This window comes from Delphinus delphis, chromosome 12, assembly GCF_949987515.2.
Source record: "Delphinus delphis chromosome 12, mDelDel1.2, whole genome shotgun sequence".
Classification (NCBI taxonomy): domain Eukaryota; kingdom Metazoa; phylum Chordata; class Mammalia; order Artiodactyla; family Delphinidae; genus Delphinus; species Delphinus delphis.
Genome location: NC_082694.2, coordinates 32,836,310 through 32,980,488, shown reverse-complemented (window position 1 = coordinate 32,980,488; position 144,179 = coordinate 32,836,310). Strand labels below are relative to the sequence as shown.

The window sequence follows — 144,179 nt, the reverse complement described above, 5'->3', positions numbered from 1 at the left end:
ACCATCCCAAGAGGCTCTGGGAAATGGAACACAGGATGCTAGAAGAGAAACTTTTGCTTTATATTCTTCTGTAGAGTTTTAATTTTTCCTTTTTTCTACAAGTCTGTAGCACTCTTTGGATTAGAATTTTTAAAAAACAGTGTCATTCTAATTAAATAGATATTCCCTAAGGTTCTGACCATGGATGTCTCAAGTACAACACAACCCAGCATCAGTAAAACCAAACTGATGACAGAAAAGGAGAATTTTGCAATTCTTGAACTGAAAGAAATTTAGGGGCCATCAAGTTCAACTCTTCACTTTCCATATAAGGAAACTGAGGTCCCATAACAAATTCAAGGCAGAGCTGGGATGAGAATAATTTCTCAAGTTCTCTGTCCTTACCTCAGGTCCTTAATGGCGCTCCGGGCCCCAAATCTCCCAGAGTAGAATATGTGTAACATGACCTGTGGTTCTACGCTGACAGGACAAGGCTCTGCATGGCAGCCACTATCGCAGCCAGCCCAGTCTCTCCTCCCAGCTTTTCCCACATCACAACTGTTGTTTTGAGGTACTACAGTACTATGTTTCTTTCCCAGCACATTCCAGGCTCCGTAATTCCTCTTTGCCCATGCTCCTGTGGTTTCTTCCATCTCAAGTATTATCCACTTTGCACATTAGAATCACCTGGAAAGATTTAAAAGCTCCTTCCTTGCAAGTAGGTCACACCCAGAAATTCTATGAAATCAGAATCTCTGAGGGTGTAGAGCAGGCTCAGGAGTTTTGTAGGCCACCACAGTGATTCCAATGTGTACCCAAGGTTTGAGCACCTTCCAACCTCCTGCTTTGCCCGGTAATACTCAGTGATCCTTAGAAAACCCTCTCTGGGTATCCTCCCTGATCTGACCTTGACTCTATTCATCCTGTACATATCTGCACCATTGACCTTTCCACATGGAACTGAGAATAATCTTTCATGTCTTAAGCTCCTGGGGGACAATAGTAACATCTTACTCTTCTTTGAGCTGCTGGTGTTTATCACAGTGACACATAGTAAATACACAATAAACATTTGTGGAACTGAACTTCCTCCCTCACAGCTCCCATGAAATCAGTTCATCTTCACACCACCTCTATATCAGCCTCCACCTTTCTAAACCCAGTACCACATCGTGATTTCTGCCTGAACTATTATCATAACCTTCTAACAAGGCTTTCTTTCTCTGTTATCTCTCCTCTCCACTTGGTTTTCCCCCATAATCTTGCCATATGCTGGGACAGATCACAGCCATTCTGCTAAAACTTATCAGAATCAAGTCCAAGTTCATCACCACGTTCCTCCAAATCCATCCAGAACATCTTTCTTTTAGCCAAATGATCTGAACCTTGAAAATTAAGGAAGAAGATGATTACACGCCTTTTCAAAGTCATTTTAGAGCACTGTGAAAAAAGTCTGCTTTGGAATCATCAGATGCTCTAGAAAAATGCAAATTTTGTTTGTCTTACATTTTACCATTGATTCTGGCCCAGGTTCTACAGAGTTGGGTGAACATGTATAAAATTGGCAAGCTACAAATGATTTTTTTGGCCCAGTACAATTGCAAATGAATACTGTCTGATAGAAAAAATAGCTCCACAGGTTATAACTTTATTGCTCTGTAGAACATTAACCATATTCATATCTAACTGTGCAGCCTTCTTTCAGTTTTCCTTCTTTTATTGATTATATATGCTTTGGTCTCTCCAATTCTTCTTTGAACCAATTTTCCACTCTGCTGGTTCCCTAATTAATGAGTTGAATAAGTCTTTGACATGGGCTCACCAGATGTTTGTACGAGAATTTTTTTTAGGTGTTTTAAAAAGTTATATTTTGACATTTCAGACCAGAAGCTCAGCCGCACTGCATACTTGCCAGTGCAGCTTTGTGCCTAGAAGCCTGTGCTCTTGTCATTGACACTAACCAAAAATCCCCATCTTGACCCAACATCTTTCAAAATCTCATCCTCCAAGGCTCTTCCCCCAGTGCCCCTCTCTGTGACGACGTTCCTGGTCTCTCAGTCTAATTGATTCCGTCCTCTGTGTTCTCACTGCGGCTGGCTCGTCTCTATTCCTGTTGTGGCCGTTCCTACTCTGCATTCCACCAACTCCCTTGCATCTTTCTCCTACCACAGCATCCAGCTCGATGCCTCACCAATAAATGTTCACTGACTATCTGTTTAATTGGGAATAATCAGTCTTAAGCAACCCACGATTTCAACACTTGGCCTCCGCCAAAATCTAAGCAATCCAACAGAGGATGGCTGGGGTGTTTCCCAACTTTTTTCCAAAACCACAAAAGATGACTGAAATCGACCAGGCATCTATGGAGCACCTTCTAGGTGCCAAAAGCAAAGATGACTAAGACATGGAACTAGGTTATCCTCTCAGGAATCACTGAGCTTGCTTTCCAAGCCTTCTGTGCTCTGTTTAAAAAGAAACATTAAATCCTAAATAAGTTACTGAGAGCTGCCCAGGCTAAGTTTACCGAGTGTTTTCCTTGGCCTGTGGTGTCTTCCTGAGATGGAGGCACTGCTGGCCACAGGGGTTCTCAGCCAGCTGTGGCGCCCAACCTCCCTGGGGTGGTTTGGCTCACGGCAGAAGGTAGCAGCTCCCCAGGGGGGCTGGGGGGAGCACAGTCGAGAGCCTGGGGACAGGATCTGGGCTAAACCCAGCCTCAGCCTGGGGGTTCCTTCTGTGGAATTCTCTAGTAGCCCTGTATTCCCAGAGTTCTCTGCACACCCCAAGTTTGCCTCAACTGTGCCAAAAGGTACAACTCAAGAGTCGACACCTTATCCAACTGCATCAAAGGGATGAGCTGGAGACTCCCCAGTCTCCCACCAACATTGCAAAACAGCTCTCCACTTGCTGCTCTGGGCTTCAAAGGGATATTATGTTTTAATGAGCTGCTGTGTAATTCATCAGCCTTCACCCTTCCTAGCTGAAATTACCGGCAGAAATAAGCAAACACCCCAAATTTGCTATTTCCCTTTCCCAATGCCAAGAGTCAGGAAACGTCCCCATGTAAATCAAAGCTGGGTGTGGATGGGTTCTGGGCTCCAACAAGTCTGCTCTCCAACCTCATACCTCAGACTCACAGCAGAGACCTTGGCTCCTCTAGGGGATGGCAGAGGTCACAAACCCTGCCCTCATCCATCCGCATCTACTGTGCAGAGGGCATGGCTCTTGGTGCCGTCTGCCTGGACACACTGAGGCCATTTAATCCATCCAGATGCCCAGGACCCAGCCACACAACCAACCATGGGCACAGGATGCCAGCAGCTTTCAATCTCAGCTCTGCCCAGGGCTGTGCTATGTTGAGCAAGTTATTTGCCTCTCTGGGACTCAGTTTTTTCGTCTGTAATAATAATAACAACAATGACAAACTCTTTCTCGAGTGGCAAGTATAGTAGCAAGACAACTAAGAGTAAGTGCTCTAGAGTCAAACAGCCCAGGTTATGACCTGACTCTATCATTTACTGGCCATGTGACGTGAGCAACTGCCTTAACCTCTCTGAGTCTCAGAGTCCTCATCTGTCAAATGGGGATGATAACCTCATAGGGTTATTGTGAGTATTAAATGAAATAATATAAGTAAAGTACTTCAATCAGTGCTTGGCACACAGCAAGAACACTTTAATGTTAGTTGTTGTTAATGTTATCATCATTATTATTACCTTTTTTTAGTATGCATCAGGTAGTATGCTATCAATGTTTTAATCTCCATTATATAGATGAAAAAACTGAGACTCAGAAAGGTGAAGGAACTCAGTCCAGGTCATAATAACGATTAATAGTAGATCCAGGATATTAAAAACCTATACAACTGCAGAACCACCATAAGGATTTGAGATGACAAGGCTGGCACAACAAATTCTCAAGAAATGTAATGATAGTTACTAGAAAAAGAAAAAAAAATGTGCTAGGAAATAAGACAGAACACGTTTCCAAGCACTATTTCTGATTTATCTGTGCAATTCACACTTCACACCCAACCAGAGGAAAGACGCTTCCCTCCATAAAGAAGAAGGACCATGTTTGTCATGAGCAGGAGACTGGTAGGAAATTTGAGCAGAACTCTTTCCCATCTGTAGTATAACCTGAGTGTCGCTTGTCCTCCAAACTTCTGGGATCCCTTTTCCTCTCAATACCAAATAAGTACAAATGCTTCCACCCCACATAATATGGAAAATCCAGAGCCCACCTCAGTGCATCCACAGACACTCAAGAGAAGGCTGACACTTTCCTGGACAGCTCTGCCTCTGAATTCCCCGACTGGGCTAGACTCCCCAACTGGGCTAGACCTATGGCTACCCCCTTACTCTCTGCTGTCCACCAGCTGTGGATATAGACCCAGCCTCAGTCTCCAAGCACCACCAACATGCAGACATTGTGTGTAACAGACTATTTGAAGGTTGGGGAATTAGCACAACCCAACAAGGAAACAAGTTAAAACTGTCATTATGCATCGTCCCCAGCACGTGGAATTTCTTAACTACTACTCTCCTCTTTACACTTTGGCCAGCTGTCATTTCTCCCCTTCTCTCTCTTTGAATCAAAACAGGCCCTTCCCCCTTATCCCTTCTCTGAGTTTTACACCCATTTACTAGCTCATCTGCCAAAAACAAAATACCTATGATTGTTCAATGGAAACTAGGTTAGTTCTCTTTTTGTTTGAAATCTCTTCCGGCTACAGTAGTGTTCCTTAAAGTGGAATCCACTCAGTGGTGTTGGTCCAAGAACTTTGGTTCCCAGTCCACAACGAGGTAAGTACAGATGTTAAGGTTTTATAACAACTTGACAGAGTAATTTTATGTCTCCTGAAGTAATTTTCTGTCTCCAGAGTAATTTTATGTCTCTTAATAATAAAAGAAAAATAGGATTTGTGCTTTGTATGTCTTTTTTATTTCATGTTTTTAAGACTACGTTTTATTGTATTTTACAAAAGTAACTGTCCACAATGGATTGGAATTTTAAATGGTCCTTCACCATAGGACATTTGAGAAGTCTGATCTAGACTGGCCCAGGGGGTCTGTCTTATGAACAAAATATCCCATTTGTATATTCCCAAAGAAAAGGGTAGTTTTTCCTCTCCAAGGAATTCTGCTACTCTCCTAGGGAAACTGGAATAACTCATAAAATATTTTTTTCCTCCATGTCAGACACAAAAATACTAAAACATGACTTGCCAGGCAACACGTGTTATAGGACAAGAGAAGGATGTAGGGAGGACAAAAACATCCATTTGCACCACCCGCTAGTGTTTATAAATCACATTCCCATGCATCACGCCATTAGATCTTCCTGACAGTTCAATCAAGCAGCATTAGTATGCTCCCTACTGTGTGCATGAGGAAATCGAGGCATTGAGAAGGGTCTTGATGCCTCACCTAAAACATGAGACCAGGATTCAAAACCAGGTGCTTGGATTCTAGACTCCGTGTCCTACCAAGATGTCACAATATGATAAAACTCACTGGACAAACTCATTTCTGATTACAGTCTCCAGGTCTTGAATAGATACCCAAATCCTTTCAATCCTTATCAGCCATCTGGAACTAAAATTGTCCTCCATATCTCTAGCTAGTTAATAAAAGTAGCTGGTTTTGATTGTCTTTTCATGTTGCTTTGCCCAGAGATACACATGTCCCTCTCACCTCTGCTCCTTCCCTGTTCTGCTTTCCAGCCTTACCTACCTAGCTGCTACCTTCCTGACTAGAAGAAAACGGGTCAGGAGTTGCCAGGGACCTAGTTCAAGAACAAAAGCCAAGCTCAGAAGGGAACCTTGAGCTTCCCCAATGTTGTCCCTGACTTGAACCCAGCCATCTAGTACGTGCTGTTTTCTAATAAGGCAAATACTCTGGGTTGACATGAAATGCCTTTATGGGGCATAGCCACATGCTGACAAAAGAGGTGGCCAAAACAAGTGTGAGGCAAGAGTTGAAAAACGATTACGGTTTTAATTTGATTAAGTTGTTGCCCAGAAGAAAACCAGAGGGATTTTTTAGAACCCTACTTCTGTAATTCCAATTTCTTCCATTCTTATAGCATATAAATAATTAAAATTATGCCCACAATACATGTGGCTTCATTCAGCAGGTATATTGACGAACATTACATTTAGTAATTTACATACACCAGAAACATAATACATTAGATTATCCAGAAAGCTAAGAACAGCAGGCCAACGTGGACTAATCTCTTATGTAACGTCTGCAGTAGCCTATTGCAGGCACATAAAGAGAGCTTGGATTTTCCTAGGAACCATTTTCTTGCAAATGAAACATTTAATTACGGAGCTGGGTCCATAAATAGACCGTTAACATTGGGAGTGGGGGATGGATGCAGCTATATGGCTGGATTAGCAGGGGAATATCTTACAGGAAATTCATCAATGCCATAGATAATTAATTACAGCTCACCTTCTCCCCATATAGCCATGCCTTTATCAGCCAGCGCTGGAGAAACAGCAGATGGCCAACCAAACAGAATGCAATTTTCTGTCAACTCATTACTTACAGAATCATGGATTAGATACAAGACCCCTGGAAGGTCACCTAAGCCATTCCCCTATGTCCAGAACAATCTGCACCAAAATCGTCTTGGTCACACAACTACCTATCTCCCTTACTCAGAAATCATCCCCAGAGAGAGAACTGTCAGTGTCTGCAGAAGCTTTGAATTCCACAGACTCTGAGCCCTTCCACTGGGAAATGTTCCCTGAAGACTAAATTTCTCAGGATTTTTTTTCTTCCTCAGTCTTTGGACCAGTGTCCCCAAGTGATGCTGACTGTCCCAAATCTGCATGGCCCCCTGGGTTCAGCCAGGACGCTGTGCTCCAGGTCCCCTATTCTTTCCTTACTGAATACCAGCTGGATGGTACGACAAGGATACTTATTCCCAGGCGCTTTTCTTTTTTTTTTTTTGGTACGCGGGCCTCTCACTGCTGCGGCCTCTCCCGCTAAGGAGCACAGGCTCCGGACGTGCAGGCTCAGTGGCCATGGCTCACGGGCCCAGCCGCTCCGTGGCATGCAGGATCCTCCCGGACCGGGGCACGAACCCATGTCCCCTGCATCGGCAGGCAGACTCCCAACCACTGAGCCACCAGGGAAGCCCCAGGCTATTTTTTATAAAAGTCTCAAAAGACAACTGAAAAGTTTCAAAAGGCTTCATGACTATTTTAAGTTTGTTTATTTAAGATTAAAGTTTTTTATTTGAAAGTTCACAACTTTCTTTTTATCCATATGTATCAGGGTTGCTCTGTTATATCACAGTCAGTTGTACATGGAAGTGAAGTTTCTTTATTCCCCGAAAAGGATCTGCTCCTAGCTAGGTAGCTGGGAAACTTAAACTTGAGAAACAGTAGTACAGTTGACCCTTGAACAACACAAGTGTGAACTGTGTGGTATATGAGGATTTTTTTCCCTAAATATATTGGAAATTTTTTCTGGAGATTTGCTACAATTTGAAAAGACTTGCTGATAAACTGCGTAGCCTAGAAATATCAAAAAAATTAAGAGGGCTTCCCTGGTGGCGCAGTGGTTGAGAGTCTGCCTGCCGATGCAGGGGATGCGGGTTCGTGCCCCGATCTGGGAGGATCCCATGTGCCGCGGAGCGGCTGGGCCCGTGAGCCATGGCCGCTGAGGCTGCGCGTCCGGAGCCTGTGCTCCGCAGCGGGAGAGGCCAGAGCAGTGAGAGGCCCGCGTACCACCAAAAAAAAAAAAAAAAAAAAAATTAAGAGATAGCTTCCGGGAAGATGGCGGAAGAGTAAGACGCGGAGATCACCTCCCTCCCCACAGAGACACCAGAAATACATCTACACGTGGAACAACTCCTACAGAACACCTGCTGAACGCTGGCAGAAGACCTCAGACCTCCCAAAAGGCAAGAACCCCCCCCCCCCCCACGTACCTGGGTAGGGCAAAAGAAAAAAGGAAAAACAGAGACAAAAGAATAGGGATGGGACCTGCACCAGTGGGAGGGAGCTGTGAAGGAGGAAAGGTTCCCACACACTAGGAAGCCCCTTCGCGGGCGGAGACTGCGGGTGGCTGAGCGGGAAAGCTTCAGAGCCACGGAGGAGAGCGCAGTCACAGGGGTGCGGAGGGCAAAGCAGAGAGATTCCCGCACAGAGGATCAGTGCCGACCAGTACTCACCAGCCCGAGAGGCTTGTCTGCTCCCCCGCCGGGGCGGACGGGGCCTGGAGTTGAGACTCGGGCTTCGGTCAGAGCACCGGGAGAGGACTGGGGTTGGCGGCGTGAACACAGCCTGCAGGGGGTTAGTGCGCCACGGCTGGCCGGGAGGGAGTCTGGGGAAAAGTCTGGACCTGCCGAAGAGGCAAGAGACTTTTTCTTCCCTCTTTGTTTCCTGGTGCGCGAGGAGAGGGGATTAAGAGCGCTGCTTAAAGGAGCTCCAGAGACAGGTGCGAGCCGCGGCTAAAAGCGCGCACCCCAGAGACGGGCATGAGACGCTAAGGCCGCTGCTGCCGCCACCAAGAAGCCTGTGTGCGAGCACAGGTCACTATCCACACCCCGCTTCCGGGAAGCCTCTGCAGCCCGCCACTGCCAGGGTCCCGGGATCCAGGGACAACTACCCCGGGGAAACGCACGGCGCGCCTCAGGCTGGTGCAACGTCACGCGGCGCGCCTCAGGCTGGTGCAACGTCACGCGGCGCGCCTCAGGCTGGTGCAACGTCACGCGGCGCGCCTCAGGCTGGTGCAACGTCACGCCGGCCGCTGCCGCTGCAGGCTCGCCCTGCACTCCGTGCCCCTCCCTCCTCCGGCCTGAGTGAGCCAGAGCCCCCGAAGCAGCGGCTCCTTTAACCCCGTCCTGTCTGAGCGAAGAACAGACGCCCTCCGGCGACGTACATGCAGAGGCGGGGCCAAATCCAAAGCTGAGCCCCTGGGAGCTGTGAGAACAAAACAGAGAAAGGGAAATCTCTCCCACCAGCCTCAGAAGCAGCGGATTAAAGCTCCACAATCAACTTGATGTACCCTGCATCTGTGGAATACATGAATAGACAACCAATCATCCCAAATTAAGGAGGTGGGCTTTGAGAGCAAGATTTATGATTTTTTCCCCTTTTCCTCTTTTTGTGAGTGTGTATGTGTATGCTTCTGTGTGAGATTTTGTCTGTATAGCTTTGCTTCCACCATTTGTCCTAGGGTTCTATCTGTCCTTTTTTTTTAAATTTTTTTCTTTTTTTCTCTTAATAATTATTTGTTTATTTTAATAACTTTATTATATTTTATCTTACTTTATTTTACTTTATCTTCTTTCTTTTTTTCCTTCCTTCCCTCCTTCCTTCCTTCCTTCCTGCCTCTCTCCCTCCCTCCTTTCTTTCTTTCTTTCTTTCTTTCTACTTCTACTAATTCTTTCTTTCTACTTTTTCTCCCTTTTATTCTGAGCCGTGTGGATGAAAGGCTCTTGGTGCTCCAGCCAGGAGTCAGTGCTGTGCCTCTGAGGTGGGAGAGCCAAGTTCAGGACACTGGTCCACAAGAGACCTCCCAGCTCCACATAATATCAAACGGCGAAAATCTCCCAGAGATCTCCATCTTAACACCAGCACCCAGCTTCACTCAACGACCAGCAAGCTACAGTGCTGGACATCCTATGCCAAACAACTAGCAAGACAGGAACAGAACCCCACCCATTAGCAGAGAGGCTGCCGAAAATCATAATAAGGCCACAGACACCCCAAAACACACCTCCAGACGTGGACCTGCTCACCAAAAAGACAAGATCCAGCCTCATGCACCAGAACACAGGCACTAGTCCCCTCCACAGGAAGCCTACACAACCCACTGAACCAACCTTAGCCACTGGGGACAGAAACCAAAAACAACGGGAACTACGAACCTGCTGCCTGCAAAAAGGAGACCCCAAACACAGTAAGATAAGCAAAATGAGAAGACAGAAAAGCATACAGCAAATGAAGGAGCAAGATAAAAACCCACCAGACCTAACATATGAAGAGGAAATAGGCAGTCTACCTGAAAAAGAATTCAGAATAATGATAGTAAAGATGATCCAAAATCTTGGAAATAGACAAAATGCAAGAAACATTTAACAAGGACCTAGAAGAACTAAAGATGAAACAAACAACAATGAACAACACAATAAATGAAATTAAAAATACTCTAGATGGGATCAATAGCAGAATAACTGAGGCAGAAGAACGGATAAGTGACCTGGAAGATAAAATAGTGGAAATAACTACTGCAGAGCAGAATAAAGAAAAAAGAATGAAAAGAACTGAGGACAGTCTCAGAGACCTCTGGGACAACATTAAACGCACCAACATTCGAATTATAGGGGTTCCAGAAGAAGAAGAGAAAAAGAAAGGGACTGAGAAAATATTTGAAGAGATTACAGTTGAAAACTTCCCTAATATGGGAAAGGAAATAGTTAATCAAGTCCAGGAAGCACAGAGAGTCCCATACAGGATAAATCCAAGGAGAAATATGCCAAGACACATATTAATCAAACTGTCAAAAATTAAATACACAGAAAACATATTAAAAGCAGCAAGGGAAAAACAACAAATAACACACAAGGGAATCCCCATAAGGTTAACAGCTGATCTTTCAGCAGAAACTCTGCAAGCCAGAAGGGACTGGCAGGACATATTTAAAGTGATGAAGGAGAAACACAAAAGACCCCGAATAGCCAAAGCAATCTTGAGAACAAGAAACGGAGCTGGAGGAAGCAGGCTCCCTGACTTCAGACTATACTACAAAGCTACAGTAATCAAGACAGTATGGTACTGGCACAAAAACAGAAAGATAAATCAATGGAACAGGATAGAAAGCCCAGAGATAAACTCATGCACATATGGTCACCTTATCTTTGATAAAGGAGGCAGGAATGTACAGTGGAGAAAGGACAGCCTCTTCAATAAGTGGTGCTGGGAAAACTGGACAGGTACATGGAAAAGTATGAGATTAGATCACTCCCTAACACCATACACAAAAATAAGCTCAAAATGGATTAAAGACCTAAATGTAAGGCCAGAAACTATCAAACTCTTAGAGGAAAACATAGGCAGAACACTCTATGACATAAAGCACAGCAAGATCTTTTTTGACCCACCTCCTAGAGAAATGGAAATAAAAACAAAATAAACAAATGGGACCTAATGAAACTTCAAAGCTTTTGCACAGCAAAGGAAACCATAAACAAGACCAAAAGACAACCCTCAAAATGGGAGAAAATATTTGCAAATGAAGCAACTGACAAAGGATTAATCTCCAAAATTTATAAGCAGCTCATGCAGCTCAATAACAAGAAAACAAACAACCCAATCCAAAAATGGGCAGAAGACCTGAATAGACATTTCTCCAAAGAAGATATACAGACTGCCAACAAACACATGAAAGAATGCTCAACATCATTAATCATTAGAGAAATGCAAATCAAAACTACAGTGAGATATCATCTCATACCAGTCAGAATGGCCATCATCAAACAATCTAGAAACAATAAATGCTGGAGAGGGTGTGGAGAAAAGGGAACCCTCTTGCACTGTTGGTGGGAGACCGCCTGGAGGCGTGGGGTAGGGAGGGTGGGAGGGAGGGGGACGCAAGAGGGAAGAGATATGGGAACATATGTATATGTGTAACTGATTCACTTTGTTATGAAGCAGAAACTAACACACCATTGTAAAGCAATTATACTCCAATAAAGATGAAAAAAAAAGAAAGATGAAATAAATGATGTCTTACCTATGAAAATTAAAAAGAAAAAAATTAAGAAATGGCATGAATGCATAAATATATGTAGATATACATGTAACACAAAAATATATGTGTTAATCAACTGTGTATGTTATGGTAAGGCTTCTGGTCAAAAGTAGGCTATTAGTAGTTCACTTTGGGAGGAGTCAAAAATTAGACTTGAATTTTCGACTGTCTGTGTGGGATCAGTGTCCCTAACCTCTGCATTGTTCACGGGTCAACTGTATTTCTGTTCCATCCCTTAGAAAATGTCCCCTTAGACACTTAATCTTTTCAAAATAGAATTCCCTATTTAGATGAATTTTGGTCTCTTGGATTTCATCTCCCCTTCTTTTCCCTAAGATGTCGTCTTAATATATGAAGGGATCATTTTCTCCTCTTGCCAGCAAGGGAGAAGGTTCTCTGGATTATCCCTGGTCCCAGCTGCTTATCACCCAGAGCAGATCTGTTCCCTAGAGTAGTGACAGTAGAAGTGGTAATGACAGTGGTGTGCTTATTTCTTGGGGAAGGGGGGGAGGGAGCATTAGCACTTGAGGCCAACATGATGGCACTCACCACTGGAGTGTGTGGTCCCTGCCTACTGCAGCCTCTTCACTCTGACCACAGGCATCCAGCACATCAACAGACGCTCTCAGCCCTCCTCCATGCCCTCACCAGGTAGATGGGTCCTTCTGGGCTCCTTGCAAGCCCCAGTCAGATCATGGTAACCTGGCCTCTGGTCTTTCAATCTATCCTTCTTCTGTTGCCTAGCTTCCTCCTCACCAGACCTCCCAGGTCATGATGGAGGTCTGGGACCTCTTTTTCTCTCTCAGTCTCTCTCTCTCTCTCTCTCTCTCTCTCTCTCTCTCTCTCTCTCTCTCTCTCTCTCTCTCACACACACACACACACACACACACACACACACCACTACCAGCCCACTAGCCCAGTGTTCTCCTTCTCCATCATGCTTCTCTGAGCACAGAAGATGGGGACCAAAGAAGTGAGAGAAACAGAGACACTTAAGTCTGCTTTCCTCCACTACTCGTCCCCATTCCATTCCAACCTTAGCTCAGTGCACGGGGTGGGTTTTCCCTTTTACTCCAGTCTGTCTTCCCCTTAGTCTAAGGCCACAACCTCACGACCCAGTCATCATGCCAGAAGGGCACTTTCCTTACACATAGGAGCATCTCAATGATCTAATCCTACAAATGTAATGGCTCTTCAACTCCAAGTTCATTTGCAACTAGGAATTCCTGAGGACAAAGAAAGTTGACTTGCCATCTCAATGTACTCTCATGACATCTAGTTTTCCTCTGTAAATTCTGTGGCTCCCAGCCAACTCCCTTCATACTCGCACAAACACACCCAGTTGTGCACATGTAGCAAACATACGCACATACGCACACTCCTCGTTACCTTGGATGAGAGAAAAGGGCAGCACCAAGATTCAGACCGGCAGATGGTCCAGGTTTACTAACAGCCCAAGGAGCAGGAGTGAGCCCTTAAATCCTTCTTCCAGAAAACGTATCATCATGGTAGAGGCATAAAGATCATGGAAATGGTTGTCTCATTCCATTATTATTTATTTTGAATCTTAGGGGCTTATAATATTCCACTGTATATGAAAAAGTGTGTCAAATGCCTCTAAGCAATGTTACCCTAAACTCCAAAACACATACATACACAGAGAGAGAGAATTTTAATAACTAGATCTCAAATTGATATGTTTTCAAATTTCATTACCTTCTCAATTGTATCTTTAAATTGCAAGTTAATCCTATGTATATCCCCAGCACATATCACACAGTAGGCTCTTAAAAACTGTGTGATGAAAGTCAAACCTTCCATGCAACGCCATAGTGAGAGGAGGAATTGACATCACAGACAAATCTTACCCCCTCCTATAGTTTCTAGCAAAATGAGATCAAGCCTCTTAATCATAGGGTATTTTGTGAGAATTTTTTTTCCTCAGCTATTTATTTACTAGCTCACTTCTCATCATAATGTGTGGAATATGCAGCATTGTAAAGAGATTTATGGGACAGATTTTAATCTCAGCTGCAGGGCATGCATCAGTGCTTATCTCTAAATTGAGGTATGTTTTATGTGGTCATTGTTTCATGTGATCACAGGGCTCAACCAGCCAAATGACTGCATACCTGAGGCCCAGGAGAAAGAGCAACCTTGGGGGAGTAGAATGAGCTGGAACAGAGGGCAAGGTGCCTGAGAGAAAGGTGTTTATTATGAACTCTTAAGCCATGGCACATAAATTCAATTCATCTCAAGCATGGTGAGTGGAGATGAGGAATTTGGGCCTGAGATGTGAAAATCTCATTGGTGTATCAGATGCCCCAAACCATGGAGCTTCCCTAGGTGTGAGCTCTCGGCTAAAGCACAGAAACTCAGAAGGCAGATTCTTTCCTGGAAATCTGATCCCTCCACTCCCTTCCTCTGCATTCCAGGCTGAGAGAGGAGTGTGAGGGATGAAACTGAAGGGACCCACAAGATGTGGTTTAAAGTTGCCACTGAGGGAGTCTCAGTGACCTCCCCCTGCCCTCTGAGGCCCAGGCAAGCTGGCTTTCTCATCAGCGCTGTGGGGAGGGGTAGTTCTTGGCTCCTATTACAGGGCCAAGGAAAGCCCTACTTAAGGTCCCTGGGGCCTTTGACACTTGATCCTCTGTCACTGTCTTCCACTGACCTAATGGGCCAGAATATGTCTTTTAGATTGAAAAGATATTTTTGAACTTGAGAGCTCATCTGTTTTCTTCCAGAGAAGGCCCATTTTAAGCAGCCCTTGACTGTATTCCTTCATTCAGCAGTATCAATTAAGGGCCTATTCTACCAGATAGGGTGTACGATACTAGTTAAAGAACAGATCTCTGAAGGTTTGTGCTATTTTTGCCAAAATTTCTCTTCAGAGAAGATGGAAGATGATATAAGGAGACAACTGCCCAAACACAGCTTTATAAGAACCTTAGGCCAAGGTCACTCTACTCCTCACCCACCTGGGTTTGGAGGTGCAGAGCATGACTAAGTGGGAAGGCGACCCAGCCGTCCTAGACCACTTCCCCTCCTGACCTGCCATCATAAATCAGGAAGCAGATCACAGCCTGAAGGATGCTCTGGGAAGTCAGAGGGAAGTGTTAGGGCCAGGTCGCCAGCTCTGGTCCTGCCTTCCCCTCTCTCTAATCCTTTCTGTGCTGTGTGTTTATATGAGCAGTGAGTTGAATCGTGTCTCCCAGACATTCTTGTCCACCAAGAATCTCAGTATGTGACCTTATTTGGAAATAGGGTCTTTGCAGAAGTAATTAGTTATGGCTCTCAAGGTGAAATCACCTTGGAATTAGGGTGGGTGTCCCTAAATGACTGGTGTAGTTACAAGAAGAGGAGAAGACACACAGAGAGACACACAGAGAAGGGCATGTGAAGATAGAGGTAGAGATTGGAATATGTCTACAAGCCAAGAAGTGACACAGATTGCTGGTGATCACCAGAAACTAGGAGAAATGCAGGGTGGTTCCTCGCTTAGAGACTCCAGAAGGAACCAGCTGATGGGGTTCAGGGCAGGCTGCCCAGAATGTGCCACTTGGGCCTGTGAATTACTTTGAGCTGAACACAATCATGGCCCAACAGACTCAAGAAGGGCTTTTTACCTTTCCTTTAACTGCCTAAAATAATTTACATATGGGGCCTATACCAGGAAGAACACTATTACCAGAGATAACTTTTTTCTTTTTTCTTTTTTTTTTTTTGCGGTACGCGGGCCTCTCACTGTTGTGGCCTCTCCCATTGCGGAGCACAGGCTCCGGACGCGCAGGCTCAGCGGCCATGGCTCACGGGCCCAGCCGCTTCACAGCATGTGGGATCTTCCCGGACCGGGGCACGAACCCGTGTCCCCTGCATCGGCAGGCAGACTGTCAACCACTGAGCCACCAGGGAAGCCCCAGAGATAACTTTTTACATCAGAAAGACTTATCTGCATGCCATGGCAAACATTGTTTTCCAAACATTGCTCTTTCCATCTTCCTGTGAGTTCTTTTCCTCCCCTTTGAAGTCCTAGACCCCTTGCCCCTTCTTCTTATCTCAGGATGGCATATAAGCCTCACTTGCCTGACTGAGAGTCCCATATATTTAGGATTCCCATGTCTACAAAATTAAATTTGCTTTTCTCCTGTTATTCTGTCTTACACCAATTTAATTATTAGGCCAAGAACCTAGAAGAGAATAAGGGAGAAGTTTTCCTCCCCTACACAACCCTGTCAACACCTTGATTTTAGACTTCTGGACTCCAGAACTGTGAAAGCATACATTTCTGTTGTTCTAAGCCACCCAGTTTGCTACTGACCTAGGAAACTAATACAATATGGGAGTCACCAGTGTTTCCCAGCACTAGATCTGCCTCCCTCTTGTCATTGTCTTCCTCTGAACAGTTCCTGCCACCTAAGCTCCTAACATCAATTTTGGGACTAGAGGTGAGAAGAGGACAGGAAACAGGCAACCATCCCAATTTCTCTGTTCAGTGATGCAGAGGACCCAGGTGGTACTGACTTACATGAGCCAATTATATATTTCTTCCCAAATCCATGTTCAATGACATCACATGGGTACCTTGAAATCCAGCCATAGTGAGGGTATTTACACCATGGAAATTGGCAAACACTACAAATCAGAGCTTTTTTCACCAGAGAGCTGATTGCTAAACACTTACCAGTACACCACTGTCCCAACTGTGTTCCAACTACTTTCCCAACTCTCTCCATAGCTCCATTCTGTCCTATTCCTGCCAGAGGATGAGGGGATCAGGAAAATGACACTCATGTTACTGTAAGCAAAGCTGCAGCCACCTCCTTACTAGAGAAGGCCATCATTGAGCTCCATTTCCCTCTGAGCTCTGATCATTACTCTGTGTATTATTGTATATGAGGTCAACCCCCCATGGGCATTTGATTATTTATAACTTCAGAAAGTTTCTTTTGCACAGTTATTTGCCAGGCTTTCATCTACAGCAGGCAGCATTTGATAGAAATATGGAAAATGGTCTGAACCTTAAATGACAAACAGATGAGGAGGTCTGATGAAAATCACACATGTTTGAAGACCATGTGTTTTCATGTGAAATATATATGGGATTTTTAATTGATGTTGACTTTAGCTCATGGTAACATTTTTAGTTATCTTAATTAGTGAGTTACAAGAAACAGTAAAGGAAGGAATGTGATCAAGGTCACCCTAGAGAAAACCTGGCTTTGAGTGACCTCTCTTTACCCCCATGGCCACCCCCCCCAACACAGTATCCATTATCTCATTGAAAAGGAAACATTCTCTTGTCCAACCTGTCCCTCTGACCACAGTGCAATATTAGCAGCCCTGCCTGCCTGACTCTGCTAGCCTCCCCAGTCATGCACGATTCTAAAGGGACATTGTGGCATTCGTATTGTAGGAGGTCGTTAATGCTGTTCTCCAAATATTCCCAGTTGTCTGCCCTTGGGGCACATGGTTAAGATTGTACCTTCTACCCGCTATGGTTGGATGGGCCCATGGGACTAGTTCTGGTTAGTGAGTCAGGAGAGACCGGGGCATATGCCATTTTCTGGGCCAGAGTATTTAATTCCCAGCGTAATACCTTCCAGAGCTTTCTTTCCCTCAGGCAGAGTGCCCCTCAACGTTAGAGATGGTAGCTGCCCCACCAGTCTGGATTCTGGGGGACCACTGCGTCCCTGGACACCCGAAATGGACACCGAAACACACGAGATATAACAAACGCTGGGTTGTTTATGGCACTGAGATTTGAAGGCCATTTGTTACCACAAGATATCTTGACCATTAATTCATCCCTCTTTACAAGAACACCAGGGCTCAAATAGTGCTAGGGCTGAGCTCCAATCAGAGCTCAGGAAATGAACACTGAAGATCACAGACACAGACCACTTTAAAAATCATAGGTGAGACCTGAGATGGACTTACAGATTATCCCGGTCAACCCTTTGATTTGCCCCTGAGGAATCTGAGGCCAAGAGAGGGACATTTCTTACCTTGTATCATCCAGCTAGATGGTGGTGTTTTGCATACACCACCTCTTCCACTAAGGAACCAGGTTCCCTTGATCCGATCACAATTCCTCTGCATGTCTGTATCCTCAGAGCATAATCGCACCAAGAGGTTTCAAGTTGACAAGGATAGGATTTGGAGTCAGACTGGCTGACTCAGCTCTGCGACTTACCAGCTGTGAGCCTCACCCAAGTCCCTTTAAGCTCTGTTGGCCTCATGTCCAACAGCTGCTAAGTGGGGATCGTAATAGGCTTATTGTGATGACATCTAAATGAGATCTATTTAAAATGCTTAACAGTGCCTAGAACACACACCAGTTAACGTCCACCACTGTTATTACATTCATGGGGTTCCTCTGTGCCATACTCCCAAGGAGGTGAATGGGGACAACCAAGAAAGCTTGCTGAAGTCCATTTGAGTATCCCCCAAAGAAAAGGTGCTTTCCTTTCCTAGAAGCTAAAAAGGACTGAGCAGATTCGGTGTATTGTTCTATTTGGGTAACTCCAAACTTTGCAACCCATTGAGGATAGTTGGTTGTTTTGTCCAAATTATCCAGACAATTACCTCAGCTCTCCCTTTGCTTTAACTGTAGTGACTACTGATTTATTAGACTTCATCACCCCAGGAGGCAGTAAGTTCTATTTTAGCATCAAAAAGAGGAAGACATCCCTCAGAAAGCTGGCAAAGGCCCAGGAAAGAAAAAATTATTCCGTGAACCCCGTTTGATCCTAAAATGCCAGCTCAAGGATTGTTACTCAGGTAACAGTGTGTGGCTGTGAGTGCTGTTTGCATAACAGCAGGGAAAGAGTCCAAATTACAAAATACAATGTGCATTTTCTAGGAGGTTTCCTTATTTACTTTCTCTTCGGTCCCCAAAGGGGCTCTAGAATGTTTCTGGCAAAAGAAAAGTGCCAGGACTGGGCTTCAGCCACAGGTTAGCATTTCAAGATCATTGAAACACACAAAACCCCATCCCCTTCAAAAGGATTTCCACCTTCTGGAGAAAATTCTTTCCAAACAGTAAAAATCTTGTATCCTGGTTAGAAACAAGACTTGAATTGTAAGATATACTGAGAAAGGCAACATTTAAATGTTTCCTGAGTTTAAGCAGATTCTTTCCTGAAATGAGACTGGTGGAAGGAGAGAGTTGTATATACCTTGGGTATAGGGAGGGAAGGAAGGAAGGAAGGAAAGAAGGGAGGGAGGGAGGGAGGGAAGGAGGGAGGAGGAAGAGAGAGAGGGAGGGCGGGCCATGGAAAGGAATAGCCTAGGGCTGGTGTGGTAGATGATTTTACCCACTTCACAGTTTCCTCCACCTCAGGCTTTACAGACAAGCCTAAGGGTTTCCCTAGGCCAAGACTTGAGTTTAGGATCCAGTTTTACTTGGCATCCTGGGACTTCTCACCAACCCAAGGACAGAAATACCGAGGAGATCATCATCAAGTAGCACCAGCAGCCAGAGGATGAAGCTGTGTCCAGCAAGGCCTGTCTGGCATCTGGTTTTCCTTGCTTCTGTCCATGGCCTCCTCTTCTCCTTAGGATGGGGTCCAGAGCATCACACCTGCAGAAGAGGTGTTCTTAAACCTCAAGCAGTAAGGGGATGGGGCTGGATGGTGCAGAAGGGAAGGCAGGGGATGTATTCATCCACACTAATAAATTACATATTTGATGCCATAGAATTTTGTTTTCCTCAGAGACGGCAGTGCTTGGTCTATGAGTCATCTGGGTCAGGCTTGGCTGATCTTGGCTGGTCATATTCACACACCTGTGTTTGTCTGGCAGGACTACTGGGATTTGACTGGTCTAGAATGGCCTGGATTTGGAGGTCCTGGCTCTTCTGCTTGTGCCTCTCACATTTCTCTGGCAGACTAGTAGCGGGATTCACAGGGCAAAGGACATGAAGACGGGGAGAACATTAATTGGGATGAGTAACAAAATCAATCTACTACAGCATCTATCTTTCGTGTTGGCAGACTCTCTCAAATGGCTCATGATCCTTGGCTGTCCATTTATATTTAAGTGTGACGCAACCGAAAGCCTGTTGGAAGTGCAGTATAGGAGGGTGGGACTAGCTGACAGCTGGAGATCACTGGAGGGTAATCAGATGACAGCTGGCCTTTTCACTAGGGTCCTCCAAACACTGGTATCTGGGTCTCTCCTTGGGGACATTTAGCTCCTCTAGATAAAAATATTCTGATCTTCTTGTAGCATTCTTTTATTTTTTTAAACTTTTTCCCAGCTTTATTGAGATACAATTGACATATAACATTGTCTGAGTTTAAAGTATACATTGTCTGATACAATTGACATATAACATTGTCTGAGTTTAAAGTATACAGTGTCATGATTTGCTACAGGTATATTGCAAAATGATTACCATAATAAGGTTAGTTAACACATCTACCACCTCACATAATTACTTGAGTGTGTGTGTGTATGTGTGTGTGTGTGTGTGTGTGTGTGCGTGTGGTGAGAACATTTAAGATTTATTCTCCCAGCAACCTTCAAGTAAATAATACAGTATTGTTAACTATAGTCACCATGCTGTGCAATAGATCCCCAGAACTTATTCATCCTACAAATGGAAGTTTGTACCCTTTTGACCAACATCTCTCCATTTCCCCCACTTCCATTCTACTCTCTGTTTCTATGAGTTCAACTTTTTTACTTTCCACGTGTAAGATCATACAGTATTCATCCTTCTTTCTCTGACATATTTTACTTAGAAAAATGCCCTCAAGGTCCATTCATGCTGTCACAAATGACAGCGCTCCCTTCCTTTTCATGGCTGAGTAATATGCCATTGTATATATTTACCACATTTTCTTTGCCCATTTCATCTATTGATGGACACTTGTGTTGTTTCCATATCTTGGCTATTGCAAATAATGCTGCAATGGACATGGAGGTGTAGACGTCTTTTTGAGATAGTGTTTTCATTTCCTTTGGATAAATACCCAGAAGTGGAACTGCTGGACTGTATGGTAGTTCTACTTTTAATTTTTTTTGGAACTTCAATACCATTTTCCATAGTGGCTGCACCAATTCAAACTCCCACCACCGGTGCCCTAAGGTTCCCATTGCTCTACATGCTCACCAACACTTGTCTCTCGTCTTTTCGATAATAGCCATCCTAACAGGTATGAGGTGGTATCTCATAATGGTCTTTGTTTGCATTTCTCTGATGATTAGTGATGTTTAGCCTCTTTTTTTTTAAATTGGGGTATAGTTGCTTTACAATGTTACAATGTTGTAGTTTCTGCTGTACAATGAAGTGAATCAGCTATATGTATACGTATATCCCCTCCCTCCTGGAACTCCCTCCCACCCCTCTAGGTCACTACAGAGCACCAAGCTGTGCTCCCTGCACTACACAGCAGGTTCCCACTCGCTGTTTTACACATGGCAGTGCACATGTGTCAATCTCAATCTCCCAGTTTATCCCACCCTCTCCTTCCCGCCCTGTGTCCACACATCTGTTCTTTACACCTGTGTCTCTATTCTTGCCCTGCAAATAGGTTCATCTGTACCATTTTTCTGGATTCCACATATGTGTTATATGCAATATTTGTTTTTCTCTTTCTAACTTACTTTACTCCTTTTTATGTACCTGTTGGCCATTTATATGTCTTCTTTGGAAAATGTCTATTCAAGTCCGCTGCCCATTTTTTAATCAGATTGTTTGGGGGAGGTTTGTTTGTTGTTTTTGCTATTGAGTTGTACAAGTTCTTTATATATTTTGGATATTAGCCCCTTATCAGATAGGTGGTTTGCAAATATTTTCTCTTATTCCATAGGTTGTCTCCCCGCCCTGTTGATTATTTCCTTTGCTAGGCCACCTCTAGCTTTGATAATTCTGATAGCAAGTCAGAGAGAGGGCCTGGGGGTGGCACAGTTCAGCATGTAGACATTCACAGAACACTCTAGTTTTCAGCCCAAGCCTCACCTCTGCCTTCTGCTGCACCCAGCATTTCAGAGTCCAAAGTCCCTCAGATTCCTTTTTGCCAGAGCTTAAACGTCTGGACTTCTGTGGAGGGTGGGTGAAGGAGAGGGTATTGTGAGAAGAAATGTAGCAAGGAGGAGTTGCCTGGCTGTGACGGATGGGTGAGGTGGCCTCGGGGAAGTCCATGGTCCAACTGCTGTGCGTTCAGACTTTCACACAACCTCCCCAATGGTGCATTGACAGTGCTGGTGTCTCCAGCACTGTGCCTGCTGGGGTTCTGTGGGGAAATCAGGGCATTTCCCTGCAGGATCCTCTTTCCATAAACACTGAAGTTCCAACTAGAAAGTGACTACTTCTGGGGAACCTGAACAGAACTTGGAGGGGAGGTACCGAAGACCCATGTTTTCTATCTTTGTACTGCTTGATTTTAAGGGACATGCATATATTTCCTTGATAAATCTAAATTTAATTTTAAAAGAAAGGTAGACATGAGGGGAAGAAGAGTTGTGACATTTTTGCCTGGGAGCGGGTTTCCAATTTGAACCACTAGGTTAAGCCAGTTTATTTGGAGGCTGTGGTCTAAAGAACAGTTAGCCCAGTCCTCTCTTTGCCTATTTGCTTTTTTGGAGAAAAGGTAGCACTTTCCAACTTTATTCACTTCAAGGCACATGTAGAAAATGATAATATTTGTATAGTACTTTAATTACTCATGGCCAGAGGTAACTTGGTCTAATGGCTGGTCCCAAACTGGCCCAGGCTTCTCCCAGGTACCCCATGGGCCAAGGGCACAACTCCTAGGCACACCTGTAATTCAAGAATGGCATGCCATTGAGGAAGCTCTGCCTCAATCTGGCTGGTAACGAACTGACTTTTTTCTTTATTTCTAATCCATTACAGATCAAGACATGGTTCTACTTCAAGTGACTGGTACACAGCTCATGTCACATGCCACGCACCACCCACAGCTTCAAGAGCACCCAGACTGGTCCACACCCTATTGAAGGAAACGACCCGCTGATCATAAACTTGGATGTCACAACAATGTCAAATGGATTTAAATGTTTCTAAACACTTCTCCAGTTCTGCATTGCTTTGTCATGGACCAGTCATGAAGAGCTTGCAGACACGCAGACAATGGGCGGCCCACACTTAATTTTCTAACCCTTTCCTGTCCAAGGAAAGCTGAGAAACAGAGTCATTTAGATCTAGAATAATTACTACTTTTCTTTGTTGTTTTTTTTTAATCTGTTTTGTTCCAGTCAGCTTCACATGGCCATAGCCATGACCACAGCCTATGTGAGACAGTCTTCTGCCTTCGAGAATTAAATCAAATGCCTTGTTTTCTCAGATGAAGATGCTGAGAGCCAGAGACATAAGTGACTTTCCCAAAGTTCCACCATCAGTCTGTAACAAATCTCTGAATCCAGCTTGATGTTTTTATCCACAATTCCAATCTGACCTGAACTAGAAATGTATATTCTTGTTACTAGGTCTGTTTCATGAATATATAGCATTTTATTTTATTTTATTTTATTTATATTTTATACAGCAGGTTCTTATTAGTTATCTATTTTATACATATTAATGTATGTATTCAATCCCAATCTCCCAGTTCATCCCACCCCCACCCCGCTTTCCCCCCTTGGAGTCCATACATATAACATGACTTTTGGTGATGCTAATGTCCTAACTGCCAGCTATCACTTAAAGTAAGAATAGGGCTGCCAATTTGGTGTGTCTTAGTCTACTTGGGCTGCTGTAACAAAAATACCACAGACTGGATGGCTTATAAACAACAGAAATTTATTTCTCACGGTTCTGGAGGCTGGGAAGTCCAAGACCAAAGCACCGGCAGATATGGTGTCTGATAAGAGCTTGCTTCAGGTTCACAGATGGCCGTCTTCTCCCTGTGTCCTCACATGATAGAAGGGGCAAGGGGGTATCTTATACAGGCAGTAATCCTATTCATAAGGGCTCCACCTTCATGACCTAATCACCTCCCAAAGGCATCACCTTCAAATACCATCACACTGGAGATTAAGTTTCAACATATGGACTTTGAGGGGGACACAAATATTCATCCTATAGCAAGGAGTGTTCACTTCTCCAACGACTCCTAAGTTCCACTCTGACGGCTAGCAGCACTGCTTCAGGAAAGGATCTGTGACTAAGCCCAGCTCAGGAGGCCAGAACTTCCCTGGCATGGTGAATGTGGACTTGTGACAACAGGCACAAAGCCATGTCTTTGGAGTCATTATTCAGGCCTCCAGATCCCACCTGATTACAAAGGCTCTAAACAAGCCAGAGCACATTTCACCGGAGGGTTTGCAGCCCTGAAACCACATCACTTGAGGAAAAATTTAAAGAGCAGGAGATGTTCAGGCTGAAGAAGAGAAAATTCAAGGAGACACAGGGCTGTTAATGAACATTTGGAGTATTGTCACATGGCAGATGAATTAGGCATATTCCAAGGGGCCCCAGAAGTTCACACGAGCATCAGATGTGTAAGAATGCCATCTTAATATGCAGAAGAGCTTTCTAGCAATTGCCCCTGTCTGATGACAGAATGATTGTTTTGAAAGGTAGTGAGTCCCTGTCACCACAGGTATGTAAGCAGGGATGTTTAGAAAGTCATCACCTATTGCCAGATAAAATCCAGACTGCTCCATTAAATCTAAATTTCCAATAAAGCCACAAATACTTTTTTAGTAATAGTCTGTCCCCAATATTACATAGGACATACTTATACTAGAAAAATATCTGAAATTCAAATTTACCTATAGGTGTCCCCTATTTTATTTGCTAACTCTGGCCATGGTAAGTATTGGCAGAGCAATCTGGGCTCTGATTGTACCACTCTTTTTAAGATTATGGGAAGGTATGCTGAGACAGTCAGGCTATTGTTGGTCTAAATGAAAAACATAATTTTCCTAAAGAAAAACGGTCCTCCTGGGTCTCTTAGAGTTAATACAAACTACCCAGCTGCTCCAGCTGGGCTGTCATTACAGAGCTCAATAAAATGGATCCTCTTCACCTCTGGGGGATTGAGAGTTGCAGGGCGTCCTCACTCAACAATGAGAACTTGTCGGTTTTGTTTAGTAAACATAATGTTTGACACCAGGCCCTGCCCTCTGCTTGTTTATATCTGGCTGCACTGCCAGCTAGGGGCAAGGCCTGTGGCTCCCTGGTCAGCGATCTTGTCAGAAAGAAAGCACAGACCATAGGTGTTCCCGGGAGAAAAGACTTAAGAGCCAATCAGAAAAGAATTCATGCAAAACCTCACTGCTTCCACCCAAGACCCACAGCCCTGCCCCTGCCACCGCGTGGGAAAGAGGCTTCAGCATCTGGGATCTCCCCCAGCCTCCACCCTGAGCACTGTGCCCTCAACTCAAAAAACAAGCTTATTTCTGGGCCTTGGCAGCCCTCTGTCAGCTGGCCTTGAAGAACCCTAAACTGAAGCACAAAGGATCGGGACGTGATTCTGAATTTCCTGCCTTTCATCAGTTTAAGCCAGATGCTGGCCCTCCTCACCAGCTCAGCCCACCAAGGGAGGCTGACCACTGCACTCAGCCAATCGTTAATGCTGTCAAAGCTTCCAGAGGCTCATGGTCTTAAAAAGGGGAAACAGAAAATGAAGCAAGCCTTCAAATGCCTAGCCCGTCGTCCGTGGCTCTCCCCACACCGAGAGCCCTGTATACAACGGGTCCGCTGCACCTGCGCATTGTGCCTCAGAGGACCCATGAGAGGAGGGGGCGTGGCATCCGGTGCTGGGAGGAGCCGACACCACCCAGCTCCTGGCTGTGTGTTGGTCCAGCTTTGACTGCTCCACGATGTCCTCATGAACAGAGAGGGCCGCAGAGGAGGAGAAGCCCATCCTGGGGAGAGGACTCAAGAGATGGGGAAGAGGGAAGGGACCCAGTTCAAACTGCAAACAGCCAAGTCCATTCATTAACCGGCAGAGCAGGAAGCAGGTGAGGGTGGCTTGTTCTAGACGTATCCAGAACCCCCATCACCTGCTCCAAAGCAGGTTGATGCTAAGCCAGAGTTTAAACCCAGCGACCTCATGGCTCAGACCAAGGTGAAGAGCAGAGCTGAAAATAGATCACGTTTATCTTTCTATTCAAGCAGCTCCTTGTTGGCTCGGCTCTCAGCTGGAAGACCCAAAGGCTGGGGGCTGGAATCATCTGGAGCCTCCTTCATTCACATCCCTGGCAGCTGATGGTGGCTGAAGCTGAGATAGTAGCAGGGTGTCGTCAGCCACAACACCTATTCGTAGCCTCTCCACGTGGTCTGGGTTTCCACGTGGTGGCTACACTCCCAGGGTGACCATCCCCTGACAGAAAGCCAATCAGAAGCCATATCACCTTATGACCTAGCTCAGAAGTCGCACGGCCCCTCTTTTGCCAATAACGGAGGCCCACCCCACTGCAAAAGTGGGTGATGATTCCTAAATCTCTATCTCCGGCCCATTCCTCTCTCCTAGATTCTGGACCTGATCAGCCAACTACCTATTAAATATGTCCCCCTGGTTGGTTATCAAACTTCATCCTGGCAATGCAGGCTCGACACATCCCACACTGAACTCAGTGTCTCTGCCCTGCTTCTCCTGAGAAAAAGTGGTTCTTCCAAGTCCCAGAGCTGGTTGGTTCTACTTTTTCTGGACATGCATCTGTCTCTTTTTCTCCCCAAAATACATGCTTTCCCAAATATTTCGTACAGACTGTTCATTTCCTATGTCCATATTACATACAGAAAAATTAATTTTTTTTTTTGCGGTATGCGGGCCTCTCACTGTTGTGGCCCCTCCCGTTGCGGAGCACAGGCTCCGGACGCGCAGGCTCAGTGGTCATGGCTCACGGGCCCAGCCGCTCCGCGGCATGTGGGATCCTCCCGGACCGGGGCACGAACCCGTGTCCCCTGCATCGGCAGGCGGACTCTCAACCACTGCGCCACCAGGGAAGCCCGAAAAATTAATTTTATCAGATAAAGATAGTGATCATATTCCAAAATATTAAGGATGTTTTTGCAAGGAAACAAACTTGTATTTACATAATTCTAAAAGCCTGAGAATACACCATAGGAGACTTGATGAGGTAGAAAAATGATGCTATGGAAAGGTGGAGTCAGAAAAGTCACAGGAGAGAAGATAAGGAATAAGAGGAGGAGAACTAGGGGTTGGGGGGAGGAAGAGAATAATTATCAAAGTCTCTCCACATCCTCGCTCTCACAAGGAGGACCAGCCACGCCTGTAACATAACACCTCTCTTCTAGCCTCGCACATTTTCCTCAGTTGCTCTTTCATGAGTGCTACTGATGGCTCTCTTCTTGAGGGCTGATCTCTATCTCCAATCACCCATCCCCAGAATCCTTGCTGGTGAAGTGTTTAACTTAGACACCCAAGCCATCAAGCAGGCATCAGCAAACCACAATCCAGGCCAGATCCAACTCACGACCTGTTTTAGTACGGCATCCAAGCTAAGGATGGTTTTTACATTTTAAAATGGTTGGAAAGTGTCTAAACAAGAATAATATCTCATGATACATGAAAAGTATATGAAATTGAAATTTGCGTGTCCATAAAGTTTTGTTGGAACACCCTGATGCCGATTCATTTACATATGGTCTATGGCTGCTTTCACGCTTCAATGGCAGAGTTGAATATTACAACAGAAACCACATTGTCCATAAATCCTAAAATATTTACTATCCTTGACTGAAAAAATGTGCTGACTTCTGACTTGAATCCACCCAAGTTATATCTCTTCCCTCCCCCAACTTCCTTGGAAGGAACCATGTGGATTCCTATATTGTCTACTAGGCTCTTTTCCTATCTAGCCCCAGAATCCTTAGCTGAAGTATGAGTTATGTCCAGACAATTTAAATTTACAACTCCTCTCCCCTTTGTCCACAAAGCCCTTTGCCACTCTTCCTGTCTACACTGAACTTTTCCTATCTCTGAATCCACCTGTGGTACTACTAGCTAGTGTGACAATTTACTATGTTACAGTCTTTACGTTTTGTTGTGTTACTGCTATAAATTCCTTGAAGTAGTTTCTATGTGTTACTCAAAATAATACACACGGTTTGAGCTCTTAGTATGTGCAAGGCACTGTAGAGAAATTGAAGAAGCATAAGACATAATCTCTGCTTTCGTGGATTTATAATCGGGGCAGGGAATAAATTGAATTTTACGATGCACACACACACGAAATATATATATATATATATATATATACACACACACACACACACACACATATAGGATGTGAGAGTTCAAAAGAGAGGAAAATATCATCCAATTGGGGCACAGAGAGTGGGAGGCAAACCAAGAACCAGCATGAGCCTTCAGGGGCCAAGAGAGGGCAGTGAAGTCAATAGGAATGGTGAACCCCAAGGAGACAAAAATTACCCCTGGGTTAGCGCTCTCTCCCCACCTGGTGAGTTGCCCTCTTTTCAATAGGAGAGTTGTTTCCTTGCCTTGCCATATGTATTGCACAGGACCAAGGACTAGAGCCAGGGCCAGTGATTGGCAGGTCCAAGGAGTGAGACCATGGCTGCAATATGAAGAAAAGCTAATATTCAGAATCATTCAAGATGGAACAGACGGCCTTAAGAGAATATGAGTACCTCCTACTAAGAGGGTTTAAACGTACACTAGATGCTCATCATAAGAGAATGCAGGCTACGGTTGGGCTAGACCCTGTACTCAACAGGATGATTCACGGACCAGAAGCATCTACACGGCTTGGGGGTTAGATGCTATGCAGACTCTCAGCCCTAATCCAGAATTACTGGATTAGACTCTCCCAGACCCTAGTTATTAGAATTAACTAGTCCTCTAGGTGATTTGTAGACACATTAAACTTTGAGAAGTGTGAACTAGACAATCTTCAAATTTCCTCCCAACCCTGAGAATCTTGCCTTCAAAATTAGGAGTGGGGACGCCTTAAGAGACTAGACATTAATAATGTTATTCTGGATAACATCTTTGCTGCTTCTTTTAAAGAGATTCCTAAAAATCACCCATGAGCTTTCAGATATTCAGTATCATTAGGCCTATACTGTTGTCAGGGGCATCAAGTTTAAGGGTCAAGGAGATTATACCACAGATAAGAGCTTCTAAATGATGTACCGTTATAGACATTTGAACTTTCATACGTGCTCAATTCCAACACACCATCAAGGTTAACAACACCAACCAGTGCTTTCTTGGTTCACATCAGATCCATATCACGGTCTCAGTCACAGCCAAGAGGGGCCCATGGCCTATTTTGATCCAACTGCAGGAGAAAGACGACTCCCTGGGAGCCTCTGCAACCCTAACAATTGACATTGTGAGGCCCATTGCATGTCAAATACTCTCCGAGTGTAGTTCCCCACTCTCAACACCAAAAGGAAAACGGAGGGCAAAGGACTTATGCAATCCCTTCCCAGTGTCCCCACCCCCGCCCATATTGTATTCTGCACACATGCTGAAACATTAGCATCGGCTGATTTGGAAGGAATACTGGAAATGAAGTGATAGCAGAGTAAATGTCAATGCATTCAGTGTGACACCGTGAGCACCAGATCTTAAACAGCTTCATCACTGTGGCATTTACTGTATCCTGAAATAATATTAATCCCACTGTTGTCCTTCTTGATGGAATCATCCGTGAATATGGTTTATGGGCCTGGCCAAAGTGATAATAGGTTAAAAGAACAGCCCATCCAGTGTTCCACTAAATTAAGGTCGCTTCATGGAATTTAATGAAACAAGTGCTGCATGGGGTTTTCAAAGGACGTTCTTGTAATTCATGTCTATTTAGGGCTCCTGATAACCAGAAACCTAATTTCTTAGAGTAAAATGGCTTTTTGTAAAGCCTGGTCATAGAGAAAAATAAAAAACTTTAAAGAGCAATAATCAACTGTAATATTTTGTTGTTTCAAATCCAAAGTTTAAGCAAAAGAAAGTTGGGAGGGAGGCAATGAGACATTTTGAATAAAACAAAATGTGAAAATTCATCAGATTCATATGTCATTTTGCAGTTGAGGGCTGAAATAAGGATCTTGTCCTACCTGCTCCCATTAGCCACATACCCAGAGAAATAGAAAGATCTTGGGTTAGAGAAGGCCATGGCATGCTAGAAATGATGAGAACTGAAAGAACTGTTCAGCCGTTGAGAATGGTAAAGGGAAAACAATAACAAATGTCCCTGCATGTCTATTTCCATTTCACCGGCCAAGGCCAAACAGGGCTCAAGGGTTTAAACCTTTCTCTAAGAAAGCCGTAACCCCAGATTCATGCCCTTGGAAGTATAGGAATATTCCATTGCCCCTGTCAAAGACTGAGCCAAAAGTATCAGACAATCACAAATATTTATTTTGCGGCCAATATGGACAGTAGGACATTACATCTATGTTTTAGTGTAGAGGTAAGTCCCAAAGGGATGCTTCAAGTTCTTTCTGGACTGTACCTTTTTCTTATTCCCTATTACCAATGACTTCATATATTTTTGTTGGGGGGAGGTCACAAACTCAAACAGCAACAGAGGTCAGACAGGTAATTTACATAGGTAAAGTGGGCTAGGTGAAATAGACAATAGAGCCTGGTTGGTACTGTGTTCAACAGGGCAACGTGTGTCCCTTTGATATGGAAAAGCCGACATTTGAGCTCCTGGTAATTGTTTCCATGCCAGAACCCTACATTTAGTGTTGCTAGAGTTTCTGACTTTTCAAAACATTCCAGAAACTTCATCTTTATAGTCTAGCTACAGAAATATTCTAGCTTTAAAGGGGCACCATTTAAAATTTTGTTTTTAAATGTTACAGGACAACATGTATATGGGCTGTGGCTCTAACTCGGCTTATAAACTGAGAATCTGTGACTGTGTGTCAGCGCTACAGCTTAAGGAATATCATTTAGGCTTTGAAGCACTAGATTGGAAAAGAGAATGTAGTATTAAAAATAAACCCAGAAAGTATATATAATAAGCATGCAAAAAACAATCGTTTGATTTTTGTCACATTAAATAAAAAGAAGTCACTTCTTTTCTATCTCACCCACTCTCTCTCTGCACTGGGCCAATTCAGTCAATTTTCAGTTAAATTTGCTTTTTAGGCAAATCTTTGCAAGGCTCCTGAGGTCAAGGTTATTTTCTCTGACTTCAGGCAGGTGGGAGGGACTATATCCACCCACCACCTTCTGAGGGACTCTTGCCGTGAGTTTCCATGAATAAGTCCTCCTTCCCATCTCTATATGATGAATCACCAAAGTCTATTCTGAACTGCCCCTTTCACTAAAAATGTGTGAGGATGTCTCTCTCAGTAAATTTCAGTGATACCTCTCAAGGCAACACTGGGTTAATCACTCAGAAAGTTGGCTGTCTTTTAAGAGCCCAATTTACTCTGACCCAGAAGATACATATGTAATATATTCAGCACAAGCCGCCCCGGCAGCCTCCCCAGTCCCCAGCTCAGGCATGGCAGGACAGGCCAGTTTTTCAGCTTCTAAAAATGCTGAAGATGTCATCTGCCCACAGACAAGTGCCCAGGTGCCCTCTGGGAAGGTGTCCCCTAGCTGGAAACCAAGTAGAGGGCTGTACCAAGGGCACGCGCTAACCCTTGCAGTGGGCAGGACAGAAGAAAATGGCAGAAATTGCAGCAGCCATGCAAGTCCTCTGGGTTGGAGCAGAGTGATAGCGCCAGCTGTCTGGATTTTCCAGGAGACAGCACAGAGTGAAAGTGCAAACCAAGAGCCACCCTCACCGTACAAGGCCAGCCTCAAGTATGTCTTTACCCTGACACATCGTTTCTCCCCATCATCCCTCCATCTCCTCCTATGAGCTCATAGAAAGTTCAGTCTGTGCTCAGTGACACCTTGTCTTTACTATTTAACTCTTTCTGTGTCTATGTCTGAGCTGAATTATGAGCTTTTAAAAATTAGGGTATATTTGTGATATCTCTTTATATTCGACACAGAGCTAACACTGAGCCTTAAGTGTTGGTGGGGCTCAATTAATATTTATGGAAGGGAGATGGAGTGGGAGGTAGGGGTTAGCAGATGTAGACTATTATATATAGAATGGATAAACAACAGGTCCTACTGTATAGCACAGGGAACTATATACAATACCCTGTGATAAACCATATTGGAAAATAATATAAAAAAAGAATGTATACATATGTATCAATGAATCACTTTGCTATACAGCAGAAACTAACACAACATTGTAAATCAGCTATACTTCAGTTAAGAAAGAAAGAACGGCAGCAAGAAAAAGCATTTATAGAAGGAAAGAGAGGAGTTGTCCACCAACACATAAAAGTCAAACTCAACCACTGAGAAGAATTCCACTGCATAAAGGACATAGTCAGAAGCAGGAAAATCAGCCCACCACCCATCAATTAACAAAGAATTTATAAAATGTGATTTTCAGGCTGACATCTCAAGCTCCTGGTCACAAGAACCTGGAGGGAAATGGTGATGTGATTTCTACTCAATCTTGTGGTACCATCTTAGTCAATTCTTAGAATATTTATTGGGTCCAATCATGCCAGCAACAAAAACCTATAGGAATATATCCCCTGAAATATGCACAAATGACTGCTGCTTGATGAAAATATATTTATTATTTTATCCAATATTTATCCATTTGTTTCTAGTGAATCTAGAAGAAAGTCATTAATGATGTGACTTTTTTGACTTCCCAAAATCAATAAAATGGAACCTGATTTGGCAAATATGAGAATATGTTTTCAGTGCAACCCAGGTCAGTAGGAATCAGCATGATCTCCAAAGATCAGTGCTGGTCAGCTCAGGTCCACCCTCCCCTCTGCTGGCTCAGACTCCCTGCCCCTTGCTCCAGGTCACTGTATTAACCTTTCCATGGGGCTCTCTCCACATATAATTGAGGTTAATATACCATCTGAACTAAGAAGAAGCGGGTAAGGTTTGGGGCTTCAAAGTAGAGAAAGACAATTCATAGGAAGATGAGAAAAGCAAATATTTGGAAAACAAATGTTTGCCATGCAGATAAATCTTTCTGATATAAAACTTCTCTCTGACAATAGTTCTCTTCCAGGTACAGGTCCATATCTAAATTTGTTTAGGCAGTTAAGGTGTTACCAGACCAAACATGGGTCTGCTGGTCCACTGCATAGCAAAGCCAATTTGTGTTGTGGTGAAGGAAAGTACAGTGTTTGTTTATTGCAGGGCCCAGCAAGGAGTATGGGTGGCTTGTGCTCAAAAGACCCAAACTCCCCAACGGCTTTCAGAAAAGGGCTTAATTTGAAAGGCAACATTTGGGGTGAGAGTTGCAAGGGGAATGACTTTCTTCTGATTGGTTGGTGGTGAGGTAACAGGGTGATATTTGGGGAATCTTATTCATCAACCTTCTGGTTGCAGCCAGTCTGGGGTCTACGTGCTTGTGCTCAGCATGAGGTCACCATCCTCCACCTGGGTGGGGTATCTTAGCTCCTGCAGAACAACTCAAAGATATGTGTCAGACTGTTATGTATTCAATATATTCCTTGAGGAGGAACTCTGTTTTATTGTTGAACTATTGTTTCTTGCCTGCTTTTCCTTCATTTCTGCATGCCCTCACTTCTCTAATTAATAACTGCTTAAATCTCTCTTTGGAATTCAGGGAAGGCTTAGGAGACTAAAGGCTTTTTCTACAAACAAGAAACAGGGGGGCATGGAGGGGCTTTTGTAGTCAGTAGGCCCCGCAGGATCCTGCTCGGTTTCGAAGCGGGGAGGTAAGATGCTCTTCCTGAATCTGCTGGCCCCTGCCTTCAAGCTCAAAATAATCCACATGCCAAAGTAGCACATTCTGGGGTGGCGTATTCTGCTCTACCCCCATGACCTATGTAAGCAAACCAAAACCTAAGCCTGCAAATGTCTGAAGGTAACGAAGTCAAAACCTAAGGACAAGCCATCCCAACCAGCCTTTAAGCTTTAAGCTACAGCCAATCAAAAGTTTCCTTTCTTTGTTTCTGTACCTTCTCTATATAACACTTTCCCCAGCTCCTGATGGTGGAGCGCTTCTACCCATTTCCAATTTGATGCTGCCCAACCCAAATTGACTTTTGCTCAAACAAACAAAGTTTTAATATGCCTCAGTTTACGTTTTAACTGCAGAAACCTGACTGTGTTACATAGGCAAAGTTCATGATCAACCAAAAGCAAGTCACTTAGTGCTTCCTCTACACCAGGCGTTGTTATCTACTTCTTGGGGAAAACAAAGGTGAAGAGGGTTCTTGTCCTTTTATCACTTACAGTGACCTGGGAAGATAAGAGCCACACAACAGAGGACAATGCCAGTTGTGGTCAGTGTAAGGAGCAGCTGCCACTGCACAGACACCCTCTTCCCTCCTTCTGAATTTGGGAACAAGGTGGAGGGTGATCCTCTCTGGAATTGAAGCCATTAGGGACAAGGTCTGCCATCTGCAGAAGTAATCCACTTGGCTCTGTCTCATTTGGCTGTTATGTTTGCCTTTGAACCATAACCCCTTCCAGCTACTCCTCACCACACACACACACACACACACACACACACACACACACACACACACACGCTTTTTTCGGCCTCCTTCCACTTCTTTCCACTTGTTTTCCCATTTCTTCTCCTTGCTGAGCCTCTCTCCACACTTTCCTTTCCACTGTGCTTTTCTATAGAAACAGGCCTCTAATGCGACACCCTGGGGTCCTGCAGAAAGTGTGCATTGAGAGATGGGCAGAGGGTGGGAGGCATCAAGACTGAGTTCTTTAAATAACACTTAATGAACAATAAACACAATCCAGCCCAGCCAAACTGGTACTTAGCTCCTAAGTACCCAGTCAATGGCCCATCTGTCATATTGTTAAGACCTTTAGAAGCTGTTTAACAAAATGTTAAATGAGATGACATTCAGCAGGCAGCAAAATGCTTGACTGCCTAATGCAACCCCAAAGAGCCGGCCTGGTGGCAGTGTCTGATATAATGCTTTGTATTCCCCTCCCAAGAACCCAAGAGCAGGAGGTCTCCCTGCCTGTCACTTCCTATCTCGGTAAAGTGAGCCTGGGGTGGGAAGGACACGATTACCATTGCCAAGGAGGCCCCAGCTGGCTGATGAGATGCTTTTCTGAAGAAGCACGACAGAGAGAGGGCACCTGGAAATAAAGCCAGGAGAGAGAAAAAAAAAAACAGTAATTCATCAGCAGTTTCATTCTCTCCCCCTCCTTGTCTCCAGTGGACTCTACCTCTCTCTCTGTTGGCCTTGCGGGGAGAAGGCAGGGGTGATAATGAGAGTTGACTTTTTCTAAGAGCTGAAATATGAAGCCAATTACTAAGGGGAAGATTTCCAGCAAATTGGCTCCTGATAGCTCACATTTAACTGCATAGTCGGGAGGGGAGGGGAGGCTTTGGTCCAGGTAGCAAAGACAGAATCTGTTCAGCAGGAGGTGAATGACTTATTCAAGTTACCTTCAACCTTTCTATCCAGAGTTCAACCATGAAAGGCAATAACGAACACATCACAAATCTCACCAAAAAATTGTTTTAAGGGAAAGGGAGGAAAAGGTTAAAAAAAAAAAAAAGCCTTTTCCCCTTTGACTGATGCTGTAAGAGGCTTCTTTCTCTACAAAGAGGAGAAAGCCCCCAAAACCGTTGTAATGACAAAGTTCTTCACTGGAAAGTAAGTTTCCAAAGTCTTTTCATTTCCTTCTTCCTTTTCAACTTAGAATTCCCTGGCCTTTCTACCATTTTCAAATGCTTACTTCAAGGAAAGGACTAAATATCCAGCAAATTTAATCAGCCCTCAGAACTCTACAGGAAATAGAAATTGTACCATCACCTTGCCGGGTAGAAAACTAAGAGTCTTACTGAAATAAATCCCCCACCTATAAAGTCATCTTGCATAGCTCAACAATAAAAAGACAACCTGATAATCCAATTCAAAATGGGCAAAAGATTTGAACAGACATTTCTCCAAAGAAGATACATAAATGGCCAATAAGCACATAAAATGATGCTTGACATCATTAGCCGTTAAGGAAATGCAAATCAAAACCACAATGAAATACCCCTTCACATGCACTAGGGTAGCTACAATCAAAAAGACAGATAATAGCAAGTGTTGGTGCAGATGTGGAGAAATTGGAACCCTTCCATTGATGATGGGAATGTAAAATGATACAACAGCTTTGGGCTATAGTTCCTCAAAATATTAAGCGTGGAGTTACCACATGACTCAGCAATTCCACTCATAGGTATATACTCAAAAACAATGAAGACATACATGTAAATGAAGATTTGCACACTAATGTTCATGGCAGAATGATTCATAATAGCCAAAAAGTGGAAACAGCCCAAATTTCCATCAACTGATGAAAAATAAACAAAATGTGGAATAGTCATACAGTGGGATAGTATTCAGCCATAAAAACAAATGAAATATTGGTACGTGCTACAGCATAGATGAACCTTGAAAACATTACTCTAGGTGAAAGAAGCCAGTCACAAAATACCACATACTGAATGATTCCATTTATATGAAATGTCTAGAATAGGCAAATCTATAGAGACAGAAAGTAGATTAGTGGCTGGTTAGGGCTGGAGGGGGGCTGGGAGACAGAGATGGTGGTTATGAGGAGTGACTGCTAATGGGTACAGTGTTACTTTTACGGGTGATAACAGTGTTCTTAAAGTAATTGTACTATTGTAAACACGCTAAAAACCAATTGAGTTGTAAATTTTAAATGGGCAAATTCTATGGTATGTGAATTATATTGCAATAAAACTGATAAAAAAGAAAAAAATAATCAAAACATTTTTTAATCCCTGCATTAGTTTGCTGGGCTACCATAACAAAGTACCACAAATTGGATGACTTAAACAACAGAAATTTATTGTCTCACAATTCTGGAGACCAGAAGTTCAAGTTCAAGGTGTCAGCAATTAGGTTCCTTCGAGGGCTGTGAGGAAAAATCTGTTCCATGCTTCTCCCCTAACTTCTGACAATTTGCTGGCAATATTTGGCAGCCCTTGGCTTGTAGAAGCATGACTCCAATTTCTGCCTTATCTTCACATGCTGTTCTCCCTTTGTGATTGTCTTCAAATTTCCCCTTTTTATAAGGACATCAGTCATATTGGATTAGGTTTCACCCAAATGAGCTCATTTTAACTTAATTACCTCTGCGAAGACCCTATTTCAAATAAGGTGATAATTCTAGGGTACTGGGGGCCAAGACTTCAACATATGACTTCAGTAGGGGCATAATTTAACCTGTAACAATCCCATTCAAAGGATTTAAAGTTGCCTGAGACATGGTCCCTACAAGCTCACAATGGATTGGGAGATTTAAAATCTAGCACCAGACCCTAGAATTTTCTCTCCCATGTCTCTTGTTAGCCATTAGGCCTGGACTGTCTTAGGGCATTATCTATGAGACTGTGTATCAGTCAGGATAACCTCAGTTACTATATGGTAACGAAACTTCAAAATCTCAGTAGCTTATGACAATGAAGACCATGTGGATCAGTAGAGATTCCTCATAGTCTTTCAGTGACTCAGGATGATAAAGCTTCTACCATTTGCCACAAACTCATAACATGTCTCATTATCTCTAAGCAAAGAAGGAAAGAGCATGAAGACTCACACAGTGTCTTAAACGCTTCACCATCTCACAGTTACCGAACCAAACTTGGGTTTGTTCATTCATCACACAACAAAGAGAATTTACTGCCATCGGGTTGTGGTGAAGGAAGGTGCAGAGTTTATTGCAGGCACCAAGCAAAGAGAATGGGCAGCTCATGCTCAAAAGACCTGAACTTCCTGATGGCTTTCAGAGAAGGGTTTTTAAAGGCAGGGTGAGGGAGAGAGTCTCCAGGCGCGTGATCAGCTCATGCACCATTCTCTGATTTGTTGATGGTGAGGTAACAGGATGGTGTCACAGGGGCTGACATCATCAATCCTCAGGCTCCAGCCAGTCTGGGGGCTACATGTGCATGGTCATCTTGCAGTTAACTTCTTCCATCTGGTGGGGGGTTTAGCATCTGCAAAACAACTCAGGAATGTGCATCGGAGGGACATTTATCTATGTCTCTCAGGGAGGAATTAAAGATTCTGTGGCTCTGCTTAAAGATTATGGCTGATCTATTTAAATTGTCACCAGTTTTCCTGGCCTAACTGCTATTTTTTGTTACTACGTGTTCACATTCTTCCAATCATTAATTCTTGAGCCAGCTTTTTGTGGCTCAGGGGAGCCCTGATAGACTACAGTTTTCTACAAACAAGAAGCAGGCAGAGGATATGGAGGGGCGGGGGGGGGTCTGTCCCAGAAGACCCCATAGGACCCTGCTCAGTTACATCACTTTCACTCAATGACCAAAGTGAGTCACATGGCCATGCCTAACCTCAAGGTTCTGGGGAAGTGCCATCCTCCAGTGGGCCTGGATGGAAAGAGCCAGAAGTGCTGAGGAACAGCCCTGATTGATCTCTGCCACAGACAGAATCTGAGGGCTGAGGATGGCTCTTTCTGCCAAAAAAGTGGTTTTATCCTGAACCAGTGTAAATCCCAGCTCAGACACACACTTATTCTTTTAATCGTGATTTTCTTGCATTATTTAGAGGAAAAGGGATTGAACAAGACAAGCAACTCATCTCCCAGCTCTGCTAGTTACCAAAAAGTCACTTCTCATGTATTCTCTCAGAAAACACTTATGAAGGGTCTTTTTTTTTTTTTTTTAATTTATTTTTATGGTATGCAGGCCTCTCACTGTTGTGGCCTCTCCCACTGCGGAGCACAGGCTCCGGACGCGCAGGCTTAGCGGCCATGGCCCACGGGCCCAGCCGCTCCGCGGCACGTGGGATCTTCCCGGACCGGGGCACGAACCCATGTCCCCTGCATCGGCAGGTGGACTCTCAACCACTGCGCCACCAGGGAAGCCCTACGAAGGGTCTTTTAAGGCCAGGCATCATGATGTTACCCTGGGGATAAAAGGCTGAACAAACCATCTCAGTTTCCTTATCTGAAACAAATAGGGTATGAGTAGCTCAAAGAATACTCAAAGGTAAAAGTTTATAAACCAACTTAACAAAAAAGTGGGGGAAGTGTCAGGGCTTCAATGTGAAAGTATGCAAGGTTCTATTGGGGTTTTTTGATGTTAATGGGAATGGGCAGTTGGTCTGTCTCCTTCCTGGACTTCGAAGTGAACTCCCTTGGAGGGGAGTTAATGGCAGCTCTATTTTCTGGAAGCTCTAATTTAGTTAGATAAGAAAAGTTTAGATGAGATTTCAAATGTTTTTCACTGTAAAATAATCTTTATGCCCAAACGGTGATTCCTTCACTACCGAGTCCCCACATGATGCCGGTGCTGCTGGTCCATGGACCACATTTTGAGTTGCAAGAGCCCAGAGACCATCGCAAAGTCACCTCCAGCTTTCTAACTCTGGGATTCTACATTGCTCTGAGGGAAGAAAATATATACTATCAAATATCCTGGACAGGCTATTCTTTATAAGAAACAACATATCAGGATAAAGGCAGTCAGGGAGAACATAGTTCTATCATCCCAATTACTCAACATCCAAAGACTCTGAGCTGCCTATACCCAGGAGGCAAGCCCTAATTCCCACAGGAACAGAGGACAGTCCAGCTCACCAGGCCACATCCTGCTGGGGAGACTATTACATCCCTGAATTCAGGACTCCTTCAACCTGTGATATACACCAAGCCCCACCCCTACCCCAGCCCCACCCCATGCCGAGCTGGGTTCCACAGCCTGGGCTAGTCCTATCCCACTGCTGCCAAGAGCATAATATCCTGTTGTTGATCTCAATGAGAAAAATCCATCTGAAATGGGATCCCTGGGTATAGGCACCAAACGGACTCTTTATTAAATACTTTCTGATACCTGAATTTCTGCCCTTATACCTACCACTCTCCTTGCCAGTCAGGCAGTTGCCTGAAACACAGCCAGATGGGAGACATTCAATAAACTGGCTAGCTCTTCCCCCATAATACTGAGATTTACGGTGTTAATTTAAAGCCCTCAGACATCTGTGACACCATACCACCTTGGCCAATTTTTTCTCAAGGAGCTGTATGGGTTTTCTAAAGAATTCACTGTTAGATCAATATTAGCTTTAAAGGAAAAGTTGCCCCCTGAAGTCAAAGCAACGATATTGCTGAACTACACTCTAATAATTCTGTGTGATGGGAAAAATGCTTACAGCTAAGTGCCATGCCTAGAAAAGTTAGGAAAATCACTCAAGTTGCTCCTACTTTCAATTGGGAGGTTGGGCTTGACATATACACACTACTATATATAAAATAGATAACCAATAAGGACCTACTGTATAGCACAGGGAACTCTACTCAATACTCTGTAATGGCCTACATGGGAAAAGAATCTAAAAAAGAGTGGATATATGTATAACTGATTCACTTTGCTGTACACCTGAAACTAACACAACATTGTAAATCAACTATACTCCAATATAAATTTTTTTTTAAAAAGTTGCTCCTACTTTTAAAGGTGATCAGGAATAGGAGACTTTGACTTTATTCCTAAATTAATGTCAAAATATGCCTTTCCCACTATATACAAGAATTACAAATACAAATGTGTGCATAGGGAAGGAGGGGAATCTTACTGTAATAATGGAAAGAACTTGGACCAAGTGTCTCTAGAATAGTGCTGTCTAATAGAACTTGCTGCAGCAATGGAAATGTTCTATTTATATTGTCCGATATGGTGGCCATTGGGCATTTGAAGTGTGGCTAGTGAACTGAAATGTTCATTTTATTTTAACCAATTTCAATTTAAATGGCCATGCGTGGCTAGTGGCTACCATACTGGGCAGTGCAACTCCATATGCTGTTCCAAGGGTGTGACCTTGGGCAAGTCATTAAACCTCCATGAATTCCACTTTGGAGACAGTTGAGAGTGAGAATAAGAAATGTGTCTGGTTTCTTGGAGTTGTTTCACTCTATAATCCATGAATAAATACAACAGTTGCTCTTGTAGTTGGGGATGTATTCAGATCCTTGGTTAAACTTAGGAACATTCTCTCTCTCTCTCAATCTCTCTCACAACACGTTAGTGACCCAGCATGGACAGAAGCCTTTTGTGGCATATAATCTAAGTACATAACCCAACACCAGCTGCCTGGCCACCAGCGTCACTCCTACTTTTCCTCCTAACACAAGACGAAATTAAACTTCTCTTGTTCCATTTTGGCAACAATAAACCCTGGCTGACCTGCACCATGAACTCTGTGTTACAATCAAGGCTATTTTACCTGCACACTGACCAGAATCCTCCAGTGTGGGGTCACAGGGCAGAGTACGGTGGAGAGTCTGACAGCGCCCCAATGCCCACGTGACCCGGCCCGCAACTGGCATGGCCCCACTCTGCGAACCTTAGTTAATTTCAGGGCTACCTCCTACCAGGTTTGAAGGGAGCTGGGAAGATCAATTACAGAAATGATTAGCATGCAAATGGCAGCAGCAGGCTACAGGCAAGAACCCTCTCTATAGGGACTGCAGAGGCCAACTGTGTTAGGAGCAAATCATCCTACTATAAACTGAAGAAAAGTCACTAGCTTTTTTATCAGTGGAAAAGGATTCTCTCACTATTTTAAGTGTGTTATTCTGAAACATTTTAATCAAGTGATAAGAACTGGAGACTCGAAATATAACAATCAAGATGAAAGATAGAATACCATTTTGCCCAAAAGACATAGTGGAACTTCTATGTTTTATTTATTCATTTCATCTCACTCATTTTCTTTCCTGCACTTATTGGTGTCCTTGTATGACTCAAACATGAGGCCATGGACAGGTGCTAGCTTATACCAACATTTTTCCCAGTCCAGGGCACATTTTAAAAAATAAGGACATTGTAATCAATTCTTTATAAGGCTAAATTTATTCAAGTTAAAGGAGTTTCCTATTATGTTTGTCCTACTTTTGATATTAAGAAGTTCTTTCTTTTATGAAATGATTGTGATTCTGAACAGGAGTTTGTTTTTGCTTTTTGTAAATATCCTTACTGGTAAAATTAACAATTAACTATTGCCAGATTTGTGTTATGTCTGTTTTGCTGGGTGAGTAAATCCCAATGTCTGGAACCCTCTGGCTTAGATATCAAGAGAGACATTCCAGACTTTGCCAGGGCCGGGTAGGCCATGGTCCATATAAGAGGACTTAGCATGGAGGTGCTTTGATCCTCCACTTCTCTGTGCTCTGTTAGTGGAAAAAATGATTCTCCTAATCCCAGGTATGGAAGAAAGAGACTTTTCTGATAGCATCACCACCCCAGTGATATCTGCTTGACACTGACCAGCCTCAAATTAAAAAATATTTTTTGAGTCTCTTGACAAAACACTGAGTTAGGAAAAAAAAAATGTATGAGTTATGCTGACTATAGACATTATAATGAACATTCTATTCATCCATCCATTCTTGACATAGATCATGCCCCTCTGGGCCTGAGTATTTACAAATGAGAGTTTCCTTCACATCACCTCCATGCTTTCTAAAAAGAGTAAAGCAAAGCCCACCCCGATTGTGCAAACTTCAAGTGTTGGGAACAGCACAGTATCATCAGGGAGAAGGACTGGTAACCAGTACTTGGGAGAAAAATGCTTACGGGATAATTTTTCTACCTTCAAGAAGTAATAAGAGGGTTTGTGTGTAGCAAGAGAAAGATGTGAATATGTGCAAGTGTGTAGAGGGTGGGTAGTGTAAGAAGCAGTAGCAAAGAAGCTGAACCCAGGAGAGCTCTTAGGACAATGACAAGGATGGGGGCTAATGGCTCCAGATAGGAGCCAATCCAGAGCAGCTGCCTAAGCAAGATGCAAACTAAGGTCTGCAAAAAGGACACACAACAGAGGGTGAAGACTGAGGCTTTGTACTCCCCAAACCAGGAATTAGAGCATCACTGTGCCAAGTGCACTCTTTGCATAGATTAACTTATTTAATCCTCACAGCAACCCTGTGAGGCAAATGCCAGAGCTGTCCACTTCCTCCTACAAAGGAGGAAACTGAGGCTCGGATAGGTTATGTAACCAGCCTTAAGTCACAAAGCCCGTAAGTTGGGATTTGAACCCATGGTAGCATGATACCAGGGCGCTTGGTAACAGGGAAAACTTTGCTACAAGAAATACCAGGGCAAGACCTTTTCAAATGGATGCTTGAGATAGAGCAATTAGACAAGAGGACTTTGAAAGTGCTATTTTCAAGGGAAGTTTTAATCATTTATGTTATCACATTAAGGCCAGTTTCCTACCTGCTCTCTGGAGATGAAAGTAAAGTTGTTTTTTGGTATTTCCTTTTCTCAGAGTCACAGAATGGTAGAGCTACAAGGAAACTCAGGACACCATCTGGCCCAACTCCTTTATTTGACACTACAATAGGTCTCAGGAAGATGAAATAACTATGGCGAGGGTCCATACTGACAAGTCAGTGATCTGTGCCCAGCTTAAGTTGACAGTCCAGGTAAAATGAGCTGATGTGTCGTTTGGCATTTAACAGGATTTTGAAGGAGTTTGGAACATGCCACCCCAGAATATTACCACTTGGGCATATTGATTATTTTGAGGCACTTGAGAAACAGCAGATGAAGGAAAGGCTCTGTGACCTCCTCTTTCTACCTAAAAGAAGGTCATAACATTTCCCATGAGAAAGGTACCCCCTCAACCCAGAAGAGAACATTCTTATCATCAGAGACTGGGAGTCCATACTGAAGTGGATCTACCAAAAAACCTGCTAAAACAACCCATATCTTCTGTTAGTTTCCCCCCATATATTTCATAGTCACTGTCCCAAAATTACTGCCACTAGCCCAAAACCCTTTGTCTTGTCACATCCCCATAATTTATCCCTCACTAGTAAGCTTTGGGGTCTGACAGCTTCTTCGGGTCTTCATTTTCCTTCTGAAGAACCCCACGTACATGTGAAAACATTAAATAAATTTGCATACATTTTTTTGCTGTCTCTCTCTTATGTCAGTTTAATTCCTAGGCCAGCCACAGAACCTAAGAGGGTAGAAGGAAATTTTTCTTCCCCTACAGTTCCAACAGTGTTAAAAAATATTACACTATCATTTCAGTGCCTAAAATAAACTTGGGCTCAGAAGTATGCACTCAGGCAATTGGCTCAAAGAATTCTGTTGACTCAGAAAAACAGCAAAAATAAAACCTCTCCAATCAGCATAAGAGATGTGAATATAAAGTTGTGGGGCTCTGTGCGGTTAATAAATAGCACCAGTTTTATTTCTCAGTACATATAACCAAGTCGATAATAAATTTGGTTTAAGAATATGAACCAGTCATGATGCATGCTTAGGTAGATTTTTATGCCTACAATCAAACAGGCTTTTCTTGTTCAAAAAGGAACTGGACATTCAGCTCCACCATATTTTATTAAGACTTCAGTATGACTCAGAACTGGCTTGAATCAAAATTAGTAACCAGATATTGTTACCTAAGGCTTCGATAATTCCTTAATCTTTTCCACCTCCTTGAGAAGTCTTGTCCTAAAATTCATCATGAAAGGGAGCAAAAAAGATGAGCCACTGGATATTTCTGCAAACCTTTGACTTCACACAGATCTCTATAGTTTTAGCTAATTTCTCACAAAAGCAGTGATCTTTAACATGACTAATAGGACTTAACAGTTACAAAGATTGCTGCCTCATTCTGGCTATTTACATGCAGTCTCCAAAAAGGCACATTCCAGCTGTAAACCTACAGTGTTGATTTAGATTGAAATGATAAATTCCAAGATGATAAGTAGTATCTAAAAGAAGAGTAAGACCCCCTAAAGTCTAATATTGTGCTAACTCCCTGAAATAAATAGGTTCTCTTTGTAGAATGGTAGAGTTAGGGCAGTAGGTGCATCTTGAATTAAACAATGAATTCACAAGATGAGGTTGTCACTTAAAAATCAGAATTTGATCCTCAAAAGTCATGTGGCTAACTTTTCAAATGATCTTCATATCCAACTCTTACCAAATTACACTCTCCTTTTTATACAGTAAGAGGTAACCGTGGCCAACATGGTATTCTGCTACCTCATGAAGACGTGGATGGCCGGGTGAGAGCCGAACAGACTAGAGATGTGGTCCAGAGCCTCTGTCGCAATAGATCAGCAGTCGGGTCAGGGAGAGGTTTTCAGAAACAGATGTGAGTCTTGGTTTATAATCCAGGAGACCATCTTAAGGTTGAGAGGCAAGAGAGTTGGTTATGAAATTTACTGGTAAAGAGCCCACAAGAATATTTCCTGGGAGAAAACTTAACGCTAGTAATGAAGCTGAATCAGAAACCAGAAAAACAGATGTCACAGTCAGGAACACCTTCTCCTAGTGTTTCTGGATGTTTAATGAACAAAGCGCTCTGTGATCAAAAGCGTTTGGGCATGCGCTGGGTTAAACATGTTTTTTTTGTTTTGTTATTTGACCACAACATTTTCACTCTTTTAATTATACTGGTGTCTGTCATGAATCTCCAGGAGGCATATGTAGCATATAGAGTTTCCAAACTCATTTGACCGGGAACTCTTTGTTCACTAAAGCTTCCATTGAAAGATAAGAGCATTGAGTCCCAAGAAGTTAAGAGATCTGGCCAGCATGGCATGGCCACCTAGATGCAGAGCTGGGACTAGGACCGTCCGGAGTGCCCGGTTTGTGGTTCATCACAGCAAACCACGTGGTCCACCTTTTTCTCCTCTCCTTGCTGAAGCCTGCCTTCATTAGACACCACTGAGCTCGGGAAAATAATAGCTACACTCTTCTTCCTAACAGCAGCCAAGCCCACCCCAAAGCACTTCTGCCAAACCTTCCCAACAGGAAACCCAGGACTGTCTACCTCTGGCACTTCCCTCCACCCGAGTTCAGGAAACAACTACAGTTTCAATTTTTAACTCTTCCAGCAAAGCTACAGAGAAGCTCTTTGGTGATTAATAGCTGATTAACTTCTCTGCCAAACATCTGCGAGCTCCATTAATTAGACAAAATGCTAAATGGTAATCGGACAAGCACCGAAAACACCAAGACTGAGAGAGCGTTTTCCCTGAGTAGGACTCACTACCTGTTACACAGGGCCCCAAGCTATGACTGGGGCTCATGGAACTCTGAGTTCTGAGGTCCACATTCTAGATCCTTCTCTTCCTGGGCCCTCCAGATGTAACCAGGAAGGAATGTTTACTTGCTTCAGCACCTTAAGCACTATATTTTCAAAAAAGGAGGTGGAAGGGAGGGAATTGACCCTCTGCAATCTAGATTCAAACACTCCTGGCTCAAAAGTCATCAACGTCTCCTTAACACTCACTAAGCATGGTTCAAACTCCCTGATCTGGTATTCAGGGTCTTCTACAATCTGTCCCTACCTCTCCCTGATTCTCCTACACAGAACCCTCTTTCTTACCTACACAGGACCACTTGTTGCCCTCATCATGCCTCTTCCTCTCCTACTTTCACCTAGAATGGCTCTCCTCACCCTCTCTCCCCATCTAACTAACCCACAACTATATGTCAAGGGTCAGACTACATTCTCCATGAAACCTCACTGATCACACCTCCAGAAATTGATCTCCTCCTTCAGAAAATTTCTATACTTCTTCTTGTCTATAATTTTCATAGAATTCTTATCAGGAACCAACTTGAAATGCAATTAATTGTGCACATGTCTTATTTCCCAGACCAAATTGTAAGCTTTTGGAGGCCAAGGTCACTGTCTTCAACATTTTCTACTTGACACAGTGAAGGCACTCAATGAGTGCTCAAAATCCTTCAGTTACCCCTCTCTACCCACACTGCCCCCATAGCCTTTAGGGTAAGGTTCCAACATCTGAACTTAACATACAAACTCTTTCATAATTTTCACCTTTCCAACCTCTCCTGTCCAAGTCTACCCCTCTTGTCTAAATCCTGTCTCTAGCCATGCCAAGTTATTGAGATTTCCCAGAGGGCCATGCTTCTACCTCTGTGGACATTCTCCTCTCTCCCTGGAATGCATTTCACCCATTTATCTACCTGGTAAGCTCAAGACTTGGCAATCCCACACAGGAGCCTTCATCCCTGGTCTAGGTTAGGGCCCCCTGCCTCAGTGTACACAGAGCCCCTGTAACTTTGTCATGGTACCTGTAACACTTCCAGTTTACTTCTCTATATCCCCTACAACTTGAACTTCCTTAAGAGGTCCTTGAAGACAGGAATTGCATCTCATGCATTGTGCTATCTCCAGGACAGCACAGTACCTGCATGTAGTAACCTGCATGTAGTAGATGTGGTCACCAGCCTCCAATATGGCCCCCAAATGATCACAGCCTCCAGGTGTTCATGCTCTTGTGTATTCTCTCCCACTGAGTGTGGGCTGGAATTCCTAATGCATATAATAATAATAATAATAATAATAATAATAATAATAATAATAAAACAACACTGAGTGACCAAGACTAGGTCATAAAAGGCAGTATGGTAGCTCTCCCTTGTGCTCTTAAATCACTTGCTGTGAGGAAAGCTAACCACCATGTCCTGAGCAGGACTATGACCCATGCAGCAAGGCACTGAAACCTCCAGCCCACAGCCACAGGTGTGAGCTTGGAAGAGGATCCTCTAGCCTGGGTGGAGCCTCAGGTGATTGCAGCTCTTCTGACACCTTGATTACAGCCTTGTGAGAAACCATGAAACAGAACCACCCAGCTGAGCTGCTCCCAGATTCCTGACCCACAGGAACTACAAGATAATAAAAGTGTATTGTTCTAAGCCACTAAGTTTGAAGATTTGTTGCTCACCCTTAGATAACTAATACATATTTTGGAATCTGGAAGTGGAGTTCAACAGTAACAAAAACCTCACATAATGGGAGCGGCTCTGGAACCAAGTAGTGGGCAGAAGCTACAAATCTATAGGATTTGGAGTAGACTGTCAATGAGAGCTTAAAGTGCCTTGAACACAGTGTTTCAAGATCTTTGGACTCTGAGGAAGCTACTGGTGAGGATAATGAGGAACCTCTTTTTGGAAAGTGGAGGAAAGGAAATCCTTGCTATGTAGTAGAAAATTTAACAACACTGTCATCTGCAGTAATGTGGAAAGCAGAACATGTAACTAATGAAATAGGTAATCTAGCTGAGAAGATTTTCAACCAGAATGTTGAAGGGGCCACCTGGTTTCTGTTTGCTGATTCTAGTAAAATGCAAAATAAAAGAGATAGGCTAAAAGAACTGTTAAAATAAAAGATACCAAGACTTGCTGGTTTTGAATATTCCCAGCCTCTCCAGATGGCAAATGATACTAAAATTAAGAAATGGTTTCTAAGCAAAGGTCAAATGAGGGCACCCAGGAAACCATGGTCTAAAGATAAAGCCAACAGTATAGCTACAAACTCTTCTAAGATCTCAGATCCTAAACTATAAATGCTTTGTTAAGAGAACTTAAAAGATGAAGTCCTTTTGGCCTAGAGTACTGATCAGAGAATCATGCCCTTCCTTTTTCAATAACATTGACACTATAGTTCATATTGATAAAGCACTATATTTAAAATTTCCCAAATTTGACTCTCAAAACAACACTGTGAATTAGGGCAGATATGAGTAAACAATGGACCCAGAGAGATGGGCAATTTGCCCAATATCTCATAACTAAGTCATAAAAGAATCAGACTCTCAGTGAAGTGTTCATCATCAAGCCACTTCATTAAGTAAATAGACCCTTGAAAGTATGTCTAAAATTGTGGAGAGCAGAAAAGTGCCAAAGGCACTTGTATACAGATATTTTAACATTTTGTTTTTAAACTCCATTTTTATTTTTAGCTGAAATCTGTAAGATTTATGTAACTTAGATCTCTCAGCTGCTTCCTCGTCACCCAGGTCCTGGATCCACATGTGTTGTGACTGTTTTCACTTTGCTTAAACCCTGATACAGAACAGCATGTCCTTGATTTCCTCAAGGATGAATCTACTCACATAAGCATTAGTGACCAAGGCACATGCTATGGAAGACTTTTCAAGAGGCAGAACATACTACAGCAAGCCATGTCAAAGTTCCCATTCCCATTAAACAGTTCTCTCCAACGAAATAATGCCATTTGCTGCAACATGGAGGGACCTAGAGATTATCAGACTAAGTGAAGTAAGTCAGACAGAGAAAGACAAATACCACATGATATCCCTTATATGTGGAATATGAAATATGATACCAACAAACTTATCTACGAAACAGAAACAGATTCACAGACATACTTGTCTGTGAGTTGCCATGGGGGAGGGGCTGTGGGGGAGGGATGGGTTGGGAGTTTGGGATTAGCAGATGCAAACTATTGTACATAGAATGGATAAACAGCAAGGTCCTACTGTGCAGCACAGGGAACTATATTCAATATCCTGTGAAAAACCATAATAGAAAAGAATATGAAAAAGAATGTGTATATGTGTGTGTGTATATATATATAGATATATATACCCATATATTATCTGAATCACTTTGCTGTGCAGCAGAAATTAACACAACATTGTAAATCAACTACACTTCAATAAAATAAATTTTTAAAAAGTACTGCTTTCCTTCCAAGTTCCCCTTGGATTTGCTTCAAAATAAAAAGAGAGAGGAGGAAGTGCATTGAAGATATAGCTGAAGAAGAAATTGGCCATGGGTACCTGGGGATTCATTATATTATTCTGTCTACTTTTGGATATGTTTCAAAATTTTGTGATCAAAAGCTAAACAAACATAGTCCCCCACCCACCCACTTTAGCTATGAAGACTTTGGCATTTCTCTTTTGGGTCTCCTCTCTTTCTCAACTTCTCTCCTGTCCACATCCTGCAACTCGACTTCCTCTTCTCTCAGACCTCCCTCCTCCGACTTCCTCTTCTCTCAGACCTCCCTCCTCCTCCTGGACTCCGGCACTGGCTTACCAAACTGCTCACTGAATTCAACAAAACAAAGGACTCCCCAAGTAACAGGACCCACCCTCCTTCCAAGGCTGTTGAGTGACTCTCTTTTGTTACTTGAGCATCCTTTGGGGGCTTAATCCGCAGTCAAAGTGGTTTATCAAAGTAATTCTCCCAAACACCTACAGTGCTTTCCTCAAGAATACTGGTGAATAAAATTTTCTCCATCTTGCTACACTTATTATTCTGAATTCCTTTGCACTTTGTTCAAAAGAAGCCAGTCATTGAAACTTGATTTTGAGAACCAAAGCTTGTATTCAACTACTTCTGAAAAGAGTAGTTAATTCTATTTGAGTTTCTCTCCATAGCCCCATTCAAAACAGGTTGTGTGTATCTAAGAATAAATGGAATCACCACACAAGAGGTTTATTATCAGGGCGAAGCTTTGGGAAGCAACTCCCACTACTTAATGCTGAAAGGAAGGGAGAAAAAGAAGAAGGAATCCAGGCTGCAATGAATGGAAGGTGGCAGTTAAAGAGGAAGGAGGGAATGGAGAAACAGGAGGAGAGGGGGACAGGGTGGGAAATACTTGAAAAACCACTGTCACTATCATCGCATACAACTTTCTGCTGCACCGGTTCAAAAGAACAAAAATTATCCATACAAACCAGAAAGTCAGCTTTGATTTAACCCCCTCCCAAAGCCTTTGCCCTTCTTCGAGTATCTTTATTTAGACCGCATTTGGCTTTCTACTAGTTTCGTGGGGGTTTGTACTATTTTCACTGCCTCTTTTGGTTAAAAAGATAAACTTAGTCCTATGGACCCTGCAGGCCTGTACAGCGACCTACGATCCTTTATTCTGCCTGCACAGGGTAGGTGTTTGATGTTTAAATCACCCTGAGCCTATTTTGTTTTGTTCTTGTTTGTTTTTGTGAAACACCCCAGTTTTCTTGCCGCTGCACCTGCCGAGCAAAAAAGGCCTGAGATACAGAGAAACTGGTCCCTCTGAAGGGGACCAAGGGCCGATTATGTCAACAATCTCCCCGCCCTGAAAGGAGCTGGCATGATGGGTCCCGAGTTGTCAAATGACAATTGTGACTCCCTGCATTTCAAGAGTCACGAACAAATGGTTCCATGTGAAGCCCTCTGGGTAATAGTAGCCTTTTGAGGTTATGATATCTCTGGATGGAATTCAATAAGAGAAATTCACTTTCAATTGAGTCCTTGGAACAGAGCCAGGCAAGCTGAACAATGCAATATGCTTCCCATGAAAATTGCACCGATCCTCTTTCTTTTTCTCCTTCTTTTTGCTTTCTGCTTCTAACCTTGTTCACATGTTACCTCTTCCCACTTCCACTCCCTCCTTTCAGGGGACAGTAGAGCTTTTAAAAATAAAACCCAGCACTTAAATAAGAGCGGTTTGTATAGAATGACACAGCTCCCATGTGACAGCCTTGAGAATTCACTCTCTCCTCGGCTGACCTTTGCGACTTCTACCAGGAAAATGGCACAGAGCCACTGTGAAGGGGAGACCGGGGATTATCACAACCACCAGTCTTCCATTACTGGTTCATATAAAGAGTTTGACTCTTTTCTTTCTATTTTTTACTTTTAAACTGAGAGGAGGTGAAATGTACAAAGCCTGCCCAAACACCAAGGCCTAACTGCTGGCTTTTTTTCTCTCGATAACTCTCTGCCTCTCTCTCCCACCTCCGTGTGTGTGTGTGTGTGTGTGTGTGTGTGTGTGTGTTCTTCTTCTCTTTCTCTCTTCCCCTCTTTTTGCTTGGTTTATTCCTCATTTTGCCAAGATTTTCCTCTGAATAATTATTATTTCTTGGCCTGGAAAAGGTTGTAATTCTCTTTGTCTTTTGCATTTGATCATCCAAGTGGATTAATGTGGGTGTTAAATGGGTGGAAGAAGTCGTTTTCTTTGTCAAATTCTGTTAATCATCCTTTTGATTTCACACTCTCATTCTCCCCACCCACACACATCCCTCCTGCCCCAACAGAAATGGTGTGGGTGTGTTTCTTCTCCAATGCTGTTTCCTTTTTGGAGAGCAGTCCATCTGAAAGCCAGGAATGAGTAGACGTGCAGAAGAGAACCCCACACCTATGTACGGCTTTGTATCTACCAGGAAGGGGTGTGTGAAAGGGATGGGAGGGGTGTGTTTTTGCACTTTTCTCTGGATCTGTCTATAACTTCAGCTTCAAATTTGTTCCTCTGAAAATCTCTCTGGTTCTAATATCTCCAGGTCAAGGGGCTGACTTTGGATTTTGTTTGTTTTTTCTCTCAGAAAAAGCATAGAGGAGGCAGCCGTTATGTAATATTTAAACCAACACCAGTGAAGGCCAACCACCCCAAGCCCAAAGCTCTGGTCCTCTGGTGAGTTCAAAATAATGCCTTCTTCTAACCTCAGGTGCAGAACCTTTGACTGGACTCTTTCCAGAAGGTTCTACCAGCCCACCACCCACAGGCCCTCCTTCCCCAGCCCCTGTTCCCTGCATGGATTCTTACAGAACCATGCTTTAGTGAACTGGGCATGATGATTTAGAGACTTAGACGTTATCATGTGTGGGTGAATGGGAAATTACTCTGACTGAAGGAAAAGCTACTTTGAAGGGCTTGGTCCACCCTTTCAGGAGGCAGTATTCTGGGGGGAAGAGTGCCTGGAAGGCAAGCAGCCCAGCAAGGAAATTCAAAGATATCTGACCAACTATTAAAATAGTTAATAGAGCTAAGAGTTTGATTGGTGTCTGAAAGTTGCAGTCTCTGAAATCAAGTGTATTTGAGGACAGACCTGTGATGTATCCCCTTGCAATCCAAATAGTTCCATAATGTTCCTAGAGTCATCAAGTCTTTATCCTCATCCCACCAAGGTTCCTACCCTACTAATAATGATAAACTCTTAGGTAGAGAAACTAGCTGCTGTTAAAGCCTTCCTACACCAACCCTGTCCATGAAGCTCCAAAAACTATGACGTTCCAGGCACCAATGGGGGAGTCCCTGTGTGTCAGGAGAGAAAATTGATGCATGCTGTTACCTGCATGTGACCATATGGTCACCCAGCCATCAAGATGACTGGTCTCAGCAATTCCACTCCTAGGTATATATCCAAAAAAACAAAAACAGAAACCCACTCATTTGAAAAGATACATGCACCCCAATGTTCAGAGCAGCATTATTTACAATTGCCAATATATGGAAATGACTTAAGTGTCCATCAACAGATGAACAGATAATGGATAAAGAAGATGTGGTGTATACACACACACACACACACACACACACACACACACACACACACACAGAATACTACTTAACCATAAAAAAGAACAAAATTTTGCCATTTGCAGCAACATGGATGGACTTGGAGGGCATCATGCTAAGTGAAATAAGTCAGACAGAGGGAGACAAATACTTTATGATATCACTTATGTGTGGAATCTAAAAAATACAACAAACTAGTGAATATAACAAAAAAGAAGCAGACTTACAGATGGAGAGAACAAACTAGTGGTTATCAGTGGGGAGGGGCATTATAAGGGTGAGGGAATGGGAGATACAAACTACTGGGTGTAAGATAGGCTACAGGGATGTATTGTACAACACGGGGAATATAGCCAATAATTTGCAATAACTGTAAATGGAAAGTAACCTTTAAAATGGTATAAAAAATGAAAAAGGTGACTGTCATCATGATGCATCTGTTATCTATCTAGTCAAAGACAAAAAATAGATTTTTACCTCAAGTTCCAATTTTGATCGACTCATAATGGTTATCTCCAAAGCTGTACTGAAAAAGATCCTGAAGCTACATCAAAACCTAGCAGACAAGAATACTGAGATCAACAGATAAACAACAAGGACCTACTGTATAGCACAAGGAACCATATTCAATATCTTGTAATAACCTGTAATGGAAAAGAATATATATATATTCTTTTCCAGATATATATATATATATATATATATATATATATATATATATATATATATATAAAACTGCTGTACACCTGAAACTAATGCAAAATTGTAAATCAACTATACTTCAATTTAAAAAAAAAAAGAGAGAGAGAGAAAAGAATACTGAGATCAATTAGCTATGTCTGCCATGGGTTGGAGTGGTAACATAGATGCTGCCTATTAGCTATTCCTGACAAGGGGATTCCAAAGTCTAGAACAGAAGACTTCACATCAATGTTTCAAACTCTATCAAGTGGAAAAGCCCTGTGTTTTTCCAGAACAGTGTTTCAACCATGTAAAATGCTGTTCTTCTCTAAGCTGCCACTGATTGAATATCTGTAGTGTGCCAGGGACTATGCTGTGATCAGTACTTACATTATTTTATTCAATCTTTATTATAACACTGCGAGGTAGGTGTTATCCCCATTTTGCAGCTGACAGTTCAGAAAGGTTAAATAACTTGCCCAAGGATTCTTAGGCAATAATTGGTGAAGCCAAGACCTGAAGGCGGTGTGCTGTGAAATCTAAAGGCAAGGATCCTGCCATAAATCCTGCTGCCTCCTTGGGATTAGAAGACACAAAGGCAGACTCAGGGAGTGGGAATCCTTGGCAGTTTGCTGCCAAGCCTTACAGCAAAGTCTTCAAGCTGCCCATCATTCTTTTTGGCTCCTGACAGCTCCAGCTAATTGTCTGCCATTAGGCAGTTGAGATTTTTAATTACAGTTATATTCCGCTGAGCTGAAATTTCAGCTAATTATAATTGAAATTGAGGGCTAAAAGCAAGTTTCAAAGGTCATCCAGCAGTTTTCTTTGTGTGTATATATGTCTTTGTTAATGCTGTGTAAGTAATACATATATATGGTTTAAAAAATCAAATACTATATGAAAAGACTTACATTGAAAATTGGTGACCCCTCCTGTGCCCCATCAAGTCCTGCTTCCCAGAAGCAAGCACTTTTAATCATTTCTATTTTTATTTCTCCTGGTGGTTACTTCCAATCTCTATATAATAGATACATAGCTCAATTTCTTGATTTACCATCTTTAGATATTATCTACTGACTTCCACTACGATGGAGGAAAATGTAACTCATCTGCACCACCTCTTCCTTACTGCCCCTCCCCCTCCTCATCCCAATTTAGTTACACCTCCATTTTCAGTTCTTCCTCTTGACATCGGCAACTTCAAGTGGCATATTAAAGCCTCACTTCTTGTTCTGTCAACTTTTCACAGCTATTTCCTTCTCCTTCTCTTCCATTCCCCAACCTGTGACAGCTATACCTGTAATGTTTACATTATCAAGACTCATAATGTTTATATTCTGCTTGGAACCATAGTTAAGTCCTCGTGATTTGTATGAGTGAAAGTTAAAAACTGAAAAACAGAAAATAATGTAACATTTCTGGCATCTATTCAAATGGATTCTCCTCTTCACATCCCATCAACTAGTCAAAATCATACCTCAGGTGAGTTGGCTTTATATTTGGACAATGCCTTTCTTGTACACTTCTGTTATTATTGTCTTCCTGAAGTCTCTGATTCACTTCTCCTTTTTCTTATTTTCTGCAACATTATAAAAGCCTCATGATTTTCAAAGTTCTCAACATACAGTTTAACCTATAAGCTCCACTGTCCTCCACTTGGCCAAGACCTCTTTCACAGCATCCCCTGTTTTTCCTCTCCCATCAGGACTAGTTTCTCCCTAGACTTGAGACCCAGCTGCCAGGATGGGATTTTTGTTTGCTGCTTTTTCTGGGTTGGAGGCTTTGTCTCCCATAGCTTCCTCTTTTTTTTGTTCACTCCTTTGATTTCTTTTTCTGAAACACATTCTCTAATGTGCATGGTCATAGTATTTCTGAGTCCTTGAAAAAATGATCTTTATTCTGACCTCAAACTTGACTGATAGATTAGCTAGGTATAGAATTTTAGAACAAAAGCCACATTCAATCAGAACTTTGAAAGGATTGCTCAATGTCTTCTAGCATTCAGTATCACTGTTAAAATTAATTGCCAGATTAATTGCTATGGTCTGAATGTTTGTGTCCCCTCAAAATTCATATATTGAAATTCTAATGCCCAATGTGATGTTATTAGGAGGCAGAGACTTTGGAAGGTGCTTAGCTCATGAAAGTTGGAGCCCTCATGAAGGGAATTAGTGACTTTAGCCCCCTTCCACCATTTAAGGATACAATGACAAGGGACCAGCTATGAATCAGGAAAAGGGTCTCACTGGAATGTGACCATACTAAGACCTTGATCTTAGGCTTCCAGACTCCAGAACTGTGAGAAATAAATGTTTGTTTTTATTAGCCACCCAGTCTCTTGTATTTTGTCGTAGCAGCTTGAAGAGACTAAGTGACTCTTGTTCCTTTCTAAATTGCCTGCTTTTCTTCTCAGGAAACTTTTAAGACCTTCTCTTTAACTCCAATGAAACAAAATTTTATGATTATTTGTCTTGGTGTAGATCTCTTTTCATTTATTCCATTCAACACTTTAGGTCCTTATAATCTGAAGACTTGTATCTTCCTCCAGTTCTGGGTAATTTTCTTTTCTTATTTATTTAATAATTTCCCCTCCTCTGGTTTCCTCTGTAAATTCAGGAACTCCTATTAAAGCCAACCTATTACTCAGAGAATGCTACTTCTGTATTGATCCTCCTACCTTTTCTTTTTCTAATTCTTTCAAATTCTTTCTATCTCTCCTCCCTTCCTTTCTTTCTCTGTCTCTATCACTCTTTTTATTCTAAGTTTTCCTTCACTTATCCTAAGATTTCCTTCACTTCACCTTCCAATCTTTATATCAATTTATTTTGTTGGCAGTCATCATTTATGTTTCACAAGATCTTTCTTATTTTATCTCTTTTTTCCTTTTTGTAACATTCTCTCTTGTTTAATGGATGCAAAATTTTCTCAAATCCGTTTGAGGAAACTAATTATTTTTTTAAGTGCTCCTCTGTCCCTTGAATTATTTTCCTCCAGGCTCATTTTTATTTGTTTCTCTTACCCATTCTCTTTCAAGTTACTGGCTTTTCTCAATACTCTGATAATCATCAGATATCTTTTCATATTTAAGAAGGAGACAATAGAATGGCTGACCAGGAGCTCTGCGAATAAGGGTTTGGCTTATCAACTGGCAGGATTTGCTTCACATGAACTGGTGGGAAACCATCCATTATATCTAGAGATTCCTCAGTTCCAGAATCAAGAGAGCTTTGGTCTGGGGCAGTAATCCTCACACTAGTCCTCTTCCAAAGACTGTGTTCAGTGTCTGTAGAGATATTCACTTTGAGAACAAGGGCTATTCTGGGTTGCACAGGAAAGATAGCAAGAGTGGGGTCAACAGTTCCATGGAGCTCCAATTTGTCTTCTGTTTTCAATCCCACTGACATTCGTGCTATCTCCAAGGACAGAGCCTCCCTATAGTTCTTTTGGGCAACAGACGTCCTACTTTAGCTAAAGCCCAAGTACACATTCCTATGCTGAAGCTTTCTTTACTCTGTTTTATTAGCCAATTATTTCTCCAAATGTTTTCTACCTTCTAGAGATTTGTTGAAATATATGAACCATCACTACCCACTTATACACTTATTACTTTCAGTTTTTATAAGTTTATAACTTTTTAAATTCTTTACTATAATTTTAATGCCATCTGAGAAAGAGGGAGAGACAGAATACTTCTGCCATGTTGAACAAAAGTCCCTGAAATGGCTTTCAGACAGTGCTCCACAAGGCCAAGCTTATGAAGAGAAAGAGCAAGGATGGGACACCAAAGTAAGAGATGAGTGGTGAAGCTGTCCAACTTCAACTAGAGTGCTCTGTTTTTATTGATTGTGCTTCTGCAGATTTCACTTGATTAGATCTTCCTATAAGAAAGAATCAAAGAATAATTCAAGATAAAATCTAATCAAGTGCTGAAATAAGTGGTCCAGAAAATGAGCTTTCAGGTATGGGCTAGAACAGTCAGAGAAGGGTACTTGGGAGAGGTAGGACTTCTAGAGAGATCTGGGTCTGAAAATGTATGTTGGGGCCAGATTCTACAAGACCTTTTAAACTATGCTAACAAGTCTGGGCTTTATCTAAATATGAAGAAGCAATTAGATGGTTTAAAACAAGGAAGTGAAAGTATTTGATGTGTGTTTTCAAAAGGTCACCCTGACTTCAGATGCACTGAGGTGATCATCAGTAAGTGGGCAAGGACCTTTCGCGCTTCCTCTCCCTTGATCCTTACTACACTCTCTGCAGGTAGGCTAGGCAGGTATTGTTGCTATTCCTAATTCACAGGTGAGGAAACAGGCTCAGAGAGATTTTGTGATCTGTTCGAATTTACATCAGTCGTAAATGTCAGAGCCAAGCCAGAAATCTGGCTTTTTTTGTTTGTTCTGTTTTTGTTTTTGTTTTTGTTTTTGTTTTTGCGGTACGTGGGCCTCTCACTGTTGTGGCCTCTCCCGTTGCAGAGCACAGGCTCCGGACGTGTAGGCTCAGCAGCCATGGCTCACGGGCCCAGCCACTCCATGGAATGTGGGATCTTCCCGGACCAGGGCACGAACCCGTGTCCCCTGCATCGGCAGGCAGACTCTCAACCACTGCGCCACCAGGGAAGCCCAGAAATCTGGCTTTTTAAACTCTTTTTAAACAGGTTTAAAGGAACCATAGTGGTGTCTAGTCAAAACCGATCAGTTGGGACTTCCCCGGTGGCACAGTGGTTAAGAATCTGCCTGTCAAGGCAGGACACATGGGTTTGATCCCTGGTCCAGGAAGATCCCACATGCCGCAGAGCAACTAAGCCCATGTGCCACAACTACTGAGCCTGCACTCTAGAGCCTGGGAACCACAACTACTGAGCCTGTGTGCCTAGATCCCGGCCTCTGCAACGAGAGAAGCAACTGCAATGAGAAGCCCGTGCACTGCAACAAAGACCCAACGCAGCCAAAAATATAAATAAATAAAATACAAAACTGACTAACCAGTGTCACTGCCCAACCTGGAGGACCAGGCTGCCTGCCCTCCTGGCCCATTCCCTATATGCCTGGGAGCTCCTACCACTAACTCCCTAACTCTTTAGAGCCTTGCTTTCCAGCTACCCCAGGAAATCAAGTTCAGAGAGATAAAAAGCAGAAGGAAGACAATAATGTGAATTCATCATCCACTATGTACCCTACCTTCTTTTCCAAAATCCCTTTATGGATACTGAAATGGGTTGGATAGTGTCCCCCCAAATTGATGTCCACATGGGACCTCACAATGTGGCCTTTGTTACAGCTAGCCTAGGAAACGAAAACAAATGCTAAATTCAAAGCCAGTTTGTAAAAAAGAAAGAAAGAACTATTAATTACATATAAAATAATCACCAAAGATACAAATTTCAAAACTGAGAAAGGGTTTAACAGAAAAATTAAACTGACTCTTGGTTTTGGTGCACTTCCAGCTGCTTTCCTGGGTGCTAAGTTTGTAAAATAAGGATGATGTCAGCTGAAAATATGGGCTTTGAGAGAGAAGGGAATCTGCAGAGCTGAAGTCCAGGAAAACTGCCCCTGCCCCTCCCCACCCGCAGAATATTCTTTTTTTTTTTTTAATTGGAGTATAGTTGATTTACAATCTTGTGTTAGCTTGTGCTGTACAGCAAAGTGAATCAGTTATACATACTGAACATTGGCTTTCTCAGCCTACAGAGCACCCTCCATACCACGGAAACTACCATTTCTGAACCAAGTGCTTCCACTGTGCTAGGCACTTGACTAGCTTGACCTCACTCTCTCCTCTCCACAACCCTGTCCGGCAAATACTAAGCTCTCAATTGCTATTTGTTGACCAACAGACTAGCCCTGAAAGGCACGTCCCAACCTGCGTCAGGAAGCCAAGTGCTGTTGTGGAAAGCTTTCTGGCAGGTCACCTCTAAGATCCCTTCCAATGTCTGAGTGTTCTTCATTCTCTGACTCTATCTCTCTGCTAAAGCAGCACCCAGCCAACACCCAAGAAAGGGCTTTCCTAGTCAATGAAACACTCCCCGTTTCCTGAGCTCCAGCTAAGCCCAGAAATAAACACACTTCAGGGCAAAGTAAAATTCTTCTCTGTGCTGGCTTTTTGCCCATGTCAAGTTGAGAGAACAAAATTCCAAAGGTGATTCATAGTTAGCCTCAGAACAGAGACATCAAGCAGAGACGCACGTACACACGTCTTTCTCTCTCACACACACATACCTCCAGCCACGTGCCTGTTCCCAAAGCCTGACTGTCTCAGACCTGGCCCCACTGGTATCCTAATGGGTGAGGGAAGGTGGAAAGAAAGCAAGAGTAAACCTATTCACAAAGCTGGTAGATTTCCAAGATTAAGCCCTCGGGACCATGTTGCCTTTAAACTCCCAAAATGGGCTCCTCAAGGTACTTGTCACAGATGGCCAAAAATAAAGCAAAGTTAAAAGCTTCTTGTAATCCAAAGTGAGGAAGAGAAAACTTACTGAACTGAGAAGTTTTGGCCCTGAGAGATCAGGGCCAAAATCCACCCTACTAGCAACTGCTAGCCATGTGACCTTGGACAATTCGCAGCTTCAATCGACGAAGGATTAATTATCTACAAGTCTCCACGACAATCCCTCATCCACTGGGCAAATCCCTCCACTGCCTTTCCCCAGTTCCCTGGACTCCCCACTGCTCTCATACTGCTGCCCACACACATGCTGACATTTGCACACTTCTGCCTTTGCACAGACCATACCCTCCCTCTGGAAAGTTCTTCCCAGCCCAATCCCTGAGCCTTCAAATCCAGCCCTCCCTTCAAGGTTAAATCCAAAGGATTCTACAAAGTCTTCCTAGATCCTTTCAGTTGGAAGTAATCTCATTCTTAAGCTCCTCCCTGTGATGAAATTTGACTCTTTCTATCTCATGCTTTAGTCATTTAAGGTATATTTGTTAGCACCCTCCTTCATTAGTCTGTGAGCTTCTGGAAGGCATGATCTGTATCTGGTTCATCTTTGAATCACCTGTCGATCTTAGTGCATGCTCAGAAAGCCTCCAGAAGTTGCCAGAGGACACAGAATCCCTTAGTTATAGTTCCTGTCACTGTGGTTCTCTTTTTGTTCTCACCTGGGGCCAGAGTCCCAGGTAACTAATAAAGTTGGTTCATGCAAATAACTCCACATTATGTGACAAAATTTTACATGCATATTACAAACTTGGGGATGCATGAATGACTATTTCGTTTTGCAAAAGTCAATTGCAAGGAAACCCCACCTTCACTTGTTAGGCTGAGCCTCCTTCTGGGGAGCAGATATGGTGTGAATGACTGCTGTCATCAAAGGACCCTAAAATACTTCAGCCCTAGCAGGTGTTCCAGGGCTGGGCCTGGGGTCTGGATTCTGTGTATACTCTTCAGAAAGACATTTATGGGTTGCTTTGGAAGCTGATTGTGATGGGGAGAAGGAAATATTTGCTCAGCAGCAGTTTAAATAAAAAGTCCCTTCCCCCAGTATACCCCTTATCCACACAGCCTGACCTCAGGCTGGAGGATTAGAGCATTTCTTGAAGAATAATGGATCTGTTTGCCTTCAGAGTCATGACCTGTTTCTTCTAATTAAGACAAACATTCTATTTTGGTACAACATGAAAAAGTGAGGAAAGTGAGAAGGTTTTGAAAAATGAAGCACTTTTGTAAATTACCTAATCCTATTTTTTTTCTTTCCCAGGTGTCACCAGCCATTCCTACTTGAAACCTGACATGGCAAACACCCATCTATTTGTCCTCTAATGACAGACTAAAATTATTTTTAAGGCCATCTCTATGATGAAAAGCCCAAGATACAGCCATAAATTACCAAGCAGAGCCATCTATTTACAAATATCATAAATAATCATAAGCATTATATATAACCATAAATAAATATCACAAAGTTCACCCTTTTCCAGCAATCAGATAAAGCCAAATAAGAAGTTAAATGGCCCCGTTCTGCTGACCCTCACCTGCCTGGTGAATGAGACCTTCCACTTCTCCTGCTGGAGTCTGGCCACTCTCTCCAGGCTCCCTGAGAAAAATCAGCTTGGTGTACAATCCCGTGCTAATGCTTGCACATTAAATGTTGGTAATCAAACCCCATTCATCACCCACACAGAGCCTAATATTGATTTGCATCTTGGGATTTCTAGTATTTAAGAGCTCTGCTCTGACATCAGACAATGGAATCAGATCAGCTTCGCCATTCCCCAGCCAAGCCACTTAAAGTTACTAAAATTCTCTCAGCCTCCATTTCCCTGTGTATAAATAGGAACGATAATAGTGCCTCCCCCATAGGATTTAGTAAAAGTTAGGTCGTGTATATAAACCGCTTAGAACAGTGCTTGGCAGATAAAGACCAATCCAAAAAATGTTCACTGCTATTATTCCTCAAATGTATGTCTTGCCCCAAATGAAGCTTGACCTCCTTTGCCTTGTTTTATGTAGCTTAGAAAACAAGTGAGGACAGAGAAGGACACACACACAGAGTGGAGACTCTATGCTAACAAGGTAGTTCCAGGTAACATCTGGCTGGGAGCACCTATCTATCATGTTACAGCATATAGGCTGCATTTCCCCCAAAGCAGAGCCTGAGACAAAGGCTTGCGTGTGAGTTGTTTCTCTGGGGCTGTTATCTCAAGAGGCAGAAGTGGGAAGCAACAGGAAAGAAAGAAGAAGAAAGAGACAACATAAGCATGAATTATTGAGTTAGCCCCTGTTACATGAGACTGGGTACTGGGTCCTGTGGGATCATGTGTGATGCCCATGTTGTCCACTAGGGAAGCATTGCTCCATCAGCTCCTACTGTCCATTGGTCAAGAGTTGGCCCATCCACATGCATGAGAGCCAAGCAATTCCTAAAGAACCCTGTCCTGCAGCAGTGGAAAAGATGCACAGTGAGGAGCATAGCACTATCCTGAGAGTTGCACCCATGAAATTGCTGGAAATCTGTACTGAACGGGTCACCACAGCAGTAAGTGGAATAAGAGATAAAGCCAAAATGCTATTAGGTTATAAAGAGCTTTCAACAAGAGACAACCAGAAGAGGATGAAATGTTCTTAAAGTAGACTTCCAAGAGACTGCCTCTTTTCTGACAAATATACCATCTCCACTGTGTTTAAGTACATGCCATTAGGTGATGGGAACTTGATTACTTCTTGGCTCCTGACTCAAAATAACCACCTGAAGGTGTTCTTGCAAAGTTTACATCCCAACCTCACCGACTTCACTCTTCCTCACCCTCTATTTCCAAATCAGAGAATCTTATGGTGGACAGTTCCAACTACCTCCATCAGAAACATGGCTCCTTTCTGTAATGGCCATGACAAAAGGCAGCTAGTTCATGCTAGGACTCTCTCAGCGAAGGAAATTTCTGTTCCTCAGGATGCAGCCGATCCGTCTTCCCACAGCTCTATTAAAAAGTTATCTGACCTTCAGCTATACAATTCAGATTGAACACACCTTAATCAGTACTCTTTCCACCAAACAGCCCAGGTCTCTTTTGACTATCCTATATCAGAGAGTAGGAGCATTAACATAGTTCCAGGGTGAGACTGTAAAAGGACACTGCTGTCCATTGCAAGTGAATAGCAGCTGTTTCTGATCCTTTTTGAGAAGACCAGAAAAGAACGCAATTGACAGATGAATGACCTCTCATACCTTGTACCCAAGGTTGTGTTGATCTGCTTCGGCAAAAAATACCACAGTAGGGACTTCCCTGGTGGCACAGTGGTTAAGAATATGCTTACCAATGTAGGGGACATGGGTTTGATCCCTGGTCCAGGAAGATCCCACATGCTGTGGAGCAACTAAGCCCATGCACCACAACTACTGAGCCCACATGCCACAATTACTGAAGCCCACCCACCTACAGCCCGTGCTCCACAATGAGAGAAGCCACTACAATGAGAAGCCCACGTATTGCAACAAAGAGTAGCCCCCACTCACTGCAACTACAGGAAGCCCGCACTCAGCAATGAAGACCCAACACAACCAAAAATAAATAAATAAATAAATATATTTATTTATTTATTTTTTAAAAGACCACAGTAGAAATCAGAGCTACTACTTGGGTGAGTTTGCAGTAGTCTACTACCAGTCTCCAGGATTTGTCTGGATTTCTCAGGTGTCAGTCTGATGAATTCAATGGGAATATGATGGGAAATATCTTGCATCTTTAGATCTTGAAGACTGGCACTCATTTCTGCCAGTGCATCACTGGGCCTGGTCCGTTTTTCTTTATCACTTAGGATGACCAACTTATCTCGGTCTTCCTGGGCTTTCCTGGTTTGAAAACTGAATGCCCCACAAAATGGGAACCCCCTGAGTCCCAAACAAACTAGGATAGTTGGTCACCCTAGTGCTGCCTCCCTTTACCATCCCCAGAAAGAGATGAAAGCCTATTTATATGCTACCATGAAGGCCCTCTAGGTTTCACACTTAGCTTTCAATTGCTGATTAATCATTTGCTTCTTATTATCTTTTTCCAGAACATCAGATAACAATAGACACACAGTTCCATCTTCTTATAGTTAATATTACCCCAGTATTTCTCAGCACCTGCATTCTTTTCCACCAGCATGCAATTCTAATTCACTGCCAGTGAAACTTTTAACTGTGGCACTGCTATGTTGTTATTTGTGCCAGGAGTTAACTGTTTACCTTCTTCTGGTGATGGACTCTTTATCGGCAACTGGGCAGCAAGTGATCCAGCTCTAAAATCTCACTCCAGCATCTGCTTTCTTGACCACTTGTGGCACCGACGGTTGCAAGCTGGGTTCCCTTGGAAGTGGATCCTGAGCTGGAGAATAGCATGCTGGTGAATTACTAGGAAGCGAGCTTGGAATTAACACCTGTGGAAGCAAAGGGAGGAAAACAGGATTGGGTAGAGGCACAAGTCGTGCCACACCACAACCTCAAAGGAGGATTCAGCTCACCCTCCAGTGAGCTCTGAAACTAGTATGACCCTTCAAAATTGTCCCAGGTTGAGGGAGGGAGTCTTTATGTCCTGTGTAGTAAAAAAAGTAACCTGGTCCAAAGAGAAGTCTTGCCTTTGTCCCAAGCTCCTGGAAGGTCATAACTAAGCCCTTGGAATGTCCTGCCTGGTAAAAGTGTTTTTATTTACCTAAAAGCCTTGGGCCACAGCAGATAGTTTCACAATGTGATTTACGGTAGGTTTATTGGGTCACAGGTATCAGCTTGATCTCTAGTGAAGTTGGAGACTGATGTCAGCCATGTGGGCAGTCAACCATGTCCATGTGATTGAACCCCAAATAAAAACTCTGGACACTAAGGCTCAGGTGCGCTTACCTGGCTGGCAATACTCCATGGATTTTGTCACATATTGTTGCTAGGGAATTTAGTGCTGTCTGCAATTCCCCTGGGAGAGGATGACTGGAAGCTCCATGAGTGGAACTTTCCTGGACTCTATCCTGTGAGTCTCTACCATGGATGATTTCAATCTGTATCCTTTCATTGTAATAAACTGTAACCATGATCATAACAGATTTCAGTGAGTTCTGTGAGTCTTTCTAGTGAATTATTAAACTTGAGAGTAGTCCTAGAGATGCCCAAACTCTGGAATTAGTGTCAGGAATGAGGGTGGTTTTGGGGAATTTTGTATATCCTGACTTTGATCAGTGATTGGATGTGATATGTATTACCCCTGGAAGGATGGTAACTTTGGGTGTGGTTTTCTTCTACCAAGGCAAACCAGGAGGGGCCTGGCAGCTGGGGAGTTTCTGCTAGTAATGGTCCCACAGACTGGGGAATGAAGCTTTTCATTCCTGAAGAAAGCAAGTACATCACAGCATCCACCACAGTGGGACAGGCATTAGTCATCAGATGTAAAGGACTGGATTAACATTTCTTTGAAAGGAAGGAAGAAGATTCACATAGCCACTAAATGGGAAGAAAGTTGTATTACTGTTTCAGTTTTTGGAATACTAGAAAATGGAATGCTTGTTTCCTGGACAGAGTCTGTGTCATTGTGTGTCCCTCCATGACTTTCTGGAGTTAGTCATTCAATGCTGATTTCTAATGACCAAAATCACTATCATAATCAGCACCCATGGCTCCTTGTTGGAACCCCTCTCAGCAAGTATCCATGTACTGACTTCAACAGTTCTCCTAAGATGTGAAACCTAAATGTAAAAGTCAGAAGCCAAAACCATTGCGTTGTTATGTGTCACTTTGCCTATGAGGTAGACAGTCCCCTTTGCGATTTACATCATGCTGAACAGGGCCAAAGACATAATCTGAAGCCATGGGTGGGTGTCAAAATTGCATTAGCCTCATAAGAACACAATGCTAACAGTAAACACCTATTAGCTGTAATAAGTAATGACCATCCAATACACACCCAATTTCAAGTCAAATTTGTTAAAGCCTTCTGCTATGGGTCTGTGGCCACTGATCAAAATATACAACAGCTATTAAAGCTTTAATGGAGTTTTCAAAAGGTCATCAAGTTTTCCTTGGCCTTCCTTATTGCCTGCCTCTGCCCCACTCCAAAGTTGGAATGATTTCTCCTGTCTAGAAAGCTTTGTTTTTTATTAAACGTCTCTAGACAAAGAGTTTCCACAACTTCCCTTGGTAATCACTTCCCCTGTTCTTTAATCTTGAAGTTTAACTGAAAAAAAAATTTAAGACATTTCCTTCTGTCAGACTGCCAATGAAAAAATATATGGGTTAGTCTGCTCTGGTCTGAGTTAAGTGTTCAGTAAATATGAAAATTCTTTTTCTCTTCCTCTTCCCCCTTCAGACTCTTAGCAAGCAGTCACATTAGTATTCTACTAACCCTAGCAAAGTAAATAGCTGCTACTTTCCCTGATGTCTCTCCTAAATCAAATGACTTATCATGGCTACACAAAAGAGCTGGGTTTCAACTCAGGAACCACAGAGGGATGGATCCATGCCAAAATCCAAATTCTCTTCCAGAAAGGGCTCTGGTAAAGAAGGGTCTTCCCCCAAAACAAATCCATTCATAAGTCCTAAATAGAGTCGACATTAAGTCCACAATTGAAGGATAGCCTTCTTTTTCAAAGCTGAGGGCAAGATAGAGGGGTTTTTTCCCTAATTAAACAGTTAGCTGACTTCTGACTTCCATAAAGATGGAAGCATCTTTATCACGACAGATGGATGATTAAATATAAGATTTGGGATTTAATGTTTATTTTAAACTGTACTATTTTATAGCATTAAAAGGTATTCCAGATATCACTATAATTACTAAACATGCAAAATAGATTATGATAATGCAAACTGAACTTGAATTTTAGAAGATAAAAGTGGAAGAAACAATAATTCTTAAGCACTTTTCAACACTCAAAAACAGGCTGTAAGATCATCTGTCTTTCAAGTCTACAAATACAAATGCTCACAGTAAGCAGGCAGGCAGGAAGGCCAGTAATGCAATCGTGAGTGCTGAGGACTCTAACACTTGGAGCAAAGGCCCACGTGAAGGAGGTAGCTGCTACGCAGAAACACAGGACTGTTTTCTTACCACGATGCCAGCCCAGTGTCTCCAGATCTTCTGATTTTCCCAGAGAAGCTGGAAATTCAGGTTTCATGTAAAATTTAATCATTGTTAAATCTCACAATTCTGAGAGCCAAACAAAACCCTTTTGAATGCCAGATTTAGCCATTAACCACCAGTGTGTAACCTCTCAACTAGAAATAGGTGAGATTCTGGTTATTAGGTAGAAGGTAGCTTAGTAGACACCAAAGATCCGTCCCGACTCTGCAAAATACTGCTGAACAGTAAATCACCCCAAATTCAGTGGTATAAAACAACAAAGATTTTATTATGCTCAGGATTCTGTGGTCAGAAATTTGGACAGGGGCTTCCCTGATGGGGCAGTGGTTGAGAGTCCGCCTGCCGATGCAGGGGACACGGGTTCGTGCCCCGGTCCAGGAAGATCCCACATGCCGTGGAGCGGCTGGGCCCGTGAGCCATGGCTGCTGAGCCTGCATGTCCGGAGCCTCTGCTCCACAATGGGAGAGGCCACAGCAGTGAGAGGCCCGCGTACCGCAAAAAAAAAAAAAAAAAGAAATTTGGACAGGACATGATGAGGATGATCTACCCGTGATTCACAGTGTCTGAGCTTCAGCAGGGAAGATTCGAACTTTTGGAGGTAATTGAATGATGAGGACTGGAATGATCTAGAGCTTCAGTTGCATGTCTAGCACCTGGACTGGGATGTCTCAAAGTTTGGGCTTAGCCAGAACTGTCAACTATAGCTGTGATGCTTACAAATATGGCTACTCCATGTGTTTTGGGCTTCTACCTAGCATGGTGGCATCTGAATAGAAGACTTCTTACCTGGTGGCTCAGGGTTCCAAATGTTCCAGCAAATAAAGCAGAAGCTCATGGGCTTCTGTGACCCAGCTTCAAAAGTCACATAGCATCACTTACGTTGTAGTCTACTGGTTGCAGCAGTCCAAGCCCACCCAGATTTAAAGGGAGGGCATGTAGACGAACTGCTCAATGTTAAAAGAGTCAAGATTTTGCAGCCATTTTTTTAAAAACACCCCAGGTAAGAAAAGCTTATGTTTGATGCAGGAAAGATCTGTATTCAAATCCTAGCTCTACTTTTTACAAAGCAGCATTAAGCAAATCATTTAACATCATTGATCCCCAATTTCCTCGGAAGGTTAGAAATGTGTGTGAAGTCCATGATATATTGTGCATGCTCGGTGAATAGTAACCATTCCTTCCATTCTATTTATCTATTTTATATATAGTACTGTGTATCTGTTAATCCCATACTCTGTTTTATCCCTCCCCCACCCTTTCCCCTTTAGTGACCATATGTTTGTTTTCTATGTCTGTGAGTGCGTTTCTGTTTTGTAAACAAGTTCATTTGTATTATTTTTTTAGATTCCACATATAAGTGATGGCATATATTTGCCTTTATCTGACTTACTTCACTTAGTATGATAATCTCAACATCTATCCATGTTGCTGCAATGGCATTATTTAATTCTTTTTTATGGCTGAGTAGTATTTGATCGTATATATATACCACATCTTCTTTAACCATTCATCTGTTGATGGACACTTAGGTTGCTTCCATGTGTTGGCTGTTGTAAATAGTGCTGCTATGAACATTGGGGTGTGTGCATCTTTTTGAATTAGAGTTTTTGTCTTTTCCGGGTATATGCCCAGGAGTGGGATTGCTAGATCATACGGTAACTCCATTTTTAGTTTTTTTTAGGACACTCCATACTGTTCTCCATAGTGGCTGCACAATTTACATTCCCACCAACAGTGTAGGAGGGTTCCCTTTTCTCCACACTCCCTCTAGCATTTATTATTTGTAGATTTTTGATGATGGCCACTCTGACTGGTGTGAGGTGGTACCTCATTGTAGTTTTGATTTGCATTTCTCTAATAACTGTGATATTGAGCAACTTTTCATGTGCTTGTTGGCCACATGTACATCTGTTCTTTCCATTTTTATCATATTGTAGAGGAAGATGATATGGACTTTCTTAACTGGGTTCCCTTTGTAGCTTTTCAGAATTTATTGCAGGGTCAGTGACTAATTTGACAGGCATTTTATTTACTGACAACACACCCTGAGTGCTTAAGAAAGGTCACCTGCAAACAAAATCATGACCCAACTAGAGTACAACAAAGCATTCTCATACCAGTGTCATGATGGTCTATTTTGAGCAAGCAAACATCCTTTGAAAATGGCTGCTTGCTCTGGAGTCTCAAAAACAACCACCAGTCTATAGGTTTTAGAAGGAGAGAGAGGACTCTAGTAATAGTGGGTGGTTGAGTCAAGATGGAAATGATCTTACAGTGCTTATCTGCCTTAAGTTGAAGGAGCCTCTTAGTATCTGCATGTGTCATAAATAATATAATCACCTCTGTGCAACTGGATAGTGCTAATGGAACCAGTGAGGCCCACAGTATATAATATTTATTTGAAAGAGAAAATGATTTCATTTTATTTCTGGTACAGCCAAGCATTCGAGTAGCACAAGATGAGCCTTTCAATTGCATGTTTAATTCATTCAGATGATTTGTGCACAGCAAGGAGATTTTAATCCCAGGGATTCTTAGTAAGAATGTCCTTAGGTTAGTATGTTCTCAAAGGCTTCTGAGATTGGATTCTACTTAACGCCATCTTGCAGACTAAGCTATAGAGTCAGAAAGCCCACCAAAGGCCCAACAAGTAAGAGTAAAACTTCCCTCTGCTACGTCAGTTCCTCAGAGATGGCTGCTCACACCTCCCAGGTCAGACCAGCTCGCAAGCTGAGCCTACACTAGGATCTAGTATCTCTCACATTTTTAAAAATAGTAGTACAGTTTTATTTGACCAATAAACAAATCCAGATTATAGTGAGACAGTTCAACACAGCTTTATAAGTAACTGATTAATCTAGAATACCAAAAAAAAAAAAAATCAGTAAGTATGTGGAAGATTTGAATAACACAACTAGCAAACTTGATAAAATTATCATGGTTATAATACTATAAGCCAAAACTCTAGAGTGTATCATTATAGATTACATAGATCATTTGCAAAACAAGATTATGTTCTTATCCATAAAACAAATCTAACAAATTTCAAAGAATATCATGCAGAATATTTTTTCTGATTATAGTAAAATGCAACTAGAAATCAGTTTAAAGATATTTTTACAGTCCACATATCATAGGCACTGTTTTTAAAGGTAAATAGACTTTATTACTTAATTTTTATTAATACTATAAAGCCCTTTTAATCATGTAAGAAATCATTTGTATCATTTTTTTTAGATTCCACATAAGTGATATCATATGATCACATTTGTAATTAAACAGTCTTTTGTGTCATCATTTGTAAGTGTGTAGGCCCCACGCTAGAATGTAAACCCCATGTGGTCAGAGACCATGTCTTACTTATCTCCAGCGCCCAACACAATGCCTGACTCACGGTAAGTGTTTGATACAATTTGGTGCATAGTTTGCAATACTGCACTGTTTATTCTGGAAAAATAAATTAGAAAATATACATAAGATATTATCTTATGGAGCAATTTCCATTTATGACATAGATACATAGTTATTGATGTGAAAAGGCATCCATGGATTTGTTTTCCAAAACTGGTTACAAAACAATATACATATTAGGTAGTAGTAGAATGTAGTGCTTAAAAGTAGTAGATGAATGTGGGCAAGCGACTTACCCTCAATGAGCATCAAAAGAGGGATTAATAATAATCTCAAGTGTGAAGGGCTGTTAGAAGGATGAGTGAGAAAACTGACTAGATAAAATAAAGTAAAAATAAAATAATAAAAAATCTCAGCAAAGTACCTGAGATATATACTAAGTGCATGATAAATATTAGTTGTATTGGAAATTACAACCTCCGTTTATGGAGAAAAGTACTTTTCTGTGTGTATATAAACAACTCAAAACTATTCACATCAAATTTTAACATGAATACGTTGGTAGGATTTTCGATTTTTTTAATTTTCTTTTTTATTTTTGTCTATTTTCTGGACAATAAGGCTATTTTAATCTGGGGTTGGGGATAATAACTTAGTTTTCTTCTGTAACTCTAGCTGCCTGATCCTTTATTACAAAGCAGAATATTTTGGAGGTGGCTTGTCCAGAAAAATGATCTCAGACTTATTTGAGTGAGGAAGACCAAATGAAGGTTTCAAATGGCTGACTGAAGAAAAGGGTTTGCCTGGTCACATTCTCCAAATTCCATGGACATGACAGAGGAAATGTGCAAACAAAATAAATTTTAGCAGAGCTGAAAAACCAAGAGTTGCCACTAGCAAATCAGAACCTTGAGAAGCTTCTAGAAAAAGCAGATGGAAACAGATCTAAAGAATCCAGACTTCCAGAAAGGAAATAAGAAGTCCTCCAAGAAAGAACTCTAAAACAATCAAATGATCAGAGGCAGTAGGGATAGAAGAAGGAATAGGTGATAGGCCTGGGCAATGTTTTAAGAGTGGAGGAATGGTGTTCCTGCCCAGGTAGAGTGCCTGGTGCTGGCTTTGACCTCAAGTGCAGCTCTGGACTCTGGGAATTTTGACACAGGAGCCTCAGAGTAGATACTGGGGCTGGAACAAAGCAATTCCCTAAATATTTTGGGCTACCTCAAGGGAAGATCCTAACCTTCATCTGAAGACAAACTACTGGTTGCCCTAAAGGGATGTCTAGCCTACCAGGACCCATAAGTGTTCTTCAGTCCAGAACGAGCACCAACACCACCCACCAGAAGCGTAGTGATCGTCAAGAGAAACAGGGATTTCCATTTGCACTAGAAAAAAAACATATCTGAGCTGTCAATTCTGTCTATTTATATGCACTCACCTAAAAATATGAAGTGCCATGAAGTATTGTCAAACATTCAATGGAAATCAATAGTTGACAGAGTGAAGGGAAGGTGAAAAGGAGAGAAGGAAGGAGGGAGGAAAGGAAAAGGGAAAAAAGAAATAATTTCAGCATGTCTGGAGGAATCTCTGAACTCCAGCATTTAAGAGAAAATTTTAAATAATCAATAGAGAGGGTAAAAAAAGGTTATGTTCAGAAGAACAAGAATCTGCCTGGCATAAGGCTTCTCCTCTGTAACTAGGCTCTAGAGCGCCGTGGAGCAATGTCTTCAAAGTTCTCACGAAATACCATTAATTATGAACCAAGAATTCTCAAATTAACTATCATTTAAGTGTCAGGGCCAAATAAAGACATTTTCATACACATGAGTCCTCAGATGTTTTAAAATTCAGAAAGCTTTTCTGAACAGATTATATAAGTATAGACAATATTAAGATGGAAAATGAATCTAAGAAAGAGAAAGGATTGTTTTAAAAAATAGTGGTAGATAAAAATAAAGTATAGTTAATGCTAAGTACATTTAAATAGCATGGTTGTTAGCCTTAAGCAATTTGTAAGACAGCAGTGGAAGTCGCACCCCAGTTCTTAAATACCTGGCTTGGAAGTGGCACTCTAACTAGTGGCACTAGTTAGAGCCTGCTGGTCAGAACTAGTTTATAGCACATTTAACTGCAAGGGGCTAAGAAATCTGGGAGAGTGCATGAATATTATATTAAATGAATATGAAATGTCCTCAATAGTTCATAATGATTTTAACTTCCTAATGGACTGTATCTTTCAACAACATGTTATGTCCCTCTTTAGCCATATAATGGCTTTCATATTGGAATCTATTTTTCTAGAAATACTGACCTCTCTATCTTTTTTTGGTTATAAGTTGCTTATTTTCAGTTTTTCTGTGTCACTTTTGTGTGTGTGTCTCTTGTGTACATCAAATAACTGAAATTTATTCTCTAACTCAATCTGTCTCTACATTTAATAGGCTATTTTAATATAACCACCTTTATTTTATTACCTGATATTTGATAACTGATAACTGTTTCCATTCCTGTTACCTTTTTTCCTATGAGCTATCATTGCATTGTTTCTTCTTTTTCCTTCATCTTTAATTTTTGCTGATTAAAGAAGTTTTTTGTTTCCTTTTTTGCTCTAGTGGTTTAAAAATAACATGTTCTATTTCCACTTTTCTCAAGATTAAATGTACACTGAACACATTTTAAATACACTGAACACATGTATTTAAAATGTTTTAATTAAAAGTTTTATTAAACTTTTAAACTTGAAAAATAATTTGTACATACAAGCTCTTGAAACAAAGCAAGATGCTTATCATGCTTTCAGCCACTCTTTCCCTTTGCCTCCTCCTATGTTTGTTGAAAACATTTGAATTCTTGTTTCCTGTTTTTATTATTACTATGATTATTTTAAAGTTAGGCCTCTATTTACTAATAAACCATTTAAAATTGCCAAGTAGCTTTTGGCATTTAATGTAATGGCGTTAAAATGTAGGGTTTATTCAGGGAATATAATGAGGGTTCCAATTTAGGAGATTTACTATTGCAACTCACTATATTTACTTAGTAAATAAATGTCCCTTAATTTGATAACAGGAGTTACAGAAAACATCATACTTTAGGGTGAAATAGTAGAGGCATTTGATTAAAACTCAAAACAGGGAAAGATGCTACACAACATTATTCTGGAAGTTTCAATAAATACAATTAGATAAGGAAGGTGGGTAAAACTCATAAGTAGAAGGTGGGAGGGAGACGCAAGAGGGAGGAGATATGGGGATATATGTATATGTATAGCTGATTCACTTTGTTATAAAGCAGAAACTAACATACCATTGTAAAGCAATTATACTCCAATAAAGATGTTTAAAAAAAAAAAAACCTCATAAGTATTGGAGAAAAAGAGACAGAACCGCCATTATTGTCAGTTGACGTGATTATCTATTTTTTTTAACTAAATAAACCAAAAAACATAGAGAACTAATAAGAAGGCTCAGTAAGGCAGCCAATTATAAGATTAACATTTTAAAAAATCAGTAGCTTTGTACTTCAAAAAAACAATCTAATAGAAATTGCAATGAAATTTCAAAATCCCCAGAGGAAAAAAACTATGAAATACCTAGAAACAACCAAATAAAAAGATGCACAAACTTTGTGAAGAAAACTATTTTACTGAGATACTAAAAAAAATTTTTTCCAGATGAATGGGAAGACTAAATTTTGTAAAATATCAATTCTCCCATAATTAATTTATAAACTCAGAGACATGCCAGTCAGAACATCAACAGGGAACTTGTTGAAAAGGTGAATCTAAAATTCACAAGTGCGCAAAAAATGTCCGAGGTGAGAAATGTCGGTATTTTATAGGGTGATATTCACATGATACTAAACAATGAAATAGAATACACAGGTTCAAAACCAAATGCAAATTTAGTATATGACCACAAAAGAGTGAACTAGATAATAGATGATATTAGGACAAATGGTTATCCAATTGGCAAAAAGGTATAAAATTAGGTTCTTACCTTACACTATATGCAAGAATAAATCCTGGTTAGATTAAAAATCTTAATATTAAAAAGTGACCAGAAGAAAGTTTGAGATCAGAACTTTATAATCTTGGGGAATGTTTTCCTAAGCAAAACATAAAATGTATGATCATAAAAGGAGAAGGTACTGATTTGATGACTCACAAATTTAAAGCATGTCTAAGGCAAACAACACCATAAACATACTTCAAAGAAAAGCAATAAACCAAGAAGAAAGATTTGCACCATAATAAAGTCACTATCCATTCATAAAGAGTGCCCACAAATCGGTAAGAACAATTTTTCTAAAAAGGAAACCAGGTACGATTAGGTAATTAACAGAAGAAACACACATGGCAAATAAGAAAGGATATTCAACCTCACTAGAAATCACAGAAGTGAATATTAAAGCAATATAATGAAACACTTTTTCCTCTCAGAATGGCAAAATTTTTAAAGATTGATTGTATTTATTTATGCAAAGAATGTGATAAAATGGATAAACATACATTGTGGTGGGAATGCAACTCAGCGTAGGCTTCTTTGTGGCCACCTTGACAGTATGTAGCCAAACTTGCAGACCCTGGCCACAGGGGTGGCTTAGGTGTTTTGCCCACCCCTCTGCTGGTGTTGTGTGCAGGGAGCATGTTCAGTACCCTGCTTTTGCTCCCAACACCCTGTTTTTGCTCCAGGCTCTTCAAAAGCGGCAGTTGGGTTTTTTGGTCTCTTTGTATCTTTTGTCCAGAATTTGCCTCAACTGTGCATGCATGCAGTTATTTTTAGTCCCATACAGTTTCTTTGTATTTTGTTGCTCAAGGATAGGTGTGTCCATGTACAAACACTGCAGTACCGCAGCAAAGGGTTCCGGGTCCCAGCCTGTCTCACTGGGAGCAAATAATCTCTGGTTGGTCTGCCCTTCTCAATAAAACCACTCCTGTCACACCAATCGCCCTTGGTTCTTTTTTGTTTTGCTTTCATATTTACATATCTTCCTCACCTAATTTACCATGTATAAATATAACACATCTATAAGAATATATATATAAAATATGCACAACTTTAAAACTAATGAAAATGCTGGAGAGGATGTGGAGAAGAGGGAACCCTTCTACATTGTTGGTGGAAATGTAAATTGGTACAGCCACTATGGAAAGCAGTATGGAGGTTCCTTAAAAAACTAAAAATAGAGCTGCCACATGATCCAGCAATCCCACTACTGGGCATGTATCAGGAGAAAACACTAATTTGAAAAGATACATGCATGGGATTGAGACATATACACTACTAGATATAAAATAGATAACTAATAAGGAACTACTGTATAGCACAGGGAACTCTACTCAATACTCTGTAATGACCTATACGGGAAAAGAACCTAAAAGAGAGTGGATATATGTATATGTATAACTGATTCACTTCGTTGTACACCTGAAACTAACACCACATTGTAAATCAACTCTACTCCAATAAAAATTATTTTAAAAAAAAGAAAAGATACATGCACCCCATTGTTCATAAAAGCACTATTTACAATAGGCAAGACATGGAAGCAACCTAAATGTCCATCAACAGATGAATAGATAAAGAAGATATGATAAATACACACACATACAATGGAATATTGCTCAGCCATAAATATGAATGAAATAAGCCATTTGCAGCAACATGGATGGACCTAGAGATTATCATACTAAGTGAAGTAAGTCAGAAAGAGAAAGACAAATACCATTATATGTGGAATCTAAAATATGATACAGGGGCTTCCCTGCTAGTGCAATGGTTAAGAATCCGCCTGCCAATGCAGGGCACACAGCTTCAAGCCCTGGTCTGGGAAGATCCCAGGTGCCGTGGAGCATCTAAGCCCACATGCCACAACTACTGAAGCCCGCGCGCCTAGAGCCTGTGATCTGCAACAAGAGAAGCCACTGCCAGGAGAAGCCTGCGCACAGCAACGAAGAGTAGCCCCCACTCGCCGCAACTAAAGAAAGCCCGCGCGCAGCAACGAAGACCCAACACAGCCAAAAATAAAATAAAGTAAATTAAAAAATAATAAAATAAAATATGATACAAATGAACTTATTTACAAAATAGAAACAGACTCACAGACATAGAAAACAAACTGATGGTTACCAAAGGGGAAAGGGGGGGATAAATTAGGAGTTTGGGATTAACAGATACAAACTACTATATATAAAATAGATAAACAAGCATCTACTGTATAGCACATGGAACTATATTTAATATCCTGTAATAAATCATAATAGAAAAGAATATGAAAATGTATGTATGTATATATACATGAATCACTTTGCTGTATACCAAAAACTAACACAACACTGTAAATCAACTATACTTCAACAAAAAATAAAATAAAACAATAAAACTAATGATACAACAAATATCCACATAACCTCTGTCGTGTCTCCACACACCCACCTCCCCATCTCATGACAGTATTGCTCTTCCAACTCATCAGTGTTAACTAATATCCTGATTTTTTGGTCTTTCATAATTTTCTTGTTTTTCTTTACACTTGTACCAAATATGTAGAATTATCTTTTAAACGAGCAATTTTTTTCATAAAGTTCCTATGAGGATTAAATGAGATAATGCTTAAAATCCTTAGCACAATGCCTGACACATATCAAGTACTCAAAAATGTCATCTATTGTCATGTACTAAAAAACGTCATCTATTGTCATGATTCTTTTAAATTTCCATTAATATAATGCAGAAGATCTTTCATTTATTCAGTAATTCATCTCATTCATTTCTTAATCACCTACTATGGGTCATCTCATCTCTACAATGGTAGATGCTATAAAGACATACAGTTTGGGGTGGGGTTTTTTTCATCTTTTTACCTTTTATTTTTAAATAATTATAGACTCATGAGAACTTGTAAAAAGAGTACAGGGAGGTTCTGTGTACCCATCACCCAGCTTCTACAGACATCTTATATATCTATAGTACATTTTCAAAACCAGGCAATCAACATTGGGACGATACAATTAACAGGACAACAGACTTTCTTCAAATTTCACCAGTTTTTGTGTGGACTTTTTTTTTTTTTTTTGGTATGTATATTCCTGTATAATCCTGTGACATTTTATTCCATGTGTAGACCTGTGTAACCACCACCCCTATCAAGATATAAACCTGTTCTGTCACTACAAAGGAATTCTCTATGCAATCCCTTTAAAGTCACACCCTTCCTCCCTTACCTAATCCCTGGCAACCACTGATCAGCTCCCCATCTCTATAATTTTGTCATTTTGAGAATGTTATGTAAATGGACTCATACAATATGTAACCTTTTGAAATAAGCTATGCAGTTTTACACTCATGGGAAATTGGCCTTACATCCTGACTCTGGATTTCTTGGCTGGGGAGAATTCCTTGACTAGATTTTTACTGAGGAGAATTAATTCCACCTTCAGGTCATGTAGAGTGTTTCAGTGTCTGGGAAATCTGAGAATCTGATGAAACCCTAAAGATAAAGAATCTAACCATTAATTAGAATTCACCAGGACACTGGAAGGTGTCCATGAAGGATCCAGAATGGAAGAGAGGGAGAAAGAGCAGAAAACAACCCTGGAACTAGACCCTCTGGGATGTTTGGGGGCCCTGATGTGAACTCCATAATTAATGGCAAGCCTGTTCAGTTGCTGCCCGTGCTGAAAACTAACGAACTTGGAAGAGGTTTGTCTATAAATGTCAGAAATGAGTTTCAAAGACTTTCATCAATCCTTCACCCCCAACTGACCAAAAAAGGGGATTGTTTGCAAATTGCACAGCAGGCCAGGAAAACAGTCTGAAAACCCTTTTAATCAGATATTTTGGAAGGCGCTTGTCTAAAAATCACCTTTGCCAAGTTTCCAGGCCGCTCCTTTGTAAGCTCATTTTTGAAGACATGTCACAAAGCAGGAACTGGAAGGAGAAACATGTTTTATTTTGTGATACAATGAAGTCCTTTGTCCAACAAATAGATGTGATAATATCACTGTGTTGGATCCACAAAACCGTTCTCCAAAGTGATTGTGGCTGCTTTTTAAATTTTTGCACCTTCCGTCTGGTTGAGAGCACTGAAAGAATGGTGCTAAAAGCCTCTTTTCAGACACTTCAGGGGCATTCTTTTGTTTGAATTTACTTCCCCTTTCCCAGCCGGTCCCTGGCACCAAACACAGCCTTACAGATCGCCTCAGACTGGCAGGCGGGATGAAGTAAGCAGGGGCCATGCCAAGTTCCTCTTCCAGGCTCTGCTCACCCAGGCCCTGCTCGCTACCCTCTCTCCACATAGACAGGGCGGCCTGGCTGCTCTCAGAAACAGAACCTGGTACACATGCCAAGTGGCTCCTGGGGACAGTTACAGCACAGCCCGTCCCCACTTTGATTTTTACCTAGACTGTGTCAGAGCGGAACACTTTGCAACTTACCACCTTTTCTCTTTACTTAATATTAGAAGCTCTGTCTGACTCTGCAACTGATTCCTGGAAGGGAGTTCCAAATGAAGACACATTTCCGTAAGCCAATGACACCCAAAATTACTTCATAGGACAAACCATTTACTGTCTCCGACTGGATTTCAGAGATCACTCATGTGAGTGCTACAGTTTTCTAAAACACACAAAAGCATGTGAAAATGTAAAGACATGAACTCCAGTGGTATTTCCCAATTGCAGGTCATGGATTTTTAGGCAGTACAACTTCGAATCAGCTCAGCTGCATGGTTTAGAACACTGGTTCTCAACTGGGACAATTTTGCCCCCCAAGGGCCATTTGGCAATGTCTGGAGACATCGCTGGTTGTCACAACTGGGTGAGGAGTGCTACTGGCACCTGGTGGGTAGAGGCCAGGGATCCTGTTAACCATCCTGCAGTGTACAAGACAGGCTTCCCTGCAAAGACTTCCTGGTCCTAAATGTCAATAGTGCTGAAGCCGAGAAACCCGGGTTAAAGGAAAGCACGGGGCCTTTGAAGTCAGATATCCTGGATTTGAATCCTACCTTCGTCTTCAACCTAACCTATCCAAGCTTTGATTCCCCTTCTTTAAACTTGAAATTATCCTACTTGCCTTACTGACCAGTTGGGAGGATCAAACGAGATCAGAACCTGTAAAGAGCCACTGCTTAGTATTCATTGGGTATTCAGTAAAAGAGCAGATTTCTTCCCTTTCATTCCTTGCCTTCCTTGCCCCTCCCTCCTTTGAGACCCCCAAGTCGCCTCTCCTTCACTGCTGAGTCAGCTGTCGCAGGAAATGCCTGCTGTGCTTCCCCTGTGAGCACTGACCGTCTGGTCTGATGGGCTGGCTACCACCCAGCCCTGATTCTCCCATCACAGGTGTGATGACAAATACAGAGCACCCCAAGCCCTGGCCACACAGTGTTTCAGAGGAGGGACCCCAGCCCAAATCTGACCAATCATCGTCATCCAAGGACTGGAACCAGAGCTTTCAGGAAATACACATCCTCTTTTTTCTCTGAGATTGATCAGAAATTGTGAGAGCAAAATAAATCTGGAGTTGAGCTGCCCAGAGCTAGCTATCTTTGCTACAAGCAGAAAAGAATTAAATCAAGAATGAATCAATGTAGGGGACTTCCCTGGTGGCGCAGTTGTTAAGACTCCACACTCCCAGTGCAGGGGGCCTGGGTTCGATCTCTGTTCTGGGAACTAGATCCCACATGCATGCCACAACTAAGGAGCCCACCTGCCGCAACTAAGACCCAACACAACAAAATAAATAAATATTAAAAATAAAAAATCTCCCTCTGCCTTCCTCCAAAAAAAAAAAAAAGAATCAAAGTGTAGAAATTAGAGACAATAGAAGGCAGGGAGAAGGCAAGATGGGGTTCCAGTGATAAACTTTCAGTGACCTTGTAGCTTACATTAGTTTGAGTTAGGTTTCTGTCACTTGCAACTTAGAGGTTTCTGACTAATAGAACTGAGTAGGGGTTAGAAAACACAGGATGTCAGGATACCAACCAACCCACAAATATCTACTGGGTGCCATGCCAGGCTCTGAGAATGTCAAAAGGTATAGTTCCTGCCCTCAAGATGTTTCTATTATAGTTGGGTAGACAAATACACAGCAAAAGGTTAGCATTACAAGGTTGTGTAAATGCTAAGAGAATCAGAGCCATATGGCTGGTAAATCAGGAGAGGGGACATTTTTCTGCATTGGAAAGAACAGGGACCATTTTTATGATTTAGCTGGCACTGTTCCCTAACTGCCTGAGCTAAGAAGCTGCCCTTTCATTACCCCAGTACACTTATGTTCAGAACTGGGGAGCACCTTATACCTCCAAGGGGCTCAGCTCTTGCTGAGCTGTCACCACCCCTAGTCTGGTGCCAAGACCTCTCTTTATTGGCCCCTGGGTACTGTCCACTACTCTCATTTATCAGCTCCCAACATACACCCCCCTCTCCATAACCTCTCCTCTGCATTATTAATACCCCCGGGATGCTCTGTATTTCCTTGCCCCACGCACAAGCCCCTGTTCCTCCCCTCTTTATCAAACCCTTCCACTGTGGTTTCTGAAGCTCCTACATCGAGATCAGCAAATGCTCACATTTCATTTTGTCTCCGAAAGTTCCTTCCACCCCTTTTCTATATTGAGACTCAGCTGTCCACTGAGCACAACCGCATGAGAATCTTTATCTTCTCATTCCCCTCACATCTCATTGTCAGAAGGTAACCTTATTCCCAATGCCACTTCTAGGCAGTTACTGCTCTGGCCTCCAGCCAAGATCCCTGCTCCTTTGAGGACAAGGCCTTCTCACCCTGCCACCTCCTCCCCTTTACTCTCATCTACACATCTGGCTCACAGTATCCTTCTTCGCCCAATTATTGCCATCTTTCCTGGTGAGTTCAACACCCATGTGTAATTTTCATCCAACATCCTCTGTTTTCATCCCCTGGTGCAGTTGCCACATTGCCCAACTCCAGGGGCGTAATGAACATTGTAGCCTATGGGAATGGTGTCCCCTGGAGTTGTTAACTGCACACTCTGCACAGCCCTATGCAGCATCCCAGTGTCTTCCTATCATTTCCAGTCACCTTCTCTTCTCCCCAGCTCAGCCAGCACCTCCCTCAATCACACCTTGAACTCTGCGTTACTACAAATTATTAATTCAAACATTCCAATCCTTTCAAGTTACTTGCTCAACTATCCCCACAATAACAGTCCTTCCCTATGGAAGACTGGAGAATATCTTTCCACCTTCTGTCAATTCTCTCTGCTTTCATTTCTTTCTTAGTTTATCCTGGAATTCATAGTCTATCATTATAATTAATCCCTGGTAAATTCTCCCAGTCCTTTGCTGCCTCCATTCCATTCAACCTGGCTGGCAGAACCCCAGCCCTGAATCAACCAAATCACCCACCATCTCTAACCATGTGCATCCTGGAAGCAGTACTTCCTGAGAAAATCACAAAACAGAAGAGGTAGGTATCACACAAGTCATGACACGTCCCTCTCCCTCATTGGCCACATCCCCTAAATCACCAAGTCCTGTTGAGTCTTCCTTCTTAGTACCCCTTGGGTACACACTCTTCTAACTCAATGCCCCTACTGAAATCTACACAGCGTCAGCACCCAAACAGACCACTGAAATAGTACACAGTGAGGTTTTTTTAAAACATAAATATCATGTCATTCCTTTGTCACTGCCTGAACCTCCTCAATGATATACACTTGTTATTAGAATAAAATCAGATATTCTTATCACGGCCTACACAGCATTGTATGACCTGACTCTGCTTGTGTATCTACTCAGATCTCGTGCTCCCCTCTCTCTGTGTAGTCCTTTAAACCAGCCACATTGACTTTCTTTCTGTTCCTCAAATTTGCTCCTTTTAACCCCCAAGCCTTCCCTCAAGCTGTTCCCTCTGTCTACACGGGAACAAAGCCATGAATCCCCAGAATGATGTTGGAGAGTGATTCCAAGATGGCACCTGGGCAGCTGGCCTGGAGAGCAGCCGGTCCAGATTAGAGCATGTCAGAAATATTTTTCGGAGACTTCCATTAGTTGGATGTTGGTCATTCTCAGTACTTCTCTCATTTTCTTTCTTTTTCTCCTCTCTTTTCTATTTCCTTGTCTTTTTCTTCTATCTTCTGGAAGATTTCCTCAAATTTACCATTCTAGTGAAGTTTTTATTTCTGCTATAATATTTTTATTTCTAAAACCATTTTCTGGTTTTCTAGATGTTCCTTTATATAGTAGCCTGTTCTCATTTCATGGTCGTGTAAAAGAATGTTGAATGGCCATTATGGAATAATCTTTCTCTGTCACTCTGGCAGGGTCACCATCTTATTCATTTGGGAGTATACAATACATAACACAGGGCCTGGACAAATGTCAGTTAAATTATTGAATATCCATGTGTAGATGAACTGAAAGAACAGCAGAATAAAAAGAGAGAGATCCAAGCTTAATTATTTACCAGCTGTGAGGATCTTAAGCAAGTCATTTTTTCCTCTTCAAGTCACAGTTTCTTCATCAATGAAATGGAGATACTATACTCTGCCCTGGCTAACTCCCAGGTTACTGTAAACGTAAGTGAGGTCCTCGAATCAACAATTAGGCAAAAATATCAAGGAAATTACCCTTGGGAAAACTCTTAAAACATTCACTGAGCATATCTACATGGTCTTATGTATATAGATCTGAACAGTTATTCTTTGCACACTAAGAGTTGAAAAACAGCTAAATTTAAGAAAATAAAAGCAAAGTTTATATGTAGATGAAGGCATGAGATTTCATGAGTATTTATAGTAATCTGCTTTTTAGATACTATCAAATCTCTAGGTCAGGTTTTCTCATTTCTATTGACATTTGGGACCAGATAATGCTTTGTTGTGGGGTACTGTCCTGTGCATTGTAGAACATTTAGCAGCAACCTGACCTCTGCCCACTAGATGCCCATAGAAACCTCCCTTTCTTCCCCCTCACCCGTCCCCACAGTTGTGACAACCAAAACTGTTTCCAGACATTGCCAAACGTCCCCCAGGAGGGTACAAAATCACCCCAACTAAGAATTGAGGACTGTTGCCCTAGGGTAAATGAGAATTAGGTTTCCTAAAGCTTTCCTGCTTGCCTGTGGTATTTACTCCATTCTTCCTTAAAATTAAGTCTCTGAAACTTTATTACATGTTAATGTATCTGTTTGCTGTTCTGATGATTAAATGACAAAATGTATGTAAAAACATCTAGCACAGGGCAAAGCACTTTGATCAGTATTTGCTGGCTTTGACATGGAAACAACCTAAATGTCCATCAACAGATGAATGGATAAAGAAAATGTGGTACATATATACAATGGAATACTACTCAGCCATAAAAAAGAATGAAATAATGCCATTTGCAGTAACATGGATGGAACTAGAGATTATCATAGTAAATGAAGTAAGTCAGACAGAGAAAGACAAATATATGCTATCACTTATATGTGGTATCTAAAATATGACACAGATGAACTTATCTACAAAACAGAAACAGACTCACAGACTTAAAGAACAGACTTGTGGTTGCCAAGAGGGAGGGGGTTGGGGGAGGGAAGGATTGGGAGTTTGAGGTTAGCAGATGCAAACTATTCTATATAGGATGGATAGATAAGAAGGTCCTACTGTATAGCACAGGGAACTATATTCATTATCCTGTGATAAACCTAATGGAAAAGAATAAGAAAAAGAATATATATGTGTATACAGATACAGATATATATGTCTCTGAATCACTTTGCTGTACAGCAGAAATGAACACAACATTGTAAATCAACTGTACTTCAATAAAAAAAATTTCTTTTTAATTTTTTTAAAATGAATATCTGCTGGCTGTGAATCTACACCTGGCTTGGTCAGACTCATGGGCACATAGCTTTTGAAAGCATAGAAAAGAACTTGCCCCCCACTTCCTGTCTTTCCAAGCTGGCACTTCCTGTCAGGGTCTCCATAGTGCCATGAAGCTACCTACTTCTCATGCCCTGCACCACAGGTCTCATCCTAGGAGGGGGGTAGGTTTAAAGTCGGCATATAAATCAAATGCACTTACCATGTGACTACACAGCATGTGAAAGAGTTTTGTAAATGTACTACTACTTGCAGCTTCCAAGTTCACAGCTACCTTCCCAGACCTCCTCAGCCCAGTGAGAAATCATCTCAAGAGCCTCAGATTTCCTAGCTCTGTCTTTGACTTTGTTCAGTAATTAATCTCTTTTAGAGATAATGTTCCTATATGTGTTTCATCATTTTTTCCTACTCTACTGTCATCTTACTTGGTATGACCTTACATCCAGGCTGAGATGCACCTAGATGAGGGTAGGGCCGTGGCTCATGTGTCTCTTTATCACCAACTGTGCCTCCAGAGATGCTGGCAGAGATGCTCGAAAACATTTTAGTGATTTGCAGTGCTTTTAAATATGTCTGCAAATTCTTTGACACCATCAAAAGTGGAGTGGAGGGCTTCCCTGGTGGCGCAGTGGTTGAGAGTCCACCTGCCAATGCAGGGGACACGGGTTCGTGCTCCGGTCTGGGAAGATCCCACATGCTGTGGAGTGGCTGGGCCCATGAGCCATGGCTGCTGAGCCTGCGCATCCGGAGCCTGTGCTCCACAACGGGAGAGGCCACAACAGTGAGAGCCCCGCGTATCGCAAAAAAAAAAAAAAAAAAAAAAGTGAAGTGGAATTCCACCGCCTTTGGATGTGGGCCAGCTTAGCAACTCGCATCTAATAAACAGAAGGCAGTGGAAGTGATGCAGCATATCTTCCAAGACAGGGTCACAAATGGTGATATAGCTTCTCCCTGGCACTCCCTCTCTCTCTTTTTAAATTTTATTTTATTGTGATAAGAACACAACATGAGATCTACCCTCTTAACAAAAGTTTAAGTGTACAGTGTAGTATTGTTGACCATAGCCTAGCTCTCTCTTAGAATGTAGACCTTGGGATGCTGAGCTGACATATAAGAAGGCTGGCTACTCTGAAGCCACCAAGCTGGAGGGGACACATGGAAACAGAAAGATGCCCAAGGAACTCCAACTGTGCTAGCCCCCGCTGTTTTAATCTTCCCAGGATTAATCCCCAGATATCGGAGGGAATGACCTTCAGATGATTCTAACCCCAGCCTTCAAACTACCCCAGTTGACTTCCCAAAAGTCCCCATTGCCCAAATTCATAAGCAAAATAAATATTATTGTTTCAAGCCACTGAAGTTTGGGTGGTTCGTCATGCAGCATTAGATAACAGGAAGAGATTTGGATCCACAGGCAAGGAGCTATGGAATACCCTACCAAAAATATTCCCCAGTTTTAATACATCCCCGAAGCTGCAGGGTGAACGGTTAAGGTCACTCTAATTGCACCATTTCACTTTGCTGGTTCCCTCCCTGAGCTTTAGAAAGAAGTGGTGCTACTTTGATGACAAAGACCGTCCAGAAAATCACTGGGTTAACGTATTACTAACCTCCACGTTCCACATCTAGGGGAGTTTATATTTTTACTTTCCAATCTACACTGTTTTGCTAGATGTTTTCAACTAATGGTTTCAATGCTATTAAATGATGAAATGTAGCTTTTTGCTAGGCAGAAGTGGAATATTTGTCCTTTACTCCTTACCAATTGAACTTCAGAGATAATCTCTTTAAAGTCTTCTAAGGAATTCAGCACAGCAACCAGACTCATTTTTGTTTAAAATTATAGGTGCCCAAACGCAGAGGCCATTGTCCGCTTTGAGTCCCACTAGGATGGAAATGGCTTCCTGGACTGGGAAGTCTCTCCCATCAGCCCTGATACGCTCAGTGGATCCCTTTGCCTTCTTCTGGCTGCATTTCTTTCCTAGTTTGGTCTTTAAAAATCAACTTCTTTGACCTTCACAAACAACTTACCAGGAACTGAACAAAGACAACTTAAAAACGTAAACTAATGTCAGATGTTAGATCGTTGAAAAAATCCAGGAAAATTGGAATATTGCATTTTAACCAGTTGGCAGGTAGTCCATGATCGTGATGAATTTCTTACTCTGGTTGACACATTTTCAAATGTTAATGTCCTCTTGAGGAATAAACTTTGTTCTAATGATTGAAGTAATGGCTTCAAAGGTGAGCATTCCACTTATTATGGTTTCAAACCTTGGCACTGTGCACCGAGAGGTGTTAGGTTATGTGCTCGACAGAGAAATAATTACGACCACATAATGAAAAGGAAAAGGCTTTGAGAGAGGGATTATGGCGGGGACCTGGGTCATGGGGGAAAGAGACTCCATCAGCAGGATGAAACGGCCCTTAATCAAGTGCAACGTGATGTCAAAGACACAATATCAAGTTTCCTCGAAACTGTGCAATTCACGCCCACCAGGGCTCCAGTTTGTGGATGCATTTTCTTCCTCTAACCTGAAAGGGGAGAGAGTCCGAGAGATTTTTTTTCTATCAAAACTCAACTTTCTTTCCACTTAATGCTGAGTCAAAAAAGGCAGGAAACTCGAGAGTAACAGGGTGAGTTTCCAGTTTTTTCATCTCTCCAGGAGGAATGCAGGGCAGAGAACCTCCTGGTGACCAAACACACTTCCAGCTCCGGGCCGACTGGTAGAATTCATTTGAGAACAAATAAAGAGCAACTGTCAGCAACAGGAGAGAAGAATGGGAAATATTATCCGGAAAGGAATTATTGGTCTCCTATGGCACTGCTTCTTTCCTTGAAGCCATGGCCGATAAAAGCTTCTCATTCTCTTAAATCCATCCTGAGCTACCTTCCAAGGAAAACTTGCAAAGTGCTTCAGCACAGAAATTCCATCACACATGGAGTCCATGGTTAGCTGGACCTTTAATACTGAAGCCAATACAGAGACTCTCCTCACTTTTCCTGAGAGAAATATATTGTGAATCATACAGGTGCAAAAATTCAGCTGAGGGACACTAAGAAGGAAAGTGATGGAAAACAGGTTACCGCCCCCCCAACTTTGTCTTGTCCTGAGCAAAGGCAGCCCTCCAACAGGCAGTATGCCTCAGTCTTCTATGCTATGCGACAAATCACCACACACTTAGTGGCTTCAAACCACACCCATTTATTATCTGTCAGTTCCATGGGTCAGGAGCCTGGGCATGGCTTAGCTAGGTTCTCTGCCCAGGATCTCACAAGGTTGCATTTTCATCTGGACCTCAGGGTTCCTGTCCAAGCTCACTGGTTGTTGGCAGAATTCAGCCCCCTGCATTTGTAGAACTGAGGCTCTCAGCTTCTAAAGACCTGCTAGTCCTGCTGCATGGCCCTCTGATAACATGGTAGTTTGCTTGTTCAAGGCTAAATGAATCTACTCAGGTTACCATAACAAAATACCACAGACTGGGTGGCTTAAACAACAGAAAGTTATTTTCTCACAGTGCTGGAGGTCCGAGATCAGGGTGTCAGCATGGTCGAGTTCTGGTGAGAGCTCTCCAGCTGGGTTGCAGACAGCCACCTCCTCACTGTGGGCTCACGTGACCTTTGCACATGCATGTGCTCGGGGTGGGGAGGCGGGGAGGGAGAGACACAGAGAGAAAGCTCTCTGGTGCCTCTACTTATAAGGGCACTAATCTCATCATGAGGGCCCCACCCTCACAACCTCATCTAACCCTAATGACCTCCCAAAGACCCTCGCTCTAAAACCATCATATTAAGGGTCAAGGCTTCAACATACGACTGGGGAGAGGGGTGGGGCACAAGCATTCAGTCCATAACAAAGGCCAACAGGAGAGTATCTCTAACCTCTTCCATCTCTGACCTCCAGACCTCCTTTTAAAGTGTTCGCCTGATTAGGTCAGGCCCACCCAGGATCATCTCCCCTTTGATAATGTAAAGTCAGCTGATTAAGGGCCTTAATTAAATCTACAAAATCCATTCACCTTTGCCATATGACATTAACCACAGGAGTGAAATCTCATCATGTTCACACACTCAATTGGGGGCAGGGGGAGAGGGATTATACAGGCTGTGTACTCCAGGAGGTGGGTATTTTGAGAGCCGTCTCAGAACTCTGCTTACCATGCCCTACCATTGACCCTGTGCTGTCCTTTCTCCCATAACCCTTTACCCCTCAGGGCTCTCATCTGTCACTCTCACTACCACACACACACATGCATGCACATTCACTACTTTTCAGAGGTACCTACAAATTAGCTGCAGGCATTTGGCCATTACCAATGGCCTCCCCATGTCCTCCTTTCCTGTGCCCAGATGCATCTTGACCTAAAAGTGCTAACCAGGACTTCCCTGGTGGTCCAGTGGTTAAGACTCCACACTCCCAGTTCCAGGGGCCTGGGTTCAATCCCTGGTCAGGGAACTAGATCCCGCATGCCGCAACTAAAAGATCCCCATGCCACAACTAAAGATCCCGAATGGCGCAACTAAAAGATCCCACATGTGGCAACGAAGATCCCACGTGCCACAACTAAGACCCGGCACAGCCAAATAAATAAATAGATATTTTAAAAAATGCTATAAAACATAAATAAATAAAAGGGCTAGCCTATTGGAGCATAGAGGGAGGCTCTGAGAAAGGAATTTTTTTCTTTTTACCAACTGACCTAAGTCTTTTCTCTAAAGACATTTACCAAGCATTATTAGTTACAGTGACAAGTAGCTCTGAGTTTTTAAAGGGCCTACCAAGAAGGTTTGAGATCAAGAAAAAACAAGTTCATCATCTCCAAAATATGAAACTCAGTATAATTTAATTAAATGCTTATAAAACATTTTATCAGAATGAAAAACATACTGTTATATGTAAATTTATTTAATGGGGATGTGAGAATATTATAATATGTTCGCTATGATGAAGCACGGGACTCCAAAAAGAAGGGTATCAAGGATTTGTGAAGGATGCAAACAACTTAGTGAGACCCATTTACCCACTGGTACTAGAACGTTTAGGTGGTGTTAGAGAAGGAAAATGTCAAAATGACACTTACTTTACCATCCTTTCTACTTTTAAGGTAGGTATTCTGGCTGTCAAGCTTACTTGATTCTATTTCCTTATGAATTAGAAAAAAAAATAGACATTTATTTTTATTTCACATATTGGGAAAGAATCATAAAGTACTTACCTAAGGCCACGGTAGAATTATGTCAAAGAGCATGGTCTAGAGGACTTCCCTGGTGGTCCAGTGGTTAAGACTTCACCTTCCAATGAAGGGGGCGCAGGTTTGATCCCTGGTCCGGGCGCTAAGATCCCACTTGCCTTGTGGCCAAAAAACCAAAGCCTAAAACAGAAGCAACATTGTAACAAATTCAATAAAGACTTTTAAAATGGTCCACATTAAAAAAAAAAAAAAAGAACACGGGTCTACCCCTAAACTATAGAATCACAGATTCTGAGCTTTGAACCACTGACAGCCATCACCTGACAGATGCAAAGAAAATGTGATCCTCCCAGCACCACACTCACCAGCGAGATCCCAGTGGAGACAGGAATCAGGGCTGGCTGACTCCTCACCCAGAGGTCTTTCCAACACAATGTGCTTTTTCCTTTCTCTCTTAATACTAGACTCATGTTCTTTCAGTCCATCATTATTTCTCAGACTAGACCTCACACATATGCAGGGGGATTTTCAGTTTTAACTCCTTTCTTCCCAAGTCTCACCTGGAATTCTGAGAATAAACCATAAGAAGAATCCTTGTATCTTGGTACTAGGATACCTCTCAGGGATCATCTAATCCATCCTCTTCTTCAGGCTGGATAACCCTTTCACAACATCCCTTCCATGAGGTCAACAGGCCTCTTCTTGAATACCTCCAGTGTTGGGGAGCTCACTACCAAAGACAAGGACAAGTCCATCCTGAGCAGCCTTAACTGCTGAGATGCTTGGTCTCCATCTAATTTCACATGTGGTCTTCCAGAGGTACATGGAAAAGTGTAAGTCATTTCAGAGGCCATGGTGTCTCCTACTTGAAGATGATTCACTTTCTTCAAATCACTTCTCCCAGAGTTTCTCAGTGTTGGTGTCATTAGCATTCGAGTGAGACTTCTTCCTCAAGTGGGCCTGTCCTGTGCATTGCGGGATATTTCGCACCACTAGTCCCCTGGGAACTAAATTCCAGTAGCTCACATACACTCACCATGAGACAACCTATTCACTGTGATCCCTCCCATATTTCCAAGAACCCTTGGGGAGGGCAAGGATACTGTCCCTGATTGAGAACCACTGTGAGTCTAGGTCAAGACTTCCCCCGAGCGCCCTCAACAATTGACTGTATTGCGCACGGCACAGTTATAGAGTGCTTCACCGCCCATGGAAGTCTCAAAGTGACCCATGATGGGAACTTTGTGTCACTGTCCTCAGGAACACAGGATTACAGGGAGGAAAGAGACAATTAATGCCAAGAATTTAACAGTGATTAGAAGACAACCTTTTCTCTTTGCCATAGTAAGGAATCTTCCATCTTGCACCATTCCACGTGTTCCCCACTTAAAAGACACCTCCCTGGTCTGCTACAGTGATTGGGAACCATATGTTGTCAGTTAAGTAATTTTACTGAAACTAGAAATCTAGATCACCTTGCTTCCCGCCCAAACAGCCATCTCTCAATTATTCTGCCAACAGAAATGCCTTGTAGTTCTTTAAAAATCTTTCACCTCTGGCCATTGTTTTCGTAGCTATTAACCAACTACGGTTGGACCTTTATGATTTTGATTTAAATTGCTTCAGTCAGAATGACTGTTAAGACAGAAAATAATTGAAATCCAAATTGCCCCTGAAATTGCTTTGAAATCAGAGCACAAACTGGCAAGAGCTCATGATGTCATCGAACGTTAGACTGCCACACAGACCCTCCAATATTTTGTTCACTCTTTCCCCAAATATTCTCGATTACACACATGACAGCTGCTGTATTTGGGGAAGCACCATGCAGTATGGTGGTAAAAGCATGGGCTTCTTGCTTTGAATCTTGGGTCTGCCACTTACTAGCTATGTGACCATAGGCAAGTTAACTTCTCCGTGCCTCAGTTTCCTGTAAAATGGAGACAATACTACTTACTTCCCAAGGTTGTTGGAAGGATTTGTCAATGAAAATAAGCAATAAACAATCAAGAATAAGAAATAGAAAAGAGTTTTATTTGAGTCAAACTGAGGGCTAGCCTGGATGCCCACTGCCCAGATTACTCAGAGGAACTGTCCCAGAGAAGCATGGTTTCCAGCACAGTTTTATACCTTGTCAGAGCAAAGAACATTAAAGTCAGGGATACATTTCTTCAAGGTTTCAAAAAAAAAATAAAAAAGAACAGACCAGAGCATGTACATAGCAAGTCAGCATGGCCTTGCACCTGCGGAGGGTGTCTTATCGTTAAAGGAGTACCAGCATTGGCATCCCAGGAAGACAGGCATTTAATCTTTATTTTTAACATGGACATTCTTTATTTTTGGTCAGTGTGTGCTTTTCTCTAATAATTAAAGCACATGTACAATGTGTGTTTGATAGGCCATAAACAGGCTATTTTAGTTAGTGTAAAATTCAGGTTAATTCATGGATAAGCCAGAATGACTTCCCTATATCTCAATATGTGAAAATTTCTTTTGTCAGTTTGAGTGAGCTGAGAATGAGCAAGCAGGCCCTGTGAACACTCCACCAGAACCATCAGAGCATTCACATGGTTTCTTGGGCTTTTTCCCTTCATCTTCTTTCTAACTCTCATCAGAAAACTGTTTGAAGGCTACCAAGGCTGCTCTGTGATGTGACACAAAAAGCCAGAAGCACCTGGGAGTTCACAGCCCCCAGCACCACCATCACCCCACTGAGGTGGCCCTGAGCCCGCAGTGGACCGGGGTTGGTATATGAAAGCCCAGTTCCCTTGCCATCAGTGAGGACAAACTCCACAATGTAACTTACACTCCAGAGCCCCCTACGTGATCAGGCTGAGACTGGGGCTTCACCTAAAATCACACCCCTGCCTGGTTTCTTCTCTTCCTCTGCCCTGCTTCGTCCGTTCTCAGAGAAATCCTACATGAGTCTCCTGCATACAAATTCTTTTCTCTGGGCTTGAAAGTCCAACCTGAGACAGGCACTCACACATAATTCACAACTAGCAAGCATTTAATAAATGTTAGTCTTTATTACACTTGCCATTAACAGGCACTATGAACTCAGTAACACTTTAATAATAAATTACATATATACAAGACATTATGTCTTCATAATGTGTCTGGACACCCTGTTGTCATCTTAGTTCTCTGTGGTCACACTTGGGAAACATGGCTTTTAAAAAAAGCTCCCTTATTTCACTGAAAATGAAACCAAGAAAAAGAGAGTCTGTGTGAATGGCCCCAGTCCCAGGGCTAGGGAATGGCAAGCAGAATTTGAACCCAGGTCTCCTGCCCAGTTCAGTGTCATTTTCATCAAACCCTTTAGGCGCCCACTGGCCAGTTTTCTGAGAGAGGGAAACAGTGGGAACCCAGAAGCCTGCTCGGAGCACTGGTGGCAGCACCCCAGCGGCAGTTATGGAAGGCCTGTGTTCACACCCCTGCTGGGTGTTTTAACAACAGTCAAAGTGTATAGAAGCTCCCTGCCCTCTAGAAGCTTGTCACTGAGTATGGACAAAGGCCAAATGCTTGAGAATCATAAGAAAATACCCGGAAAACATCAGGAAGTTGAGGTTACCAAGAAGTGTGGGATACATTTAGAGATGGGAGGAGCCTTAGCAGACATGCTACCTGGTGATTTTCAGTGTATTTTTTAAGCAACAGAATCTTTGGTTTGAATGAGTCCAATGCCAAAATGCAGAGTCTAGAACAGGTAAAAGCGGGTATGTTCAAATGAACTGGGGTGGGACGGTCCCATCTCCCTTGCCCTCTCCACCCCACGGATCCAGTCTGATGCCCCACTCATTCATAGAGGAGAACACTAAGGGTCACCCTCCCTTGCCTTTGCAGTCCCACCACCAATGTCCTGATTCCCTCTCACCTGTCTTGGCTAACAGCCTTTGTGCCCTCTTCCTCCCATCCCTATCCACACCTCCCTCCCCTCCCCTGAGCCCGACCCACACATCACTGTGTGCAGGGCCCTTCCCACTCTGCACCTCCCACTGTCACACAAACCCTGTCCCGGCAGCCTTCTGGTCAACCTTCAAGGACCACCAGAAATGCCTCCTCCTCCAGGCAGCCTCCTGGGATCTTTCCAGTCAAAAGTGCCCCTGCCCTGCCCTCCAGGCTCCTGCTTCACACACCTCCAAACCCCCGCCAACTTCCTCACCCCCAGGGATATTTGTGAACATCTTGCTTTCCCACGCTGGGCAGTTTAATTGACTTTGTTCCCTCCCCCAAACACACACACACCTTGGGGAGCACTTTGCCCACAGTGGATGCCCAACAAAAGGCTCTTGAAGTGATTGCCCAGAATTACACCACAACCTTGGTGGCATCAACCAGAGAGGAGACCCATGGACAGGATGGAATATCTGGGTGGGTGTTTGGAAAGACTTTGTACAGAAAGAGCACACACTCCCTTTGCAGATTTGTCATTATCTGTAGGAAAAACCATGACACAAATCTGTTTAAACTATGCAGGCACAGAGCCTTGGGACAGTTTGGGGAAGCCACAACCAAGGGGCGTGTATACAAATTGACAGGAGGTATTTGTCAGGAGGGAAGGAAGTGCAACTGAGGAAGAAACTTCAGAAGTTCAACTTCACTGAGGATGAATCATCACACTCAGTATTTTTCCTTAGACGGGGAATTTTCTTCTCGGAGGATGGGCTGTACAGAGTAAATCCTCAGGAGAATGGCCCCTAGAAAGTCCTGTGCCATCTCGGAGTCCCCAGCCTGTCACAGTTAAAAAGGGGCTGCACCCAATTATCACAAGAACCCTAGGGCCAGGTGGCTGAGGTTCTAGACCCGTAAACACAAACGGGGCTGGAAGAGAGAAATAAACCCCTCACTGCTAAGCACCCCTGAGACATACCTGCCCCCTTCAGGGCAGACGTCTGGGCCTTTCTGCCTGGCTCAGCTCTTCAAAATCTACCCAGCAATGTGAAAAATGCAGATCTGCTGGCATCCTCTGCAAGGAGTAGGCACATGGGTGGGAGGATTACACTATTGCATACTTTCCAAGGGCTCAGTCACTGGCTTTGTGGTCAGGAACTCAGCCCAGGAACGAAGAAAAGATGCCCCAGGGGTGGTCTCAGGCCAGGGTCCGCCTATTCTCCGAGCCCTCCCCCGACACATCACTTCTCAGCCCATCACAGCCTGCTTTCAGGGATCCCAACAGCCACGTATACACCCTGAAAGCCATGGTTTCCCAAAGGGTATTCACATATATTGAAAAAGTGAAAAGGATGTTTTGCCCAAACGAGTTTGAAAAATCCCAAGTTCAAAGACATTTATTTTCTCGAGGACTTCTCAGAGCATTTAAAAGCTAATCAGCACTGGGAAATCCCAACACTGTCATAGAATACATTGCATTTTCCCAACAGGACTTAATCACCCTTTCCCCACATGGCATCTCCTAGAACCAGCAGAATTTAATTCAATTTGTTCCCTTTCTACCTCAGCAGGTTCTCCAAGAGTGGCCCATGGACACACTTTCAAAGATCCACATCTTCTTTATCCATTCATCTATTGATGGACATTTAGGTTGTTTCCATGTCTCGGCTATTGTGAATAGTGCTGTCATGAACATAGAGGTGCATGTATCTTTTTGAGTTAGAGTTTTGTCCAGATATACTCCCAGGAGCGGGATTGCTGGATCATATGATAGTTCTATTTTTAGATTTTTGAAGAACCTCCATAATGTTTTCCAATGTAAGAACCAACTTACATTCCCACCAAAGAACGTGTGTGTGTGTGTGTGTGTGTGTGTGTGTGTATAAAACTGAATCACTTCGCTGTACAGCGGAAATTAACACAACATTGTAAATCAACTATACTTCAATAAAAAAAGATCCACAAGGTCAAATCTATGTTCATAATAATAGTAAGATGTTATTTGTCTTTTCACTATTTGGACATTCACACGGATGATCCAAAAGCAATGAGGGGGAGGGTAAAACTGCTGGTGCCTTAGCATATGTCAAGGCAGTGGCCTCGTACTGTATGTCTTTCCCACCACGTACTCACAAGAAAGAAGAAACAGTTTTACTTTAAAAATGTCCTCTATGAAGCTGTAAGAAATATTAATTTTACTCATTGCAACCTTTGAATATATACATATATTTTTTTATATAACATACTGTGTGAATATATAAAAAATATACATAAAGCACTTCTGCTTATTGAATGGTTGTCTCTGGGAAATGCTCTTGTGCAATTGTTAGAGCTGAAAACTGAATTAGTCCTTCTTTAAATGGGACACCACTTTAGCTGACTGACAGACAAACTATGGTTATACAGATTTGAGTATTTGGCAGACATTTTCTTGAAAATGAATGAAATGAGCAGATCCCGACAAGCAAAACAACTGGCAGAGTTTGATGTCAATTATAAAATTTGAGCTTTCAAGCAAAAATTAGAATTTTGGAAAACTGTATGCACCATCATGCGTTTGACAGCTTAAAGACTCTTCTAATGAGCTCGATGGGGATATTAACAAATGTGATGTTTTGATATGACACAAAATGAAATATGTCAACATTTGGAAGATATGAATAACTCAGTGAACTAATATTTTCAAAATAATTAATGCATGATGTTACAAAAATCTTACATGGGTATAAGAACCATTCAAAGTACAATTTAGACCAGTGGATTTTAACATAACGGAGTATGAAATTTTCATTGCTATGGTTTCAGATTCTACATGCAGCCTTCTAGAAATTACCACTTGTCAAGATTTGTTGTAGTCAAAGGGAAACATCCATAAATATCTGAAATGACTACTAAGATACCCCTCCCTTTTCTAACTACATACCTTTACGGGGCTGGATTTTCTTCACCCACTTCAAACAAAGCAACATACCACAACAGATTAAATGCAAGCAGATGAGAACTGAGCTGTCCCTATTAAGCAAAACATCAAAGGAATTTGCAGAAATGGAAAACAACGCCACTCTGAGTCTCACTAAATATTTTTTGTTTTATTATATTTTGGAAAGTATGGACATTTTTCAATTAAAAAAAGTTGTCTGTTTTCTTGTAATGGTTTTATTACTGACTTTTTAAATTAATAAATAAATATTTAAACATTTCTCATTTTACTTTTTATATTAGCCATCAGTAAACTTCTCCTATAAAGGTACAGATAATAAATATTTTAGGCTTCACCAGCCAGTCTCTAGTACAACTAATCAACTCTACCATTAGAGCATTAAAGAACCATAGACAATACATAAACAAATGCATTTGGCTGTGTTCCACCAAAACTTTATTTACAAAAAACAGTCATGGGCTAGATTTGGCCCATGGGCCACAGTTTGCTGACCCCTGTCATGATAAATGTCAACAGATATAACCAACTGAAACAAAAGTTCTGTGGAGTCCTCAATAATTTAGAAGTATAAAGAGGTCCTGTGACCAAAAAGATTGAAAAATCACTGTTCTACCCGAAGTATGAACACATCATCATCTTCAAAAGGAATTTCAGGGCTTCCCTGGTGGCGTAGTGGTTGAGAGTCCACCTGCCGATGCAGGGGACACGGGTTCGTGCCCCGGTGCGGGAAGATCCCACATGCTGCGAAGCGGCTGGGCCCGCGAGCCATGGCTGCTGAGCCTGCGCGTCCGGAGCCTGTGCTCCGCAACGGGAGAGGCCACAGCAGTGAGAGGCCCACGTTCCGCAAAAAAAAAAGAAAAGGAATTTCATACAAGAGAAAGGCTGGGGGAGACAGGCCAAGGTGGGAGCCCTTCATCCAAGGGGCAAAAATCAGCCTGCTTATTTTTCCCTGGGGGGCAGATCCTGTAGGCAACACATGGTTTGGGGAGGTGAGGTTCTGAACACAAGAGCACTCCACTTTAATATTCCCAGTCACTCCTGGAACCCACCTCATCTAGAAAAAAGACTCAGATTTTGGCCAGTGTGGCCACCACCAGTGCCATGAGCCTGTCAACGAAATTCCCCTCTTTAGGAAGATGAAAGTCATGTGTGATGTCAAAGCACATCCGTAGGGTAACCTGCAACCATCCCCAGGGAAACAACAGGGGGTTCTCCTGCACTTCCCAGGGGCAAGAGTGGCCTGCATGGTGCTGAGGGTAGCAGGTCTGATCCTCCCACAAATAAGTCACTTCAAACCTAGACAGCACACAGGAGATTCCAGACTGCTCAGAGCATGCTCGTTACGCCTGCCAAAGGGCTGGCTCCTCAGCCCTGGCCTCCTATTGTATATTTTAGTGCAGGAACTGAGTCACACCTGCAAATTCTATGACAGATGATGTTTTATCAACTTTGAAGAGTGCCAACTCATTTCCTGGGTCCCAAGCCAAAATGACATAATAGAGTCCTTTCAAAAGCCCACCAGAAGAATTTGGTATAATGTCCCAAATAGTCCAAGGAATGAACACTTCTAAATGTCTTAATAAGTTCTGTGCCAATCAGCTCTAACAAGACAAAAGCCTGTCATGAGAGGCCCAAGGCAAACTCAGGACCGCCATCCCCCTATCGCCTGCTAGGTCTTCTTTCCTTGACTGTTTGTTTGTTTTTTTCCTTCTAGCAATGCTTTGGGTGACAAGAAGAGTTTCCTGGTGTCTTTCACACACACTCAGCTCTCCTGCCCACCAATCTTCTGGGTATTTTTATTTCACTACCCGGATGATTTTATTGGATCAACACATCAAGCTGTGAGGTTTTACAAACATGAAATGTCAGCACAAACATAGATACATCCAGAATAGCACCATTCCCTCTCTGCCAATAGCACCCCTGAAGCAACACACAGATGCACACACACACACACACACACACACACACACACACACACCATCTTTCCTCAGTCATAAAAGTTACCCAGTTGAGCCCTTCTCCTCAGAATTCTGCTTCAGCCTCATTGAGTGACAATACACAGGGGTTCCAGTACTGAGCTCACCAAAGAAGTAAGGCAAACACAGACAACACATGCAAAGATATGGCAATCCACCTTCTAAGGGCCAGGCCAGGCCTCAGTCTGCTCAGAGTGAATAAAAGCAGCCTCAAGACGAGAGAGCATAGTCTTGAGAGGTAGAGAACTGCCTTCTCAGAGCAGAGAGTCTGCCAGTGGCACTTGAACAAGTCACCAGGAGAGAGGGGGTTCATGGGGGAAGGGCAAGAGAGGAGGGAACAGAGGCCCGTGCAAGGGCCTTAGAGTGATTTTGAACAGAGCAGGTTAATATAGCTACTCCCCAAATTGGACAACTGTGTGAAGTCAAGAGGAAGCACACAGGAAAATTGAGGCCTGGATCACTGAGGAAGGGTCAAAGGCCAGGCATGGGTGATGGATGAGACAAGAGGGCCCTGTCACTAAGGTTTCAGCCAAAAGCAGGGATTTATACCCTCAGCCACCCAGGAGATGGGGACCTGCAGGTTGACAAGGACAGAATCACACAGGCCACAACCAAACCTACTCTGCTGCTCACTAGCTGGGTGAACCAGGACAGGTGACTCGGTCTTTTTGAACCTCTTTTTTCATTTGTAAAATGGGATGATAATAGTACTGTATTTGCTCTGGTTGCCATGACAAAATACCATAAGCCAGGCGGTTTAAACAACAAATTTATTTGTCACAGTTTTGGAGACTGGAAACCTGAGATCAGGGTGCTAGCAGAGGCGGGTTCTGGAGAGGTTGCTTTTCCTGGCTTGCAGATGTCCCCTCTCCACTGTGTCCTCACATGGTGGAGAGAGAGAGGGCTCTGGTCCCTTCCTCTTCTTATAAGGACACTAATCCCATCAGTGGGGGATCCACCCTCATGACCACCCTCATCTAAACCTAATCACCTCCTAAAGGCCCCACCTCCAAATACCATTACCTTGGAGGTTGGGGCTTCAAGATATGAATTTGAGGGGTGCAGACTTTCAGTCCATAGCAAGTACCCACCACAGAGAGATGTTGTGAGGGTTAAATGAAATTTACACACACAGGGCTGATTTAACACGGTGCCTGGCACATCACTGGAACTGTTTAAAGATGGCCATTGTTCTCATTTGTTCTAGGGAACGGGCAGAGGAAGCATTTCCACAGGCCAGCACCACTGTTCACCCAGCGCTGTGTTTGGCAGACAGTTTGCAATGACATTTCCAACAAGGGATATCATTGCCTGTTACTGAGAATTAGGCAGGCCTTGCTTCCTGGTCCCCTATCTCTTTTCCCTAACCATTTCCCTGGCATTGGACAGTCTTATCTTTTCACACCTAGCGTGAAAACAAAGTATGTCAAATACTTGTTCGATTCCCACCCTATGTCGCTCTAGGATGTGACTGGATTGACTCTTGTTGTGGAAAGAATTCTTGGCTTCCCATCTGCATCTGGGATTGGGTTTCCCCTACACCAAACCAGAAGAGCAGCAGGTGGAAACATCAAATGCTCTTTATCTACCTGCATACTGAAAGCAGGAATTCCCAGGTCTTCATGAACTCCCTCTTACTGAAGAATTGCATCCACTGGGCATTCTGCAAAATTCAGTGGTAACTTCCCAAGTTACTTCAGGACACCAGCCAGCTGCCACCTTCTCTAAAGATGTTAACTTCTCTCAGACTAAGTATCACCACCCAAGAACCCTTACTGCCATACAAAAATTCTTCTAATATATACCTTTTATATGTATTTTATTGGGAGGAGGTAGCTCCAATGCAAGGGGATAACCACAAAGATTTTTTTCAGGTCATCCTCAATCTGTCCTTTCCTTCCCGTTGGGTGATCAGAAAGCCTTTAAGTACCCTAAACAAACTTGCCACATTAGACCCACATAAACTTGGATCTAATTCAGTGGTCCTCAGCTGGGGCCAACTCTGGCCCCCAGGGACTTTTGGCCATGTCTAAAAATATTTGGGATTGTCATAACTCAGGTCAGGGATGCTCCTGACATCTAGTGGATAGAAACTAGGGACGCTGCTAAACGTCCTACAATGCACAAGACAGCTCCCGCAACAAAGTTATCCAGCTCTAAATGTCAGTGGTGCCAAGTTGGAGAAACCCAGATAAGTGACTGTCTAGAGGGAACAGGCAACCTGACTCAGTTCCTAAATAATGAACAGGATCTCTGTTTAAATTTCCAGCCTAATAGCACTCAAGAAAGTCCCTAGAACAGTGTAGTTTCTTCACATCCACATGAGAAGAGTGAGAATTTAAAGCCATGGTGTCATCCCTGGATGACGGGTACCTTAGGTTAGGTCCTCCCAGAAGGAACAAGTACAAGTGGTTCATTTGGGAAGTGATACCTGGAAACCTCAGTAGGGGAGTGGAGATGTAATACCAGGAAAGGAAGGAAGCCATTAGAAAGTGTGTTTTCAAGCAAGTTGCTACTGTGGGCAACTTCATCTTAATTCCAACAGGGAATGCCGGGAGAGACTGCAGAACATTCACTATTTTCAGTTATCCCAACCAAGAGGCAAGGAGGCTGAGATATTTACTCACGCATCCTGTCAGTCACTGGTCGAGGGATCCCAAGGGTTACTCATTCCCCAGCACTTCCAACCATCCCAAACACAGGTAGAGTGGGCCCTCAAGCAAAGTCCACAGGCAAGAAGTTTCTGGTGTTGGTAGTGATACATGAAACTGACAAGCGTATGAAACTGACAAGTCTGAGTGGTTGTGGATGGGGCCACCAACAGCATCTGCTACAATGAGATTGCTGAACGCATTCATTTTTTACATTGTATTTCTCTCATGTTGAATATTTACAATAAATTTATTACATTAGTAACAAGAATAAAACACATATAACTAAAAATACCAGAGGGAAATGCAAAGAGCATTTAAAAGATGGGATAATATGTAGCTCTTACAAGCAACTAAACTGTCCAATTCAAAACTAAGAACAAGGCAATTCAGAACCATATTGTACCCAACATGAAAGAGGTGACCCACCTTGTGGTGTTGGTAGCACGGTCATTTTAGATCTGTCATCTCATGTGCCACTAAGCTCCGAATCAGAGGGCCTTCTCAGTCATATTCCTAGTGCCTGCAGCAAGCTCCGGGAGGTGACAGAAGGAGGAAGCCAAGGCAGAGGTCCTGGTTTCCTAAACTTCACGCCTGGTTTTGGATCGCCTGTCTACAAAATTTGAAAATCCAGACTTATAAAAAGTACCTAAGTTTAAATTTAAAAAAACTATCAGCGAAGTAACTCTAGCAGAAACAAGAATGTTATGGGGAAATTAACTGATTTCAGTCAACACTGGAATTTTAAAAGCACCCAGTCCATTTAGTGAGAACTCGCTTTCCAAAATCTGGTGTTTGTGGATTCATACACAACATAACTAAGAAGTCTAGACCTCATCAACCATCAAATACTTTGTTACCTTATTTTCACATTACTTTTTAATGCCAATAGTCTGAACCTCCACTCAAGTAATACATATAAAAGAAACTGAACTTGTTTCAACTGCATTAACATAAGGTGAATTAATTTAAATTATAATACTCCTCAGAAAAATGCAATATCAGTCTAGGATTAATTTTAGCATCTTTCCTACCAGAAGAAGGTGCTCAATTATTCTAAACTTAAGAATAATTTAAAGTAAATTTAAAGAAACTTTTCATATTTCAAGAGTATCTCAGAAAATAATAATTATTTATTGATGTATATATTTGTTTTTCGCTACTTAGCTCCAATTTAAAAAGTTAATCATGAACATTTGGGAAGGAGAAAGGGCAGAGATTTTTGTTATTCCAGATAAGGATGATAGCATTGAAACCCAAAACAATAAACACACACAAACATTTGTCTTTTTAAATTAACATATTTCAGATAGTTTCATTCAGCACAGAAAAAATCATTTTAACGAGAAACACACATCCTTTTGAAATATTAACTATTCAAAAATTAATGTAAATTTAAAAAGGGGATTCTTTAAAAATAGAAAATGAACAGATTATTCCTACAGTATCAATATGAGAACTTAAAATATTGGATATGTCATTGTAGAGGAAAAGGCCAGTCCAACAAAAATACACCTCATAGGACAGCTCTTTGGGAGGGCATTCTACCTGCTTGTGCTTATTCTCTACATGAGGTATGTAGGTCACCCCATCCAAGAATCTGTGGATAAACATTACCTGGAAGAGTCCTTTGAGCTAAAACTTAAGGCAAAATAACTTGCTGAGAGTGGCTAATTCACATTCTAGAATGAGAATGATCAACATTTTCCTATGGCTGACCTGTGGTGAAATGTACACAGTGAACATGGAGTTCTGACATCCCCTTCCTCCACCCTGTCGTCAAGACCACACATCTTCAGCTTGACCCTTTCTGGACCTTTCATCTCCCTACATGTGTCTCATGATCATGAAACTTTCGTCTTACGTCATCATGCACTGAAATTTCAATTTTTATTGTTCAGGGTATCTTACAAATGGATGATCATTTCAAAAATTCTTTTGACTTTTCACTCAAGCTGGTGCAGTGATTCACCACTCTGCTTCATAAAGAAAGCAACGATAAAGTATAAAGACAAAAAGACAAAAATCCAAACTTGGGCTCAAACACCAGATAAAAATCTCTGTAGGTCAGAAAAGGATATAAATGCTAAGCAGTGAATGGGGCTGTAGCTGCAGACTCACTGGGGTTGTGTCAAAAGTATGCAGCAGACAACTTGAAAAGGCTCCCACTGACCACAGATGATAAATGAAACCTTGAAAAGAATGATATCTACCAAAAATTGAAACACAGTGAAAGTGGGAAATCCGGAGTTGACTAACAATACTTTTTAAAAAAATTAGTCGCCTTTTAAGAGTGCCAGAGACTCAAATCATTATTCTGAAGACTGGCAAACAAAGGAAAAGAATCAAGTATTTATTCCCCCTTTCCTATATGAACTATACCTCTGGGTAACAATGGATGGAAAGGGAAAATTCTTCTTTAGGAGAAGAATTCCAAAATAAATAAGAAATGATGGAATTGGAATATCACCATTTTGCAACCCCTAATGAAATAATGGACATGGGCAGATACCACCAATGGCTGCTAAAACGAGTAGGTGAAAAGCTGATCAATCTTAATGTCATGAAAAACAGAAACAGATGTTATGTGCCTTCTCTTAAGTGCCATGGGAAGTATACACCACCACCTCCGAAGTATTCTTGGAAAAAGAAAAAAAAAAAGCCAGATCTCATCAAGCCTCATCTATAGGTCTATTATCATTTTATGGGTAACGGAGGAGGTGGAGGTACATATTGAACCATATCACGGAGGAAAAGAGAAACTACGTTAACCTTCTTAATAAATAATTGTAAGAAAACAAGAGGTGAGAGTTGGAAACGTTCTACATATTTGATTATTTTTTTAAGTAGTGTCATTTTTTTAGATGTGATAACTGCATTGTACTAATGCTTTAAAAAGATTCACACTGAAGTATTTACTGATAAAATGATATAATGTCTAATTTTACTCCAGAATAATCCATTGCAGGAGGGAGGAGGGAGATTCGAGGAAATGCAACTGACCATGTGATGAGAATCATGGAAGTTACACCACTAGTTAATATTACAGAAAGAGAGAGAGGTGGAGGGAGGGAAGGGGTGAGGGTACTAGGGCACTGAGTGGAATTTCATTGAATCTGTACACCTTTAGTAGCCAAGGTGTGGCTCAAAGACCAGCAGCATCAATGTCACCTGCCAGCTTGCTAAAAATGGGGAATCTCAGGCCATGCACAAGATCTCCTGAATCAGAAACCACATGAACAAGATCCCTTCGTAAAATTTGTGTACACAGTAAAGTTTGAGAAGTACTTTTGCAGATCACTTGGAAGAAAATGATTATCTTCCAATCCATGCTATGCTACTCCATTTATTTAGGTCTACCCTAATGGCTCTCAATAATTTCTTATAGTTTTCTGTAGAGTCTGTATTAGTCAGACTGGGCTGCCATAACAAAATACCACAAGCTGGGTGGCTTAACTACAGAAATTTACTTTCTCACAGTTCTGGAGGCTCAAAGTCCAAGATTAAGGTGTCAGCTGATTCAGTTCCAGGTGAGGGTCACTTCCTGGGTTGCAGATGGCCACTTTGTCTTCACATGGTCTTTCCTCTGAGAATGAGCAGAGAGCAAGAGAGCCCTCTTGAGTCTCTTCGTATAAGGACACTAATCCTACCAGATCAGGGCCCCACTCTTGACTTCATTTAACTTTAGTTACTTCCTTTAGTTACTGCAATGAGAAGCCCGTGCACCACAATGAAGAGTAGCCCACGCTCACCACAACTAGAGAAAGCCCACTCACAGCAACGAAGACCCAATGCAGCCAAAAATAATTAATTAAAAAATAAAATAAAATAGCCACAAAAATAAGTCGAGCAAAATAAATCCTGAAATTTGAAAGCTAGTCTCTATGGTCTGTAAAGACAGCTACAAATTATATTTAGGTTCAGCCTTTAGTTTTACCATCGTTTACTTTCAAAACGAACTTTGTTTCCTTTATTTATAATTTCCCTTTATCTTGATAGCAAATACAAATAAATCAAAACCACATGGCCAAATGATAGACACAGGGGAGATGTATAGGTGACTATTACTGAAGAAGTGTGTAGAACTTTCTTTTTTTAAATTATTTTTATTTATTTATTTATTTATTTATTTTTGGCTGCGTTGGGTCTTCGTTGCTGCGTGCGGGTTTTCTCTAGTTGCAGTGAGCGGGGGCTACTCTTTGTTGCGGTGCGTGGGCTTCTTATTGCGGTGGATTCTCCTGTTGCAGAGCACGGGCTCTAGGCACGCGGGCTTCAGTAGTTGTGGCTCACGGGCTCTAGAGCACAGGCTCAGTAGTTGTGGCACACGGGCTTAGTTGCTCCACAGCATGTGGGATCTTCCTGGACCAGGGACCGAACCTGCGTCCTCTGCATTGGCAGGTGGGTTCTTATCCACTGTGTCACCAGGGCAGCCCCAGAACTTTCTTCCCTAGAAATTTTCCAAGAGGATTTACAACCCTCAGCCCCCAGATACTCCGGACTAATAGAAATAGCAACTGAGACTCTTTCAGTGTAGTGACTCTATGTAGTTTCTAAAGATACTAAATACATCTCACATAAATCTGTCTTGCATTGAGACAATACACATGCTTCACTTCTGCCCCTTCACCCCCCTCCAAAAAAAAAAAAAATTGCTCCAAAAGGAGGGAATGGTGAAAATAAGAATTATTTCTCTCTCCTTGTTCTTGGTTTACAGCAGACACTGATGGCCACAGTCCAAACCCAGGAAGGTTATCAGATATAGTTTCAGGTTGGGGTTTCAGGTCTCAGTACCCATAAATACTGCTGGAACTTCTTGAGTACTGTTAAAGGAAATTAGACATTGAGACTCTGGTGGCCATATACTTCATTATTGGGGGAAAACTATCCCACTTTCCAAAAGTTCATTTCCACTTAGAGTTACGTAACACAAGGTCAACCTGTTCCATATCATACGTACATCAAAAGGCAATGATAATGTGCCAGTAAGAAATAAAATCAAGAAGGGTTCAGGTTCCAGGCACAACTGGAAGGTCCCAAACTCAACAGGGGAAGGAACACATGCTCTGTTCTTCCATGATCCTCTGACAACAAGCCCCAGGATGATACTCTGGCTTCACTCAATACTCAGTTTTCTGGACAAATGCAACCTTTCCATTCTGCACTTAATATTTTATGTAACTCATTGAAGCTTTCAGATAGAATAAATATATTTTGTCTAAAAATTAAAAGATTCTTTTAAAGTAGTACATTGACAAATGTTTGGGAGAAAGGGACAGCTGTATTTTCACCTAAGCAGATTTCATATATCTGTACAAAATCATAAAATAAAATAAAAAACAAGTGTTTGTTACTTTGTCACTGCCTCAATTCCATTTCACATTTTCAGTTGGAGCTATATATCATTTGTAAGGTATGCTCAGTTCGGAACTAAAGCCATTGTAACTTTATAGAAATGGGATGAAATCTTCAAAGACACTCATTACTTTAAATCTGCTTGGTAAGCAATTTTTTAAAAGAAAAAGGAAAACAAATTCTTGTATATGAATGAGATCTCCAAACTCAACGGTTTTTCTCCAAGAATGATCTTTAAAACAGGGTATCAGGGCTTCCCTGGTGGCGCAGTGGTTGGGAGTCCGCCTGCCGATGCAGGGGACGCGGGTTCGTGCCCCGGTCTGGGAGGATCCCGCGTGCCGCGGAGCGGCTGGGCCCGTGGGCCGTGGCCGCTGAGCCTGCGCGTCCGGAGCCTGCGCTCCGCAACGGGAGAGGCCACCACAGCGGTGGCAGGCCCGCGTACCGCAAAAAAAAAAAAACAAAAACAGGGTATCAAGAAAATGACCCCTTTCCACGGTTCCTTGACATTCAAAATCTCTGTTCACAAGTTTCCTGCTAAACAAGTTTTTCGTAATATCTAGTTTGGCTCTTATTTTTCACTTTTAAAAACAGAAAAGTAATGGCATGGGAATTTTGAAAGATATTTTGTGACTAAAAGAAACTGGAATAGAACTTTACAATATGGCTTTGGTAACAATAAAGCATACATTTAATCTTTTATGTTACTACCATAACATACATCCAGTGATGAGATGTGTTGGCGTCTCACCTGCTTTAGTTACATATCAAGTTTTAATCACTTTATTTTCTCATCACCCACGAAATCCAAATAGCTTTCTCTTCATTTTTGCGAATGCAAAAGCAAAACGAACTCTTCTATGTTCTTTTGCTGCCACCCAGTGGCTCTGATCAGCAAGTGCCAGGATGACAAATCTAACTGAAGAGACAGAAACACACCTTCAAGAAAACCCAAAGCATGAAAATCCAAATTATGAAAAGGGATAAATGTCGAAGCAGGCAGTTACATGAAAAAGGGTTCCTTTATGTTGCATAAAGATTGAGGGAAAACCTCCCCTAGATTGTAATTTCAAGCAAAAATGGAAGCACAGCACTTCACTCTTCCTAGACTCAGGCTGGTTGGGCGTCAGCGCGTAGTAGGCGTTTAAACACCTGTTTAGCCTAATCCATTTCATTAAAATGCTTATTATAATCAGTGGAAAAATAAAAAACAACGAAAAAGCTGTATTTGCATTTGAATATAAATGGATAATAGGCTCAAATAAAGTATTTTAAACGTTAGTCAATTATCTTTCAGTGAGAGGACTTCCTTCTCTCCTTTTCTTTGGCCTCGCCGCGCACCATGAGGGATCTTAGTTCCCCGACAAGGGATCTAACCGCCGCGCCCTGCAGTGGAAGCGCGGAGCCTTAACCACTGGACCGCCAGGGAAGCCCCGAATACTTTTAAGACGGTCTGAGCAGGAGAACAAATTGTCAAAACCGGTCAGAAGTTCAGGATGATTTTCCCGTCGCGGACACAAGCGATAGAGCACGGGGTCAGAGATACGATATTGCTCCAAATCATGCTCCAAAGTTGGTGTGCAAATTTAACACGGAGACTACATAAACCAAAACTGAAACCAGCTTTCCAGTGTTTGAAAATTCAGTGTAGGTTTAGCCAATCAGCAAACAGCATCCATGACCCGGGTCCTCTCCTCCTGCGAAGCCCCTCTGTGTGCAGTTTCTGGGCGGGTTATAAAGTTCAGGGCAGAGACAGTGAGAGAGGTGCAGTCTCCAGAGTGGACTCACATCCTAGCCTCACTAATTATGTGCTCTTGGACATAAATACCCACTTCAATTGGCTTGTATAGATCACAGATGAGATAACACAGGTCTGCCCCAACCATGGCCAGGACCTGGTGTTAGCTGCCACAAATGCCCACACATGGACCAGGCACGACCTTAATATACATACGCACAGAAAAATTATTATTCAGAGAGGAAGGGATGATTGGAGAATTTTATTCATTTGTAAATCATTTTTTAAATTTATAACCTATGCTTTAACTACAGGTACTAGTACAAAAACAGTAAACAATGAGCCTGGAATCCAGCAGTGAAAACGGCAATCCAGTAGGAACTTTAAGATATCACTTATTCCACTTTATCTTGATAAATAGCAAAAATATTTAAAACAATTGGAAAGGACAAAGCCCTAGTAAATTCAGTTGTGCTTCCCAACTCACATATTAACAAGCATTTCTTATTTCTCTCTAACAAAAAATATGTATTTGGGGAAGAGGATTCCTATGTTTTGCCTCATAGAAATTTGAATATATTGAAAATACCTTCCAATGAGTCAGGAAATTCAAAAAATTTTAGGACACATTTTAAAGGAAAGCCCAAGTCTTATTCAGAATGAAATGTTCTAGTTGCCAGCTTCTCAGGATGCAGCCCCTAGCTCCATTTCTATTTTATCATCAAGAAATGTAAGATTTTCTACCTCTCCTTTGATCACTTAAATAATTTTTTTGCTTTGAACCCCTACAAAAACATATAGCAGAATCCACAAATAAAAGCTTTAAAAATAAATTCCACCACCACCAAATGCTGGCAAGACGTGGAAAAACAGGGACCCTTATTCATTGCTGGTGAGGATACAAAATGGTACAGCCACTTTGGAAAAGCTTGGCAGTTTCTTACAAAACTGAACATACTTTTACCATATGATCCTGCAATCACACACCTTGGTATTTACCTACAGGCATTGAAAACGTATGTTCACACAAAAACAGGCACGTGGATGGTTACACCAATTTTATTGGTCACTGCCAAAACTTGGAAGCAACCAAGATGCCCTTCAGTAGGTGACTGGATAAATAAACTGTGGGACATCTAGGCAACAGAATATCATTCAGCACTAAAAAGAAATGAGCTATCAATCCATGAAAAGACATGGAGGAATTTAAATGCAAATTACTAAGTGAAGGAAGCCAATCTGAAAAGACTACATACATGATTCCAATTGTATGACATTCCGGAAAAAGCAAAACTATTAAGACAGTAAAAAGATCAGGGGTTGTGAGGAGGAGGGGATGAATGGGTGGAACACAGAGGATTTTCAGGGCAGTGAAACTACTCTGTACAAGACTATCATGAGGGAGACATGTCATTATATATTTGTCCAAACCCAAAGAATGTACAACACCCCGAAGGAACTCCAATGTAAACCATGGACCCTGGACGATAATGATGTATTTATGTAGGTTCATCCGGGTATGTAACAAATGTACAACTCTGGTGGTGGACGTCTGGTGGTGGAGGCAAGAGGGGGTATGTGGGACCTCTCTGTTTTCCGCTGTGAACCTAAAACTACTCTAAACATAAAAGTTTATTAATTAATCTATTAAAAATTACATATAAGAGGGAAGGGGAGTACAGGCAACAAGGACATCTCATACAATTATAGCTTAAAATGATTAATTCAAATATTTCTGTAAATTTCAAGGCAACACATAAGAACTAAGCTTAACAAGTCAGAGTCTAAGAAGATATGTATTAAGCTGTACCTGGTACCTCCCTTAAAGGATTAAAACACACATTGACACTATTCCCAACAGCTGCTTTTAACATTTCTTTTCAATGTTATATATTTAAATTATTGTAAGTTACTTTAAATGCCTAGCTAAGTAAGAGAATGAAATTTAATTACAGATATTTCCAATGTTATGTATCTAGGTATAATATAGCTAAGTATATGTAATGTAGCTCAAATAACAACTTATACTAAAATAAAAATTTAAGTAGTCGATAATTAAGGAAACACTATTAGGTTGGTCTTTATTACTGTCTTCTACAAATTTAAAAAGTGATAGATAAAATCTAGCAATTGTAATTCCTTAAGGCTTAGTTTAAATTCTTTAGAAGAAATCCTAAAAAAGATTTTATATTTTGCTACACTTCTGACGTATATAACTTCTGATACTGAACAATTAATTTCCACTACAATACAGTTAGATTGCAGTGAGAAAACAGATCCTGAAAAAAATATAAGCATGTTTCCTATGAACTAACCTCGCTTTATGAAAATTAGGTGCAGTAAGATCCCTCTTCCGATTCGGCATTATTAAGACAATCAAGCAAAGATCCCACTATCACTTACACATAACCCTATTTTTGTGGTATCTCACCTTACCTTAAACAACATTTACAAGTTTCAAAGGAGTATAGAAAGTAGGTTAGAAAAAGAGCCACTTTCAACTAAGAATTCTCATTTTTCTGGCTCTATCTGAATGTAATTTGTCTAACATTAAAATTAAAAATAAACTGGGCCCACATGTAGGAAACTATTAAATGCCTACATTTTTATATACACATGGTGTTTTTTTTAAGACAATGAAATATGTGCTATTACACGTAAGCATTCTCACATTATTTCCTTGTCACGGAAGGATTTTACTTCTTGCCTAACATCTCACAAACTGAATAACTAGCATTCACTAGGTTATCCGATTCTCGTGCTGCTTCTTTGAGCAAATGCTGATCAGTACAACTTTTTTTTCTCATTTCTTTTTACCGAAGAAACCATGCACACAACACAACAGAAAACAAAAAAACCTTTGCTCCCACTTTACTTCTGCTCATGTGAGGGATTATCACTTTTAAATAACTGGTCTTTAATTATGGTGATTACCTTCATAACACACACCTACACTGCTATTTCCTTGGCCCTCGTCTATTGACTCCCCAGCCTAAAAATGAGGATTTAATTTATACCACTCCCCGCACCTTACTCCCTTACTCCTTCCAGTTTTTGACAGAAGAATGAAATCACTTTGTACACCAGAAATGAAATCACTTTGACTGAATCACGTTGCTGTACACCAGAAACTACCACAACATTGTAAATCAATGATACTTCAATTTAAAAAAAGAAAGAAAAAATATAGCTATTACCTTTACAACTTACTTAAAATCACATTCACCCAACAGTGTCGTGCAGCATCCAGGTTTCCTGCCATGAGCATGCCCTCTTCCCTCCTCCCCATTTCTAACTCACTTCTGTCTACCATACCTTCACTTTTACATTAGCAAAGTTGATTTCCTTCACATTCTTGTCTTCTGTTTAATCTACTGGTTGATTGTAAAAGCTGAAAACCAGTAAGCAACATTTACAATTTCTTTTAATTAAACTGGTCCCTAATCATTAAGATTAAAAACCCACTTCTGAGTTCTCTAATACCTAACTTTAAAGGGAAAAAAAACTGAATGGTACACTAGAGTTAAGAATTTGGGGGGGAAAAAGTTTTAGGGCTTTAAAAAAAAATCTCTATACAGATGAATTCAATAAGCAATTTTTTAAGTGGTTTGTGCTCTTGGATGAGCACAAATTACATACAATTTGTGTAAGATGTTTTATGTATTTATTTTCATTATTTGAACCTGACTGCTGTGTTATATTAGGAAGAGACCACATGGCACATGATAATAGGCTTAGTGAAAATCTCTCCCCCATGGAAACCTGACAGGGTTTTCTTTCCTTCAGGGAAATGAGTTTCTTCAAACCAAGGTAAAGTTTAAAAGATGGAACACTCAATCAAAACTAACAAAGCCTGCTAGAGAGGTCTGAAAACTTTGGCTTCAGAAAGAGTATAACAGACCCTTGACATTTCAAGGTCTAAATTTTGAGATCTTTGCTCCAATTCAAAAATAGTCCTAGATTAAGTCTACATAGGTTCCTGGTTTTCTTCAACATTACATTTTCATCTTGTGTCATGAAGTTTCTTTGCACATACTTTCACTCCAAGTTATAAATCTTTTTAATTCCTTCCATCTAAACGGCCATTGTATTAGTTTGCTAGGACTGCCATAACAAAGTGCCACAAACTGAGTGGCTTACAAAACAGAAATGTATTTGCCTCACAGTTGGGGAGGCCAGAAGTCCAACATTGCAGTGTTGGCAGGGTTGGTTCCCTTTGAGGGCTGTGAGAGAATCTGTTCCATGCCCCTCATTTAGCGTCTGGTGCTTTGCAGGCAACCTTTGGTATCCCTTGGCTTATAAAAGCAACGCCCTGATCTCTGCCTTCATCTTCATATGGTGTTTTCCCTGGGTGCAAGACTATGTCCAAATTTCCCCTTTTTATAAGGACACCATATTGGATTAGGGCTCACCCTGTGGTCTCCTTTTCACTAACTACAACCACAACAACCTTATTTCTAAATAGGGTAATATTATGAGGTATTAAGAGTTAAGACTTCAGGCTTCCCTGGTGGCGCAGTGGTTGAGAATCTGCCTGTTAATGCAGGGAACACGGGTTCGAGCCCTGGTCTGGGAGAATCCCACATGCCGCGGAGCAACTAGGCCCATGAGGTTTTTTTTGCCACACCGCACAGCTTGGGGGATCTCAGTTCCCCGACCAGAGACTGAACCCAGGTCATGGCAGTGAAAGCTTGGAATCCTAACCGCTAGGCCACCAGGGAACTCACTCTATCCATTTTACCTGTTGATGGGCACTTATGTTGTTTCCATACCTTGACAATTGTAAATAATGAACATTGGAAAACTAAAAATGGAACTACTATATGATCCAGCAATTCCACTCCTGGGTATATATCCGAAAAAAACAAAAACACTAAAAAAGAAACTAGCACCCCAAATGTTTATACATACTTTTAATGCTTTTTTTTTTCTTTTTGCGGTATGCGGGCCTCTCACTGTTGTGGCCTCTCCCGTTGCGGAGCACAAGCTCTGGACGCGCAGGCTCAGCGGCCATGGCTCACGGGCCCAGCCGCTCCGCGGCTTGTGGGATCTTCCCGGACCGGGGCACGAACCCATGTCCCCTGCATCGGCAGGCGGACTCTCAACCACTGCGCCACCAGGGAAGCCCAATGATTTCTTTCTTAAGGGAAAATAGTAAAGAAAGAAAGGATCAGAAATGGGACAGTAAATGATTTCAATTTAAATAAGTCAAGGAATGTATTATTAGGGAGAGCAAAGGTCACTAAATGAAACAATATCAGCCAGATACATTACAACATGGTCTACAGACCACTGCTCTAGCACTAAATCAGAAATGATTCCTTGTTATAATCATTCTTTTGCATTTGAATAATTAAACATCTTTGGACAAGGTCCAAGATGAATTATACACTATAGTAAATTGCATATAACAAGCCTCTATCCTTTTTACAATAACATTTTTCAACATAGGCTCTCAATAGCTAATACTCACCTAATAAGAAACTGAAGGTATTCTTTTCTATTTCTCCTAATCATCTCATTCAAATCCTATCACCATGAATTTCCTGGGTACTTGGCTTTAAAATACTGTACTACTACAAACTTTAAATTCAAGCCCTGGATAGGTCTACATTCATTTCAGCAGAAGCATCTTGAAATGTTGAATTATCTTCAATTTCCTTCAATCATTTATTGTAGCTGCCAAACTGAAACGGCACACCTTAAAGGCAACACTAAACTGAAAGGAAATAATAAAAGAGTCTCTTAAATGTTTCATTTATGAAAGCTTATCTTTCCTGCCATGAAATTTTGTGTACTATCTGAAATATATCACTTTACAAAACTGACATCTTGCATGCAGTTATTTTGCCATGATACACTTGCCAGACTTCAAGGTTTTGGGGAGGGGGGTTGGAGGGAAGGGACTGGCATGTTTTCTCAACCTTTTATAAACAGATAAGTAATAAAGAGCTAGGCTGGTTTTGGTTTTTGGCCTAAGATTGGGAGTAGGGGGTTACAGAATTAAAATTAAGTCTCAATTGCCAGTAGATATCACTATATATCTACTGTATCTACTGATATCTACTATATCACCCCTTTTCTGGATAGCTTTAACTAATCTTCCTGGCTATATTAAAATTATACCATAAAATAAACACTTTAAAAGGCACATCAGGTCAGAGGGTGGCTGCTCTCTGAAAGGAAAACAAATCTGCAAACCAAAATTATTCAAAGCATTTTCTTGAAATCCTGCGCACAAGCAATATAATAGCAAATTAATCAAGGAGAACAAATCTACAGAATAATGTAATAAAATCTGTATACCTTTCCCCCTAACATAATTGTTAATGAAAACTATAAAATGCTAATATTTAAAATAAGCAAAATATGGTTTGTATTTCCAAAACTGATGAGTTTTAGACCAGGATATAGGGAAAAGAAATGTTTTTATTAGTTAAGTACATTCAGATCACATTTATATAAAATAGGTTGCTATTCAGTTAAAAGAGCCCCTGAATTTATCAGAGCAAGTTTATTAACTATTCTATGAAGAGAGAAAACAAGATGCCAGTTCTTCTTTTTCTCCGCTTTATCTACCAAACTTAGCTATTACATGAGGCTCAGAATCACTGTTCAAACCTTTCTCAGTTAATGTTACTTTGTAAAGCCAGAATTTCTGATAATTTATTGCATAAAGGTATGGTTTAACAGTATTATAAGCTAAGTGATTCCTAAAACATCTTTTTCTCCAATGACCTACGCTTAGGAAAAAGTATCTATATTCAATACATTGTCCATTTTTTAAGCATTTCCTGTATTTCTAGTCAATTTTTAAAGGCTCATTTAGAAATAATACTAATCCATTTCTAATAGCTAAGTAGAACAATTTTTTTAATTTGCAGGGTATCTTAAAAACCAATCAATTTGACATAACCTCAAATTCCAGGAATGTAAACCATAATTCAAGCTTCAGTTTTCCTCTTAAAATATTCTACTTACTAAAATGAATTCCCATCCTGCAACTATGAACAATAAGAAAATTGTGCTTAAAATAATATTAAAAGACTAAATCTCATTATTTAGTATTAGATTAATAATCCATAATTCTAATCTTAAAAGTATCTATAGCTATAACCCCTCCAATTTGTTAATTCCCAAAGAGAGTAATATAAGATATAATTAACATCTAACCTTAGAGCAGACTGTCATTTGGAACAAACTATGCTAACAATAACTGTACCATAGTCAAATAGATCAACCCATCACCCTTTATGATTCTGACTAAGGTTAATGAGCACAACTTGTCATAAATTTTCCAGTAACTCTGAAAAACTGAATTGAATGAAAAGACTAGTTTTTTCATAATACTTAAAATAGAATAAAGGCTGGAGTTGTCTTATCTGGAACCTAGCATAGCATTTAACAATGTAAATGTCATTAAGTATTTGTGAAATGAATAGACAAAAAATAAGCAACCCAATACACTTACTATCACTCAGCTCCTTACTATGTGCTAGTAAGTACTTAAAATCATACATAATAAAATGGAATACACTCAAATTGTTTTTACCTCTAATAAACACTTAAAAGAATTGTTCACTTAAGAATCTCCAGTTTAAGAGAAGGTAGAATTGGACTTTCACAAACCAATAATTTGGCTAATGACTTTCTGCAACTGCATGACATTTTTCATTTAACTTTATTTTTCTTAATGAAATGAGAAAATATAAAGAAATGCAAGCTATAACCTTCTTTGCAATAAATAACACTAGGCCACTATATTTGATCTTAATAACATTTATTTCTCTCACGAAGAAGCTACTTTAAAAAAAAAAAATTTGAATTTTGAGAAGCCGAAGGTGAAAAAAGGAGTGAACTAACTATAAGTGTTCTTCCACTTCAAAAATCGTCTGACATCTGAGCCAGAAGTCTTTCTGCATCTATCAGTGACCACCTCTTCATGTGTCATAGAAAGAGTTCAACATGTGTTACAAAATCCATTACATTTTAAGACCATTTCCAATATCTGCTACCATAAATCAAGAAATCCATTTATTCAAGGTTACTTATGGAGAATTAGTCACACAAAAAATTTTAACAACTTCATTTTCAAAAATTAAAGTATTTTACTGTACTTGGCATTCCTATACATAATGATATGAATTCAAAGACTGAAAGCATTAAGGTATATAATTAAAATTCATGGGCTTAGACATAAAAAAATTCGTTTAATATTTAGAATTCTCTGTAGCAAATACTGCAGAAAAATAAATCAGAATATAAACACAATGTAATCTCCTTTGGATTTCTCCTCTGCTTAAGTGGCATTAAATAACATACAAAGTTGTTCCAAAATACTTCTATGTAATTGCTATAGCCTCAGAAACATACAATAAAAAACTCTGAAAACATGAGGCCAAGAGAACTGTGGGCACTATGCATAAGGAACAAAAACTCGTGAATTCCCCCATTCCTAAGGATTTCTAAAAACTACCTTCCTCATTTCAAGAGAAAATTTACTCAAAAGAGAAAAATAAAAAACAGGTCAGCTACACAACACTTACAGCTTTACTGATAGGGTACAGCCATTATGTCAAAATTCAGCCATCAATATACAACCTCATTTCCCATCTAAAGTTAATGAGAATATATTTTACTTTAAATGGGACATAGTGGCAAAGTACCAAGAATTAAAGAATAACCTTAAAAGTCTTTATTTCATACTTTAAATATCACAAAAAGCAGTAATTCCCAAAATCATGAAAGCATAATGAAATAACTTCACAGAAAAAATGGACATTTAAGTCATTTCTTTCTTTCCTAATATTATATAGTGAAAACAGATGTATTTAAAACTTCAGCATACTTCATAAAATCATTATTCATCGAAAATACACAAATGTTTGCAAAGAACATTTAACTTAAATTTCATAGTTGCTTATAAAATGGCACTTGCAAAATTGACCTATATAAGGAAATAAGAGTCTTGTCAAGAGACAGTAAACTATAAATATAAAATATACCACAATGTTAAAAAAACCACATAATGTTCTATAGGAAAATCAATAAGGATAACTTAATCTTTCTGGGGGAAAAGTATTTAGCATTACAAATTTAAAATGCAAATTTTACACACGAATTCAATATGGAATACATTTAAACCTTACAATGGCACATAATCATCATCTATTTTGTGGAAAACAATAAAAATTATGTACTTTTTGAATATGTGTACATCAAAACCAAAAGGTTAACTTTTAGTTTTTCCTTTATTGGCAATTTTGGATGCATTTTTAGGTTTTGGTTCCCATAGGGCATTTTTTACAAATCTTGAAGCCGCAGCCCTGTCTAGCTTGCCAGCCTTTTTCTTGTCTGTTATTTCCTTGACTCTGTTCATGTATACTCTGATTCTCTCCTTAAAGACAAAAAAAGAAGAAAGGCAACAGATTTACTAAGCTGCTCACCACTGAGTTCTATTATACTATACCTCAGTTCAATTCAACAGCTTTGTATTTATTGCTTATTGAGCGGCGCTAATAAGTGCAAAGCGAATAGGATAAACACATTCCATGTGCTCCTGGAGTTCACAGTCTGAGGGGAATACAGATATCGAAAAAGTCAGAAGTGTTCTGAGTGTTTCAAAAGAGGAAGATCTAGACACTACAGAGATAAACATTTAATTGTTTATATGTGGTTATACTAAATTTTTAAATTCAGCATTCACCTAAATCCACATACTAACTCTCTTGTATCTGAAGTCTATAATCTAAAATAGAGCTTTCAGGATTTCCCTGGTGGTCCAGTGGGTAAGACTCTGCACTCCCAATGCAGGGGGCCCGGGTTCAATCACTGGTCAGGGAACTAGATCCCACATGCATGCCACAACTAAGAGTTTGCAAGCCACAACTAAGAAGCCCACATGCCACAACTAAGAAAGCTGCATGCCACAACTAAGATCTCACATGCTGCAACTAAGACCTGGCGCAGCCTAAATAAATAAATAATTAATTAATTAAAATAAAGCTTTCACATACTTTCAACATACAAACTAAACTCTCCAGAAATTTTTCTAAACAGGAAATGGCTAAGGCGTATTTAACTATTTATTTTTTTGTGTTACCTTCATGTCACAATTAAAATAAGTATAATGAAAATACAAGATCTTTTTATCCAATGTCATAGTTCTGACTGAAAAGCACATGATATTTTCTAATGAAATATACAGTTCTAATCAGATTTTACAAGGTGAGAAACATACTAGGTTGCTGTACCACTTTGAATCTTCTGAGACCACTAATCAGAATAAAGGGCTATTCTATACTTCAGTTGGAGAAATAAAGGCGTGAGAGCTATAAAACAGCAGAGTAAATGATTGATCACTGCTTAAAAGTTTCATTAAAGTAATCAAAATAGTTATATAAACATACACAGAAAAATGCAGAACCTTAGAATTTTTTAATTTTAAGAAACTGACAACCCTGTTCAAAACCCTCTCATGGCTCCCTATTTCTCTGAGTAAAAGCCAAAGTCCTCACAACACACACCCAACCCAGCCCTGCCCAGAATGATCCTCCCTCACAAACCCACATGGCCAGCCCTCTCTTCCTTCCAGTCTCCTCAAATGTTGACCTTGTTAATAAGTGCTGCCTTTACTATTGAAAATGGCAATCCTACCCAAGCACTCCAATGCCCCTTACTCTGTGCTATTTTTTTCTTTTTTCCCACAACGTAACTTTCTAACATACTATATATTCATATGTATTTATTATTTGTTGTTTGTTTGATTATGTTGTTTGTTTCCCTCCACTAGATAGTCTGGCACCTGCCACAAAGGCAGAGATATTTATTGGCTTTATTCACTGAGGAAGTATCTCACTTGGAAATAATGCCTGGCTTCCAGTGGGCATTCAAATATTTGTCAAATGAATAAACTATTTTCAATGCCCTTCTCCATTCATGATAGATATGGCAAATAGGCTTCCTCTCACATACTAACTCTGTGATCAATTAGTGACATCTGTCACAAGGTCAGAAAAGGGGAATAGGTTTATGGATGCTTTTCATTTATCAACCCTTGTCCAAAATATAAATGTACTCCTCCATAAAGTGGATTCTGAGGGAAAAAGAAGGCAGATGATTTTATCTTTTTCCAGTGACAGAATTAAGTATTACACTACTCCAAATAACTTTGTGTTTAAGAGAAGAGGAATTTTATAAATGTAAAGTCCATATTAGAAAGGTGAAAGCAGATGATACAATGCATACTTCTTAAGATTTAAAGCCAGTATCACTTGTCAAATCAAGCTCTATGGATCATACTGCTTTATATTTTTGCTTTAAGTATCTTTCACAATTTCTGTATTTAAAAATAAATTTACTTTTCCCCCAAGAAATTTAAAAGAAGAAAATGTCTTAGTCTACACATTTAAAAATTGAAGACGGCAGATCTGGTTTACTCATTTTTTTAAATAAATGACCAAGTGCTTTACTAAGTTATAAAAAAAATACATAACCACCATAAAACTTTAGAACAATAATACAGTGTCAGGTGTACTTCACATATATATTTACCTTATATTTTATAAACACAAAGAATAAATTTATTAATATTCTTATTCATAAAGCCAAGTCAAGAAGGTAACCATAAGTTTGATTTCTAAATTTTTTTCTTTCAAATTGAATGATTTAATTTTTGAAGTCAGCAAAACTCCAAGATACCAGACCTTATATAATATACTATACTTATACATCTAAATGGAATACAAAGACAAACCTAGAAGATTTATTACAGGTTGTAAATATGTCACTAATGCAGAATTACTGGACAGTACACATACAACTGGTGCCAAAAAAGCTTTTAGCTTTGTTGCCGAAGTGGATTCTTTACTGCTGAGAAAATGAATTAATGGAAGAATTGAAACGGTGGAGGAGAAACTTTCCCGTCTTGGCTAGTAAATCAACTAGAATATACTTTTAAGAATTGCATAAGAGTTTAAAAAAAAAAAACAGGCAGTTGTAGAGATGAACAGGATTTCAAGAATTTATAGGAAAAATAATATAGCACTTATAAATAATTACTAGAATCGTGACATTTTCCCATCCACAGATTTATATAATATATGGAACACCCTTCTCTGACAAAGGTGAGAGAAAGAAAAACTAAAGGCACGATGAAATCTGGCTCACTTTCGTAATTTCATCCCTAAATAATTCTGTTCTCCACAATTAGTGTGATAAAGGTACTGCGATTTTACCTTTAGAAACACTACAACAGACATTACACGTAAAATAAAAAGAAATCGATCCACTGCAATCTTACCAATTCCTGCTTTACTGGATGTTCCTTAGGATTAACTCCCTGCGTTGCCAAATAAACTACAAGAGAAAGATTTCATGGAATAAAATGCATATATATTAATTAAGAGCATTAATTAAAGAAACTCCAGTTACAAAAAGGAAACGTCACACAAATTATTAACTAAATCTTAAATTATTCAACCTCTTTGTAATATTAAATGTATGTGTGGCTCATGGGCATCTGGTATTCTGATTTAAAAAGAAATAAATATCTGACTATTAAAATTGCCATAAAGTATAACTGCTAGCATTTTAAAAAATAAGTCACCTTTGACATGGTAAATAATTTGCTTTCTAATTAACGCTAAAGTAATATACATACCCCAAAACATTGAATTCAATGTGTAAGCAGAAACTAAATCCACTTTTGCTTGTTCAAGTGGGTCCAACTATTAAAAAAGAGGGAGAGAGAGAAAGAAAAAGAAAAAAGAAATTAAAACTTCGAGCACCATCACATATTTTAAACTTTCACCAAGTACAATGTATCAAAGAAATGTTTTTTTCACTTCCTATAATCCAATAATCAAACCAAATAATCTGGAAATAATTTGCAAAAAGAAAAGTTTTGTTAACCAGTGATTTTTGCCCACAAATTTTCACTTCAGCGTACCATCTTTAAGTTAAACAAGGAATGTGTATAATCCAAAATAAAAAAAAATTCTTTTGAATTACTTTAATTTCAGGATTTACAATCTGGGCTTTGTATGTCAAAAGTAATTCATCAATATAAACATTGTACATGATGCATTTATGTATAAGAAGCAGGCTAAAATGCTTAGGCAATACCAAAGACAGAAGAAACATAATGAGATTTGTTTTAGACTGTCAAAGTCAATTTACTCTTTTTGTCCTATAGGGTTTCCAGAAACCCTGATAACATCATTGTAATACTTAAAAGGTCAAAGGTAGAGTCTGTCAAAAAGAATGCTGGGAGAGCTTTTTTTTATTCAAAACCAAGTCAAAATAAAAATATAGTTAGGAGGTATTTCCTAAGCTTGGAGTTTGTTATATTTTCCCCTTAAAGATATCCAAACACTTAAAAATTGAAATAAAGGGGGAAAGGGGCATATTTCATGTATCTGTTTCTTCTTCTATGTGTTTCATAACATAGCACTCGGTTTTATGAATACATTTTTAGAAATTACTTAAAATACCTTCTGCAACAACTCATTTCTAGAAACAGACATCATGGTCTTCAGCATCTCATCCACAGCACCAATGGAATTCTCAAATGTTGATAAATATTCATGAATTTCTACTGGATAGTCTTCATTAATTTCTTCGCCTGCCATTATGTTCAACTGGGAAAAAATTAAATTCTTAGTTCATACTGGAGACAGAGAGTGCTCTCTAGGTTACAAAAAAAAATTAATAGGTCATATCATATGTTTCAAAAGTGCTAAAAGAGTTAAAACCTGAAGTTAATTAAACAAATCTTCTTAGAATATAATTCTGGAGCAACCACGTTTAAACTTCCCCTCTTCTTAGGCTGCTGGGGAGTGGGGGTGGGCTGCCAGGATAGGACCCACCCAAGTTCATTAATGCTACACATATCAATCCCTCAATCCCTCGATGCTTTTTGAGAACTAAAGAGATACGACTACCAAACATGTTATATCAATAATAAAAATCCTACATTTTAAAAACTTTCTGTTGAAGTTAAAGACCAAGCAAAGCAATGAAAGTGTGATAAATATACACTACCCCCTAATGCTTGCTGAAAAAAATAAGCAAAGCTCTTTTTTTAAAAAACATACATATTAGCACTTGTAAATTTAGATGTTGATCTAGCAGCATGGTATATTAAACCAAAAAATTAGAAATCTTAGATCTGAAATATTTTATGATTATTTATCACTAAAATTACTTTTCAAGCCTATATTTATATTTATATATATTCCTTAAGCTTAAAATATTAATAAGAAATTGAAGAGTCAATAGATCACATAAAGTCTGTAAGCAGAAAAGATGAAACATGGGAGAAATAAACTATATGGTTTTCATTTAGGCTACAGCATACCTTGACGGCCCATTCTTTAAAATTCACATTTACATCATAATATTTAATAGCTATATGAGGAAAAGAAAAGTCCACATCAATGTATTTAATATGGTATCTAAGATCAAACTTCAGAAGCAATTCCAAGCCACTGTACCATCCTTAGGTTTTATTAGCTGAAAATACCTCTTTCATTACACAGCTAAGGAGAACATCAAGAATGTGCAAAATAACAAACAGCATAGCCAAATTGAAGTAAAGGGACTCGGGCTTTCCACCTTGCCTGATCACTGACTTTGTTACCTTAGATAAATCACTGAATCTCTCTGGGCCCCAAATATCTCATCCATTAAATAAGGCATTTGGTCTAATGATCTCTAAAGTCCCTTATAATTCTAAATGTTATGACTGTCATTTAAGTTTTAAAAGTACTACTTGAATATTTAGTCACAATATATCCACATTTCTATTCAACAAATACAGTCCACTGAGACATCTGGTTTCATTTAAAATTTTAGAAAAGTGAAGTCCAGGGGTCTATTACTACTCACACTGTAAAGTTATTATCCAACTACTGTGCAAACAGCAATTAAACAAAGGACTATGAGAAAAGAAAACCACACAGGAAAGAACTGTGACTTCCTATTTCAAAAAGTTAACTGAAAATACGGATTTGCCTCTCATTCCTCCCAGAAAAATCTCTCCAAAATGACAGAAGAAACACAAAAATAAGTCCATAGTAATGCTGGAAACCAAGAAGGGCACATATCCATCAGCCGACCTCAACAGCAGAAATTTTTCTAAGCTAAAGAGCAAATGGGATTAGACTGATAGGGAACAGAACCAAGGAGCCTGCAATCCCTTACAAACAAAAGAGAAGGAGAATCTAGGAATAAACCCAAGATGAAGGACAGTAAGAGGTGAACCATGCGGGCTGAAAGCTGCTAAACAAATCTCCCAATCTGTGAAAGGACAGCTCCAGCATCTACTGCCCAGATAAAGGTATTAGTACAGGGACAGACACAAATATAGAGAAGACTTGATATTTCTTTTCTTTACATAAAATTTTAAACCAATAAATTTGAAAAATCTGGATGATAAGAATGAGGTGCTAGGAAAAAAAATTACCAAAACTAACCTAAAAAGAAGTACATAAAACAAATAGATCATTACACAGACAAAAAAAAAAAAAAACAACACACTTTAAAGAAGTCAAAGATCTACGCTCCAAAAGGCTTCCAAGTCTAGAAAATATTATAGGTAATTTCTTCCAAACCTTTAAGAAACAGTTAATTTTTATGGTATTTAACTGTTTAAGAACATAGAAGGAGATGGAAAACTTAGATACCTATTACCCAACATACACAAAAATAAACTCCAGATGAATTTAAAAGATAAATGTATAAATGTATTAAAAGATTATATACATTATATAAAATGTGTATATAATCCAAATGAAACCCAAATGCTATAAAAGGAAATGGCTGACAGACTTAAATACATAAAAACTGAAAAAACATCTATATGGTAAAAGTATACCATAAGCAAAGTTAAATGCAAGAAACAGCATGGGAGAAAATATGTGCCAAAATACAACAAAGGATTAGTCAGATTATATAAAGAGTTCCTACAAAGCATAAAACAGATTAAAATAATGAAGATCTCACCCATCAGATTGGCAATAATTTTAAAGACTGGCAAAGTTTGACGTTAGCAAGGGTATACACTGGAGGTGGAATATAAATTGGTACAGATTTCTTAAATGCACACACCCTTTGACTCAGAATATCCTCTTCAGAAAGTAGCCTACAGAAATCCTTGTATACATGCATATAAGTTTATTAAAATGGACTCTTCAGACCCTTCTCTTGAAGTGGGGACTTTGCCCGACATCAATTTTTCTCTCTGCTGGATCATCGCCCATAAGCTTGAAACATTTTATTCCTCCATCTTAGATAAGAAACAAAAGAAACACCTTGACTTCATATCCCCCTCCAGCTTAAGCCCCATTTTCTATCTCCCTTTTAGAACAAACTCCTCAAAAGGGTTGCTAATATTGAATACTAGAGTTCCAGTTCCTCTCCTTCCATTCTTTCTTGAATCTACTACAATCAGACCCCCTATTTCTCACTCAAAATTGTTCTTGTCAAGGTCACCCACTCAGCCACATTGTCCAATCCAATGGTCAATTCTCAGTTCTCATCGTTTGACATAGCTGGCTCAGTCTGTCTGGTTTCTAGGGCAGCACATTTCCTTGGTTTCTCTCTTACCTCACAGGTTGCTTTCTTGGTCTTCTTTGCTGCATTCTTTTCATATCCTCAAGCCTCTTAACCTTGACGTGCCCAAGGGCTGTCCTTGAATCTCTTCTCTAATTTACTCTCTAGGTGAGCTCTGGGTTTAAACTATATTAATAAACTGATGACTCCCAGGTTTGCATCTCCAGCCCTGACCTCGCCACTGAACTCCAAATTTAATGTCCAACCACTTACTCAGTACCTTGGTTGGCTGTTAATATATTCTCAAATGTAATGTGCCCAAAGCCCAATTCCTAATCTTGCTTACTTTATCTTGTAATAACCTATAATGGAAAAGAATCTGAAAAAGTATATGTATGTATGTATGTATGTATGTATGTATGTGTGTGGATATACAGTAAGTCCCCTACATATGAACGAGTTCAGTTCCGAGAGTGCGTTCGTAAGTCCGATTTGTTCGTAAGTCCAACAAAGTTATCCTAGGTACCCAACTAACACAATCAGCTACATAATACTGTACTGTAATAGGTTTATAATACTTCTCACACAAATAATACATAAAAAACAAACAAATACAAAAAATAAAGAAAACATTTTTAATCTTACAGTACAGTACCTTGAAAAGTACAGTAGTACAGTACAACAGCTGGCATACAGGGGCTGGCATCGAATGAACAGGCAGGAAATAAACATACCATACTACTGTACTCTATACAGTACTATACAGTAAAGTACACAAAAGGATAACCACTTGTAGAGGATGCATGCAAGTGACAATGTACGCCAGACACTTGAACTAACTTACATGATTGGACACGTGAATGTACATTCGCATCTTTGAAAGTGCACAACTTGAAGGTTCGTATGTAGGGGACTTACTGTGTGTGTGTGTGTATACACACACACACACACACACACACACACACACACATATATAACCAAATCACTTTGCTATACACCTGAAACTAACACAATACTGTAAATCAACTATACTTCAATAAAAGAAAAGAGTCTAATCTTGCCTACTACAGTCCTCCCCATCTCATTTCATGGCAACTCCACCTTTTCGATTGCTCAGACCTAAAATTACAGAATAGTCCTTGACTCCTCTCTCACCCTATCTTTAAAACATATTCACATCCTACCACCTCTACTGCTACCACCCTAGTCCGAGCCAGTCCGGGCCATCATTGTGTCTTGCCTGTGTTGTTGCCATAGCCTCCTAAACGGCTTCCCTGTTTCCATTCCAATAGTTTATTATCAAGAAAGTGATCATCTCAAATCTAAGTCAGATTCTACCATGCCTCTGCTTGGAAACCTTCAAAGACTTGCCGCCTCACTCACGAAGAGACAAAGTCTTTATAGTGGCCGAAAAAACCCTGACTCTCTGCTGCCTCCTCTGTGACCTCATCTCCTCCCACTCTGCCCCTGGCTCACTCCATTCCAGCCATACTGGCCTCACTGCTCTTCTTCTTATTGGGTATGCCCCTATCTCAGAGCCTTTAGACTTCTCTCCTTCCTAGAATGTTTCTCCCCCACCAATGGCTTCAAAGCTCATGACTTCACCTCTGCCAGATCTCTACTCAAATGTTATCTATTGGTAAAGCTTTCCTGACCATCCTATTTTAAAATGCATACCCCTCTTCTCATTCCCAGCACTTCCTATCTCCTTCTTCACCCTTCAGGCCTCAAAAGCATCTGACATATTTCATTTATTGTCTGTCTACCTCCAAAAGAAGGTAACTACATGAAAACAGGCAGTTTTGTTCACTACCACTGCCCAGCAGTCGATAAACATTTGTTGAATGAAGACATTATAACCAAATACTGGGAATAATCTAAATAGTCATCAATAGGGGAACAGTTAAATGAATTATACCTTATCCATCCAAAAGAGTGAAAATAAAGAAGTAAATCCTTATGTAGTAATACACGATAAGTGGTGAAAAAAAGTCATAGAACATAGTATATAACACGTAATGTGTCTAAGAGATGCCATTTATTAAAAAAAAATTGTATATGTAGATATGTAGAAAAAGGTCTGGAAGGAGACATACAAAAATAGACATTCTTTCTGAGAAGGGATAGGAAATGCGAATGGGATCAAAGCAGACTCATGTTTTTAGCTCTTCATTCTTTGTTGTTTAAATTTCGTTATTTCAAAAAGCATGTATTAAAATTGTAATAAAAAGAAACAATCATTAAATTTAAATAAAGGCATATTTTAATAAAGTATTTTGGCTTTTAACAAATACTGCAAGTATAAAAAACACAAAAAAGCCTTTATTTAAATGTGAATTTTTTCATTCGATTTTTCTATTGGAAAATATTTCCCCTCTCAAAATCATGATAGGGATTTTTCCTGCAATTATTCCTTGTCCCTAAGCCCCAGTAAACAAGTAGCTATTTATTGTTAAAATGGGTTACGGTGAACACTGAAAGCAAGGCAGTAAGTAAGAATAATGACTCTCATTAAATCTGAACTGAACCACTTGCCTTTTTCCTAACTAAAAAATAAAGGCAAGGTAGACTGAAAAATAAAGGTGCTTCTATTATCAGAAATTCCCCCCAATTCAAATGATTTCTCCTAACATTCCGTACAGATAGTTCCTGAGTGTTTGTTCCTTCCACAGGAAGGACTGCAAGGAGGGAGCTGCAGAAGCCGCCCTCTGGTCCCCTTTGTTACTCAGATGCCAGGATGAAGCAGTGAATGGATGGTTACCAGCAGCCACAGCCAACATCTGAACCCCACTGCCTGTGAGCCAGGCACTACTCTAAGCAGCCACACACATTCATTTACTCCTCACAGACAACAAACGGACCCACAGTGAGTTTCCGTAACTTGCCCGAGACTGTATGTGGTAAATGTCCAAAGAAGAGAAAGAAGAGAACTCACCCCCCTCTGCCCTTCACTTGCTGCCTGGTTCTACAGGGACTCCCCACCCCTCCACCTACTCCTTCTAAAGCGCAGGCTGCAAGTGGAGAAGGTGCCTCTCTTCATCCCTCAGGAAGGTCTGGCTGAAACTCAGGGGCAGAGGGGAGAAACCCTGCCCAGCAATCCCTACAGGACGTTACTGCCATTCCTTCCCTCCTCTCGTTGGTGATGAGAGCCACAGTGCCGACAGGAGAAAAGGAGGGGCACACGACATCATCCCCTACCTCCTCCCCTCCATTCTCTGCTTCAGGGAGCTCAGTGCAGCCTGGAACCTGGAAGTCGCCCCTCATCGCTTCCTCAGGCCCCAGTCCCATCAGTTCTGTCAATACGGCCTCCTTAATCTCCTTAGCCACAAGCTTTCCCCCATTCTCACTAACTAGATCATTTCAAGAGCCTTGGAGTAGTCTCCCTACTGTCAATTTTTCTCCACTCTCAATGTTAGGATGTTACAAAACATAACTTTTCCATAAAGATAGTCTGGTCATGGTACACCCCTGCTTAAAATCCTGCAATAGTTTCCCGCCACCTTGAAGGTAAACTCCAAACCCCTTATGTGGACACGAGGCCCTTTACGATGTGGCCCTTGCTTGCCTGACTAGCCTCATCTTTCATTGCTCCCCTCTTCCAATCCTATAGCTGTAGCCACCACGGCAGTTTTCCAGATGTTCTATGCCCATTCAGCCTAACCTTTCGCCTGTGTGGCTCTCTATACGTGAACCATCCTTCCCACTTCACTTTGTTCAAACCCTGCTTACGTTTGGAGGTAAGATCAGGTTTCCCTTTAGTGCACAGGACTTCTCTGAGTGCCACCCTCCCATTCCCTCTGTCTGGATAAGCACAGCTACAGGTTCTCATGTCACCTAAAACACTATCTGGTGACATGTGTTGATTTACTTAACCTTGACTACAAGCTCCCTGAGGGGGTGGTGTCATCAATATGTCACCGCCATGCTGATGTGTCACCAGTGGCTGACACACAGAATGACTTTATGTCTCAACTTGCCCAAGAGAGTCCCCATGTATGTCTATTGTTTCAGCTTGCCAACTGCTCAGCTCCCCATTTCTCTTTCAGAAGTCCCAGTTTGAGCAATAAATTATAGGGTTACCCTAACAAACGTAGGTTCTCTGACCCTTGCCACCACTCCTCACCCCACTTTGTTAGAGAACATGAGAGCCTAGAGAGTGGCTCCTGGTACCAGCTGGGGTTCAACCAGAGCAGCGGAACCAGTAGGAGGTATTCTGAAGAGATGTACTGCAAGAAACTGGTTTATGCAATTGTGGAGGAATCTGCAGGGCAGGTAAGCAAGAACGAACATGCTGGAACTCTTGGCTGCAAGCTGAAACTGCTGTCCACGGGTGGAACTTCTTTTTCATCAGGGAAGCTTCAGCTCTGCTTCTAAAGTTTTCTAATTAATTGGATCAAGCCCACCCAGATTATCTAGAATAATAAAAGTCAACTGTTTGTGTATTTCGATTATATCTACAAACACCTTCAGAGCAATAGCTAGTTTGGTGTTGGACTGAATGGGGGCTGCACATCAAAAAGACCATCACACTCCTTTAAGCCTCCAGAACTACGGCCAGGAAACGTATATTCCTGGCATCACAAATTGTTGCTCTGACAGCATTTTTCCACAATAGACATGTTATTGATGACTGTCAGGTTCCCAAGTAATAAAACTAGAGTTCAAATTCCAGTTAACAAATGTGGAAGAAATCATAACCTTTAAAACAAAAAAGAAAATCACCATTTTGCAACCCCTAGTGAAATTACAGATTCACGTAATGTTCACCGACAGATAAAAGGGGAGGAGTGAGACTGCCCGCGCACCGCAATGAAGACCCAACGCAGCCAAAAATAAATTTATTAAAAAAAACACCTATATTCTTTAGCTCTATTTTATTCAAAGAACTATATGAATGGATTGCCTTCCCTACACCTAAATTTTCTAGCCACCATAAGGCCACTTTCTCCCTATTCTCATGGTACAAAAGCCTTTCTAGCCTCGTGCTCTCTAGAAACTCCTCCTAGAGTTGTTGTGAGGACTCCCTGCCACCAACATGTTTGGCCTGCTTAACTCGGCTCCCTCATCAACAATGCTTTCTCAAGGAAGCATTCCCTCTTGCCTCACAATGAGTCACATCCACTAGTTACACAGTCTCACAGCACCAAGTATTTCTCCATATCATTGTCGTAATTTTATATTTCTGTGATTATTTGAATAGTGTCCATCATCCACACTGGACTGTAAGCACCGTGCAGGACAAGTCTTTGCTCATATACACTCCAAATATCAGGGTAGCATGTCATAGATGCTAAATAAATATCTACTAAAGAAATGATTCCTCAGTGCCTGGCACGTAGTCAATGCTGAGTAAATGTGGAGTATGTGCTAGGAAGAGAGTAGGGATAAATAAAGCAACTGTCAGACAACCGAGAAAGGACCCATTTGAAGGTGGGTAGCATTAATTTGGGTCTTTTGTGAATTTCTTTAGCAGGGTTCAGTAGGCCTGGAGCAAGAATGGTAATCCAGAATGAGGAACTGACTAATGGATACAAAGGGAAGGACTTGCAAAAGCATCTTGAAGACAGCTGACTGGGAGGTATGGCTTTGAAGGGAGAGAAGTAAGGCTTTTTCCTCTGCTTGCAATACCCCCTCCCCCCACTCCTCCCCTGTCTTCTGGGCCTAGTAAAACCTATTAATCCTTTAAAACACACATCAAATGCCCTCTCTTCTATAAAGGCTTCCATATCTCCCAAACAAAAGTAGTCTCTTCTTCCTCTTTGCTCCCAAGGTTCTCCAGACCGTTATCACTTATCCATTAATACTCCTTCTCATGTATCTTGATAAATCCAAAAATGTCAGTCCTCATTTATCTATCTGATCCATAACCAGCGCCCAAGAATAGTGAACACATTACTTCACCCTGAATTCCACAACACTATACTCTCAAAACTGTCCTTGTCCCCCGATGGCTGTTCTTTCTGTCTACTTTGTTGGGTCTTCATCTCCCCAAACCTATAAAGGCTAAGATGCCTAAAGACTCACGTCTTGTACTGCTTTCCTGTTTACATTCACTCCTTTGGCGATTGTCTCCGGTCTCACGATTTTAAATACCATGTGACTCCCAAATGTTCTTTTCCAGCAATGACCTCCCCTCTGAACTCCAGACTTGGTAGACTCAATTGCCTACTCAACATCTCCACTTGCATGACTAACAGAGATCTCAAACTTAACACATCATAATGAACTCCCAATTCTCCCTCACAAACCTGCTCCTCCCATAGTTTTCCACTTCTCAGTTAATGGCAATTAACCATTCTAGTTGCCCAAGCCCAAAACCTTGACAGTTCTCTTACAACCCACATTCAATCCATAAGCAAATCTGTTAGCTTTACCTACAAAATACATCCAAAATTGAACTGCTACTCACCACAGTCTTTCCAGCTGTGAAGCTGCTATCACCTCATCTGAATTATTACACCTTCCTAATTAGTCTCCTGGCTTTGCCCTACCCCTCTCTCCAACAACTTGCTCTTAACACAGCAGGCAGAGTGATCCTATTAAAAACCTAAACCAGATCATGTCACTCCTCTGTTCAAAACCTTCCACTGGTTATTTACCCACTGTATCTCCAAATGATTAACATAAAGTCTTGCCACGTACTTAATAACTATTTGTTCACTAACTAAAAACAATGAAAGTAAACTGGAACCAAATTTTGGAGAATCTCAATATCAGATTAGGATAGTGACCATGGGGATCCAAAAGAAAATATATAATAATGTACATTCCAGGGCTGTTTCCATTCCTATACTAAGTAGAGTTACATACAATTATGAACTAAGCCAGGGACAAATCCAAAATATATATAATTTGGGGAGAAAACTAGAAAGACATCCGCAAATGTTGCATCAGAATTCTATTAACGTAATGACCTTTTTGCACTGCATTACCTTAGAAAATGATAGTGAAATGTATATACAACAATCTCTCCATAAATATTGTTGTCTTTGGCAGATAGTCTACACTAGTGCAGCCTGTAACTCTCCTTCATACTTAGAGTAAAATCACGGAGAAAAGATAGAGATGCTGGCCTCTAAAAGCAAATTTATCCCGAAGTCTCATAGTAGAAAAAGATATAAATTACAAAGAGGTTGCTCAAGATCGAGATGAATAATTAAATCAGATTACAATGAAATTACTTCAATTGTTAATTCTAAAGTTTAATTCGAAGTGTTTTCAAAATTATTGATGTGAAGCAGTAAAATTACCTTCCAAAACTATGGAATTTGCTTATGACAATATTCTCATCTCCTCTCAGGTGTACTGTGCAGGTTAAATAAATAATATAGGTAAAGTTCTTAGAACAGTGCCTGGCTCAGGACTCAATACATTAACTAGTAATACTAGTTATTATCTTACTAAAGTGAAAATGATCAAACACCCCAACCCAGTGGGGACTATTTAGAGCCATATTTTAAGGGTCAACTGTTTGGAAACAGTCGCTAACTGAGATAAAACACATAAAGAGCCATTTGAAAATTTTAAGACTGTTATGAAAAATTATATCACCTCTGAACTCCAATACATACAACACAGCTATCTGAAGACAGCTATAACATCTTTTGACTCAGAACCGTTCTAATTATTTTGAAAAAACATTGTTCACACAATCATTATTTTCTTTCAACAAAACAGTGAGCTCTATCATTTTCCATCAATCACAAACAGTTCACGGAATTTCAATAGGAATTATTTGGTTATTTTCTAATCCAAAGTCAACATTCGGTTAAGTCTCGGGTCAGTCTACTATAGACAGTCCAAAAAGATTAATAAGTGTTTACTTAGGATTAATAAACATCTCATTGGGACAGATACATCTTTATCAAGCCAAAACTGTTGCAGTCAACAAACAGCAAGACACAAAAGATACTTTCAAACAGAAGTTTCAGTCACACTAAACTTTCCTGGGCCGTAAAGAAAAACCACTTTTTTGAGATTCCATTAGATTTCACCTCAAAGTCGAAATTAGCCTACCATCTCGGGTGGGCTAATGTTGCAGTGGCAGGCAGTGCGTGATCATGTATGTGAATAACGGATGACACGGGAAAGCTACTCCCCTACATCTGCCACTTAGGCCTTCCTCCCTCAACCAGGTTTGAAGGCAGCTGAAAATTAACAGTGAAGTCACGTGCTCTTAATTTCTCCGCCCTCCAATACTTGAGAGGCGGAGCTAAGAAGCGAGGAAAAAGCGAAAGGCCGGACCCAAAGACGTGGAGGGCCAAGGTAGGCCGAAGCCAGCAAGCAGCCACAGGAAAGCGGAAGTGGGGGATCTTGCCACGACGCTACCCCAACGCTCGCATTCGCGGAAGGCTACGCAGCCCAGTCCCCCTCCCCACAGTCAGCCGGAGGGTGACAGGGCGCTTCCAGGAGAAGCGAACCTAAAAGCACGAGAAATTCCAACCCCAGCTCTGAATAATACCTCGCGGGCCTTCCACTCCTGTCTCCCAGAAAGCAGTCGGCGGCGGTGACGTCAGCAGCGCGCCGGCTCTGCCCGCGGCGCGAGCGGCGCTCTCCGGTGACTTCACGCTGCTCGTCCCGCCCCTTCGCTCCTTTCCCTTCCGCCTCCAAAGGCCATGCTCCAACCGTGCCGCAGGCCGAAGGTGTAGGAGGGGTTGGGGCGGGGCGCTGGCACCTTTTCAAGATTTGCATTTGGCCAACGCCCACCGGATTAGAAATTGAGCATATTTATCCAGAAAAAAAAAATGTTAGTTACTAAAGCTTTGTGCTGGTTTTTACGTTCGCTGAAACTCGTTGCAGGGCCCAGGTTCTCTCCCATTGTCCGCCTCAAAATTAGCCTCCAAAGCAGCTTCCTGAGTTATCTGTGGTGAAAGTTTGGGTTCTTTGTTTTTCCAACCCATCGCTACGAAATTATTTTGTAAAATACAATCAAAATGAATTGCTTGAAAGATGGATTAAAAGGCAAAAGAGAAGCCTAGATTTCTAATTATTTCAAAAAACATAAAACTGCACTGCAATAAATGAAATCAGAACAAACATAAGAGGAAAAAAAGACAAAGATTGCATATTGCTACTTGAACGATTAGGCATCGTTTTTACATTCCTGACTTTATTCCACAATCGTAATTTAACGAAAAGTTATGCATGAAATAGCGATTCCATATATTAAATGCCTACAAAAGCACTTTGAACAAACACCGTGTGTGTCAATACTAAAGTATTTTAAGTGGCAAATGAGCTTTCTTCTGGTTTCTTCTTCTAGTCTACTGGGATTAAAGATAAGGCTTCTGGTTGAGGGTGGTGAGTATCTAAACTGTTTCTCTGTTTTGTTTTTACACTCAGTAGAGAAACAGAGTTAAGTTGATGGGAATGGGAGAAGAGTTTTCAAAGAAATTTCTGCAAGCTAAGAATATCCATTTTTAACTTTTATCTAAAATAAAACAGGGACTTCCCTGGTGGTCCAGTGGCTAAGGCTCCATGCTCCCAGTGCAGGGGGCCAGTGTTCGATCCCTGGTCAGGGAACTAGATCCCACATGCCACAACTAAGAGTTCATATGCTGCAACCAAGGAGCCAACTAAAGATCCCAGGGTGCCACAACGAAGACCTGACGCAGCTAAATAAATAAATAAATATTTTTAAAAAGTAAAATAAAACAAATAATGACGTTTTCAAAATTCATCTTCAATCCTTCGTCAATTGCCATTTCCAACAACTTATCCTTTAAAGTTATCTTTAAGATTAAATTATCTCTTGATGAAAGAAATAGATTCCAGATTTTATACATAGTTAGAGTCACCTCAAAATATCGCAAGTTGCAATGTGGTTCTACTACATATGACTACTACACAATCCACACAACTTGGGACTCACAGTGTGAGTTCAACAACATCCAAACTAATCTTATACCCTACTCAAGAAAACCAGTTCACAGACCTTAGTTGTTGGAGTGATGCCAAATTGTCATAAAAGGTTTTAAATGATTATTCTCAATTTCTGCATTCATCTCATTGTGGACAGGTAATAAGAAATAGTTCGGAGATGGGCGCCAGTCCAGAGATCACATTTTCAGTAGCACAATCCTTGAGAGTTGGGTGCATAACCTTACCAGGAAGACTGTTGAGATCTGGGAAGACTGAAACACCCAGAATAATTCAGAACCTGACAGTTCATCCAGCACCAAAGTGATAATGAGGCTTCAAGGCAAATTGTCAGACCTGTGTCATTTAGGTCATCAGGAAGCAAACACTGAAATGGAGTTAGTAGTACAAGAGGTTTGAGGTGTGGGGGAAGCAGAGATGTCTCTGAAAGATAAAGACGTAGGAAGCAGGATTGAGCAGAAAGCCTCAGACCGTGATGGACATCTGACAGGGTCTCACCACCCCAACAGTGAGTTCCAGAGCAAAGACTGCCCCTTAAAGGAGACCACATTGGGCAGAAATGGCCAGGAACTGGCACCCACCTCTATATTCAGTCATTAGCAAGAGCATGGCTTCAGCTTAAAAACGGAAGTAGAGCCTAAAGATGCTGCCAGGTGGCGGCTCTCAGTCAACTGCACTTCTACTACAGAACGGTAAATTCTTTCTTAAAGGGAGATCTGCGGGGCACATTGCCTGAACTGCTGTACACCTAACCATCAACACCACAGTAGCACCACAATCCCATGATTTGTTCAACAAATATTTACTGAGTCCCTATTAAATACCAGACTCTATTCTATGTCTTATAAGTAGAGCAGTGACAAAATGTCCTTCCTTGTTATGGAGCTTACATTCAAATTTACAGCTGGGAATACCTCCCCCTCTTCTTTTCCTCCCCTTTCTTCCACTTTACTTTCCTCTTCTTTTCCTTCACCGAACTTTTTTCTCCTATAATTACTGATTTCAACATTTAAAACTTCCAGATGTATGCTTGAGTATTGCTACCAGAGAATGCTCAGATGGTGAGATTTTCTATCTTGAAACCAAGGGTAGGAGTTTTTAGAGGATGAGGAATTGATGCCATCACCATCTCTACTGTTTGCCTAAATAACTTCAATAAATAAGCCACTTCCTCTTTTTTGCCTTGTCTTTCTTCTTTCCTTCCTTCACCCCTGCCCACCACCCCGTGTCAAGGAGTACTTGACTGATTTGAAACATTCTGGTGGGATGCAAATATTTAAATAGATTGTCAGCTCATGAGTCATTCTAAAAGCACAGAAAAATGATATTTGTTCCAATACTGTCTTAGCCCCTTCAGGCTGCTATAACAAAATACTACAGACTGGGTGACTTATAAACAACAGACACCTATTTCTTACAGCTATAGAGGATGGAAGTCCAAGATCAAGGTGCCAATATGGTCAGGTGAGGGTTCTCTCCTTGTTGCAAACTTCCAACTTCTTTTTTTTTTCTGAATTTTATTTTATTTATTTTTTTATTCAACAGGGTCTTATTTGTTATCCATTTTATACATATTAGTGTATACATGTCAATCCCAATCTCCCAATTCATCCCACCACCACCAACACCCATGCTTTCCCCCCTTGGTGTCCATACGTTTGTTTTCTACATGTGTCTCTATTTCTGCCTTGCAAACCAGTTCATCTGTACCAGTTTTCTAGGTTCCACATATATGTGATATTTGTTTTTCTCTTTCTGACTTACTTCACTCTGTATGACAGTCTCTAGATCCATCCACATCTCTACAAATGACCCAATTTCGTTCCTTCTTATGGCTGAAAAATATTCCATTGTATATATGTACCATATCTTCTTTAACCGTTCGTCTGTCGATGAGCATTTAGGTTGCTTCCATGATGTGGCTATTGTAAATAGTGCTGCAGTGAACACTGGGGTGCATGTGTCTTTTTGAATTATGGTTTTCACTGGGTATATGCCCAGTAGTGGGATTGCTGGGCCATATGGGAATTCTATTTTTAGTTTTTTAAGGAACCTCCATACTGTTCTCCACAGTGGCTGTATCAATTTACATTCATTCCCACCAGCAGTGCAAGAGGGTTCCCTTTTCTCCACACCCTCTCCAGCATTTGTTGTTTGTAGATCTTCTGATGATGCCCATCCTAACTGGTGTGAGGTGATACCTCGTAGTTTTGATTTGCATTTCTCTAATAATTAGTGATGTTGAGCAGCTTTTCATGTGCCTCTTGGCCATCTGTATGTCTTCTTTGGAGAAATGTCTATTTAGGTCTTCTGCCCATTTTTTGATTGGGTTGTTTGTTTTTTTAATAATGAGCTGCATGACCTATTTATATATTTTGGAGATTAATCCTTTGTCTGTTGATTCGTTTGCAAATATTTTCTCCCAATATTTTGTCAGTTGGGTGTGTTTTACCAAGTCATTATGACAACCTCATGTGGCCAGCGAGAGAGCCAGTTGTGAGGGTGAAATGCAAGTGTTTCCAGCTGCTCCTCACTAAGTGTTAATAGCTCCCTTAAACGTACCATGATGGGGAGTTTCTTCATGTCCCATCATCAGTGTTTAATCCTCTCTTTTGTTTGGGGATTTTGCCCCAGCAGGTCCTCTGAGGATTCAGGAATTCTAATGCTCTATTTCCCAATATTCCCTAGTTCCTCTCTCTCACCCCTTCAAAGGAAGAGTATCTGGAAAAGCTTCCACTGCAGTCAGTGGCCTTGATTCCCAGGACCACTGAGAAGCCAGGGACATTTATTTATTTATTTATTTTTGCGGTACGCGGGCCTCTCACTGTTGTGGCCTCTCCTGTTGCGGAGCACAGGCTCCGGACGCGCAGGCTCAGCGGCCATGACTCACGGGCCCAGCTGCTCCGTGGCATGTGGGATCTTCCCTGACCGGGGCGCGAACCCGTGTCCCCTGCATCGGCAGGCGGACTCTCAACCACTATGCCACCAGGGAAGCCCAAGCCAGGGACATTTTTAATGGAGCTCCACAACTGCCTTCTGAAGGCTCTGGAGCAGCATGAATTCATCTGGACAGCAGAGACACATTTAAAGAAATGCCAAAGTGTTTTATTTCTTCACGAATGATATCTTTACCATTTCAGTGAACATGTTTTTCATTAGTCTTTGCTTCGTAGGGCAACATTGGTTCAGTTCTCACAACTGAAATTCACCCAACTGCATGATGAGTACATGGAGATTCATCATACTATACTTTTTAATATAAGCAACAGAAAAATACAGTTTCAGGTAGTTTCCAATATAAGTTCTTTTTTTAAATTAATAATTACATAATTAAATCGAAATGTGATTTTTAAGGAGAAAAAAAATAAGGGAATGATGTAAGTTCCTTCTGAACTTAAACGATGTGTTTGCCATCTAGCAAGTATTTGGATTGGAAAACTTTTGTCACCTTTCACATTTGATAGTTGCTCTATCTTAGCCCCAGCATCACACTCGCTACTCAGGATTCATCACTGTTCTTCAAGGGGCAGGAGGAGACATTTTCTGTAGAATAGACTGCTTGATTTTGCCCCATATTCTCCACCCGTTCAGATGGGGGCCATGTTGGAAGTGTCAGTACTTAAAGCACTAATTGGAAACAGAAAATATAAACACCTGTTTCAGAAGCATAATTTAGAAGCCACGACTCCTCACACTGCTTCTAGTTCCCTGTCTCTGAGCTGCCAGTCCTTGAAGCTTATTAAACTACATAAAGTACCTACCAGCAGGCAACCAGAATCTTACGCATGGACTTGCATCCAGCCCTCACATAACCTTTAAGGGCCTTATTCATGGCATCTCATTTATTGAGCACCTACTATATGCAAAGTCTTCTGTTATAAGACTCCATGTGGTAAGAGACATGGAGATGATTTGCCCTCCTCTCTCCTCCTCTGAAGTTCCCAAAACAAGTTGATGTGTCTACTTTGGGGCCACCCTTGAATCTTTGTCACTAGGAGACCTTCAGCAACATATCTGGTTTTTCTTGGTGGTTCTGTAGAATTCCCACCTCTTAGAGCTTTAGTGTCCAAGTCTTGCAAGTGGTTGTTTAAAAGACCTAATCATTTCATTTCTACTTAAGAACTAAAAGTAACCTAGCTGGTTATTAACCCCAAACTGCTGAAACAATGGCTGTATTAAATAACCCCATTAATAGAATATCATGCTGCATTTCAATATACTAAAACAACAAGAACAACAAAAAACCTGTTTTATTTGGACTTGAAGGTCTACTGTAAAAAAAAAATCTCAAGAAGAAAATTAATCGGACCATTGACCAGGTTATGCATTCTCATGTGTTCTTATGTGTGCGTAAGAAATCCTTCAACTTCTGTTAAAAAAATTAAAGTAAGTTCCTCATTGCAATGCAGTTTTGATACTAACTATGCAGAGTTAGATCAAATTTTAGCTAAGGACACAGTAAGCAGACTCCCCTCACCTCAGACACCAGCCCAATCTCCTGGGTTCTTTGGCCACTGCATTTCTGACAAACTGGCCACAAATTTGGAGGTTTCCACTACCCCCTCAGCCTCAATAATTCACTAAAATAAACTGACAGAAGTCAGGAAAGTGTTATGATTTCAGTTTTATTATAAAGGATCCAAATCAGGACCAGCCCAATGAAGAGACATATAGGGCAAGATCTGAGAGGCTCTCAAACACAAACCCTCCGTGTCCTCAGAACAGGTCACCTTCCCAGCACATCAGTGAGTATAACCAACAAGGAAGCTCACCTGAGTTCCAGGTGTCCAAAGTTTTTTATCGGGGCTTGATTACATAGACACGAATGATTGAATCACTGGCCACATGACTGAACTCAATCTCCAGTTCTCCTCCCATATGGCACTGATAGGGCCTGGCTCAAAGCCCCAACCCTCTAATCACATGGTTGACCTTTCCAGCCTAGCCAACCTCCATCCTGAAACTATCCAGGTGCCCACCATGAGTCACCTCATGAGCATAAACTCAGATGGGGTCTGAGGGGTTCACCAAGAACAGCAAAGACTCTCCTCCCACTTGGGAAATTCCAATAATTTAGAGGCTCTCTCCCAGTAACCAGAGACAAAAGCCAGCCAAATTCTTTGTTACATAGCACTAATAACAACTAATAAATAGTTCAAATAGTACTTGGAACCCAAGTTTCAAGCAAGGCTGGAACTGTGTACTGAAACTCTCTTCTGTTGACTTCGTATGACTACTTTTAGCAACAGTGATAGGACAACAATCCCAAGACCTGGCCTGGTGAATTAACTCATGATGAGAAAGTACTTTTGGCTCCTAAAGTGAATGGAAAAATGGGTATGCTGCTAACTATAATCGTGGTTCAGTAACTGGGCTAATTTAGATGGGAAGGTTGGGTTATCCACCAGTTTCCACGGGAGGATGAATTTAGAGGAAAACTTCTGGAGAGGCAAAGCTCACACATCCCATAACTTGGGCTTGGGGAATAACCAAGTGAAGACTGCTGGTCAATACAAGGGTCCTCAATATAATGGGAATTTGGAGTGTCCATGCCTGGAACTCAAGCCCCAGAAGCCCTTATCAAGCCAATTATCTTAGAGGATTATAAATCACAATGACTATTTGAAGAAGTGTTGAGTCCTTTCCCTAAGAAAGGCTGGGACGCTACAGGCAAAAGGAACTTGGAAGGTGAAAAAATTATCCAGACAAACTCAAAAACTTGTTTATGCTAACAAAATAAACTAAAACACGGAAACAATTATCCTGATGCAAAAGAGACTGAAAATGTTTGAGCAGAGACATTTGTAGTAATTTGCACTATTTTGGACTTGCTCTATGCCATGACTTCTGCTAAATGGAAAATAAATAGCTCTCTGTGGAGAGGACCCTGCTTTTTTGGTAAATCTTCTGTAAAACCCCTGTCCCTAGAATGAAATATTCGCATCTGGATACAAGAGATAATGAGCTTGAAAATCCAAATTACCAAAATTGGCTTAATCGCAACAATATAATTAATGTCCCACATTCAGAAATTAAGTACTTAATATAAAAGCAGCGTAGGGTGTTACGTTCTATTGCTTGTTTTCTTTGTTTTACAGGGTGGGTAGTAGAAATTTCTCATTTTCATTAGCAACCGCTCTTGATGTGTTTCTTTCATTCCAAATGGGAGAGGAATCTCTGTTTTTATGTCTTATGTCAATAGCATATTTTTCCTTTCATATTAAATAATAAATGATATCTCACTACCTTATTATTATCATTCCCTCAACCGCCTGTTAGCCTCACTGAGCAAAAAGCTTGAAGAAATCAAGTCACACTGAATCTCTTCCCTTGGCAGCCGACACACAATGGCCCTGGGGGAGCTTCCCCAGGCCTAGAAGTATAATGTGCAGATCAACAGTAAGGAATTTGATCTGCGTTCAGATCTTGCACTTCTTTTGTAAATTCGTCAGCTAGATTTCCAGTTCTTAAGGACACTGACCTCTTTTCTCCTTCTCTAATTTCTTTTTCAGTGCCTGGAACATTACTATAACCCTGTCTAGTCGTTGATTAGCTAGTTGGTATTAAGTTCATCTTTTTACCGATTACATAAAGAAAAGCCTAGGAAATGTGTAAACTGGTTAGTATAAAGAAAGAAATCTGACATCGTTTTCCTCTCAATGAACAAAAACACAGTGGAAATGTTATACTAACAAAGTTATTAGCAGGAAGAAGCACATCTATATTTTGAAGGAAAAAAAATGCTCTGTTCAATCGGTACATCTAAACGTAATGTGTATAGAATTTCAGGAAAAAATATGTAGCTATATTAGGTCATGGCATTTGGGTGAATTTTTTATTCTATTTTCCAATAGAATTATTCTTTTCTGTGAAATTTTTATATTATGCTGAAATTAAGAAATACAAAGAAAAATCCAGACAGATACAGTTTTGTCCATTAAAAATGTCTTAACTCTTTAATTAGAAAATTTTAGAATAAAGTATTCCATTTAAAAATAAATGGACGGGGCTTCCCTGGTGGCGCAGTGGTTAAGAATACTCCTGCCAATGTAGGGGACACGGGTTCGAGTCCTGGTCTGGGAAGATCCCACATGCCGTGGAGCAACTAAGCCCGTGTGCCATAACTACTGAGCCTGCGCTCTAGAGCCCGCGTGCCACAACTACTGAAGCCCGCACGCCTAGAGCCCGTGCTCCACAACAAGAGAAGCCACCGCTATGAGAAGCTCAGGCACCCCAACGAAGAGTAGCCCCCACTCGCCGCAACTAGAGAAAGCCCGCGCGCAGCAATGAAGACCTAACGCAGCCAAAAATTTTAAAAATAAATAAATTTTAGAAAAATAAATAAATAAATGGATGGGGAAAAAGTCAGCTTTTAGAAACTTTACGCTCTGAAAAGGGAAGAAAATTATATTAATAAAAGTAATTTTTACCTTTGGTTTATTGGTAGCATTTATGGCTATGACAGCTTCAGAAGTCTCAAAAATAGACTTTGTAAAGGCAACTGCGGCTACAGCCACACTATTTTAGATAAAGTAACCTTTCTAAATAGGTAATATTTACTTTAAGGCCTTAACGTAAATCAGTGAGTGAACAGTTTAGCTGAATATTGAGTACATATGTTTGTCTTTTCTCTGTTTAAATGTTTGCCTCAAACCAAATCAATTCAATTATGCTTACCCTGTAGAACTTGGCCTAGATCAAGATAACATGATAGACAAGAAAGACAGGCAAAGATTCCAGACTTATGGCCTAAGGAAGAGAGGAATTTGTTGAGATGACCATGTTCATGAGGCCAAGTCCTACACCTCTATATTAATTTGTGAACAACTGTTATACATTGACTTGTGTCCCCCACCCCAAAAGATGTTACAATCCTAACCCCCAGTACCTATGAAAGTGACCTTATTTGATAATAGGATCTTTGCAGATGATCAAGCAAATATGAGATCATTAGGGTGGGTCCTAATCCAGTAGGACTGGTGTCCTTATAAAATGGGGGAAATTGGGACACAGAGTCAGAAACATACACTGGGAGAAGGCAGAAATCAGACTGATGTATCCAAAGTCAAGGAGAACCAAAGACTGCCAGCAAACCACCATAGGTTAGGAGGGAGGCATGGGACAGATTCTCCCTCAAAACCCTCAGAAGGAACTAACCCTGCCAACACCTTGACCTTGGACTTCTGGCCTCCAAAACTATGAGACAAATTTCTGTTGTTTAAGCCACCCGGGGACTTCCCTGGAGGTCCAGTGGTTAGAACTCCGCACTTCCACGGCAGGGGGCACAGATTCCATCCCTGGTCAGGAACTGAGATCCCACATGCTGCACAGAACTGCCAAAAAAAAAAAAAAAAGCCTTGGGCAGTTCACTCAAGCCCCTTTTCAGTCAACCCCCCAGACTGGGCTCCCAGGCAACTAGTACATTTTTTGTCACTATAGATTGATATCACTTGTTCTAGAACCTCATATAAATGGAATGGAATCATGCAATATGTATTCTTCCTTCTCTGCCTTCTTTCACTCGGCATTTTTTTTTTTTGACATCTATCCATGTTGTTGGGTATCAGTGGTTAATTCCCTTTTATTTTATGGATGTATAACAGTTTGTCTATCTATCCAGCTGTTAATGGGCCTTTGTGTTGTTTGATTTTTGGTTATTATGAATTAAAAAGTTATAAACATTCAGGTACAAGTCTTTGTACAGACATGTATTTTCATTTCTCTTCAGTAAATATGTAGGAGCAGTACTTCTGGGCCATATGATAAATTTATGTTTATGTTTTTAAGGGACTGTCAAACTGTTTAAAAAGTAGCCATAGGGCTTCCCTGGTGGCGCAGTGGTTGAGAGTCCGCCTGCCGATGCAGGGGACACGGGTTCGTGCCCCGGTCCGGGAAGATCCCACATGCCGCGGAGCGGCTGGGCCCGTGAGCCATGGCCGCTGAGCCTGCGCGTCCGGAGCCTGTGCTCCGCAACGGGAGAGGCCACAACAGTGAGAGGCCTGTGTACTGCCAAAAAAAACCAAAAACCAAAAACAAAAAGTAGCCATAGAATTTTATACTCCTACTTTTCCTACAAGGGTCAGCAAACTTTCTGTAATGGGCCAGAGAGTAAATATTTTCAGACTTGTGGGACATGTAAAGTCTCTGTCACACATTCTTTGTTTTATTTTACAACCCTCTAAAAACATAAAAACCATCTTGGCTCAGGAGTGATACAAAAGCAGGCCTTGGGTTTGATCTGGCACCACTGCCAATTTGTATCAGTCAGGGTTCAAGCAGGAGCCCTGGGTGATACAACCATATATAGATGGCCCTTCATGTCTGCAGGTTCCACATCCGAGGATTCAATATAAAAAAAGAAAATTTTTTTTAATTCCAGAAATTTCCAAAAAGCAAAACTTGACTTTGCTCCCCACTAGCACCTGTTTACATAGCACTTACATTGTATTTACAACTATTTACATAGCATTTACATTGTATGTCATATTATAAGTAAATTCAGATGATTTAAAATATAAGGAAGAATGTGTGTAGGTTACATGCAATGTTATATGTCGTTTATATCAAAAAATTTTGAAATTAAAAAAGAAAAAACGTAAGTAAGGATTTTAATAATGATTGAAAATATGACCCATATGCTAGAACTATTCAATCACACCTTGAGGCAGAGACAGCATCAGGCAAGGTGTGATCAATCTTTGAAGAATGAGTGAACTTTTTAGAATATAGTACAGGGGCTTCCCT

The 144,179-nt window shown here is 41.1% G+C and overlaps 1 protein-coding gene across 2 annotated transcripts; it reads right to left on the bottom strand.

Annotated features, from left to right (window-relative positions):
- Nucleotides 1-63,566: 63,566 nt before the first annotated feature.
- C1D (C1D nuclear receptor corepressor) lies at nucleotides 63,567-133,099 on the bottom strand. 2 transcript variants are annotated; one of them, XM_060026471.2, is made up of 8 exons: nucleotides 133,018-133,099; nucleotides 121,496-121,642; nucleotides 120,664-120,730; nucleotides 120,304-120,359; nucleotides 112,914-117,399; nucleotides 101,345-101,528; nucleotides 89,475-89,630; nucleotides 63,567-64,374 (listed from the first exon to the last, which is right to left on the bottom strand). In XM_060026471.2, exons 2-5 carry the CDS (start codon nucleotides 121,631-121,633, stop codon nucleotides 117,235-117,237), a joined length of 426 nt encoding a protein of 141 aa, XP_059882454.1. In that variant the 5' UTR covers nucleotides 121,634-121,642; nucleotides 133,018-133,099; the 3' UTR covers nucleotides 63,567-64,374; nucleotides 89,475-89,630; nucleotides 101,345-101,528; nucleotides 112,914-117,234. The 2 variants fall into 2 exon arrangements, with proteins under 2 accessions (XP_059882454.1, XP_059882455.1); XM_060026472.2 differs by having other exon boundaries at nucleotides 64,184-64,322.
- Nucleotides 133,100-144,179: the final 11,080 nt, after the last annotated feature.

Coding starts and splice junctions, on each gene's coding strand:
- C1D (XM_060026471.2), bottom strand. CDS start 121,633: ATGGCAGGCGAAGAAATTAATGAAGACTATCCAGTAGAAATTCATGAA. Junction 120,360..120,663: donor ATTGAATTCAATGTTTTGGG/GTATGTATATTA, acceptor TTTCTCTTGTAG/TTTATTTGGCAACGCAGGGA. Junction 117,400..120,303: donor ATCCAGTAAAGCAGGAATTG/GTAAGATTGCAG, acceptor TTTGTCTTTAAG/GAGAGAATCAGAGTATACAT.